At 42.9% G+C, this 142,976-nt stretch overlaps 6 protein-coding genes and 1 long non-coding RNA gene across 15 annotated transcripts in view; 3 read left to right on the top strand and 4 right to left on the bottom strand.

Annotated features, from left to right (window-relative positions):
* Positions 1 to 4,550, bottom strand: part of FBXL2 (F-box and leucine rich repeat protein 2) — a 28,952-nt gene extending 24,402 nt beyond the window's left edge. For all 3 annotated transcript variants that reach the window (XR_014556835.1, XM_083705997.1, XM_083705998.1), the window contains exon 1: positions 4,366 to 4,550. Coding sequence is in view for 2 of the 3 variants with exons in the window: in XM_083705997.1 (XP_083562123.1) it covers positions 4,366 to 4,368 (3 nt within the window). In the remaining variant the exon portion in view is untranslated. The remainder of the gene's footprint in view (positions 1 to 4,365) is intronic.
* Positions 4,551 to 16,832: 12,282 nt separating this feature from the next.
* SUSD5 (sushi domain containing 5) lies at positions 16,833 to 39,829 on the top strand. Of its 2 annotated transcripts, XM_083705899.1 has the most exons (6): positions 16,833 to 17,502; positions 22,528 to 22,705; positions 25,201 to 25,319; positions 28,008 to 28,196; positions 35,939 to 38,348; positions 38,696 to 39,829. In XM_083705899.1, exons 1-5 carry the CDS (start codon positions 17,403 to 17,405, stop codon positions 36,994 to 36,996), a joined length of 1,644 nt encoding a protein of 547 aa, XP_083562025.1. In that variant the 5' UTR covers positions 16,833 to 17,402; the 3' UTR covers positions 36,997 to 38,348; positions 38,696 to 39,829. The 2 variants fall into 2 exon arrangements, with proteins under 2 accessions (XP_083562025.1, XP_083562026.1); XM_083705900.1 differs by lacking the exons at positions 16,833 to 17,502; positions 38,696 to 39,829 and adding an exon at positions 18,102 to 18,288 and having other exon boundaries at positions 35,939 to 38,120.
* On the bottom strand, positions 23,684 to 27,705 carry LOC310828494. The gene is made up of 3 exons (XR_014556965.1): positions 26,832 to 27,705; positions 24,777 to 25,387; positions 23,684 to 23,974 (listed from the first exon to the last, which is right to left on the bottom strand). It is a non-coding gene; the product is annotated as an uncharacterized lncRNA (long non-coding RNA).
* Positions 39,830 to 44,850: 5,021 nt separating the features above from the next.
* Positions 44,851 to 64,707, bottom strand: CRTAP (cartilage associated protein). 3 transcript variants are annotated; one of them, XM_083706006.1, is made up of 9 exons: positions 64,051 to 64,707; positions 62,225 to 62,374; positions 60,102 to 60,273; positions 57,556 to 57,684; positions 56,895 to 57,040; positions 55,446 to 55,529; positions 49,072 to 49,697; positions 45,638 to 48,943; positions 44,851 to 45,239 (listed from the first exon to the last, which is right to left on the bottom strand). In XM_083706006.1, exons 1-7 carry the CDS (start codon positions 64,558 to 64,560, stop codon positions 49,641 to 49,643), a joined length of 1,248 nt encoding a protein of 415 aa, XP_083562132.1. In that variant the 5' UTR covers positions 64,561 to 64,707; the 3' UTR covers positions 44,851 to 45,239; positions 45,638 to 48,943; positions 49,072 to 49,640. The 3 variants fall into 3 exon arrangements, with proteins under 3 accessions (XP_083562132.1, XP_083562131.1, XP_083562133.1); XM_083706005.1 differs by having other exon boundaries at positions 45,669 to 48,943; XM_083706007.1 differs by having other exon boundaries at positions 45,638 to 48,882; positions 49,099 to 49,697.
* Positions 64,708 to 67,760: 3,053 nt separating this feature from the next.
* TMPPE (transmembrane protein with metallophosphoesterase domain) lies at positions 67,761 to 76,576 on the top strand. 2 transcript variants are annotated; one of them, XM_083705995.1, is made up of 2 exons: positions 67,761 to 67,892; positions 74,602 to 76,576. In XM_083705995.1, the coding sequence occupies exon 2, from the start codon at positions 74,737 to 74,739 to the stop codon at positions 76,063 to 76,065; it is 1,329 nt and encodes a 442-aa protein (XP_083562121.1). In that variant the 5' UTR covers positions 67,761 to 67,892; positions 74,602 to 74,736; the 3' UTR covers positions 76,066 to 76,576. The 2 variants fall into 2 exon arrangements, with proteins under 2 accessions (XP_083562121.1, XP_083562122.1); XM_083705996.1 differs by having other exon boundaries at positions 67,785 to 67,892; positions 74,648 to 76,576.
* On the top strand, positions 67,770 to 110,225 carry GLB1 (galactosidase beta 1). 2 transcript variants are annotated; one of them, XM_083705828.1, is made up of 17 exons: positions 67,779 to 67,892; positions 77,162 to 77,332; positions 78,466 to 78,635; positions 80,972 to 81,122; positions 83,607 to 83,667; positions 84,258 to 84,352; positions 86,084 to 86,264; positions 87,618 to 87,676; positions 90,867 to 90,988; positions 91,071 to 91,111; positions 91,831 to 91,943; positions 94,016 to 94,090; positions 94,941 to 95,030; positions 96,684 to 96,794; positions 100,521 to 100,652; positions 104,794 to 105,018; positions 107,111 to 107,611. In XM_083705828.1, exons 3-17 carry the CDS (start codon positions 78,604 to 78,606, stop codon positions 107,369 to 107,371), a joined length of 1,749 nt encoding a protein of 582 aa, XP_083561954.1. In that variant the 5' UTR covers positions 67,779 to 67,892; positions 77,162 to 77,332; positions 78,466 to 78,603; the 3' UTR covers positions 107,372 to 107,611. The 2 variants fall into 2 exon arrangements, with proteins under 2 accessions (XP_083561953.1, XP_083561954.1); XM_083705827.1 differs by lacking the exon at positions 77,162 to 77,332 and having other exon boundaries at positions 67,770 to 67,892; positions 107,111 to 110,225.
* An 8,100-nt stretch (positions 110,226 to 118,325) lies between these two features.
* LOC310828387 (C-C chemokine receptor type 4-like) lies at positions 118,326 to 124,242 on the bottom strand. 2 transcript variants are annotated; one of them, XR_014556837.1, is made up of 3 exons: positions 124,104 to 124,242; positions 118,839 to 120,585; positions 118,326 to 118,743 (listed from the first exon to the last, which is right to left on the bottom strand). XR_014556837.1 is itself a non-coding variant. In XM_083706034.1 (2 exons), exon 2 carries the CDS (start codon positions 120,569 to 120,571, stop codon positions 119,495 to 119,497), a length of 1,077 nt encoding a protein of 358 aa, XP_083562160.1. In that variant the 5' UTR covers positions 120,572 to 120,585; positions 124,104 to 124,242; the 3' UTR covers positions 118,326 to 119,494. The 2 variants fall into 2 exon arrangements, 1 of the variants encoding a protein (XP_083562160.1); XM_083706034.1 differs by having other exon boundaries at positions 118,326 to 120,585.
* Between the last annotated feature and the right edge of the window lie 18,734 nt (positions 124,243 to 142,976).

The following is a 142,976-nucleotide window of genomic DNA, read 5'->3' as shown; positions in this document are numbered from 1 at the left end:
TGAATTCCCTGGCATTTTGAAGTCAATTTTTTAAAACCTGAGGGCTACAGTACAAAACCTAGATCTGTGTCCGTTTCACAAGCAGAGAAAGAAAATTGACAAAACATCTGCAGCAAGGCATCTCCCCCCCCCCCCCACTTTCCCAAGGGGGAATGGCTATAACACTGTGATGGCTTACAGGAGGATCACAGACTTGAGAGTGGTTGGAAAGCATTGCAAAATACTGCTTTACACCTTGAACAGCTGACAGCTAGAATAAATAATAGGAAGAAAAGAGCAATTCTAACCAATGTTGCCTGGAAAACTGTTCAGAGGGTAACTATTAGAAGAAAACAAGCCTAGTTTCCCAAATGATTAACTTCAGCATAAACATGATCTAATCCCTGAAATTTTTAAAGATAACCTGCTGTATAATAGAGAATTTTCTTCCAATTACACTATTCCTTTCTAGTTTTATATCATCAGTGATATTCATATGGAGAAGGGCAGATAATTTAACACCAAAGGGGGTGTACAAGTGAGGGGAGTGAAATCTCCTTCCCACTTTGCATCCCCATATGCCATTACTTCCTCTTCTCTTCTCCCCAGGCTCTCAATATTTTCAGCATAGCAGCAAGACTGGAGTTAAAAATGCTCTAGTTCATAGACTATTCATTTTTCCCACTTAGCACTGAAGTGATCACACATGTCTGATTCATTTGTGTAAAAAGTGAGTAGCTATGGTTTAAATTTATCAAAACGGTTATGTGGGTAAGGCAAGCTGAAGCCCCAAATCCATTATCTCAGCAACTTTATATAATGTCCCTGTATATTCCCAAAATAAAACCTTCCACATATTAACCATTAAGGACTATTTGGTCAGCTTTAAAGGGGCCAAGTAGGATTTCTACCTTTTTTTTTTTTTTACTTGTCAGATTGACTGTTGGTCAGGGTCCATGATCTACTTCAGTCTATCTGGGCTTTGTGGAGTGGGGTGGGAGTAAAGTTAGTTCTAGTCAGGGAATGAACTAGACTAAGCACACCAAGACAGCACTGTGGATAAGGACTGCCCCAAATCATTCTCTCAAAGCTTACCAGCATGAGGGAAAGTGAAAAGAGTATTAACAGTCTTATTGCTTAACACCTTAAATACCACAATACTCCAGGAGCCTCTTCAATATCCACAAAGGTGTTGGCAGACAAGATAATTGATCAGGTTGCTGGGAGCATTTGCTAGGAGCCATTGTGAGGACAAACAAGCAAAGATGGCAACATGCAATACACTGGAGTGTTCAGGGCTACATACCTGTTGCAGGTATGCTAAAAAAATCGTCCCAGTTTCACTCCATATTTGCCTCATGTCTTCAATCCAGTTTGGGGTTGGAGTCAAACAAGACTCCTACAAACAAACAAAAATACAGCTCACTCCAAGCTGTTTTTTGCCCTCAGTTGAATATATGTACAGTGGTACACCTCCGGTTGCAGATGGGATCTGTTCCGGAGGTCCGGCTGGATCCTGAGGTTTTCGCAACTGGAGACTGCTTCTGCGCACACGCGCTCGGGGGTAGAGCGCTTCTGCGCATGCATGCATGGCAAAAAGCCAGAAACATACTTCCGGGTTTGCCGCTTACATATCCCAAAGTTTACATAACCGAAGGGATATGTAAGCGAAGTACGACTGTATATATACACCTGCATTTTTCCTGCACAGGGTAAAATAGCAGTTTGCCAGTTATGTGATGTAGACGGGAAAATGTGGGTGGAAAGAATCAAATCTATCCCCTAAAGCAGGGGTCCTTCAAACTAAGGCCCGCAGGCCAGATCTGGCCCAATAGGGTCGTAAATCCAGCCCGCCCAGCCAGGACAAAGCCTGCTCAGTCTCCTCCTCCATCTCGACAAGAGGCTGGGTCTCCCTCACTCCCTCCCCACCCAGGGAAGCCGCGTTCCGGCGAAAGAGCGGCTCTTGACTCTCTAATGCGCAGGTGCGCTGGCAGAGCCCCTCGTGTCCAACAAGGCAAGACACCAATTCCATATAAAACAAGAATAACAGTAACCCTCATGTGTTTCTACACGTAAAATTGCTTTTTCAGATTTTTCTCCTCATGGGAGAAGTTTACTATGTTAAAATGAGATGTTTTAAAAAATGTTTAAGGGTGAAGTGCAGAGGCATCTGCTCCTTTCTCCCACGCACTGCATTAAAAAACTTTTCCATCCCACTTCCTTATAGGGATTTGACAGTTCGCAGAATTCTGCACATGGATCTGTTGCTGACACGAGTTTGCTTAAATGTGGGTAATGCTTAATCAAAGATATGAATAAGCAACTATGCCAAAAAAGGAGCAATAGCTGATTCTAGCTTCCTAATGAGTGTGCCTGTATGAGGTTTTGTAAGTTTATATTCAATGTAAAAAAAAAACAAACCAGGTTGATTTAAAGATGACAAAAACCAGTAACAATAAACAACCAACCAAGAATGCCTGCACAAAAATAATTTTGGGGGGAAATAGATCTTGCCAGATGGCAAAAAAAAAAACCCCACACACAAAAAAAACAAGAGAGTATCAAGTGAACCACTTTGGGGAGAAGGTTCTAAAGGGGAGGGGGTCACATCCTAGAAGGTCACTGCCATCTGCCACACTTTGGATGAAAGGCACCCAAAGAAAGACTTCCAAATATTTTCAGTGTACAGGCAGGCTCCTGTTGGAGCAGGTGCTCCCTTAAGTTTCCAAATACCAAACCCTGTATCACTAGAAGCAAGCACCAGCATTTTGAATTGTACTCAGAAGCAGGCTAGGAGCGGGGAAGGCTGCTAAAGAACTGGAGATAGGTGTTCGCACTGACTGCTCCCAGCCTAGCAGCAAATACCCAATACCCATGCTATCCATTAACCAGCCTTTTTATTGGCATCTCATAAAATGATTACTCAACAAATAGGTGACTTAAATAGGGAGGCTCTCTCTCTTTTACTAATCTCATTTATAAAGTCCACAGCCTCTGGACCATTCTTTGAAAATTGAAAGATTACTGAGTCAGAGTTCAGGAAATGTTTATCTTTTCTTCCAATGTTGGAAAAGACCATTTATAACTGCAGTAACATCTGCATTTTATTTAAATGCATGAACTTGACGCAATATCAGAATGTAATTTCCAGTGAACTGCTTCATCACAAGGAAATAACAATGGGAATTTTGCATGCTTTATCAGACATGGGGTGACAATACTTGCAGCAGACCAAAAATGAGGGAAGAAAGCCAGCAGCTACAAACATTCAAACCGCTTCCCCACATAATACAAACTGTTTTGATTTCAAGCTGTACTTCAGATACAGTATCTATACTGGGCAAGAACAAAAAGTTTTATTTGATGCTGATGTTTGCTGTGCAATAAACGTCCACACATGATTTGTGAAAAACATACAAAAAGGTGCACAGAAAGGTGCAGGAAACTACTCTCCTAAAACTCGTGCCACACTCAAAAAAAAAAAAACAAACAAACACAAGGTTGGGAAGTCAACGAAAGCCATCTTACAATTTTCTGTGCTGATGCATCTACCACACTCCACCCAGGAGCGGAAAAAGGAGGGGGGTTCATCTCCTGTCCCCCGAGATCTTCCATTTCCTTTCCCCAATTCCTCCCTACAGAAAACAGGCTCCAACTCCTAGGGGTAGAGGTCCATTCGTGCCCTCTCCCTCCCTATAAAATATTTGATTTCCCCCCCCTCCCCAATTGGGCGTGGGTGCACCTCGTCATGCGATCGATAATGCAGGGCGGGGCTTCCTCGAATATTGTATTCCGGTTGGCGTTCCTGCTACGGAGCCTCAGAGACAGGGTGCCGGGCGGTGCCTGCCCTCTCCCAGCTGCCCGTTCTCACGTGCGTGCACGCGCCGCCACCACACAGCGACGCTGCCCCGAAGCTGGCGTTTCGCCTCTGCGCCTCCACAAGCACCATTTTTTCCTGCCGGGTCCCTGCGGACCTCCCCATCCGTCCCCCTCCATCTTAACGCGCACCGTACGGAGCCGTTGCCGCCCTACAACGCTTGTGCCGTGAGGAGGGGACGGCCGCCCTCCACCCACCCACCCCATTACGGACACCGTCTCCACAATGCCGCTTTCGAGCCCTTCGCAGCCCCCCGACCCCAAAGAGGAGCCGCCCTGCCGCGCCCCTCCCTCACCGCCACCTTCCTCCCACCCACACGCCGGCCCCGCCGCCTCAGACCCCACGCTACCTATAGCCGTATCTGTGTATCTCTACCTATCTCCGCCCATATCGAATCTCCACATAACGGCCCGCCTGTTTTCCCGCGCGCGAGGGGCAGGCGGCGGTTTAACGGCCCGTCGGACGGCAGTCGGGGGGGGGGGAAGTGAGGAGAGACTAAAACGACCCACCATTGTGAGGCAATAGCGGGCCGCCGGTTGTCCCGGTGACGAAGGAGCCGCTCGAGAGGCCGGCCAACCGACCAACCAGCTGAGGCGGCGGCGGGACCTGCGCTCTGCTCTCGCGCGCCGCCCAGCGAGCGAGCGAGCGAGATGAGAAGCCGAGTGAGAGGCGGCGGCCGCCCTGAGGCGCGCGAGAGCGAGGAGCAGGAGGGGCCTTCGCGGATTGGGGGAGCCGGCGGCACGTGACTCTCCGCCGGCGCGAGCCGCTCTTAGTAGGCGGGGCTTGCATGAGCTGCAGGGCAGCGGGGGGGGGGGTTGGGGAGCAGAAAGCGGCGCTTCGCTCAACTACCTGTTCCCGGATGTTGAGCCCTAAGGGGCGCTTGGTACCGTTAACGGAATGCGAATCAAGAACTTTCCTGGAATGCTACGCTTCGGAACGCGGGGGGGGGGGGAGCCGGTGACATGTCCGAATGCTCCCTGTAAAGACAATGCGCGGGGAGGGGGAATTATGCGGACCAGCATTCTGTCCCTCATGCGCCGTTTTCCTTAGGGAAGCGTAGGGGGAAAGCCCTCCCTCGGTCTTGCCGTCCGTTGCAATGGGGCCGGCCCCACCCGCGAAGCAAAGTGAGGCGGCCCCCTCTCAGGCTGGAGAGGCAGCAGGTCCGGCCCCCAGGGAATGCCTTGGCCGCTTCTGAAGGAGCAGCTGCAGGGCGCTCCTTGGAGGCTGGATCTGTCGTCGCCCCAACAGCTCCGCCCCAGTCAGGCCGCCTCTTGTTCTTTATGTAGACCGTTCACCCATTATTATTACAGTATTAACAAAAAAAAATTCCTTCCAGTAGCACCTTAAAGACCAACTAAGTTAGTTCTTGGTATGAGCTTTCGTGTGCATGCAGTGTATCTGAAGAAGTGTGCATGCACATGAAAGCTCATACCAAGAACTAACTTAGTTGGTCTTTAAGGTGCTACTGGAAGGGAAAAAAAATTTGTTTTGACTATGGCAGACCAACATGGCTACCTATCTGTAACTTATTACAGTATTATTAGCATTAGCATCATCACAATTCTTGTTTATTATTATTATCATTATTATCATCATCAGTCTTTATTTATTATTACCATCATCACTATGATTATTACTATCATTCTTTTTTATTCTGATAATTATTTATATTTAATTTGTATACCGTCTTTCATCCCAGGACACTTCACAATAGAATCATGCAAAACGAGAAGACAAAGTACCATGCAAAACCTATCACTCTCACCCACCAAAACACATTTAAATAGCCATAGAATGTGAATCAGCCCAAGCCAGACTTACCTGGTTATTCCTGTTGTAGATCTGGAAGGTTTTCCATGAGGAGATGCACAAGGAGATCTTCACTCTTGCCCTAAAACGGGTCGGCAAGGTTTAGCTTGCCTGGGCCAGTTCACTCCAGCGGAGATCCCTCCATGGGCCAGATTGTGCGTGTGCGCAATTTCCGGCGTCTGTGCATTTGCAGACAACGATTTTTGGCACCATGGAAGCGAGTCCCCCCGCCGCACTGCACTGGTTTAGCACAGCTCATGGGGACTTGCTGAGCAGACGGCTTGGTTCGGGGGCAGCTTGTGGGCCAGTTAAACGACTCCCATGGGTTGCTTGTGGCCCATGGGCCTTAGGTTGCCTACCCCTGCCCTAAAAGGACATATCTTTTCTGCCTCAAAGCGGTGTTTGGAGAGTGCCATTTGAAGCAAAGACATGTCTGAGGAGGGTGCTCAGCCTTTCCAATTGTTGCTTCTTCTTTTTAACTGCAGCATCAAACCACACAGCCTGTTTTATTCCTACACAGTCCTCGAGTTTCAAAACAACTCCAGATGTTTTGCAGCATGCCTGCTGGGGCAAATCTCAACACGGTATTGAATTATCCCAACCCTCACACCCCTGCCTGTACTTCATCATGTTGCAGTTCCAAATCCAGAACAAGAAATTTTAATGGTCATGTCATTCATTCTTAACAATAATGCCACACAGAACCCCCCTTTGTGTTGAGCCAGAATAAAGGTAAGTAACAGAGGGCACCCTCCCCTCTTTCAGTGGTTCATGCATATGTATGGGTGTCTGCATGCATGTGCACGGTTGCAAAGGATGTGGTTTTATTGTGTGTGTGTGTGCATGTAGCATATTAATCTCTGTACCTTTGCTTGTGGGGTGTTTGTGCAGTTGCAGGGATGGGTGTGCAGTTGCAGGACGGGTGGTCAACACAACAATTTCTCAGGTTTCCAAATGCACTCACATTCTCCAAAATATGGCAATCCCTGGTTTCATCACTGTAGAGTACTGTCATATTCCACAACTAAAGGAATAAGCATTGCACATTTGTTGTTGTTTAGTTGTTTAGTTGTGTCCAACTCTTCTTGAATCCATGGACCAGAGCACGCCAGGCACTCCTGTCTTCCACTGCCTCCTGCAGTTTGGTCAAACTCATGCTGGTAGCTTCGAGAACACTGTCAAACCATCTCGTCCTCTGTCGTCCCCTTCTCCTTGTGCCCCCCATCTTTCCCAACATCAGGGTCTTTTCCAGGGAGTCTTCTCTTCTCATGAGGTGGCCAAAGTATTGCAGCCTCAGCCAGTGGCATAGCGTGGGTTGCCAGCACCCGGGGCAAGGCAAGTAATTTGCGCCCCCTAACCCGTGGATTTTAGCACTCGAGTCTCTTCCACTAGATTAGCGCACGCCCCCCCAGATGTTGCGCCTGGTGCGGCCGGCCCCCGCTGACCCCCCACGCTATGCCACTGGCCTCAGCTTCAGGATCTGTCTTTCCAGTGAGCACTCAGGGCTGATTTCCTTAAAAATGGATACGTTTGATCTTCTTGCAGTCCATGGGACTCTCAAGAGTCTCCTCCAGCACCATAATTCAAAAGCATAAATTCTTCAGCGATCAGCCTTTTTTATGGTCCAGCTCTCACTTCCATACATCACTACTGGGAAAACCATAGCTTTAACTATATGGACCTTTGTCAGCAAGGTGATGTCTCTGCTTTTTAAGATGCTGTCTTGGTTTGTCATTGCTTTTCTCCCAAGAAGCAGGCGTCTTTTAATTTTGTGACTGCTGTCATCATCTGCAGTGATCATGGAGCCCAAGAAAGTAAAATCTCTCACTGCCTCCATTTCTTCCCCTTCATAGATCACTACCTTGTCGTGGCAAAGGGGCTTGAATAACTCAGAGAAGCTATGAGCTATGCTGTGCAGGGCCACCCGAGACGGACAGGTCATAGTGGAGAGTTTTGACCAAATGTGATCCACCTGGAGCAGGAACTGACAAGCCACTCCAGTATCCCTGCCAAGAAAACTCCATGGACAAAAACAACAGACTTATAAAAGCATTGTACTTAGCAACCACTAGATGATTCCCTCTGCAAACATGGACATACTGGCAAAATTCTACTTTCAAAATTTAAACTGCATGCATAGCTTATGATTATGCTTAATTTTACTGAAGTTTTGACAAGCAACTGCATTTAGCAGATAACTGTTTATTGTAGGCCTAGTTCCCCTCATGTATGTGTTTTTACAGCATTCACACAACAGTTGTTAGCATCAAAATATCAGCCCTTATTTTCTTCCCACTTAACCCAGATTCACCCTTTACTCAGATAATTTTTCCATCACATTGCCCTACATCTGGGTTTCCTCTGACATTTTGCCATTTCGGCAAAATACCCCCAACACCATTTTTACACCCAAAAACCAGGACATGTCAGGAATTTTCCTGACATATGGCAAGCCTAGTTTTGACTATACGCAATTTTGCTTTATGAGCTATTCCCAGAATGTCAGTTGAGAGTCACCTGTGCAGCAAATCTAAACAATAATAAAAAGACAAAAACTGAAAGACAGGAACTGAAAGGTAGCAAGAATTTAAAATCCAGGAAAAAACAATCACCAGGATTGTGATTGTTGCTAAAAATGTCTGAGGAAATAGATCTTTGCCTGGAACTGAAAGGACAACAATATAGATATCAACAGGATCTCCCTTGGGGAAATAACTGTATTCTGATGTTCGGGCCCCACCACTGAAAAGGCTCTCTCCTTTATATTTTTCTATCTTTTACAAAGGAATGCTTTTTAGCACACTAGCAAGAAACCATTACCTGGCTGTGATTTGTCCTACTTCACTTTCCTACTTACTAGCATAGAACTGTAAAGCTAGCTGTTATGTAGGATCCACAATATTATGTCACGGTGTATTTTCAGCCCTAACAGAAGTGTTCCTATTCATGGTTTCCAGCCAACCTGAAAAAGGAATCTAGAACTTACAAGAGGGGGAAAGTTTCAGAAGAGGGGAAAGGAAAAATTACACACACACCCCTTGCAACCTCTTGAAACCACCCCCCACTGTGCTATAAATTTAAATTCTGTATTTCTTTCCTCTGTCCTCCGTTTGTCCAATTTCCCTCAATTGACTATTTTTGTTATAATGAGTGGAAACCTGCATTTTTATGTTGATATAAATGTCTGGTTGTTAGTTCAAAAGGGGAAATTAGTTCTCCTTCATTTACACATAGTTGTTGTTTCCTAGAAGTCTGTCTTTTTTTGGCTACTAGGAAAAAGGAGAAAGAAATATTCAAAAAGTGAAATAAACTAGATTTTTATTTAATATTTTACTCCTGCCTTTCTGTCAGCTGCAATAACACAGAGAGAAACAACCAGTAAGTCACATGGGTAAAACCAGACAGAAACAACTGCTGTACCTATTACTGCCGTGTGTGAGAGAAGCTGGAAAGATTTCAACATGTCCAAAAATTATTATTATAACAAAAGAGCAAGCTATGAAACCAGAACTGTAGTTTTAAAAACTCTACCTTCCTTGTACAAAGGATTATTTTTCATCAGAATACATGTTGTGTAATTTATTCCTTCATTAATTGCAATATTAATGTCAAAACCTCAACTTCTTGATAAAAAAAAAAAATCAGTAGTCCCATAATAATTCAATGGACAGTTTTTTACTGTGATGCAATAACAACTGCCACTCCATTCCGCTGAATGGTTTGTCTAGAAATTGCTCAATTTTACATAACTATTCTCCTTTTTAAAGTGCATATGTGAAATAAATTATACTAGGGAATGCAGCTGTCAAATATTTATTTAGCATTTTAGTTCTTGAAACTCTCTTGCCAATCAGATAATACTCATTTTCAATTCTTTTCCCCTGACATCATACTCCTAGTGTGCAAATTCTAGACACAGAAGTAACAACTATGTTGGTGTTGGCTTGTTGTGAAAATACGCAGGAATTTTAATATACATTTTAATGTATTCCAAAAGTCAGATTAACCACGGCTTAGTTTTGCCTTTAACAGAAAGTACTCGGTGTATTATGCTATTTATAATTCAAGCTAAGTCTGAATGTTGGCTAAACTCAATAGCTTTGAATAATAATAGGGGCAGGGAATGAGATCCAGCAAGTGGGCCAATATTTATTTTGAATGAATGAAATACTGTAGATCATTTATAAAAAATCTCTCACGAGGTGTTATGTAATGAAGATCTGCCATTCTACAAAACAGCCCTGTCTTCAGAGAAAGAAAAACCTCCCTGAGATGCCAGCCATAGTTTGCTGGTGGTCCCAAATTGTCCCAGTATGGCCAAAACCAAGACCATCTTTTACCTGCCCGAATTGACAGATACAGCAATCAGTGGCTTTTGGTATCAGTCTAATAAAAAAATGTTTCCAAAGATCTTTCTACACCTCAAAGTCAGTAGTTGTGTTCTGTCTCAGACCTGGATGTTTATTCTTACATTAAGCAGTATATAAATTTTATAAATCAATAAAACTCCCCCCACAGCTGGAAATGTAATCCTTTGGGAGGAGATCTGATAGTCCAGCACTTGTTGCGTTTCAGACTGGATCCACAGTTCCCAGTCTCAGATACAGGTCCAGAGAAAGACCAGTTCACACTGCCCTTTGCATTACTCTCAGTATACACAAGTACAGTGGTACCTCGGGTTAAGTACTTAATTCGTTCTGGAGCTCCGTTCTTAACCTGCAACTGTTCTTAACCTGAAGCACCACTTTAGCTAATGGGGCCTCCTGCTGCCGCTGCGCCACCGGCGTGTGATTTCTGTTCTCATCCTGAAACAAAGTTCTTAACCCGAGGTAATATTTCTGGATTAGCGGAGTCTGTAACCTGAAGTGTATGTAACCTGAAGCGTATGTAACCCGAGGTACCAATGTAGGACGTTTGTCTCTAAGAAACGCTGCAGGAACACCCTGAACAGAAGATTATGAACACAACTGCTTCACATCACTGTGTTATTGGACCAGAACTGTCAGTTTCAAGACCAGCCACTTTACAGGCTAATGGCTGAGCTATTAAGTGCTCAACTACACCATCCTGTGTCAATATACCTGGGAGTGAGAGCCACCAAATACAACTGGGATTACTTCCAATGAAAACTACATAGGATTGAGATGCAAGTCTGCAGTCTTGGAGTAAGAACAATTGTGCTGTTAATGTCCACATTGCTATGCCATCATTTCCTCTATTTCACATCTGGTTGGGACTTGTTCTAAATGGGTTTGCGTTTGAGCTTTACCAACCCGAAGCACATGCGATAGGACAAATGTTAGAACAAATACAACATTTTATATGCATAATTGAAATAAACAGGGAGTGAGCTTTCTAATAACATGCTGTGGTACACAGGACAAACAAAATGGAAGTGGCGGACGATATATAGGAGCAATTAGAAACTTGTTTAAATATGAAAACTAATGTTCATATTATCCCATTGGCTGCAATCCTATACATGGGGCAAATCCCATTGAACTCAATGGAACATATTTGTGGGTAGACATAGTTCATTAGTTTCACGGCAGAAAAAGTTTCATACTAGGATGAAACAGTTCCAAAATGTAATCTTTTATTAGGATATACAGGTATTTTTTACAGCATATAAAAGAAAATAAACGTCAAGGAGCTGGTTTCATAGTAAATTAAAAGTCTTTGGTGTTGGCAATATTGAAAAGTATTCTTCAAAGCTCACACACACTTTACATTTTTTTTAAAACAAAAACATTTTAAATATGTCTAGCTTTTGGTGAGACGTTCCAGACAGTCTTCGCTTTATTTTATTGGGGCTAGCCAGTGGTCCTTCATTGAAGTGTGACTTTTTACTGATGACATTGCATTGCTGTGATTTATATGAGGTCATGATCTGTCCCATGATACGTTTGACTTTACATAACAGTTATCAGAACGCCATCCTGCCCCGGTATCGATAGGACCACAACACAACCACCAATGTTGGCCATGCCACCCACAAACAGCACATATGCCCTTTTTTATTATGCCTTTTTTTAAAAAAAGGCAGTTCCCCAGATTTTCTGGTAGCTCTGCGTGTTATGGCTTTTCATTTAATTGGGTGAAAACACTGCATAAATAAAATAAAAAGTTCCCTGCAGCTACCAGACTGTTCTGACTGCCAGACGTTTTTAAAAAGCTTGCCTGCATCTCCTTGCTATAGGTTCATAATTCAGATCCGATAAACAAAGACACCTTTCATTCCCCCCCCCAACTCTGTCCTCTAACTTCAGAGGCAGGGGGGATGTGGAGGGGAAGATTAGAAGCTTTGGTAGAACTGCAAACAATTTCATATCCCAGTGTACGGTAGTTGCATAATAAATTCGTACAATAAATGTTAGGAGAGTTTTCACCTGGGCTCCATATTCCTGAGGACTGGGGTAAGGTGACTTCACTCTTAAGTGGTCTCTTTCCACCCACCCTCCTTGAACGCTTGAGGTATTTTAAATTAGTAAAGCAAGAGAGCACACTTAACACTTCTTAAAAGTTAAGACATAACTAAAATTTGTCAGAGGATCCAGAGCGTGCATTCTTGCTTAAGAACTGAAGAAGTGCCTTGATAGAGCAGTCAAGGTTGACCCACTTCCGTAATCTGTGCAAATTTCCCAGAAAACAGCAGGAAAGCCAGCAAGTAGTTGCAGTAAAGGTACCCCTGACCATGAGGTCCTATCCCGGACGACTCTGGGGTTGCGGGCACTCATTTCACTTTACAGGCCGAGGGAGCTGGCGTTTGTCTGCAGACAGCTTCCGGGTCATGTGGCCAGCATGACTAAGCTGCTCCTGGCGAACCAGAGCAGCACACGGAAACACCATTTACCTTCCCCGCCAGAGCAGCACCTATTTATCTACTTGCACTTTGACGTGCTTTCGAACTGCTAGGTGGGCAGGAGCTGAGACCGAACAAAAGGAGCTCATCCCATCACAGGGATTCGAACTGCCAACCTTCTGATCAGCAAGCCCTAGGCTCTGTGGTTTAGACCACAGCACCACCCACGCCCCAAGTTGTTGCAGGGCTCTAGGTAAATGTTTCACTGTCTTTGGCTATTGCAATTCCATTTACATTAGATTTACTGATCAGAAATACAACCACTTGCCCACCTAGACCAGTAGGCGACTTCTGTGAAAGTGGATCTAGATATTATTTTTTTCCTGAACACCGGATCAGGGAAACACCACTAAAATGTAATAATTACAGTGCAGTTGTGTATTGTGGTCAACTGCACATATTTTGCCTGATATTTCTATGCACAAAACCCCAAAATATTTGGTTGAGTATTTCATTTCAAGTTGTGTTTGGTGCATGTTGGCTGAGCAATGTGGGGATGCTGTCAGTGTAAACTGTTAATCAAGGGTTCTGAAATGATCAGTCAGAAACTATGCACAAGTGTCTCGATTTGCAATCAGTATGTGTCCAATATGTATATTATACATAGTAAGGACGCTGAAATCCACCTGTTCTTAATTCTAAGCCACTTGCAGCAGGCTGTAGTTCAGCACTAAAGGAACAACAGTCTGTACATGCTCAGAAGTACCTTTATCTAACCTTACTTCACATTTGTCCTATAATATATGATCATTTACTGATGTGAGATCAATGGGGACCTGTCATAATCCATTTCTGTGCCAGGACCTACATTACTGAATGCCTTTTGCAAGGAGATCCATCAAGAGACATTCCTCTGTGAAACGATCAAAACTAATATTTTCTTTGGGGCTGCTTTTCCCTTAGGAGATCATTTTGGGTTCAGATATAACATCACTGGGGGGGGGGGGGGGAATGCAACCCAAAGAGGTGAACCTCCCAAGATGCTGAAAAAATAGGTTTGTGATCATCATCAGAGAGCAAACTCTGATTTGTACAAACCATAGTTTGCTGGGGTTGGACAAAACAGAAAAAAACAATGGTTTGTTGAAGCTGGTCTGTGGGGAAACCCATCAATATATAGTATTTTCTAGGAAACTACAGGTTAAATACTGTTGTGCACCACCCTGATGTCCGAGACGTGCAAGATTTCAGAGGTTCCATGGTTCAGATTCCTTGGAATGAGGGACAGCAATGACTGTGGTGTCTTTACGATATATGGCTTATTTGCACATATATCATACCTGATGTTGGAGGGGCTCACAGAAGGTCTTCTCCCTTAGCTATATATATCCTTGGATTCAAGCAGAAATCAAGCATGTCTCTCCCTCTCAGGCTTCTGCCTTCAGCCTGCTTCTGGCTCCGCTCTCTCACACAACTCTGCTCTAACTGTTGTCCTTCTAACTACTAGCTAGTTGGGGGGGGGGGGGGAGTTGTCATCTGGCACAGAGCCACTTCCTTTGTTACCTTAACAGCCCATACTTAGGGGCCATTAATTTACCAAGAAGCTATTCCAACAATTGAATCCTTGCTGGATCCAAGAATTAGAAGGCATACGGCCTAACCACAACCCCCCAAAACTCACAACAATACAGACGTTGGCTAACCAGCTGCGGAAGAGCGCTATGTGCAGAATAAATGGGACTGTGTACACAGCCTTAAAGCCAAGGATGCTGAACTTTCTCCATATTTGGGTGTCTATCAAAAGAATCAACACTTGAATAGTCTGGGATTTGGGAGGAGGCGCTCTCTATATGAAGTCAGCTCCTGCTTTTGGTTGTTATTCCTTTCCTTGCCCTCTCGGATTTTCTCGAAGGCTCACGCATTCCTTGCCAACCTCACATTTCTCAGAGGGGGAAGAAAACTCTAAAGAAGCCGTGGCAAGGACGGAGGGGAATATGAAAAACATTATTTCCAAGCTCTGTTGAGTTCCAACAGAAACAGCCATTTATTTTGTCCGCGTGTTTTAACCAAAAGGATTCTGGCAGAAGTCAGGATAGGTTTCCTTTTCATGAGGGGGGTTTTCCTTTGGGCAAAAGGCAGACAGTGCAGGGAAGCAAAAAAGAGAAATCTTGGAGAATGAAGATCTAGAAAAGAAGCTACTAGAACTAGCAATTGCTTCTCCTCATCACACACCAAGTCTGGCCTGTGGGCAAATATGTGCCCCCACCTCAACAAAACCCCTTCCCGTGGCCAGGTGTGAGAGCCATTGTGGCATAATGGTTAGAGTGTTAGACTAGGAGCTGGGAGACCAGGGTTCAAATCCCCACTCAAGAAAAAGGTGGTATTTAAAGGTAAGAAATGAACGAATGAATGACTAAATAAATAAATAAATAAAGCTGTATATGGGACGTGGGTGGCGCTGTGGGTAAAACCTCAGCGCCTAGGACTTGCCGATCGCATGGTCGATGGTTCAAATCCCTGCGGGAGGGTGCGCTCCAGTCGTTCGGTCCCAGCGCCTGCCAACCTAGCAGTTCGAAAGCACCTCCGGGTGCAAGTAGATAAATAGGGACCGCTTACCAGCAGGAAGGTAAACGGCGTTTCCGTGTGCTGCGCTGGCTCGCCAGATGCAGTTTGTCACGCTGGCCACGTGACCCGGAAGTGTCTTCGGACAGTGCTGGCTCCCGGCCTATAGAGTGAGATGAGCGCACAACCTTAGAGTCTGTCAAGACTGGCCCGTACGGGCAGGGGTACCTTTACCTTTACTTTAAGGCTGTATATATGTACCTATGGTTATTCATAGGTTCAGGGGTGATTACTTACTTCTGTACTTCTCACACGTGCATTATGTACCCTAGTGCACTCCATAATTTAGTTGCCAGATGTGCACTCAAAGAGTCAACTGTAGAGTTGGAAGGGTACCCTGAGGATCATCTAGTCCAACCCCGTCCAATGCAGAAACCTTTTTGCCCAATGTGGGATTCGAACCCACGACCCTGAGAATAAGGGTCTCGTGCTCTGCTGACGGAGCCAGTCAGTTCTCACATGCAAAAAAGGTAGCCAGCTTCTCCCCATCTGTGTAGGGTTGCCATCCGTCCAGAATTTCCCAGACATACAGTATTCGAAATACAGTGGTACCTCAGGTTACATACGCTTCAGGTTACATACACTTCAGGTTACAGACTCCGCTAACCCAGAAATAGTGCTTCAGGTTAAGAACTTTGCTTCAGGATGAGAACAGAAATTGTGTAGCAGCGGCACAGCGACAGCAGGAGGCCCCATTAGCTAAAGTGGTGCTTCAGGTTAAGAACAGTTTCAGGTTAAGAACAGACCTCCGGAACGAATTAAGTACTTAACCCGAGGTACCACTGTACTGCAGTAAGCAGTATGGGAGAATCCGGACATAAGGCAGCCCATGTCGGCAGTGCAGATTTTGGCCAAAAAATGCTCCACAACTTTACTGTCCAGACTTCACCTTTTGAAATATGGCAACCCTACCTGTGGTCAATGGGACGCGGGTGGCACTGTGGGTTAAACCACAGAGCCTAGGACTTGCCAATTAGAAGGTCGGCGGTTCGAATCCCCGCGACAGGGTGAGCTCCCGTTGCTTGGTCCCTGCTCCTGCCAACCTAGCAGTTCAAAAGCACATCAAAGTACAAGTAGATAAATAGGTACCACTCCGGTGGGAAGGTAAATGGCGTTTCCGTGTGCTGCTCTGGTTCACCAGAAGCGGCTTAGTCATGCTGGCCACATGACCCGGAAGCTGTACGCCGGCTCCCTCGGCCAATAAAGCGAGATAAGCGCCGCAACCCCAGAGTTGTCCGCAATTGGACCTAATGGTCAGGGGTCCCTTTACCTTTACCTGTGGTCATGTACGAAGGTAGTCTCATGGGGGTGGGGGTGTGCAAAGTTAGTGTGAAATTTGCCAGTGTGGTGTATTGGTTATAGTGTCGTACCAGGATCAGGGTTCGAATCCCCACTTAAGTCACGAACTGGCCACTTCCACTCAGCTCAACCTACCTCACAGGGATGTTGTTGTGAGGATTAAATGAGGGCGAGAGCCTTGAAGAAGAAGGAGGGAAATAACTACAGTGGTACCTCAGGTTACATACGCTTCAGGTTACATACACTTCAGGTTACAGACTCCGCTAAGCCAGAAATAGTGCTTCAGGTTAAGAACTTTGCATCAGGATGAGAACAGAAATCGTGTTCTGGCGGCGCAGCGGCAGCAGGAGGCCCCATCAGCTAAAGTGGTGCTTCAGGTTAAGAACAGTTTCAGGTTAAGAACGGCCCTCTGGAACGAATTAAGCACTTAACCTGAGGTACCACTGTAAATAAATAAGTAGGTTGGGGTATGTTGTAACACAGAAAGAGGCCGTGACCATGGCTGGACGTTTTTTCCAGCAGCTGCAACGATGGAAAGGTCAGCTGGGGTCCCCATGTAAAGTAAATTTGCCCCCCTTTGATACGAATATTCCAATTCACACGTGTGAACGGCTCTTTTCGGATTAAGGCTGGGACTTTTCTCCAGCTGCTCCCTTCGTCACCCCTTTTCACCCTCCCTCTCTTTTCCCTTATATGCGTTTATTATTTTTTAAATTCTTTTTAAAAATAATAATAATTCCCCTCTGATGTATGCAACATTTACTGACAGGGCAACGTGACTTTTCACACCGGTTCTCCATGGGCTGGAAAAAAAGCTCTCTCCAAAAAAAACCCTCAGCTGGCAAAGCAACCCGCGCGCTCCCCCTTTCTTGCCCCGGGCAGCCTTAGGGAGATCTCCTCCTTCTGTCGCTCCATCCCCAAGGCGCCAGGATCTGGCAGTTTGAATCGCTCCACCTCCGGATCCTTCAAGCTCAGAGGGACTTCTTTGCGGGCGACCTTCCCTCCTTTCCTGCCATGGCTCCAGCTCCTACCAGATCGCCTGCCACTTTTGCCCAGGCTGTGGGATCCGCGCTCCTCTTCCTCCTCCTCCAAGACGCCTCTGTCGAAGCGGATGGTGAGTCCCGCTCAGCCCTCGCTCGTCGCTCTCCTGCCATCCCCAGAGTGCTTAAGGGTTTGTGGATCGCTGCCGGGGAGAAGGGGGGGGGGGAATCGGGAGAAAGGATCTGCGAGATTCAAATATTTCGCAGTCAACGTTGCACGTCGCCAAAAGCAAAAGTCTTTCAAAGGCTAAGATTGGACTGATCATGCAAAAGGTTTTGGTTTTTTTTAATGCACTGTGGGAAAAGTCAATCCAAACTTTATAATGCAATTCTGCAGCAGGATTGATGCTAGATTTGGAAATGTTTCCCTACAGCTTTGGCTCTTGCATATTGATTTGCAAAAAGTATTTGGGATGCTGGTTTTCTTTTCTTTTTTTGTTTTGAGGGGGGTTGTTGCAGGGAAAGGAGGTGGAGACACAAATCAGTATGTGGTACTGTTTACGCGCATTGCTTTTTGGAATAAAGAGAAGGGGTCGCATAGAAAAGCATGCACTGGAAAAACAAAAAAAACAAAGTCCAAATATTAGCAGCTATTCCTCTTTAGGCTTTCTCCTGCCAGTTTGTGATAAGACTGAATGGAAGGACCACAATGTGATGGTGTTGGAGCCATTCTGATGGACCGGCATAATTTTCCCTCTCTCTCACTCCCCAACCCCTATTAACGGTCTAGGCATATATATATATATTCATATTCAAACTGCCTAACGGATTTATTTACCGGTTGCTGTGTGATGTGAAGGGAGGGGAGGATCCCACAGGGAAAGAGCAGGGTTTTTTGGCCAGAGCATTTCACTGGGAAGGTGTGTGAATTTGAGGTTTGCTTAGGTTGAGTCCCTCAGACAGAAATGCAAATTCCTTTTCCTCAATTCTCCTTTTAATTTGACATAACTGCACAGGGAAATTAGAATCAGTGGCAAGGCATGTCATGTTCACGTTTAGGAATTTCATTCTGCCACTCAAAATTGAGTGTGGGGTCTGAACTTTTGATGCCAAAGTCATCAGGTCTTTCCCCCGAACTCAACCTTTTACCAATTTTTAAAATCTATTTTAAAATCTGTTTCTATCTATTATTTATTTGTGGGTGTGGGTGTGAAGATATAGATATAGATATAACTAAGTAATTAGAAAAAAATATCATGGTGGTGTAGATTAAAATCATCAAATTATAAAATATGGAACAACTGACCAACGCTGAATCAAATTAATGATCTAAAAATGCTTGTTTTCAGTTGTTTAGTAGATACTGATAGCTACTGATTAGCCCCAACTGACTTAAGGCCTTTCCAAACTTACCATTTATAGCAGAATATTTCCCATTTTTCCTTGAATTTTGGGGCATGTTGCCATACAAAGGCAGCATAATTCAGCTAGTATTCCAAGGTGATGTGCTCAGAAACTTTCTTTTTAGTCTACTGCGGAAATCTGACTTTTGTGAATGATCTAGAATGGATCCTCAGAATTCTCCTTTATGTGCAAGCATCCTCCTCCTTTGAGTAGCGGTTGCAGGGTGGTTTGAGAGACAACTGATTCATGCCACTGTCAGTCAGCGAGGTGTCAGTTTATGAGCCCAGTTCAGAGGAGACATATGACAGATAGATACGGTACTCCTCATGCAGACAAAATGTCATCACAATAACCAGGCTTGCCATAGCTCAGGCAGACATCTAGTTCCTCTTCTAATCTCCTGTATCTCCACAAATTCAATAACGTGGAGCACAAGGCAGTAATTAATATAAGAAGTCACGAAAGGACTATGCTTGTGCTCATGCTCATAATTCCAATATATCAGCTGAGGGAGCATTAGGGGTGTCGCTACAGCCTTTTCTCAGTTTGGGCACAGACCACCATTGGTGCAGAAAGGGGGTTGGACTAGATGACCCTGGGTTCCCTCCCAACTCTACAATTCTATGAGTCACTCTCTAATAATGGGAACATTAGGTGCAGACACTCCATGACAAATTCACTCTTAAAAATGTCAGATCAAACAGCAACTATAAATTGTGTAGGAAAGACCCTGAGTTTGATGTCCGAGTATGCTGTCGTCCAAGTTTCACAGAACTCTTGTCAGATGGGGCAACTATAAGTTTTGAGGGGGGCCATTATAAACAGGAAAATAGCATGGTCTGAGTGTTCATCCCTCCTCCCAGTATAAACTGGGATTCCCCACAGCTTTTGCTAACATAAAAATAAATAAATGGTAGGTTATTTTCTTAATGGCTCTTCCTCATCCTGTCTGGTTTTGCCTTAGATGCAAACAAGAGTGCAAATTGCTACAAGTCGCTATATCTCTTGCCCTTTCTGACTGCTTCGTAATTTGCATTTCTGATGTTTAATACGTGTTCTGCATGCTATGCCCAATACACGGAAGTAAATTCCCATAGAATCTGCCAAATAAATATGCTAAGAAACAGGACCAGTTGCAATCTATCGATTTCAGTGGGGCTTTCTTGCGTGTAAGCATGTTTTGGATTGGGACTTCTGGCTGCTGTCCTTATCGCATTTACCAGGGAGTAATTTTCATTGTATGCAATGAAACACACTTAGGGGTTATCCGTTATACAAGCACTAAATAAAAGCTTCTATCTAGTTAGAATATATGTCCTTTAGGGTGCAGATTTATTTAATATGCAAAGAATGACAAAGCGTGAATGGAAAAGGTGAAAGTACATTTCTAGATTCATAAAACTTTTCGTTTTAATATGTCCTTTTCTGATGAAGTCACAGCACAAATTCTTCTGTTACCACTGCAATCTATAAGGCTGTATGCAAGAAACCAAGGACATCCTCTAAACTGAAAGGTTTTTATAAGCATAATGTGAGGTTGTTAATGGTATCTGTACAAGGGTGAGGCAGATGAGTTCTCTAAAGACATATTTCTTCTTTCACTTATCGTGCTATAAAGTTTTATGGTAAGCCTTGGCTGACTCGCGGGAGGTTACTACAGAGTTGTTGGGGTATTTTTTTAAAAAAATGAGTGTGAAATAAAATTGTAAGACTGTAAATTCTGTTCTCTTAGGACATTTATAGTGAAATGCCAGACTTTTGAATTTTTATGAATGGGCTTCATAGTCTTACTTCTGTGCTTATGTAGCCAAGACAATAAACGCATGTTAAGTCTTTTGAAGGTCATAAAAAGTTATTCCAATTATGTCATGACAGTCATAATTGTTCTGAGTCATATAAATTGCATATACTGTTCTGCCGGGGCAACTGGAATAATGAAACAAATGGAAATAGAACCTGACTTTGAGAATCTAGGTGTAGTAGGTGGTTGTTGTAACTGTGCCAATACCAGAGAGAAAAACATGCAAATCAGTTCATGCATATCACTGTGCACAAACACACATTGACTCTGACAATCCATGAGGGTGTGTGAAGACATCTCTCACTGGGCTTGCCCCATTGCCAGCCACATCCTAAGTCTAGAAAAGGCATGCCACTAGAGATCCAGCAACTACACTGCAGTTTTAGGCACCTGAGTAGAATAAAGGTTGTGGCTTCTTGTTTTCCCCAGTCTCCTTTCAGCTCCCTTCCAACACCTCAGAGTGGTTTTTTCAATGAATCCAGGGACACGTTAGTTAGCTAGCTAGCTAGTTAGTTAGTTAGTTAGTTAGTTAATTACTACACGTTCAGGACATTGTTGCTGCAGTGATGGTGGTGGCAGAGGGGCGGCTGCCACTTTGACCTCAACCATCGCGTTTCCCCTTCCTCCGAGGCTTCTATCTCCTTTCTCCATGAGCCTGGCCAGCCCCTGAGTTGTTGGTTGTTCAGCGGTGTTGGTGGTGTTGGTGGGGAAGTGGTGTGCCGTGGGTCAGGCATGGAAGGCGGAGAAGGAGGGCCGAGAGCGGCAGCGGCAAGGCTTGGGCAGCGCAATGCCTCCCTTCCCATCGGAGCAGCCGTAATCCCATTCCTACTTGTGTGCAAGCAGGAGGGGGCAGGGATCCCTCACCTGGGAAGGGAGGCTTCCCGTTGCCTAACTGAGAGATCCCTGACCCCTCCTGCCTGCACGCAAGTAGGAGTTGGGAGGCTCCAGTGTGGTGTAGTGGTTAAGAGCGGTAGTCTCGTAATCTGGGGAACCGGGTTCGCGTCTCTGCTACTCCACATGCAGCTGCTGGGTGACCTTGGGCCAGTCACACTTCTTTGAAGCCTCTCAGCCCCGCTCACCTCACAGAGTGTTTGTTGTGGGGGAGGAAGGGAAAGGAGAATGTTAGCCATTTTGAGATTCCTTAAAGGGAGTGAAAGGCGGGATATCAAATCCAAACTCTTCTTCTTCTGCTCCGATAGGCAGCATGAAGCCTCCCTTCACAGCTTAGTTGCTGGGGTCAGGGAAGGTGGAGGCGCCCGGAAGCTGCATCTTTGAGCCCCTGCACCACCATCATACGGGGACTTCCGAGCAGCTCCTGAAGCCAGCCAGAGCCAACTGCTCTGGGCTGCTGAGACTACCGCTGCTGTGTTTCCCGGGGACATTAGATGAAATCCGGGGACATTCCAGGGATGGAATTTGTCCGGGGACTTATTCGCAAATCCCCGGGAAACAGGAACGTCTGGTAACCCTAGCCTATTGGCGCTGGCCAGATCCTCTGAAAAGGAGTAATCTGGAGTTGTTTGGGGCCCCACCTTTGCCTTATAACATTACATTTCAATGCACCTACCCAGACCAGCTCCATGGACTCTCTTATTTTTTAAAAAACAAAATTTATCTACTGCTTGCTTGTGGTGTGTATGTATCAAAATACATTCTGAGGATATGCACTGTCCAGACTCTTTAGATTTTGAAAAACAACAGCTTTCCTTTCATAAACATATAACTTGGAAGAACATATTTGCAATCTCGTGCACAAGTTTCTCTCTATTAATGTTCAGGGATCTCCTCTGTCTGTTTCACTTCAGACAGATCACGCAAACCCACACTGTTTTCAGCGGTATCCTGAGAAGTCTCTCTCGGCAGCCATTCTCCACACACACACAGAAGCAGAAAATGCAGTTAGACCAAGTCATCTCATGACATCACATGCTGCGCTGTGTCTTTTGAATTTCAGGAAAATTGTTTGCCCTTGGTCCCAGGAATGGCTCCCAGAGTCTGGACTTAGCAATGGCTCACGAATCATGCGCTGCAGTAGGAGCTCAATTAGCCAGCAGAGAAGAACTAAGGAGAGCCATAAGAGATTGTTCCTTTGCTGTGTGTACCAGGGCCTGGCTGGCGGATGGCACGGTTGGGTAAGGAGCATTAAAATTAATAATAAATATTTTTTTATTTATACCCCACCCTTCCTGGTTCAGAAAACTGGGCTCAGGGCAGCTAACAACAAATTTAAAACACTTAATTGATGCAACAAAAAACAGCATAAAATACAGTATAAAACATGAATAACAATAAATTCAGAATTCAAAAATCAATTTAGGGGGGAAATCCATCCAATAAACATTAGATGATCACCAGGGCTAGCTGGCTAAGTTAGTCCTATTTGGGCCAGCGAGGAGACCAGGGGAGAATTAGCTGTGGGATCCCAGAGCGGGTAATCTTCGTAAAAAGAGGAGGGGGAAGGAAGGAAGGAAGGAAGGGGAATAAAAGATCAGGCTAAGTTCAAATTGAAAGCCAGGTGGAATAGCTCATTCTTACAGGCCCAGCAGAAGGAAGTTAAATCCTGCAGGGCCCTGGTCTCATGGGACAGAGCATTCCACCAGGTCGGAGCCATCACTAAGAAGGCCCTGGCCCTGGTGGAGGATAATCTGACTTCCTTAGGGCCCGGGACCTCTAAACTATGATTATTCATGGACCTTAAGATCCTCTGCAGACTTTGGCCTTTCAAATTTCAGTGGTGCCCTGTGTGAGGCCAGAATTCGACATGCCCCCACCTCCGGCTGTCTCTCGCCTTTCGTTCAGCTGAATTCACTACATCATAGTTGTAGGGCTGGCACCCAGCACAGTCACACAGCCCTAAATCCGCCTTTGATTTTGTAATAGTAGAACTAAGAAACACTAATTTTCAAGAGAGCATTTTGCCACTCTAGGTACCTGCTGCTGTTGCCCTCCTCCACCCCAGATTTGTCTGAACGTTCAACCTTGCAAATTATGTTTAATATGGCCTATAAGCCCTATTTGCTTCCATTAGCCAGGTGCTTTATGAATTTGACTGTCAGATGTTAAAAACGAAAGGTGTTTGAAGTGCAACTGTACTTCAAAAGAAGGTACGTTGCTTCAAATGGGGGGAAATCTTTCCAACAGTACCTTGAGAGTTTTCACTTGCTTGACATATCTCCCCCACCGCACTGAAAAAGCAAAACACTTTAGGCTACCACACTCTTCACTGAATGATATATTTCCACTTACACATTCCAATAGAGTCCTTGCAGATGCATTTATTTTTTGCTGTTATGTCCAAAGTGTCACCTCTCTGGCAAAATTCGACCGTGCTCGAAATTTAATAACCAGGGCAAAGATGGAGCTAAGCGGTATGACGCAGGATAAGACTCCCAATAAAGGAACTGGGAAAAATAATGATTTCATTATCTACCACATTAAATTGTGCTTCAATACCGCCATGTGTTGATGAACCTGCAGTCTCAGGGAAGTTTCGTAAAGGCTGACCAAATCGTGGGAGATTCAGCACACGAGAGAGAGAGAGAGAGAGAGAGAGAGAGAGAGAGAGAGAGAGAGAATGACTTTTAAATGGGTGTTTCTCTGGATGTCCGGATACAAAAGCGTAAGAGGGCATAAGCACCTTTAATAGTTGCCATTGTTAAAAGTGTGGGAGTCCTTTCCATTTTTGCATCTGGTCATCCTAATAATGTCTCCTGCTCAGATGTAGAGAGAAAGACAGCCTGAAGCATGATGGTATGTGTTTCTTACAATTCAGAAGGAGCACAGAAAACCCCACAGAATGTGGCGTTATGCACAAAAGTCAGCTGCTTGCGAATCTCAGCTTTTATTTGTTTTTAAAAAGCCAAAGAACACTTAGCTTCTAGCTCAATGTTGTGACCTGCCCTGAGATCTACGGGTATAGGGCGGTATACAAATTAATAAATAATAAAATAATAATAATAGCTCCAATCTAACACTTGAAAGTATGCAGACAATGGGAACTGAAGAATCAGAAGCCGGAGGGATCATGTAATAATGCTTGCATAAGCTGCATCTGAGGGTTTTAGTGCCCCACCAGAGCTCCTAGGCCTTCCTCTTGGCTAGAACAAATTGTGCATTATTATTATTATTTTAAAAAGTATTCATATTGGTTTATTTGCATCATTTATACAGATTTTAGAACTTTTAGTGCAGAATTTAGGTTACCTTGCTCCAGACTATATTTCTTTTTTTAAAAAAGGTGTAGAGTACGTTGCTTAAACCTGAGGATTTTTCAATAAGACAGGTGCTAACATACTCAATAATTCTTCCTAGATGCTATCTCGGGAGAGAATTCAGAGAGCCCCACTGATGCTTTGCTTATGAACAATTCTGAACAATTCAACATAAGAAAAGATTTAGTAGAGACTTGCATGTTACGTCAGCGGCACTTTTCACATGAGCCAGCCACGCCTTGGCTATTGGTAGCTCAGTATGATATGTGATGGCCGTCAGACCAGAGTCATCCCAGTTTAAATTCATGGCAATCGTCTGCCCACCTGTCAGGTGTGGTCTATGGAGAACTGGACACAATTCAGAGCCTTACTAGCCTAGCTGCTGAACATCTTTTTGTCTCCTTCCTCTGTTTTAGGACAACTGTGTGTAACAGGACAGGCAGCAAGCCACAGAGCGTGAAGATTATTGATGTCCAGATTGAAATGGATCCTTCTCCGAGTGGCAGATACGATGCTCTTTGTGTGAAAGTTGAAGGTCAGCATTGGTGGACCACAGAAATAATCACTACGGCAAGCCAAATCAAATATTTTTTCTTGTTCTTTCTGAAATGTCCATTAATAATTAGGAAGGAATAATTTGCCACGGGCATAAAATAGCATGGAAACAAATTGCCTCTTCTCAGCTGAGTGCAGGCTCTTGCTAGAATATTTGTTGTGTTCATAAAAAAAGAAAAGGAAATATAATCTTGAAGCAGAGAGGAGTCTCCAGCCCTACAACCCAGCAGTCGCTCACAGGCCAGCCTGTGTTCCAGATCACATTGTGGCACTAAGCAGAGAACAAGTGTGTTGTAGCAAAGGATTTATAGAACAAAAACCCCTGATTTTGTATCTGCATCTACTAAAAAACAAAACAAAACAATGCTCCAGAATAACATGAATTGCACATCATGCAGAGTGAGAATTGCACATCATGCAAATCTATTCATTTTGCATAATTGATTAAGCAAATAAATACACAGGGTATTGAATCTGAACCCCAGACGCTTGCAAATGCAACTCAGATGCCCCTTTCCCAACTTTTGAACTTCCATCAGGGATTGCCTGCATATCTTTAAGCAGCAAGAAACAGAAACTTTTAACATGAAAGGTGATATTTTGTCTGACCTGAATCCTGTGTTCATTACAGCCATTTCTGTGGCTTGCAAATGCTCCCTTGTCTGGTTGCCTGGAGGCAATTTCACAGGTAAATTGCATGACTGGTTGAAGACAATCTACAGATTTTGCTAAAGTCCTACTTTCATTGGAGCTTTTGGAAGCCTAATTTCTGTAAATATCACCAATCAGTAACGTATGTTTGGGTGTCTAGACAGGCATAGTGTAAGTGTTCTCTCAGCCTCACTTTGCATAAATACGGGGTACGCCTATGTGCTTATTTAAGTTTTATGTTTCCGGGATATGGAACTCCCTGCCACAATATCTCTGAGTTTCTTGATTCATTTTATTCTGTTCAACAAGTTTATAAACCACTTCACAGCATAAAGCCATAGAAATGGTGTACAGGGTAAAAACAGAATAAAGCACAGAAACTCTGAAAGCAATAAAATCAATCCAGCAAACTCTAAAAGCTCTGTGAGCTCATCAATACAAACTTTTCCCCATTACTACTATTCCCTTAGAACACCTTTAAAGACTTCCTGTCACTTCTTGGTACAATAGGCTTAGTCATGAGATGGACACCAGCACAGAAGAAAGGTTGAACTAATATTATTATAGGGATATTATGTACAAAAGGAAATACAGTGGTACCTCTGGTTGCGAACGGAATCCGTTCCAGAGCCCCGTTCGCAATCTGAGAGGAATGCATGTGCGGGTCGTGATTTGCTGCTTCTGCGCATGCGCGTGGTGTCATTTTGAGCATCTGTGCATGCGTGAGCGGCAAAACCCAGAAGTAACCCGTTCTGTTACTTCCGGGTAGCCGCGGGACGCAACCTGAAAAGATTTAACCCAAAACGTCTTTAACCCGAGATATGACTGTACTAATATTTACATTTGGGTCTTAAATGTGCTCGATGACAGTTTATGAAGTCCCAAGAGTATCTGATTATCCCAAAACTCTCTCTCACAGGACAGCTAAGTCCTAACATCTAACTTTCTAACGTTTAACTGTCTAACTGACAGTTAACTGCCCTTCTTCCCCAACTAGAACCTCCAAGCCATCAGAGTCTGCTGTTTCCCAGACCAAACTAAATCCAGACTCCATCTATAAATCTTAAAAGTGGTTGTCTCTCCCCTTTCAGAACTTGCTGTAGGTCTGCTAGCACCAAAGGAGAAAGCCAGGAGTGGGCATTTAGACTGAAGATACATTGTCCCCTGCTTTTCCCCTCTGTTATTGTTCTTAGAAAGAAACTTTGGAAAGACTTGTTGCACCGATCGCCTGAACTTTCCCTATTCCCTCCATGTTTGAGTGATTCATTTGGCTGCAAGACAAACAAGTCTCTATTCCACAAGTTGACTGCAACTTGTTACCATTGCAGAAAATGCAGTGGTTTAGCCCAGGAATGGAAATTCGGATTTTGCCAGGTGAACGTCTGGCACAAATTCCACATCAAAAAATGACGGATTAGGTAACCTGGCCTTCTCTTAGCAACAAAAGAGCCGGGGGGGAGAATCACCAGGGGCTTTTAAATACAAACATATACCACATGATTTTAGGCTAAAATAGCAAACAGAACCGAGTTTGTTCTGTACAATGTTAGACTGTCCGTAAGGCTTTCCCATGACAGCTTTCATTTCTGCAATTTTTATTTTCTCCTGCCCATTTTGAGCATTGAGTTTAGCGGACAGTGAATTTCCAATTATCTAGTGACATCAAGTAAAGTAATAAATTAAGTTATTCCAGCTAGCCCTAGATTGATTTTGTCATCAGTATAAGATGAGCTTTATTGGCTTTATTTACTTGCACTTTGGAGTTTATCTCTCAAGATGTTATCACCTACAAAAATCTGTGAAACCCGACTTTTCCCATGTTTCATTTCCTATTTAAAAAAATAAGATGAAAATGTACTGTAGAATATACAAATGGGACCTGAAACTAAAAGATGCAGCACCGAGTCCCCTGAGTCAGGCATTTTAGACATTCTCCCGCCCCCCTTTTACATTCCCCAAACCCTTCAGCTAACCAGATACTTAAATGTGTTTGCTTCCTGCTTGTTTATCTCCTCAGGCAAACCATGTGGAGACCCCCCTTCCTTTCCTCACACAGTTCTCCACGGCCACACCGGGTTTGAAATGGGTGATGAGCTGCACTATGTCTGTGCTCAGGGATATGTCATGAGTAACAAAGATGCTGCTTTTACTCTGCTCTGTCACACCTGTGGGGAATGGTTTGGTCAAGTCCAAGCTTGTGTCAAAGGTGAGTTCTATCGACTCAGGATATCACATCTTAATTTTTTTGGATTGTCCTTCAATGTCCTAATGCAAACTTGCAGTGGATCTCCACATACAGTGTTTTCAAACGGGATCTGATGACAATGTACATTGTCCGTATACAAATAATAATAATAATTTATTTATTATTATTATTATTATTATTATTATTATTATTATTATTATTATTATTCCCCCCGTCCATCTGGCTGGGTTTCCCCAGGAACTCTGGGCAGCTTAAAAAACATAATAAAAACATCAAGCATTAAAAACCTCCCAATACTGGGCTGCCTTCAATGTCTTCTAAACGTTGTGCAATTCTTTATCTCCTTGACATCTGAAGGGAGGGCATTGCTCAGGGAGGGTGATCACTGTTGAAGAAATAAAGACATGAAATAAAACTAAAACAGATAAACCACAGGTATGTGAATACAGTGGTATCTTGGTTTTCGAATCTAATCTGTTCTGGAAGACCGTTCAAATTCTGAAACATTCGAAAACCGAAAACTCAGTAACAAACCGCTAGGCCTCAGGATCTTGCACTCAGTGGAAGCTGCATGGCATGTTTGACTTTTGCGGCATGTTCGAAAACCAAAGCATTTACGGTATTTGAAAACTGAAATGTTCATCAGTAGAGACACTCGAAAACCGAGGTACCACTGTACATGGAAGGTAGAGACTAAAATTGTATATACCATAGACATAATGTCTCCTGATATTGTTAAACTACAAATGCCCATTGTACCTGACCATTGGTCACCCTGGCTGGGGCTGATGGGATTCTAAGTCCAACAACATCTAGAGGGATGCATGTTTCTACATCCCTGCTGTACATGCTGGGGGGTCCTGTCCTCTGTCCTCTCTAAAGGCTGGGCAAATGAGCCAGAAACCTGGTGTTCAAGGCTGCAACCCATGTTAGAAACCATATGCTGAGGGAAGAAGACAGCCTATTCTAGACAGATGGTTTCCCCTGTGTTGTGATGGTCAGCTAGTCTCAGTACTTATTTACACCATGGTTCAAGCTTTCTCTTTTAACGAGCGATCTTTAGGACAGTCTAATCACGTAGCATCCAAGTAACTGAAAAGGGGCAACGCGAAGAGGACTCTAGTATGTTGTCTCACACAGAAAAGTGAGTCCCTGTTAGCATTTGTGAGAAACAATGACACTTTGCAAGTGAAATAACAGATCTTGACATGAGATAGGCTCTTCACTGTGAGCTCAAAAGCATGATCATGCAAAACACAGCTGAGCTGGCCCATCCTTAAGCAGCTGAAAGAAGCCCTAGTGTGAAGAAGGTATCCTGTCTCTTGAGAAATGGTATCTGATGTTTCCAGGGATCAGTGATGTCCCGAGTACTTAGCTCACTGACACACTACTGTGTAGTGAAGCCCCTCTAACTGGTTGGGCAGTGTGTTATTTCCGGAACGCAGTCCCTAGGCTCAAGCCAAATGCCTCATGCGTCACAAGTTGCGAAGCATGAATACAGGTTCTTGGAGCAGTTTCCTTGACAAACGACCGTTAGAGGGTATCCAGAACATTTCTATATTAGGTAGCAGAGGAACACGGCTCTGGGAAGGAGGAAATCAAAAAGGGAGCAGAAAAAGTTCAGAGAAGAGATTGCATAATTGATCCTGAATATAAAATATATAGTGCACAAGGGAAAAATTTGAGGACAAGGCATGAATGAATAAGGGGCAAGATATTGTTTTGGATCTGCCATGTTGTCCTCATATAGGTGTCAGGATGCAGGGCCAACTTACCCATAGGTGCTAGGGGTGCGGGGCACCCAGGCGCCAGGCTCTCAGGGGCACGCTCTTCTGCTGTGGGTGGCTCTGGGCTGTGAGTTTGGGGACGACTGAGCCAGCAAGACGCTGAGATTTCTGCTGAGGATTCTGCTGCCAAAATAGCTCCTCCTTCATGGCCTGGGTAGGCCATCGGCCTGGGCAGGCTAGGTCTTCCTGTTATATACCTGCTGGGATTGACAAGGGATATGCCCCTCACCTGAAACTCATTTAACTCTTTAGGGGGAAATTAGCATCAGGTGTCATGTGCATGGAAGTTGCCAAATCAATTAACCAACTAGGGTTGCTGTTAATAGCACCAGTTTTCCTATAACTTGATATTGCTGGATAGTTGTGATAAATTGCAAATGCATTTTTAGTTTGCTTTCTGTTGCCACCCTGGAACTTTTCTTTATTAGTGCCACTTTGTTTTGTACGATTCCTTGCCAATGAAGGAAAACAACTTTTCTCCTTGTATATGCTGATAATATGTTTTTGGTTACTGAGAACAAACAAGAGTGTACAGAAAGAAAATTGGGTGCAGGCCTGGCCAGGACATAGGCGTGACGCACCTGTGACAAAGGTGACCTGTGTGCTTGCTTGCTTGACTAACAGCTGTTGGGAACTTCAAGGTCCCTCTTCTCCCTTCTTATGGTCTTTATATTGGACCTGGAGACTCCAATAGAGAGCATTACATGTCAAGAAGGAGGGCAAGTGGCACCCTATCAAATGACAAGGCAGGAGCTACATGGAGCAGGGCCTTTTCACTGGTGGTGCCCATTGTATGGCTCGCTCTTTCCAGACCTCTCTTTTGGCCTGTATTTTGGAGCTTTACAATCTAGGCAAACTTTGAAATAACAGCTTGACAAGTCTTATCAGTCACTGACGTATGAGCGGATTTTATTTGCTGCTATTCTGGGTTCCTGGTGCACCAGGGTTTACACCAGCATAATAGAGTTGGAGCTTTCTCCATTATCTGCACAGCAGGGGGTGTTCAGTCAACAGTGCAAAGGCTGAACTGAAGCATTTCCTGCTGGTTACCTGCTTTCAGCAATAGCGGTCGCTGTTTGGTAGTACCCAATTGGTTAGCTGTCAGATTCTAGAGCTCCCTCTTTCTAAAAAAAACCACACTATCTGCTTTTTGCCCCTGGGCAATTTGGCTCCAGGGACCACACATTCGCTCCATAAGACGCACAGACATTTCCCCTTACCTTTTAGGAGGAAAAAAGTGCATCTTATGAAGCGAAAAATATGGTACCTTACCCTTGATGGACTGAGTTGATTATGTTTTATTGTTAGTGTACTGACAAAGCTTCCTGTTGGGGTGGAAGTATTGCTCTGAATTATAAAAACATTCATGTTTTATATAGCTAGTCTTTTTCCTTTATGGTAATTTTTAAAATGCAAATTGCGCCGATGCCTTCTGAGGTAACCAATGGCTAAATCAGAATCAGAATCAACATCACAACAACAACAATTTCCACCTGTTGCTGCCATCCCCAACATTTCCAATATTAAGTAAAGTATTTGTTACATTCAGAGTAAAGAAAGGATGAGTCCCTGGCAACTACTTGAGTTACAGCCTGGAGTGAAATCTGGCTGGCATCGTTTCACATTGCTTTTATATAATACCTCAGTGAGATTTTAATAGGGGTGAGTATGTGGAGATTATTCAGAACTGTCTCTGAACTCTGACATTCTCCCTAGCACCTCAAAGCAGGCAATACCTGTTAAGAAGGGCTGAGTTAGTCATTCCACTTAGCGGTCTAATAGGCTTTTAAATTAGATTTATGTAATTATGAAGGCAATTTTTAGTCCTGTTTCCTGTCTTTTGCTCTGGAAGTCTGTGGCTTCAAAAATAGTAGGCCAAATCAGTGTAGGTTTTGGCCTCAGCAGAACCAAATCAACATATGCCAGCTAAGAAATGACCTTATAAAGCCACATCCTGATCCCACCATTTATTTCTAAGAAACATAAAAATAACTTAATCCAAATGGTACAGTGACTAGACTTGCAGACACAATAACTTTCATAAGAGTTCCTTTGCTTTCCTCTCTATTTCTGTTACAGTGCACAATGCTGTTCAATCGCTAAAGTCTAGGATTGAAAGAGTATATTTTAGAATTTCCTTGTCAACATCACAGTATTTTTTTTCTAAAGTATCAGACCTCTAAAAAGTTATTTCTGGCAGAGCTTTCTGTCTTCTTCAGGAGGAAAAATTATGGTAGCCATGATACAACCAAGTAAAACAGAACAAGCCTTACAGTTTGGAAAGGGATGAAAGTGTGCATTTGTGAGAATGGTTGCTTCAGGATATAAGACGCTTGGAGAGTTTATTGGACTAGAATGCTTCAGGTTAACAGGAAAAAAAGAGAGAGGGACCACAGTAAAAATCCTATTTTTGGTTATTCCAGGGTTAAACCACAACTGCAAAGCTCATTTTTAATTCTGTTCTGTATGAATTCTACTCCCCAGATATGAAATTCAGCAACCAAACTATGGGTTGTATCCAATTAAGTTATATTCAAAGTAGAGCCATTGAAATTAATGGACTAAATTAGTCATGTCTGTTATTTTCTGTGGGTCTACTAGGACTAACATTAAATCCTCTGAATTTATGTTTTATTCACATCTATATACTTTTATATTGCTATTCTGGTTTTAGGTTGTGTTTTTGCTTTAAGGTTTCCATTGTATGATGTTTGTTTTTTGGACTATAGCACGCCAAAAGCACTGTACAATTGTGGGTTGTTTTTCAAATGTCTGGCAAATAAGAACTCATCCTGGAAAGATTGGGGAAAGGGTGTTGTGGGATGAAAATAAAGGACAGCTCAGGGTCTGGTTACAAGGACACAGAAACAATTACTTATTACTTCAGATATTTTGATCATGAAGCAGTTACTGAGTGTTAGCCTGCCTGGTTTCTATCACCCAGGCTAGGTTTCTTTCAGACACTAGCTCTTCCTCTCACAGCCGTCAAATTCCACGATCATTTCTGTGATCACAAAATGGTAGAGCCTCTATGAAAGATCATGGCAGACCAGAGATGTAATATGAATAAAGGACCTCCTCCAGCTGACCTGTTTATTGAGCATTCATCCAGATATATACAAAACTTACTGTTTTGTGAACTGCAATGAAATGGGAGAGTTATCCCATTAGGAAGAACTTCCTGACAGTAAGAGCTGTTTGACAGTGGAATTTGCTGCCAAGGAGTGTGGTGGAGTCTCCTTCTTTGGAGGTCTTTAAGCAGAGGCTTGACAACCATATGTCAGGAGTGCTCTGATGGTGTTTCCTGCTTGGCAGGGGGTTGGACTCAATGGCCCTTGTGGTCTCTTCCAACTCTATGATTCTATGATTCTATGATTGCTGGTGCTTTTTTCTGGGGGGTACGCAGGGGTACACATACCCCTAAACATTTTGTGAATCTATGGGAGAAGAAACTTAAAATTTTTAGTTTCTTCTCTGGCACAATGAATCGTCAGTTCTGTTGCTACCACCGATGGCAGCCTTATTTCCTTTCCCAGTGTTTCCTGAGTCTCAGACAGAAGCGAGCGTTTAATGTGTGAAGCAGTGTGGAATGTGGATGTGTGGTGTTTTACTGATGACAGCTTGGCCTCATTGAGGGGCAGTATTTCAATATGAGTAGGAAAATTACTAACTATTTTTCATCCCCATGAGGTAATGCATGTTCCTTGTACTTTCGTCCATTTACTGTATTTATTTCACCCGATTTGAACTATAAAATGGTGATTTCCTTGAGTCAAAATGAGAGTACCCCTAAACATTTTTTTAAAGAAAAAAAGCACTGGTTATTGCCAATTCAGACTGGAGGTCTCATCTAGATGTCTCTGGGATGCACATCACTTTATCCACAACAATTTACAAGCAAAGCGCATCACACTCAGTATTTCACTGATATTTACTACTAAATGCAAAAATGTCTGGAGTAAATGAAGTGCAACTATCCTAGTATAAATCCTACCCACATTTTTTCCTTGTAAGACAAGGCAGGAGCCAGAAAAACCCCACACTGCCAGAGTGGTATAGGTAAGGTAAAGGTAAAGGACCCCTGACAGTTAAGTCCAGTCGTGAACAACTCTGGGGTTGTGGCGCTCATCTCACTTTACTAGCCAAGAGAGCCAACGTTTGTCCGCAGACAGTTTTTCCAGGTCACGTGACCAGCATGACTAAGCTGCTTCTGGCGAAACCAGAGCAGCACATGGAAACATCGTTTACCTTCCCGCAGGAGCGGTATCTATTTATCTACTTGCACTTTGACATGCTTTCGAACTGCTAGGTTGGCAGGAGCTGGGACAGAGCAATGGGAGCTCACCCCATCGCGGGGATTTGAACTGCCAACCTTCTGATCGGCAAGCCCTAGGCTCAGTGGTTTAGACCACAGTGCCACCCGCATCCCTCACATCCCTAGCATAAAAGGATACTAATTCCCCTTCCTCTCCTGTCATCTCTCTGGGATGGTGAAAAGGAGAACCCTCTGGGCAGGAGCACATAAATGCCAGCTGGAAAACTGTAAGCAAAGATGTTTAATACTCTCTGCATATTTTTCTGTTTGACCTTTTTCGACAAATCCGGATCAATAGATGAAAAAGAACAAGCGAGATGAAAAAGAATAAGTTAGAAGTTATATGGTAATTATTAAGACGAGTTGTAATATTAATTAGGAGGGAAACAGATTGGATAAGGAAACATTTGTGGGGAAAAGAAGGGATTGAAAGCATACCATTCCTGCTGCCTAAATAAGTTACATAACTCCTACAGGCTTTTGGTTTGGTGCTTGTTCATTTTAGTTTGGAGACCTGATTGTACAGTTGGGTTCTGGGGATAATTTGGCACTTGGAATAACATTTAGAAAGTAGGATTTGGAGACAAAGGACAACCTGGAAATAGCAGCAGGGAATGGATGCTTTCCGCTATCCTCCTCCCAGAGCATTCACCTGCCCCCACAGCTTTTCCATCATCAGGAAAAGTCAGGAGATGTGAACAGTCCAGTTGTACATGTGAGGAGATGTCCCATCGTCCCTGGGCCTAAGCCAACTAGCACTACCTGGCCCTGGGTGTTTTATGAACACCAGAAACTGCATTACCATAAGCTTCTTTCGCTTATCTAAAAGTGACTATTCAAGCATCCTACCATACTCACTAATGCAGACCCAGAATCCTAGAATTGTGGAGGTGAAAGGGACCCCAAGGGTCTTTGAGCTTTTAATGTTTGATGTATTACAGTATTTTAGTATTATTATTTTTTTAAGCCGCCCAGAGTGGCTGGGGAAGTCCAGCCAGATGGGCAGGGTATAAATAATAAATTATTATTATTATTATTATTATTATTATTATTATTATTATTATCCAATCCCCTGCAATGCAAGAATCTCAACAAGATCATACACGACATATAGCCATCCAACCTCAACTTAAAAACCTCTGAGGAAGGAGCGTCCACCACCTTCTGAGGGAGTCCGTTGAACTGTTGAACAGCTCTGACTGTCAGAAAGTTCTTCCTAATGTTTAGTCTCTTTTCTTGTAACTTGGATCCGCTGGTTTGGGTCCTAGTCTCTGAAGCAGAAGCACCTCAGCTGTGATTCAGTCCTACTTCTGGTTTCACCTCCTGTGCCATATAAGCTATTGCCTGTCTATTGAGGACCACATTTCATAATACTGGGTTGCTAGGTAGCACACATGCTGGGGGAGGGGGGCTGGGGCATTGTTCCCTATGGAACCTTCCAAGAGCAGCAGTTGAAACAGACACATCAGTAGGCATATGTGAGACCTGGAGAAAGGACACTTCACATCATTTTCTACCCACAGCCTTCATAAGCCTTCAAAAATAAATTTATTCTGTTATGATGTGAGCTGGTGAAAGAGCTTTGTGATAATCTGGTGCCAGAAACCCCAGCCCCTTAAGTTGTTATTTTGCCTTTCCAGATGAAACTGAGGGACATATCGATTATGAAGACAATTTCCCCGATGACCGATCTATTTCTACCGAAGAACATGAACACAATGCCAAAGAGGCAGAGGAGAAGGGAAATGAGCAAGAGAAAGCCACCCATGATGAGAAGAAGACCCAGTTTGCCGACGACGACAACCACATTGGCGTGAAAACTGCATATAACAAGAAAGGCACCAAAATGATATATGAAGGTGAGGACTTCCCCATTGGACCTGCCATTGTGAACAATGATACAAAAGCAACAAAAAGTACAGATTCTCATACAGATGAGTCCTGGCTAGATGGTTACCCAGTTACTCAAGAAGCTGTAGAAGACGTCGACGAGGAGGAAGGGGATAAAATTGATGGATCTATGGGAATGGAATATGACATTACCACTGACCAACTGAACCATGCTGATGTCAGGAAGGCAGGCAGCAGCCCAGAAAACGATTTTGTGCAGGCTGGGACAGTCCAGTCATTGACACACTCTGGTGGGAGCAAAAGAATACTAGGGACTCTAACACCAACCATTGTTCCAGAGAACGTCAGTGTAAGCAAAGATGACAACACCAGGTATGTCTCAACGACACCTATGGGACTCATCACACAAGAGTTGTCATCCGTAACCACAGCCACAAGCTTGAATTTGGCCACACTGGAGACTTCTACAGTTTTCCATCTCATTGACCCCATTCCCTTGCCAGAGGAAGTAGATCTGATGACTTCCTCCATGCAAGTAGTTACTACTATACCTTCTCAAAATAGCTTTACTGATACACCAGATGTTGTTGAGGGAGAAGCTTTGACCTATGGACTTGGTGGGAAGCCTTTGAGCACTTTTGAACCATGTGTGGGAGCAAGTTGTTCCAGTTCTGATAAAGATCCCATGATAGCCATTGGGGTGACTGTTGTGTGCCTAATTGTGCTTGCGTTGATCTTGGCAGTGTGGTGCTTCAAGAAACGGCAACAGAAGACCTCTGTTTATAAGTTGAATGGGAAAGATCATGCTAGGCACCAGCTGCAACAGATTGAAATGCAGAAAGTCTAACCTAGTTGTATACATTATTATTGGAAAGAAATGCATGGAGGAGAGACATGGAAACTGACCAAACAAATGGATACTAATGTCCACTAGTTCAGAAAGACCTGTGTATGGAACAGCAGGACCTGCACTAACTGAAATCACAACTTATTGTGATATCGGGATTGATTTGGATATCTATAGTTTTTAACCACCTTGAGGATTGCCAGGGCTAATTCACAGAAGCATATTTTATCTCTTGATGACTGTACATATAAGGCAGTGACTTGGTTTTCTGAAATCGGTAGTCTGTGACAGACATGATGGACAGAGTTTTCTTATGGGTGTGTAGTGCCTATTCTAGATGCAAGCTAGTCAAATGGCAAGACCATCATCTGACAACTGACGCATCAAATCCCTTAAGATGGCAGGATGGACTTAAGAGTACCTGCTTCTTGCATTAAAAATGTCAATGCAATTATTCTCTCTGCTGTGTCAAAACGGGTCACACAGCCCAATGACACATTTGAAAGAAGCTCTATAGAACAGGGAGATAATCTGTGTGCAACGTGGAGGGGATTTTTTTTTTAAACTATTTGCCATTTTTAAGGTAAGGATAAATTAACACAGACAGTTGTTACTTGTCATGTTCTATGGATTTACAGATAGAATTTTTCTATCTGCATTGTTCGACCACTGCTCCAGTTTATTTCAGTGGATTTGTACTATAGCAGCTGTACCCTTCAATGGATTAACTGTGTGTAGGGGGCTGATCACAATGGACTGTTAGATAGAAACATGGCATTATTGAGCTGTTTGGATTTTATTAGTTGTTTTAATATCTAGAAAAAAATAGTCCTTTTTCTATCTGTAGGAGAGTTTAGACAGAGATAGGATCATGTTTGAATGGACTTTAATCAGTGATATACAACTAAACATCATTAATGTTTAAAATGTTTAAACCAACATTGTCAATATTCCACCCAGGCCTCTTGGACTCTATAAAAGCGCTCTCTTAAGAAGTAGACAGAAGATCTCACACCACTTTGCCTGCAAACTATCAAAGACTATTTAGGGTTTTCTTTCCCCCCTAGGGCAATGCTATTTTTGCAATGAAATTGGGTGTCTAATTAATAAATTAATTATGCAGCTAACAGCGCATGGTCTTTGGGAGTGCACTTGCCTTCTTATTCCATAGAAAGTGAAAACTTCCATTCTTTAGTTCAATCTGGGTTGGTTTAGAGTGGGCGAAGTTCTGATGTAGACAACATACCGTACATATCTGTTGCTAAAGATGCCGTACCATGACAGACTAAAGATGGGTTCAAAAGTTACACCATGGCTAAGGCAGCAATCAGAATTCCATTTACCGGGGACGGGTGGCGCTGTGGGTTAAACCACAGAGCCTAGGGCTTGCCGACCAGAAGGTCGGCAGTTCGAATCCCCGCGACGGGGTGAGCTCCTGTTGCTCGGTCCCTGCTCCTGCCAACCTAGCAGTTCGAAAGCACATCAAAGTGCAAGTAGATAAATAGGTACCGCTCCGGTGGGAAGGTAAACGGTGTTTCCGTGCGCTGCTCTGGTTTGCCAGAGGCGGCTTAGTCATGCTGGCCACATGACCCGGAAGCTGTACGCTGGCTCCCTCAGACAAATGAGTGCCGCAACCCCAGAGTCGGCCACGACTGGACCTAAAGGTCAGGGGTCCCTTTACCCTTTTATTTACCTTAAGCCCTGCTGAATTCATTAGGACTTTCATCTGAGTAGACATGGTTAGGCTCATGTTGCAAGTCATTATTTCCCCTAATATATTGATGCCTATTATAAGGCACCAACAAAATGCCCAAGAAAATGAAGCTGAACCCCCTTCTGATAGCATATATTAGTGCCCATTATTAATATGCAGTTACCCGCAGCTGCAAATGCAGCAACACATAAATGGTTCTATGCATGTTATGTGTGAATGCACATAAAGAACAAAACTATATTTGCTATGGTGACTGAATGGCCCATTCTACCATTTAATCTAGCAGAAGACATTTTGGGGGGCCGGGGGGCTGGGAGTTTCTACTACTAATTTGGGAATGTTTTCAGCATGATATTCAAATAAAAAATATTAATATACTCTTATGTTTCTTAAATGTCTGTCATTGTAAATTATTCTATTGTCCTGCACTGGCTTCGCAAAAAACCCCATTTTGTTTGTAACTGATCTAAACAGTTTTACTCCACCTTGCTGTGAAGGAATGCTACAAACCTGAGCCTATTGCAAATTTTTATTTACGGTAATTAGATAGATGGAATATTGTGACTGACTGTGAAGAATGTTCCAAAGTGAGGAAGTGTTGGGGAGAGTCTCTCACTTTAGTTCTCGGCCTGCCATTCAATTTCAATATTGTTCCAAGTATTTCTGAAGCAATGCCATGCAATTAACATCAAGACCTTTAAAATGTATATGCTTGCTACAATCTTGGGAGATTTCCAGGCTGCAGTCTGCAGAATGAAAAAAACACTGCAGCCTTAAATAGGTCAACTCGGAAGTAAGACCCACTGAGTTAAAGGAAAGTGCGTATGTTAGAATCTATGTCTCATATACTTGGAGAACTCCATATGACACAGATGACAATGGAAGACATATACTTGGGGAAGAAAGCATTTGATTGTGGTCAACATACGAAGCTGGTATGAAATCATACTGCTTAAATTGATTTAAACTTGTTCTGTGATTTAACAGGAAATGCTCTGGGCTTTAAATTAAGATACCCAACTCTGCATCATGTTCTTAAATGAAATAATGCTCACTAAAACTCGTTAATATTATGCTCCCGCAATGAGAATGTCAAAAGTAAATGAAAAGATATTTTGTGCAAATTGTACAGTATTCTTGGGCAAAATTCTTTGTATTACTCACAAAAAGGCCAGAGATGCATTAACAGGAAGCTTACGAAGAAAATGTAAGTAAATGAGCAAGAAAGGGAAATGGTCATGTTTATATGCATATGCTGTGTTATTTCAACAAAACCAAAACAAAATGTTTGTGGAAATACCAATCTTTCCTTCAAATCTGTTGTTCAAAAAGAAATGAAGGAGCATTATTATGATTAGATGGATTAGCTGGTTCCATTTATAATATTTTTGCATCTGTTTATATCTTGTACCCAGAATGTTGTTTGTTTATCTGTGTAATTACTTATTAGAAAGGGACGCGGGTGGCGCTGTGGGTAAAACCTCAGCGCCTAGGACTTGCCGACTGCATGATCGGTGGTTCGAATCCCCGCGACGGGGTGAGCTCCCGTCGTTCAGTCCCTGCTCCCGCCCACCTAGCAGTTTGAAAGCACCCTTAAGTGCAAGTAGATAAATAGGTACCGCTTTATAGCGGGAAGGTAAACGGTGTTTCCATGTGCTGCTCTGGTGCCGGTTCGCCAGAGCAGCTTCGTCACGCTGGCCACGTGACCCGGAAGTGTCTGCGGACAGCGCTGGCTCCCGGCCTCTTAAGCTAGATGAGCGTGCAACCCTAGAGTCTGTCAAGACTGGCCCGCATGGGCAGGGGTACCTTTACCTTTTAACAAAAAGTTAGCCATGTAAAAAATGACTTAAAATAATTTTAGTAAGATGACTGCATTCAGCCCATCAGCTACCTTGACATTTAACAGATTTTACCAAGCTGAGGTAAGGGGTAAGAGAAGGAATACATATCTCTGAGATTAGGAAAAACCAGAAGGAAATGAGGAGTTACTTACAGCAGTGGTTTTCAAATTGTATTCCATGGAATCTTTGATTTCTTGGAAGCTTCAGCGATTCAATGGCATAGTTCATATGAATGTTAAGCTACAAGTTGTGCCACAGACAATCAAACTATCATTGATGGCTTTCTTTTCCCAAACTTGTTTTGTTTTCCAGCTGCTCTTGCCTTGTACTTTTATGGTCTAGCAGGTATCTGAGGTGGGGTGGCCAAACAAACCAAGGTTAAGGAAAGGTGCTGGATTTGTACCCTACGCCAAACCATAATTACAAGAAACCAAGGTCCATAAACCAACAACAAATTATGCCTTTTGACTGTGGTTTGTTGGTCATAAACAAACCATTGCTAAGATACTGGGCAGGGCGAGGGTGGTTAAACAAACCATGGTTTAATAAACTACAGCTTAGCATTATGGGTTAACTAGGTCAATTATAGTGGATAAATTGACCTAAAAGAACATGTTATAATGTACCCTGGGCATGGAAGTCTAATTCACACAGACATGCATGTTGCTTTGCATTTGTATACTTATTACATAATAAGCAGCTGAATGTATGAACCGACTTCACTGAAAAGCCTAAGAAAAGTCAGATCACATCCAGCAACCCCCTGTACACCTCTACTTGGAAACTGTTCCCTGTGCATTGTTTAAAAGCATACTGAAGATTTCCACAGAATGCTCACAAAAAGGAGATGTCGAAGTGAAAATTGTGCCATTTCTCAAGTTTTCAAAAACACATGTACTTGATACTCTCACAAATTCCACGCCACAAGCACAACAGCAATTTAAAATGCTATTTGTCGAAATTGTAAAATGTTTCCTGACATCTGGATCGCCATCCGTTTTTCTTACTGTTAATTGGTTGATTTGTACTAATCATGCTCATTTTGCAGGGCCAGAGGTGATTGTCACTGCATGTTCCATAATATTATTCTCACTTTTTAAGTTTTGACGATGACTGCTATGCTGCATCAGTATTTCAGTGGTCTGCTCTTCCAAATTTTCTGGTATGCAATCTTCCACCATTTGTGGTTTTCTTGAGCACTTACTAATAGTGGTATATGATTAAATTTATTACATTGTGGAATGTCATGACCAGTATGTGTGCTTCTTCCATGGGAAGCCACAAAGAAAGAAACTGGCTAAGTTTAAAAGGCAAATTAAATACTGTGTTCAAACATGCATATTTTTAAAATATAAACTGTAATTTCATTGCTCTGTAAAAAAGAAGTAGTGCTAAATATACTGTATTAACCATTTGATGTGTTGGTGTACCTAAAAGCTGCATCAAACTGAATGTGGGGAGTATAGTTGTGGGGCAAGGGAAGTAAATTAAGGCTTAAACATAATCATATACGCATCCTAATCTAACAAATAGATTTATGCTTAAATGTCAGAAAAAACACATTTAGTTTCTGTACACTTGAACTGACTCCAGAACAGAGAAGTGAAAGGTATTAAAACATCTCTAGGTTGGGGTAAGGTAATTAAAATTAAAAAAAAACCCACCTCCTTACTTAAAAGCTGCTTATTTATTTTAATACTTTGACTGAAGGCACTGAAGACAGTTGATACAGAATGCCGGTTTGCTGGGATGTGAGCTGTGATTTACAAAACTCCTTAGATGATTTCTTGACTTGGCTTTTCTTTAGCATGTAGCTTAAAATTCCCCACACTAGGTCATTCAGCCCTCAAGCCACCAGAAAAATGAAGTTGCTGTTTAAAGGATGGCAGGAAACCAAGAGTTCAGACAGTTGCTATGAAGGATTAGTTGTGGGTTTTTCTCGCTGCCCTGCTACAAATGGCATCACAGCTCTATGTTCAAACATTATTAAATGAGAATGTTTTCTCTGGCACAATCTGCTTCTCCCTACAGTTTATGCATTGAGATATATATATAGAGAGAGGCGAGAGAGAGAGCGCGCAACTTTACTTATAGCATACATTAAAACTTAAAATACATTTCCATCATACATTGCACTTCAGCTGTTTCGTCTCTTATTTTTATTCCTTTAAGTAGTAACGTACACAAAATGGTGGGGATGAATCCCTGAAGCATGAGGGGCATGTCAAAATTTTCAACTTCCAAAAATGAGGGGTGCTAAAAAGTTGTAACATGACTTGGGAACTCAGATTATATTTCAGTTAAATTAATATAATTTAGTCTGCTTGGTAAGTAAAACGTTTGCAAAATTCTGCAGAAATAATTTAAAATCATTGCCAAATACTTGTGGTTATATTACATTATATATTAGTATTTATATATTGTTATGATTTAGCATTACCCGGCAGTTTCAGAAGGTAAAATTTAAATTCTTTGTTTTTCTGAAAGTGGTTTATGCACTACTTCATCAAATGTAGACTGGCCAAGCTAAATGTTGTCCAATCACAAAATTAAGAGCAGATTTGAATTCCTCACCCCGTCGCGTGGATTCGAACCGCTGACCTTCCAATCAGCAAGCTCAAGAGGCTCAGTGGTTTAGACCACAGCACCACCCGCATCCCTACACCCAAAAACATATTTTAAGAGCCCTCACTGAAGGAATCTGCAAAAATTAAGTTTCACCCCCTAAAATGACACAGCCTATCAGCATCCCCAATCTCTGATGGAGCCAAGTTTATAATATGAAGGAATTCACCGTCCGCTACAACACCACGAACAGACACTGCTGTAAGAATGCAGGATTTGGGTGGCAATGGGTTCAAGTTTCCAGCATCATGTTTTTAAGTTTCTTCGGCAACCACTGTGACACCCAGGACTCAACTGTACAGCTGCAAATAAAACACTTTAAGTGTGTTTTAAGTGCAATATACAATGTGACAATAGATGGCGATGGTGAGTCTTATGCAAAATTCAATGTATTTTTTTAAAAAAGACGCTTTAAAAGAAAAGAAGCATTTTCAGAAGATTTTATATGTGTGTAGATTCCACCCCAGTCTGCTTTACATCTTGTACTATCATCTTAATCTTGATTGAAAGGCTAGTCTAGCTGTATGCACAGAAGCAGGGTGGATAAAAATCAATGATTTTTTTAAAATCAGATTTTAAAAATATAACGCTTTTGGAGAAAAAATCTTTCTAAAAATAGTTTTCTATTTAAGTTACATGAAAGTCCAAAGGCTATTCATCAGGAAATAAGGATTTAAGTTTTTCATGTGTGCTAAAACTCTGTCTATGGTTTTGTTTTGTTTTTTAAATCGTTTAACTACATCAGTTAACAAACATGGATACATATGTTATAATGTTATTGTTTTAGTTAAATAACTTGTTTAAATTGTTATTAAGGAAATGATTATTTTTTCTCCTTCCAATAAAGTACAGCAGAAAAGTTGTCCAAATATAGTTCACTTATTAAACCTCACAATAATTTCATAATTATCTGTCAATGTATTTCTAATAGTATAACCAAATCAGTAATTTTTGATAGAACTGTAAAAGTTATTCTGAAAATTTATTATTCCAAACATGAAACCTTTATCTGGTTGTAAATGCTAAGATTATACCAGCAAGAATGAGTCTTTCTGTAAAAAAATGAATGATTTAAATCAAGTCTTACTGACTAGTGATTTAAATCGTAATTTAAATTGATTTGATTTAAATCAAAACCACCCTGATGCAAATTCGTCTTGTGCATGTGGTTCCTCTTAGAACTGACAACTGGGAGAGGCCTTGTTCAGTTGGTAGTCTTTCCAAGCTCTGTGCTCTGAAATCCTTTAAATTAAGAGATTCCAGGGGTTGAACCCGTAACTTTCTGTATGCAGATCCTATGCTAACACCCTACTGTAGGTGCAGCCTGTCTAAAAGAGGGACTTGCCTGCAGTCCTGGCTTCTTGGTTTGTGTTCTGTTAGATGGTCATTTTTCAGCAGCTCACGGCCTCCATACACGCTGCCCAGGCTTGCATCTCAGAGAGGTGGCTTCAGTGCTTCTAATGCAGCAAAACAATGCAGGAGGAGCAGTTACAAGTTACCCGTTTCTGCAGCCACAGCTGGCGCTGTGATTCTCCCGCGGTTTGACTTCACACCCAGAGATGCTCTCCACCGTCTCTCAAGACAGACGGATGCCAACGACAGTCACCCAGAATACAAAATGATCAGATAAAACACACCTAGTCACTCATACATTGTAGAAAAAGGGCTGATAAATAATTCTTTAAGGCACTTTATTGTTTCAGGAAGCGGCACTTAGGTTGCCCGAATCAAAATCGGGCACAAAATACAGCACCAATCTCACAATGAACAGGGACCAAAACTAAAATGAAATGAAACAACATTCCTACTTTAAACAACTCAGTCTCTAGATAGCAGATGAAATGAAAGAGCAGGATGAGAGAAAGCCGGTTAATAATAAGAAAAAAATAATAGGCATAGTACCGTATCTTCTGAAAAGCCACACACCGAATATTTTGAAAGGTAAACCGAAATTAAGAAGAGTGTAAAAATATTTAGGAATCTCAGTGACTTTTCCGCTAGAGATCAAAGAGTCACAAGATCTTAAACACCCCTCATTACTAAATTCATTTACAGTGGTACCTCTGGTTAAGTACTTAATTCATTCCGGAGGTCTGTTCTTAACCTGAAAATGTTCTTAACCTGAAGCATCACTTTAGCTAATGGGGCCTCCCACTGCCGCCATGCCGCTGGAGCACGATTTCTGTTCTTATCCTGAAGCAAAGTTCTTAACCTGAAGCGCTATTTCTGGGTTAGTGGAGTCTGTAACCTGAAGCAGAAGAGTTTGGATTTGATATCCCGTTTTATCACTCCCTTTAAGGAGTCTCAAAGCGGCTAACATTCTCCTTTCCCTTCCTCCCCCACAACAAACACTCTGTGAGGTGAGTGGGGCTGAGAGACTTCAGAGAAGTGTGACTGGCCCAAAGTCACCCAGCAGCTGCATGTGGAGGAGCGGAGACGCGAACCCGGTTCCCCAGATTACAAGTCTATCGCTCTTAACCACTACACCACACTGCAAGCTAGCAGTTAGCAAACCAGTTTCCTCCCTGCAAATCTTTCATCTTTAACTGGCATATAATGAGCAGATATTCAACAGGTGAAGCTTACCCCCCATCATTGTATTTACACATCAGGAATTTTTTTGGTTGAATTCTGCAGTAACCTCGGCCAGAATAACCGTTGGAAACTCTAGCGGATTAAGCAAGATGAATGTGTCTTTGAACAGTAACTAGAAATGATGTTTTACTGGAATGGGAGCTGAGCCCTTAATGCTACAGTGCCACACAGAGAAATGAGAATTACTTCTGCCTAGCTTAACATGTCTGATAGCTTGCATTCAAGGCTACTGTCAATATTAGTTCTACTTACAGCAGACCCACTGAAATCAATAGGTGTAAATGAATCTGTTAATTTCAATGGGTTCAGTGTGTATTACTTAGTTGCATTTCACCCTCAATCTGCAGCTCTAGGCGCACTCATCTTGTGGAGTAGTATTTCAGAACAGGTGCCAAGAGCACTGATATTTCATCAGCCAGTAAAAACATTCATTCAGGCCTTCCTGGGCCTTTGGTATTGCTTTATTGCTCCTTAGATATGGCAGGCATTTTATACTCTAAATGCCTACGGAAATTTGTTTTAGTGGATTGTCTTATGTTATTATGCCTTACATCACCTTGGTAACCTCTGTTTGGAATGATTTATTTTAACAAATAATTAAGAAACAGACTCTACCAAAAGCACAGTTGCCCAGGAATAATAATAATAATAATAATAATAATAATAATAATAATAATAATTTCACCAGCTGCAATTAATTGTTGTACTCTAATGCAACTTGTTTGCTGGGTTTTTGGTTTCTTTTTCTTTTCCATTTCCTCTTTAGCACATAAATTTGGGATAAAAAGGTAAAGGGACCCCTGACCATTAGGTCCAGTCGTGACCGACTCTGGGGTTGCGGCGCTCATCTCACTTTATTGGCCGAGGGAGGCGGCGTACAGCTTCCGGGTCATGTGACCAGCATGACTAAGCCACTTCTGGCGAACCAGAGCAGCACACGGAAATGCTGTTTACCTTCCCGCCGGAGTGGTACCTATTTATCTACTTGCACTTTGACGTGCTTTTGAACTGCTAGGTTGGCAGAAGGGACTCACCCTGTCGCGGGGATTCGAACCGCCAACCTTCTGATCGGCAAGTCCTAGGCTCTGTGGTTTAACCCACAGCGCCACCCGTGTCCCTAAATTTGGGATAGCCAGACGCAATAGAGAACAGTTCTTATACCATTTATCTCAAGATTAGGAGAGGAAATCTATGCAGGTGATATTTGCATGATAAGCTACACCTTTTAATTATTATTATTATTAAATTTGTTAGTCCTTTTATCTTGCCCAAGGACTTACAGCCAATCCACCAATGAACTCCCCCCCCCCCACATAGCGACATTAAAACCAAGGGGGTGGGGTGGGGGAAGAAATAGCATTAGAAACCTCCCATTTGCTTCCAAAAGGCCACAGATAGTTGAAGGCCAAAGGCCTGGTTATAAAGGAAAAGTCTTGCCTGGCAGCTAAATGATGGTGCCAGGTGAGCCACCCTGGGGAAAGCATTCCACATATACTTGCTGAAATTCCTCTTCTACACAAATATTAAAGGTGCAGAATCCCAGTCCTCCTTTGTTTCTGACCACCCTACAAGCATTTCAAATATCAAAGCACAAAAAACAAAATGTTGCCTAGGTATGAGAGGTTCTGATGAAAGTGTTAATAGCTAAGCAGCTACCGTGGTACCTCTGGTGACGAACTTAATTCGTTACAGAGGTCCGTTCTTAACCTGTAACCATTCTTAACCCTTTAGCTAATGGGGCCTCCCGCTGCCACTGCTGCACGATTTCTGTTCTCATCCTGAGGTAAAGTTCTTAACCCGAGGTACTATTTCTGGGTTAGCGGAGTTTGTAACCCGAAGTGTTGGTAACCCGAGGTACCACTGTATAATGGTTGTTCAACTGGCACTAGAAAAATGAGGGGACATGGGCCTAGATATATATACAAAAAAGCTCTGTACCCAGGCTTCCACTAGGAGGCACTGTTAGGTTTGCCAACCAGCCAGAAAAGAAGACTGGCCTGTTGCTGTGCCTTTTATAGCAGTTTGATCTGCAGAAATCAGTAGGTGATGTTTTCAGAGTTTGGAGATAAACATTATCACCTAAAAACGCCTCTACATCAAGCTGGAGTTAAAGGCAGAGAAATAGGGGCTAGGTTTTTTTTTAAGTTAGCAACCCTGGGTGAATTTCCTACGTAGTTGAAGAAATAAAGTAAATCCACACACAATATTACAATAAATAAATGTTTGCACCAAAATGATTACGAGCATAGGTCTGTAAAATGTTCCACACTGAAGCATCAATAGGGAGGGGACTTAGATAAATGGCATTGTTTCTGTAGGGAAACCTGCTAGGATAATTACTCCTAAACCCGTTATTTGCTCTGGTGTACCCGAGTACTGAATTTGGTCTCATAGATGTAACTGATTTTCATTCCTTATTCAACAAGAATCACCATTCAAATAAATGGACAGGTATAATTAAGGCGAACCAGTCGTGCAAGTGAACACTTGTTTGCAGGACTAGAAACTAACGGAAGTTGCTCCTGCCACAATAGAGTCCAAACAACTTTTACCCATGAGGACAGATGTGTTTCTGTGCATTTGGTCCATGAAAGACAGCTTGGTTCTAACTATGTTAATCTCCAGCAGCTAAGAAGGGCCAGCGTGGGATTTGTTTGCTAGTTCCCAAGCGGGGAGGAGAATGAGTTTTGGTGCAGTATACATCGTGTGAGGGGTGTGAGAGAGAGATGTATACATATGGCAAGTACGTCTACGCATTCTGTCATTCTAGTCACACTCACTGCTCAGGATAAATAAGGTTAGCCACTCCTGGTTTAAACACAGTACGGTCACAATCTTGTTTTCTCCAGGGATCTTGCTGTGTTGATTTAACTACTTCAAAGTATGTGCTTTCAGCTGAAGGGCGATTTGAGACTTCATAAACCATGGTTAATCTCAATCTCTAGCCATGGTGCTCTCATGGTTTATCACAAACCATGGTTTATGAAGCTGGGAGTGTGTATCAGGTGATGTTCTTCTCCCTCCCTAGCTCCCCCCCTCCTTTTGTTGCATGCTGACTTTAGAACAAAGACCTGAATTGTATTAAACCAGGATTCCATATTAAAGTGGTACCTCAGTTTATGAACTTAATCGGTTCCGGAGGTCCGCTCTTAAACCGAAACTGTTCTTAAACCTTAATGAGGCCTCCTGCTGCTGGTGCCCTTCCACCGTTCGGATTCCGTTCTTAGACCAAGGTAAAGTTCTCAAACCAAGACACTATTTCCGGTTTTGCAGAGTTTATAAACCAAATTGTTCTTAAACCAGACTGTTCTTAAACCAAGGTACCACTGTATGTTCTAATTCAGGCTGAATCAACAAACCAGGATAATAAGCCACCGTGTGATGGAAGCAGTGGAGGGATGATTGAGGAGTGCCTAGTTTATGGAAAGCCATGGTTTGACTGAGGTTATGAAGTGGCCCACTGTGTCAATTTGTCAGAATAAAAAAATAAAAATGCTACGTGTAAAACAACATAGCATCCTTTCAATGCTACTCCTTTCTCGTATTATTCGATTATATTCTATTAAAATAACGTTTGTGCTTCATCCAAGCTGCGATGAATTTGCTGAGCTAAATGAACAGAAGGGATCTTTGTGATAGCTCAAAAATAGCAACAATATTTTTTTAAAAAAATCATGTTAAAGATGAAGGGGATGCAGGTGCACAACATGAAGGAAAACTCAAAGGAGGATGCAAGTGGCAGAAGAGCAAGCTTAGGAAATATCTGAGGTATTTTTAAACTCCTGAGTAAAGGTGACACATGGAGATATGAAGGAACAAGGGTGAGCATTCACTTCTTAAATCTCATTTGCCTTTTCAGTTGTTAAGAGTCACTGTGTTCCGCCATCCACGTCCAAGAGTTCATCAAGGTATTCTACTACTTCACCCTAGAAGAGATTACAACAGAGGACAGGTTAATTCTGTGCCATGCAAACCTATAGAGATAATTCCTTTTTTTACAAGTATCAGGTAGAGTTGAAAATGTAGCCAGCTAAGCCTAGTTCAACAGGATAGAAGTTTCTCATAATGAATAGCTCACTTGCTTCTGATGATGGACCTGAGTGGATAATATTTTCCCAAACTTTAGGAATGAATGAATAAATAAAATTAATAAAATAACTTTCAAGACGGTTACAGATAGGTAGCCGTGTTGGTCTGCCATAGTCAAAACAAAAAAAATTCCTTCCAGTAGCACCTTAAAGACCAACTAAGTCAGTTCTTGGTATGAGCTTTCGTGTGCATGCACACTTCTTCAGATTTCGTGTGCATGCACACTTCTTCAGTGTGTATCTGAAGAAGTGTGCATGCACACGAAAGCTCATACCAAGAACTGACTTAGTTGGTCTTTAAGGTGCTACTGGAAGGATTTTTTTTTTGTTTTTTCAAGACGGTGTGACTGACAGCTGGTCTTTGCGATGGATATGCCCTTTTACAATAGCCTACTGCTGAAAACAGAATTGCAGCTAATTCCTGAAAGCCGCAGACACAAAACACAGGATTATCCCGGCTTCCCATTGGAATCACTGGAATGCCAAGAGAGAGCAAAAAGGGCGATATTTGCATCTGTATTATAGACAGATACATAGATATAAGTTTTCACATTTTGCTTTATTTTATACCTGCAATTGCTTTTAATTGCATATCTGGAACTGTTTAACACTTTTTTTTGTTTTATGGTTGTAGCTTTTTGTTGTTGTTTTATAATTGAATATGCTATAGTTGTAACCCACCCTGGTAAAGGGCAGCTAACAGTCTAATAAATAAAATGTTCATTCATTCATTCAATTTATAGGCCACTTCATATAAAAAGATCACTAAGCAGTTTATAAAGTAAAAACCATACAATCACATGGCTGAATGAAACACATATGATCCATATCACAATAAGACGGATGGAATGACATGCTGCTTTCACCACAAGCTTGTTGGCCCTTCGGTAAAAGTGCAAAGTGGTTTCAACAGCTTCTGGAACGACAACTGTTTGCTTTGCGTTCAGCTAACTTGAAACTGTTGGGTTGAAATAAACGACAGACGAATGGCAAGTGTCATATGGGAGGCATCTCTCGAGCATGTCTCAGGGAGTCCCTTTTATTGAATATTACAGCATTGCCACATATGTGCTTGTTGCTGATTGGTTAACACAAACACAATGCAAAGGTTGCATATAGGCATTAATCATCAATAGATTAAAGGGTGGGAAAGGGAACACAGAATTGGACAGGCGTGAAAACCTCCTTATTAAACTATTACTAGTGATTGATATAGCAAGACTTAAACTATTACTAGTGATTGATATAGCATTCCTCCGTTGATATGGTCAACCATGCGTTAAGAACAGGTCAGGGTACAATGTTTTCACGAACTCAATGTGAACTGAACATTCTAGGGTGAGGAAGGAATGCTTCAGCTTAGAACGGTTTGCCAGAGTCATGCACAGAAGCAAAACTTCCCATCAGAAACCTTTTAAGAAGTTAGGTCAATAAATATTCTCATCGCCAAATATTATTTACCAAAACTAAGCCATTTGCCGTAACAGAAGCGGCCTTCCAAACGCTGCAGGCACGCATAAATATTTGTGGAAGGAGAGATTATTGTGAAAATAATGAAGCTTTTTTCAAACTAGTGAAAATAAGCACTCACGTTTTTATTCGGCAACTTTGATTTGTTTTTCCTCCCAGCACGGAAGCATGTGCAAAGGTAAAAACCATCGCTTCTTTTTTTGCACGACTTTAGGAATTCTACAGGAATTTCTCATAAGATGCTCTTGCAATTCTGTACCTGTAATGCAGTTTTTCCTGGTGCGACTGATCAGGGGAACCAGTGTTCCAGTCGAAGCAATAACCGGGTCGCTACATTCTTAGCAATGTAAGCACTAATGTAAAAAATCAGAGCAGAACAACCCATTGACCCTGGGATATCGCTTGTTGTGAGCTGGACAAATCAGGATGATACAGATAGGGGGGTTTGCTGAGGACCTGAAATGTGGGGCAGCTTGATAGTGAGGATTCTGAGTGGGGGGACCTCTCTTGCCTCACCTGTATCTGCAACGAGAGCCACAAGCCCTGCCTCCCACTACCTAGCTCTGCCACCTAACCTGGCGTCATCAGACATTGGGAATACAGTGGTGCCCCGCAAGACGAATGCCTCGCAAGACGGAAAACCTGCTAGACGAAAGGGTTTTCCGTTTTGGAGGTGCTTCGTAAAACAAATTTCCTATGGGCTTGCTTCGCAAGACGAAAATGTCTTGCGAGTTCCTGCAGGGTTTTTTCCCTCCCCCCCCCTTTTCCCAAGCTGCTAAGCCGCTTATCAGCTGATCCGCTAAGCCGCTAATCAGCTGATCCGCTAAGCCGCTAATCAGCTGATCCGCTAAGCCCACTAATAGCGCTAATCCGCTAATGGGCTTGCTTCGCAAGACAAAAAAACTGTAAGACGAAGAGACTCGCGGAACGGATTCTTTTCGTCTTGCGAGGCACCACTGTAGCTCTGCCTCTCTGGCCCTGCCAGCTTCTCTGACCCTTGTCAGCTAAACCCAGGAAGTACCAAAGGAGAACAGAAGGTTCTGCCTGCTAGGCGTAGTAAGAGACTGCAGAAAGTTGAAGCTACCCCTTTACTATATATAGAATAACAAGGGTGTGTGTCAGTCGGATCCATGTCTAAAGCACTGGGAGTTTGATCATCTGCCTTTGCTGTAGTTGTACTTGGAATGATTTGCATATCTTTCATAGCAATCTAAACATTAAAGCCTTTCGAAAGAATCCTCCTTTGAGTCTGTTCTCCAGCAAATGCAAGCACTGCTGGAAAACCCTGTTTTTCCTCTTTTCCCTGTACCGTTACCTGTGTCATTTCCTCATATTTTCTTGACTGCAGCAGCTATTAATATATGGAAGCAGGGAAACACATTATGTGACAATGTAAAAACATAGGCAATTCTGCCAAAACTTTACGGAGAGGAGGTCCTGAATTCAAGGGCAGGCCTGTGTGAAGCGTAAGGTCTAGTCCTGCCTTCAGAAATTAAGTTTTCCAGCAGAAATACTGTATTTAGTTGGGATCTGTTGCTTTGTAAAACAGTTTCTCTGCTCCATATATTTTCATAGATATACAGGGTGAGTACTTTAAAAGAGGCCCTGTGGATACAGAGTACAGTGGTACCTCAGGTTAAGTACTTAATTTGTTTCAGAGGTCCGTTCTTAACCTGAAACTGTTCTTAACCAGAGGCACCACTTTAGCTAATGGGGCCTCCTACTGCCGCCGCGCCGCCGGAGCACGGTTTCTGTTCTCATCCTGAAGCAAAGTTCTTAACCCGAGGTACTATTTCTGTGTTAGCAGAGTCTGTAACCTGAAGCATATGTAACCTGAGGTACCACTGTACACATATTCCATGGGGCCTCTTTTAAAAGACTCACCCTGTAAATTCTGGACCACAGATAGTATCTAGATGAAAATGCTACTTTTGATTCACTGATATGGTAGTAGAATCAATCCCACTCCCTCATTAAAGGATGAGAATTTGCCATCGTTTTCCCATTAGCACTTTCATGATGACGCAACACCACCCCTCTCTTGGGAATGCAGAATGGAAACCGAGTAAGTAATTTGCAACGAGCCAGCAAATACTTCACAAGTATCGACTGCAGAAAAACAGCAAAGCCAAATTTGCTTGGTGCCGATTGGCCAGCCATTTATATCAATCACAAAGTCATTTCACCCCACTCAGAGTAGCCGCAATGCTACACTGTGCAGGTAGCAGTGCAGGAACACAAAGGGAAGAACACACACTACAAACCAAAAGCACACTGGTCAGTTAACCTTCGGCATGGGGTGGTGGACAGCATTGGTTCTGGACACTCTAAGTGTGCCATTACAGGAACAGAAAGTATCCTGGAGCAAAAAATACTAGGCCTGTTCCCAATGTAGATGGCTGATGGGGGGACAACGACGACACAGTAGCCCAGGATGATGTGCAGGTCCTTATTCACAGAGAGTGGATGCACATCACTGATGTGTGTGGTGATGGTGAAGAGAGTGTCTGCTGATAGTAATTCTCTTGCTGGTGGTAGTTGGTGAATGGCCCTGAATTGACAAATTCTGGAAGCAGAAATGGGCCAGCCATCTAGGCCCCCCCCAGCACCACCGCATCTTCTACCTGGGCAGCAGGGCTTCAACTGCAGTAGCAGCTATGCCACTCCAGGCCGGCCCTGGGGTGGGTTAGAATTGTTCCAACACAACCAGGTGAGTGGTATTTATGAGCCTAGATCATGGGTAGGCAAACTGAGGCCCGGGGGCCAGATCTGGCCCAATTGCCTTTTAAATCCGGCCTGCGGATAATCCGGGAATCAGCATGTTTTCACATGAGTAGAATGTATCCTTTTATTTAAAATGCATCTCTGGGTTATTTATGGGGCATAGGAGTATATTCATTATTATTTTTTCAAAATATAGTCCGGCCCCCCACAAGATTTGAGGGACAGTGGAAAAGTTTGCTGTCTCCTGGCCTAGACTATGCCTCAGTTCCTCTTCTCACAGGCATTGCTACCAAGCTGGTGAAAAACCCCACACTCCATTGTCAACCTGAGTGCATGTGGAAATTGCTTTTCTTACACCAAACCTGAAACTCTGATTGCTTCCACCTACTCCCCAAAATGCCAAAAATACAATGCAAATCAGGACGAATGCGCAATTTTAGCTAAATGACAACTGCGCTAGCTTTTTAGTGAAGCGAGTGCTACTGAAACAAAGATCAAAGTCTGTGTCTCACAGGGATCCCTTATAGGAATGCTGAGAACCAGTTAGGGTAGGGCCCCCTGGCATGCCATGAGATGCTGCAAACATGGCCCTATAGACCGAAACTGTCCTTGCTGATTCATCTCATCGGCAGAGCCACTGAGGAGGCTAATGGAGAGGGAGAATTAGATGACAGGGAGTCTGGTTCCATTGCCACGGCAACAGAGACATTTCCTCCTCTGCTAGGATGTCTGGATAACTCAGGTGGGGAGGGGAGTCTGCCAAGCTTATAATCAGTTGTTCATAAGCCAGCCAGGCACAGGGGAATTTTTCCTTATTTGGAGATATGACAAAAGCGTCACACGCTTAGTTTCTGCATGTCAGGCTGCTTTTGTCAGGTCTCAGGTCGCAAGGTGGTTAGATTGGTTTCAACTAGGGCCAGGGCCTTTTCAGTACTGGCCCCCACTTGGTGGAACACTCTGTCACAAGAGACAAGGGCCCTGCGGGACTTGACATCTTTCCACAGGGACTGTAAGACAGAGCTGTTCCGCCTGGCCTTTTGTTTGGACTCAGTCTGACCCTTATGTTTCCCTCCTCTTATGGTCTTGATCTATGGGCTACTTTTAAAATGAGACTGCATTTTAATTTGCATTTTAAACTGTATTTTAAATTGGTTTGTCCCCCCCCCCCCCCCATTATGTTTTTACTGTAATTTTACTGGTGTTAGCCGCCCTGAGCCCGGCTCTGGCCGGGGAGGGTGGGGTATAAATAAAAATTGTTGTTGTTGTTATTTGAAAGCAAAACAAACTAAAAAAAAAAAGACAACCCTACTATCACATTACAACTGGCCTGAAATATCCTTAAGCCGCCATTAACTTTTACTTCAGAAAATGGTATTGCGCTACTCGACTTACTTCATCATCATCCATCACGTGCTCTTTAGCAAATTCATACATTTCCCTCTGAAGTGTTGTTATGTTGTAATACCGAACAGCTTCCTAGAAAAAGAAGGGCGAAATTCCATGTCACACTAACAGCAGAACAGTGCCTAAAAGCTCCTTTTTAGCACAGCCTCATGCATTGCATGGAAGAAAAGTTTCTTGCAGAGTCATAGAACCGTAAGAGTTGGAAAGGACCACGAGGGTCATCTAGTCCAACCCCCTGCAATGCAGGAATCTTTTTGCCCAACGTGGGACTTGAACCCACGACTCTGGGAATAAGAATTTCATGCTCTACCAACTGAGCTATCTTTTCCCAGCACATATAGTACCCTCGATGACTATCCCAGAGAAGGCTCTACAATTTTGGGGCTAGCCTGGTTTCCCCTCTCCCCGAAGAAGCCTTTACACTGGACACTCAGGCTGCGAACGTGATCCGTGCGGGAGGCATGTTCGCAACCCGCAGCGCTGCATTAGCACACGTGTGGGTCGCGATTTAGTGCTTCTGCACATGTGTGAGCGCCGAAACCCAGAGGTAACCCGTTCCGGTACAGTGGTACCTCGGGTTAAGAGCTTAATTTGTTCCGGAGGTCCGTTCTTAACCTGAAACTGTTCTTAACCTGAGGTACCACTTTAGCTAATAGGGCCTCCCACTGCTGCCGCGCCACCGCTGCGTGATTTCTGTTCTCATCCTGAAGCAAAGTTCTTAACCCAAGGTACTATTTCTGGGTTAGCGGCAGTGGCGTAGCGTGGGGGGTGCAGGGGGGGCCGGCCGCACCGGGCGCAACATCTGGGGGTTAGGGTTAAGGGGCGCAAATCCACGGGTTAGGGGGCGCAAATTACTTGCCTTGCCCCGGGTGCTGACAACCCACGCTATGCCACTGGTTAGCGGAGTCTGTAACCGGAAGCGTCTGTAACCTGAAGTGTTTGTAACCCGAGGTACCACTGTACTTCTGGGTTCGAACCCGAAAACGCGTAACCAGAAGTGTCTGTAACCTGAGGTATGACTGTACCTCTTGTCAGCAAGGCAGCGTTTTGCTGGCCTTTTCTACAGGAAAAGCCAGCAGGGAGCTTGGTGGCTTGGATACTCCAAGGCACTTCAATTTCAAGCACTCAAGGAAGCTCCTCGCCAGCCCTTCTCTAAGAAAGCTGGCAGGGAGCATGTTGGGCACCCTTGCCTCTTGAGCAGCTACAGAAGCGATTTGATCAACCATGAAGCTGGAAGGCATTCTCACGCAACTATTGAGACAGACCCCACCCACCCGGGTACAGCTTCAAAGTCGGAAGGAAGGTTGGTTGCTCCTCATAAAGGCAATGGCACAGCTCCCACGGCAAGCGTAAAGACTTAACATGTTGAAGCATATCTATCGAAAAGGCTGCAAGGCTGAATGCACCGACTGCGACCGGTTCAACAATTCAACTTACAGGTCTAGGCTGGAAGTCTTCATCTGTCAGTCCCCATTTGTCTTTATGGTACTGATAATAGACTAGATTCTGTTTCATCACTCCGTCCGTCTGGTCAAAGAGCAGGTAGCTAACAACGCAGGAGGCGGCATTTCTCAGATCGTTCACTGAATGAAGATTAAACAAAAGAGTCAGCTTCTCAGGAGACAGCTTCTTAGGAAACAGCTGTTGCTTCTTGCAATCTGAGCATGCAATATTTCTTAATTAATAAAATCTATACGCTTGGCGAGCCTCAAAATCAGAATGCAAGGATTTGTCTTCCTTTCCCTTCTTTCTTGAGTATGCAGATAGAGATAGTGGTAAACTATTTTCTCAGAAAGCGTTAATTCCCATTCTTTGTGTATTATGTGTGCCAGAAATGGGGGAAAAGAGCCTTTCTGCTTCCAGTTTTGCAAATCTAAAAATAATTAGCAAAGCCAGGACTTGGGGAGGACTTTCAAGGTCCTGTGCAGATGCTGGACACCTATTTTAATTATATTATAATGATGCTAAGAAGCAGCTTTGCTAGCAGTTTTTCTTTTCCAGTGAAGAGAAACCTTTTAAATAAGTGAAATGGGCATATATGTTTTTTAAAAGATAGAACCAAGCCCAATTTCAGGAGAGCGCAAAACCTCTTACTTACGTTTATAATAGGCAAACTGCAAGTAGTGATACATAGTTGCTACAAATTTCTCCACAACATAGCCTCCTACGACTGGCGTGAGATCAATTTCGCACTTCAGTTTGCACTCCAGAACTTCAATGTAGTGATCTGAAGAAGAATGCACACACGTTCTGAGCATTACACAGTTGTTTCTTTAATTCAGTTTAGCAGCTGGCAGTGCTGCTGTAGAAATCTGTGCGCTGCATTTCAAAAGTGTTCTGCTACTTTAGCTTCAAGATCAATGCGTACGTTTTTCAGCATGCAGGAAGAAACCCCTAACAAAGAACTATTTTATAATAAAATGTTGCATACTGTTCCCAGTAAAAAATTCATTTGATTGTAGTGCCACCTACAGTAATTGCTAATTTATTGCTAAATCCTGATATTAACATCTTGGCGTTCCATGGCTTTGTTTACTAATTAGGGTGGGAGGATAAAATAGGCTATCATTCTGTTTAGCCACAGAGAGTATTCTAACAAGCAGCTAGGTAAAGGTAAAGAGACCCCTGACCATTAGGTCCAGTTGTGGCCAACTCTGGGGTTGCAGCGCTCATCTCGCTTTATTGGCCAAGGGAACCGGCATACAGCTTCCGGGTCATGTGGCCAGCATGACTAAGCCGCTACTGGCGTACCAGAGCAGCGCACGGAAATGCTGTTTACCTTCCCGCTGGAGTGGTACCTATTTATCTACTTGCACTTTGACGTGCTTTCGAACTGCTAGGTTGGCAGGAGCTGGGACCAAGCAACGGGAGCTCACCCCATAGCGGGAATTCGAGCCCCAACCTTCTGATCGGCAAGTCCTAGGCTCTGTGGTTTAACCCACAGCGCCACTTGCATCCCTAAAAAGCTGCTACATGTTATCTAAAGTGTCAATGCAGGGTTACTGCTTCTGTTTTTTAAAATAGGAAAGTCATCTCCAGGCAAAGTAGGCAGGGGCTGCTTAAGCCTTTCTCAGTCCACTGATTGACCATCTGTATGAACCCTCATATGGGTTCTTCACAAAGGTTAGGCTATGTATTGAACTGTAAGGGAAAAGCCATGGGGGTAGAAAATCTTGTGGGAAGGATTAAATCCATCATCACTTTCTCTTCCAATCTTCCATCCTCTTTGCAGCTGCCTTTCTTTAAAAACAAACAAAACTTATCTGCATTTGCACATACCACAACGGGGCTGGGAAATTTTGAGCTCCACAGTCTAGATCAGCCTCAGGTGCCAAATCTGACAGGTGGATGTATCCCTCTTCCATTTAAACACGGGACTGAGAAGGCAGGAAGTGGCAGGGTGGAGCAATATTTAAAGGATGGGGTAGATGGCTTTAAAGAGCACCTCATAGCTTTAAGATAGTACCCACGCTCCCAAGGGGAATCTGGAGACTGTCTTAGAGTGCTTTGCAAAATCACCTTTTGAAGCAGCTTCCCTACCCCTCCTTTAAGCTATCTGGCAGACAGCAGTGAGGGTGGGAGTCTCCCCCATCACTCTGATGTTTAAAGTAGAATGGGTGGCTGCTTCAAATAGCACTTTTGCTGCACTTCTCCTTTAAGTGGGCAAGTGGCAATAGAAATGTGGCAGTCCCCCCCGCCTCCCCCCACTAAAAGGAGAAGGCAAATGGCTTTAACTTTGTTCATCTACTGTTGAACAGAGGGATTAAATTTTTCTGCCTAGGCTGCATGATCCTGTTCCCAAAAGGATGTCAACCTGGGATGTCAGCTTGTGGGTGGGTGGGGTGGTTTGGGGAAAATGGCCTCAGGGGCCAAATCAGACCCTGGATGGGCAAAAATTGCCCCATGGGCCAGAGGTGCACCCCCAGACTAAATAGTTAGCTCTAGGGGCTGTGTAACAAGGCTTTCTTGCTTTAATGTCATTGTGTTTCTCAGTTTGATGTAGATAATTATATACTACAATGCATAATTTCAATTATTATTGGTCAGAAAACAATGAAAGGTTTGCTACTAACTTCAGTCAAGCACTGATTTCCCAGATTAATTTCCTGGGTGAAAAAACTTCCTAAATTCAGATTTACAGACATTAAACCACTTGCTGTGTGGTCATCTGCTAGTCTTGCATGACATCACAAAATTTGTTTATCTACAGAATCGTCAGGATGAAGCAAATCAGACACAGAGCAACAAGATATGGATGTGTTAGGGGAATACCTATCAAAGAAAACAAAACATGACGATGCATTGAATATTTATTATGATGTATTATGCAGAAAGGTGATTTAATAGAACTCTGAAACACACATTCTATCCATTTTCCCATAGTTTATTATTTCCCATAGTTACCCATCTATATGATCATCTGGAAAACGAGCATGTAGATTTGACACCACCTGCTATGTTATGAATTCTCTCTCGCTCCCTCCTTCCACAGCCATCTCCTACTGTTTAAACACACACCTCTGACAGCTAGCATTATCAGAAAGGACATCCACAAACAGCACATGTCAAGTAAAATTATTTTAGGAGACCGAGGTATCCTTCAAGAACCCCATCCCAAATGCTGGCACGCAGCTCAACACCTACCTGCTATGGACAGATAGAACTCTTTAAAATCTGTGATCTCCCGGGAGCCTTCACAGGCAGCTATGCAATCATCATAGGCTTTGTAGAAATCAGAAATTGCCAGCTCCATGTCTGTGATGGAAGTCCTCCAATTTTCTCCATTGTAGGCCTTTACTGCCCTGATAAAGAGATTCTGAGGAGACCGGGGGGGGGGGGGGACTGTAAGGAAGTAGCATAGGTTTGATTTGACTTGATTCAAGGCTGCATTGCTGTGTCAAAATGGACAGCAGTCCTGGATGGTTAAGTCCAGTTGAAGGCAACTATAGGGTTGTGGTGCTCATTTCGCTTTCAGGCTGAGGGAGCCAGCGTTTGTCCACAGACAACTTTCCGGGTCATGTGGCCAGCATGACTAAACTGCTTCTGGCGCAACGGGACACTGTGGCGAGTGCCAGAGCGCACGGAAACGCCATTTACCTTCCCACCACAGCGGTATCTATTTTATCTACTTGCACTGGCGTGCTTTTGAACTGCTAGGTTGGCAGGAGCTGGGACAGAGCAACGGGAGCTCACCCCGTCTTGCCGATTTGAACTGTCAACCTTCCAATCAGCAAGCCCAAGAGGCTCTGTGGTTTAGACCACAGCGCCACCTCTTCCTAGTTTCATTGCCACCACCCAGTCAGAGTCCATTTTTAGCTGCATCCTCGAAGATATATTCTCCATTTCACTGTGACCCAGTTCACACATAATGCTAAGCCAACCATGGATTAGCGTGAACAAGCAAAGCTGCAGGTTCCCAGAGAGAAGACTGGGGCTGTTGCGCTCCTCTTCTGGTGCTGAAACACTCTGTGGGGCTAAGCTATGGTTTGGCTTGATGTTATATCTGAACCCAGACTCATGGTTTGCCTCACTCCAGACAAACCGCGAGCTGTAGGCACAGTTTCTTCTTGGTTTCCATTCACGCTTTGTCTGGGGGAAACAAACCATGAGTTTGGGTTTGGAGCAATGCTAAGCCAAACCATGGTTTAGCCCTGAATGGCATGTCAGCAGCAGGACCAGGGTACAGAGCACACCGGCTGTGTGCGGTGGTGCAGAGCAAAGGGAGGAAAGACTTTCTCCTACTCTCCTACATATTCCCCTCTTCTCTGTGAATGGCAGCAGGATCTTAGAACTGGCATGAGTTGTGAAGGGATGAGGCAATATGGGCAAGCTGTGTGGGGATGGGGATTGGCAATGGGGTGGCAGAATTGGATAGGCAAGATGTGGGGTTTGAAGGAGCTGTAAGGGGATTGGGGGGTGAGGCGTAGAGGATTGTTGAGCAAAGCAAGTAGGGGTGACAGCCCCTCATCTATATAATAACCCAAACCCTCATTTTCTTCAATCTCCCTATTCACTCTGCCACAACTTTTTTCAGCTGTCACTTTCCAACAGACTCTCTTGCAACTCCTCCCAAGATTTTAAAAGCACTTTTGATACTTCAGTTCAAAACTATTACTTTTGCCAAACAGGTACATGATTCTAAGTTATTTTCCCATGAATACAATACTCCCACAAATAAAACATTAAATATTGGAGCTTCCAATATTTGCTCATATGTCTGCTCATATGTAGTCATGCACAATAAATGCAAAGAGTTCCATGTGCAAATATAGTATCTAAAGCCTTTGTGAGATATAGTATCTAAATATAGTATCTAAAGTCTTTGTGAGATAGCTCAAAAAGTGGCACATTTGTAAACAGGCTGTCTATACTTTATTAAGGAGGGGTGCAATCCAATCTGAAAGTCGTACTGTTCGGTGGGATAGGAGCAATGCCTACGTCCTCTTGTATTAGCACAACACTGCAACGGCGGATAAGAAGTGATGTTCTACTAAAAAATTGGGCAGATAAAGGAATATTGTGCAGAAGGAACAGAGGAATGGCTAATATGATTGGGATCCTATAAACAAAGACAGAATCTAGCCCGCTCCTTACATTGGTACAGTGCTGAGCACTGAATTCTTTCAGATTTAAGCATAGTTAAGACAGCTCAAAGAGGCACAGCAAGTAGAACGGAAATCTACAGGCAAAGTAAAATTAGGAGAACAAACAGACCTTAACTTCTGGGCTGCTGTTTTTTACAGAGCTCTTCAGGATGGGGAACATACCTCATATGATTTCATTTCCAAATCTTTAATATGGTCCTCAGCATCAGGCATGCTTTTGTAGTATGCCATATTCCTTTTCATCATCTCATCCTCCGGATGTTTCAGGAGAAATGTGTGTGCTGCTGCAATGGCTTTTGGGAAGTTGTTTGCCTAGCCAAAAAGGATCAAGAAAGAGAGACTTTTGAAACCATCACTTACATTTTATAAACTTTTCTCCTACAGCTTTGATTTCATAGCGTTGTTCTCAAGAAGACCGATGTCACCAGCCTAGGTGCCAACTCCTAAGGGTTGACGGTCCTTTAGTTTTCAATAAATTAAAAACGGAAAGCATAATGCTGGTGGTCAACAAGAGGTTTAAAGACTCTCTCAAGGCAATTTTTTAAAAAAATGTAGTATAAAAACCGACAACTGAGAAACACTGGCTTGCGAGCACTCCAATTGGAGAGCAGCCTTTACCAAAGGTGTCCTGGACTTTGAAGACACTCAAACTCAGGATGAAAAGGAGAAACATGTTAAAAGGAAGGCATGCTTGGGTGATCAACTTCTGCCCAGAAACCTGTGGAAGGACATGTGGATCCAGAATTGGCCTCCACAGTCACTTACGGACCCACTGATAAAACCTTGTTTATGGAAGACAATCTTACATGGCTACGAATAATCGCCAAAGAGAAGAAGTAATTGAAAACTAATAAAAATTATTATTGACATATCTATGATGTCTTGATGATGCTTCTGAAAACGTACTATGGGAAACTTCGGGAAGTTTTAAAATATTGGTGTGACCATTGTTCAGGGTTTCATCTTTGTGGCAGTGGGAAGTCTTGTGGCAACAATAATGATCAGGCCTACTGACCACTGTTTTGCTTCTATCTCCTGACTGAAGTCTCTCCCTTGTGACCCCCTGACCTGAACCTATGGGATCCAATTGAGGGGGGGGTGTCAAAAATCAAACTTTTAAAAAAATTTAAATCTGATTTTTTAAAATTTAAATCGGATTTTTAAATTAAAATACTTTTGGAGGAAAAACCTTTCTAAATATAGTTTTCTATTTAAGTTACATTATAGTCCAAAAGCTATTCATCAGGAAAGAAGGATTTGTTTTATGTTTTTCATGTGTGCTAAAACTCAGTCTAAGGTTGTTGGTTTTTTAAAAAAACCGTTTAACCACATGAGTTAACAAACATGGATGCATACGCTATAATGTTATTGCTTTAGTTAAATAAATCATTTAAATTGTTATTAAGGAAATGATTATTTTTCTCCTTCTGCTAAAGTGCAGCAGAAAAGTTGCCCAAATATAAACTGTTAACTTATGAAATCTCACCATAATTTCATAATTACCTGTCTATGTAACTAGTACAGTGGGACCTCGGGTTAAGTACTTAATTTGTTCTGGAGGTCCGTACTTAACCTGAAACTGTTCTTAACCTGAAGCACCACTTTAGCTAATGGGGCCTCCTGCTGCCGCCGCTACATTATTTCTGTTCTCATCCTGAAGCAAAGTTCTTAACCTGAGGTACTATTTCTGGGTTAACGGAGTCTGTAACCTGAAGCGTATGTAACCTGAGGTACCACTTTATAACCAAATCAGTAATTTTTGATGTGACTGTAAAAACGACTCTGAAAATTTATCATTCCAAAAATGAAAACTTTCCTCTGGTTGTTGCAAATATTAAGATTATACCAGCAGGAATGCGACTTTCTGTTAAATCCAAGTCTTGCCGATTTAAAATCGTGATTTAAAATCGTGATTTAAATCGGTTTGATTTCCATCGAATCCACCCTGCTTCCCACCGCCCGGGCCCCTTGCTCCGAGGAGGCGCTACCTTGAAGTAGGCGAACTGCAGGAACTTGTAGGGCTCCCGCTGCTGGAACTCGGCCAGCACCTCCCGGCTGGGCTGCGACTGGCGGAAGGCCGGCAGGCCCTGCTTGCAGCGCTTGAGGCACTGCGCGCGGCGCAGCAGGTCGCCGAAGAAGCGCAGCTCCGCGAAGCCCTCGAAGCGCCCGGGCTCGCCGCCGCCGGCCTCATAGTCCCGGGCTCGGGCCGAGCTGCAGTTGACGTGGCAGAAGGCCTCGCTGTCCCTCAGCAAGCGGTGCAGCCTCAGGCTGACCTCGAGGTAGCTGACGCTCTCGGGCCACTTCTCGGCGCCGTACTGGTCCAGGCCGTAGCGGTAGGCGGACTCCAAGGGCATCAGCTCGTCGCGGGGGAAGCTGCGGAAGCTGTAGCGCTCGAATTGCGCCCGGCAGCCCGGGGCGCGCAAGCAAAGCAGCAGCAGCAGCGCCGGCGCCGCCAGAAGCAGAAGCGGCGGCCGCCGCGCCCAAACGAGGCGCCACATCTCCCTCCTTGAAGGCGCCCGACACCACGTCGCAAAAAGAAGGGGGGAAATTGGCGAAGAGGAGGAGGAGGAGATGGCGACGCTTCTCTCTCACCAATTCGGAAGGACCAGGCGGGGAGAGAGAGGTCTCCTCCTCCTGCTGCCCGGCTGAGGGGCGGCGACGAGGGGCGCAGGGAAGCCGCTTCCTCAGGGAAGGGCAATATATATATTTATTTATTCGGTTTTTCAGATTCAAGTTTCACAATCACATATCCAACCAACATACAGCATTAAAAGCAAGATTCCAAAGAATCTCCTGGACTTCACTCCTCCCCTTCGTGGGTCTCATTGCGCATCATTTCCTCCTGCGTCTTTTATAACGCTCCGAATCTTTTACATCTCCGTTATATCCAAAATTCACCATTAAACGACAAGGGTTATTCCAATCCTATTAATGGTTTTTGCTGTTTATGATTGTGTTTAAGGTAAATGATAAATTCTCCCCCATTCCTTATTATAGCTGTCAACATTTTCCTTTTTTTAAGGGAAATTCCCTTATTCCAAATTGGATTCCTTGCAAGAAAAGGGAAAAGTTGACAGCTATGTTCCTTATTAAATTTTTGGTCTTCCTGATTTCTGATTCTTCCAGGTCATTTTTGCCATTTTGGCATAATCTATCAACTTAATCTGCCCTTCTTCTCCGGTTGGGACTTTTATCTTCTTTCCATCTCTGGGAAGTGCTGTTAAAGCGCAGCCACTTCGGCTGAACCGACGTTCCCAACTCACTCGACATTTTGACTGCGGACATTAATAATGCTTAGGTTTCTTTCTTTCTTTTTTTTAATGAATATTTATTAGCATTTTCAAAAACCACACAAAAACAAAAATAGACAAAAAATAACAAAAATCCAAAACTTAAAAACAATTAAAAACATAAAATTTCAATTACTTATTTTCTTTTAACTTGTTTCTCAGACCTCCTCACACCTCCCCTTCTTGTATTCCAATTTAAATTATCAGCTCAGCAAGTCCTTAACTTATTTCTCCACTTTAACTTAATAATTTATTCTAACATGTTATTATTTTACTTTTCTTCTTTCTTCCATTTCTTCAATTTATTTTGCAAACCTTATTTTCATTTAATTTAGTCTATTTTAAAAACCAGTTTTGACTTATCCAAACTTCAACTTATACCTCATTATTCATTCTTAAATATTTTTCCTAAAGTCGACCAAAATTTCCCTTCCACGACTTTCCCAATTTCCATACAAATAGCAGAATCAAATAAAAACAGAACAAATTATAATTATATACCCTTTGGATTCCCAGGCTCCACCCACCCTTTTCCCGGTTTCAGTCCCCAATAATGCTTAGGTTTCAGTGTAGTAATGTTTAGCTGTCTAAGAGGCATGTAGCCTGGGAGAGCACCTCTGTGGATTTCTGCAGAAGGCCCTGTGAAGTGTTCATCCTGGTGTGCAGAGGGTATGTTTGGTAATCAAGGATTGTTCAGTTACTTCCCAATTTGGAAGCCTTTGAATCAAATCAAGAATACACTATAGCTGAGTTTCTAGACTGGTGACCAGGCGTGGCTGCCAGGACCATATAACACCGGAGAGGATCTTCATTGCCTCCCAGTGCATTTCCAAGCACAATTCAAAGTGTTGGTGCTGACCTTGAAAGCCCTAAATGGCCTCAGACCAGTATACCTGAAGGAGCTTCTCCACCCATTGTTCAGTCTGGACACTGAAGTCCAGCTCCGAGGGACTTCTGATGGTTCCCTCACTGTGAGAAGTGAGGTTACAGGCAGTGGTGTCCAAACTTTTTTCAAAGAGGGCCAGATTTAATTAAGCGAAGGGCCGTGAGGGCCAACCAAAGATGTTAACCTTTTTTTAGGATTGAAGTTGTTGAGGTTTTTTTTTAGGATTTTACCCCAGGAAATAAACTGCTACAGGGACCGGATTAAACCAACCGGCGGGCCGGATTAGGCACCCAAAATGGACTTTGGACATGCCTGCCTTCTCAGCGGTGGCACCCTCCCTGTAGAACACCCTCCCATTAGACTTTTAGAATATGGTTACCAGATTTCCTTGTTTCCCGGGGATAGTCCCCAGATTTACAAATCTGTCCCTGGACAAAATCTGTCCCCTGATTTCATTCACTGTCCCCAGCCTTATATTTTAAGTGTTGTAGATTTAGTAGTAGGGAATGAATGTTGTGTAAGTGGTTCAACAGCACGAGACACATCATTTGAGGACTTCCATTGAAGCAAAATGGCGGGCGCAACAGCAGCAAGCAGCTCCTAAAGCCAGCCAGAGCCAACTGCGCTACCAGGCTGGCTCTGGGCTGCTGAGACTGCCGCTGTTGAGGGGGAACCGGGGATGCCTGGCACGTCAACTGGGGAACCGCTGACACCACCTTGCAACCCAAATCGAGCCAGGAGTGAGAGCACCTAGCCACCCGGCCAACTGCCCAGTGGTGCTCCGGGAGGGCCAGGAAAACCCTGGAGCCAATGCAGGGAGAAGTAGGAGAGGAGGAGAAGGAAGAGAGAGAAAGAGGAAGGAGAAAAAAGAGGGGAGCCCTGACCTTGCTGCGCTGCTGCTACTGCCACTGAGGAGAGGTAGGAGAGCGCCAGGTGGGCTGAGCGCAGGCCTGGTCTGAGCCTACTCCACAGCACCTAGCGCTCCAAGAGAGCAAGCTGGGACCCAGAGGAAGGCCACACAACAGAGGAGACCACAGAAGAGAAGATATGACTTCTTAATCTTTTTTAAAAATAAAAAAAAACTTTTTTCTTTTCAAAAAAAAAGTACCCCAGATTCTTTGAAAAAAACATGGTAACCTTATTTTAGAAGATATCTGAAGGCAGCCCTTTATCAGGAAATTTTCAACGTTTGATGTTTTACAATTTTACACACACACACACACACAAAACAATGCAGGAATTTTATTGCTCTCAGTTGCAGAATAAAAATGTGTTTTTTTCCCCCTTAATTGCAATGGTGTTTTTTTTGCAAATGCCTTATGGGTGATTTACATGCTTCAAGAGCAGCATCGACAATAAATAGACGCGATGAAGAAAAATAATGAAGCTGGCAAAGTGTTTAAAAACCGGCGTCACCTTTTTCTGAATTCATTTTCCTCCCTCTCCCCTCCCCATCTCTTCTTTCCTTTTTCCCCCGCATTGCAATTGGCTGGTTGGGGGAACCCGAGGCGGAAGCTCCAGTCAGCTGACTCCAAAGTCAGGCGGTCTGAAGCTGAAACGACCTTCCTTTTCCCATCATCTGGGTTTTTTTTGGGTTGCCGCAATGTTTGCTCTCCTCTTACTGCATCTTCTGCATGCGGGATTTGGATCGCCTGTAAGTTGATATTGCTGCTGCTATATCCCCCTCCCCATTTCCCCGATCGTAGCCTTGGTGATTTCTTGCGCAGGAGAAAGGCACTCTTTTGCATTTCCGCAGTGGGCTCCCCGGAGCAGTGGAGGGTTGTGGGTCTGCTGCGTTATGGTAAGCGCAGTGCAATTCAATTCCACGCACCGCCATTTCTGAATGCAAGTGGGTCTCCTGTACGATGAGGGCTGGGTCGGGTGTGTGAAGAACAGGAGGGAACCGAGCCTTAGCAGAGGGATCTGCGAGGACTGCATAGGGTTTTGAGCAGAATTCTGATTGAGGAAGCGCACAGAAAATAGCCAGAGTTGCAAAAGGGTGTGTTTCGCTTCGGCTGCTTTGCTCTGTGTACGTGAAAACATCCTTATCATCGCCTAGCCCAGAGATCCACACAAGATTGAGGCCGTGATGCTTTTCCTCTGTTGCTGAACTCCCAGAGTGCTCTATAAAACGAATTTACTCCCCTGTCTCTAGCAAAGGAAGGGAGCGAGCCACGAGTGGACTTTGGAAAGCAGGTGACAGGTTGAAAGACTTCCTGTTGCATTTTAAGTGAAATAAATCAATGCTAGCCAGTATTGCATTGTATAAGGGTGGCACTGTGGGTTAAACCACAGAGCCTAGGACTTGCCGATCAGAAGGTCGGCGGTTCAAATCCCTGCAACAGGGTGAGCTCCCAATGCTCGGTCCCTGCTCCTGCCAACCTAGCAGTTCAAAAGCACGTCAAAGTGCAAGTAGATAAATAGGTACCGCTCCGGCGGGAAGGTAAACGGCGTTTCCATGCACTGCTCTGGTTCGCCAGAAGCGGCTTAGTCATGCTGGCCACATGACCTGGAAGCTGTATGCCGGCTCCCTCGGCCAATAAAGCGAGATGAGCGCCGCAACCCCAGAGTCGGCCACAACTGGACCTAATGGTCAGGGGTCCCTTTACCTTTTACCTTATTGCATTGTATGGTAGTCTGGGAGAGAAGTTCTGGGACCCTTGAGCTTCATGTAATCTCAGGACTTACAAGTGGCTGGGTGGGTTTTTTCCTGGCAAATGTCACGTTTTGCAGCAGGACTGATGGATCAGCAAAACCACGCAGGGGTTGTCAATTCCCCATGTGCTTTACTAATCCAGAGGTCTAGTTAGGTAGTCTCAACAGACTGACCAATGTAGTTCCAAACACCTTGCTAGGAAGCAGGGGCGCCGACTTATAAAAAATATTGGGGGGGGCCATACCGGGGTCCTGCCCCGGGAAGTTTTCTAAATTTTAGATGAAAATTAGTGAGTTTTAAAGTTTTTTAAAAGTATTTTAGAGTCATATGATCAACATTAGAACCCCGAAAACTTTACTTTTGTCTGTTGTATGTCTGTGAAATATATTTATGCAAAACTTAATAAAAAAAAAAGAAAAAAAGAAAAAGAAAACTCGACTCTCTATAACCTCACACTCCGGGAAACTCGACAAGCCTGAAAGACTTTTTGGCTTTGAAAAAAGAAACAAAACATAAACACGCACGGTATTTTCGTAAAAAGCTAATTTAATTTACGGTAACAATTATGCTTATAGACTATTACAGAGCAGTGAATATATAGCTCTGAAAAGACTGAAATGATATTTAAATAAATCCTAAACTATCATTAAAAGAATAAAACATAAAATATTGTTGTCGCACAGTAATAGCACTTTGATTAATAAGTGAAATAGCTAATTTAAGCTTACTTTGAATAAGGCTGAGGGTTCATTAAATAAAAATAATATCTCAAAGTTAATGCTTTAATACAGTTAATAAAGTTAATACAGTATGCCTAATACTGTATGTAAATACTGTAATACTGTATGTAAATAACGGGCTTTAATTGGGTCTTACACCCTAAAAATATATTAAGTATTTGAAAATAACTAATACAGTACTATAGTAATATAGAAATACAGTACTAAACTAGTACTAATATTTCGAAACTGAAAATTTAACATTCTGTATGTATTTAATTCTCTATTTTATAAAGATTTTTAATATCTGACAGTGAGTTTGGAGTAGCCCAATGCAAAAATCCTGAGGATCCATGTGGATCCATGCTTTGTAACCACGTTTTTGCACCACTGTGACCCTAGGCAAGAGTGGGTGCGTGATTTTTTGGGTGCAAGATGTAGCCATGGACATGCTATGTGATCTGATGGTGAATTTGGGGTGACCCAATGCAAAGATCCTGAGGATCCATGTGGATCCGTGCTTTGTAACCACGTTTTTGCACCACTGTGACCCTAGGCAACAGTGGGTGTGTGATTTTTTTGGTGCAATATGTAGCCATGGACATGCTATGTGATCTGATGGTGAATTTGGGGTGACCCAATGCAAAGATCCTGAGGATCCATGTGGATCCGTGCTTTGTAACCACGTTTTTGCACCACTGTGACCTTAGGCAACAGTGGGTGCGTGATTTTTTTGGTGCAATATGTAGCCATGGACATGCTATGTGATCTGATGGTGAATTTGGGGTGACCCAGTGCAAAGATACTGAGGATCCATGTGGATCCGTGCTTTGTAACCACGTTTTTGCACAACTGTGACCCTAGGCAACAGTGGGTGCGTGATTTTTTTGGTGCAAGATGTAGCCATGGACATGCTATGTGATCTGATGGTGAATTTGGGGTGACCCAATGCAAAAATCCTGAGGATCCATGTGGATCCGTGCTTTGTAACCACGTTTTTGCACCACTGTGACCCTAGGCAAGAGTGGGTGCGTGATTTTTTTGGTGCAAGATGTAGCCATGGACATGCTATGTGATATGATGGTGAATTTGGGGTGACCCAGTGCAAAGATCCTGTGGATCCATGCTTTGTAACCACGTTTTTGCACCATTGCAGCCCCAGGCAACAGTGGGTGCGTGATTTTTTTGGTACAGACTGTAGCCATGGACATGTAATGTGATCTGATGGTGAATTTGGGGTGACCCAATGCAAAAATCCTGAGGATCCATGTGGATCCGTGCTTTGTCACCACGTTTTAAATGGGGAGGGAAGGAAAAACACAGAAGGGACAACAAGCACAAAAGGGGTGTGCGGAAAAGCAGCTGGCTAAGAATGCAGGGGAGGAGTTTAACGGGGTGGGGGGAGGAAAGGAAGGCAAAAGCCCCCCCCCCAAGCCAGCCCTCTCTCTCTCTCTCTCTCTCTCTCTCTCTCTCCCTCCCACCTGCATGTTTTACGCTGCCTGCGAGTCCCTAGAGCACGGAGAGGAGGAGGTGGTGGGCTGGAGCCTGCAGTGTGACTAGGAAAGAATTAGAAGGACTCGATCCTTTCCTTAACCCTCTGCTTGCCAGGAGGGCAGGGGATTCTCTGCTCTTTGTTGAGTTTGAGCAAACACAGCAACAGAAGCGGGTGGGCAGTAAGACCCTGAGGCAGAATGCAGGAAAGCAGCAGCTTCCGCCTTCCCTCCGCCCGACCGCCCGATCTGATTTTTGCCTGATTTTTGCCTATTATTGCCCCTGCGCTTCCGCGAGTCAGCTCCAGGGACCACACATTCGCTCAATAACACGCACAGACATTTCCCCTTACTTTTTAGGAGAAAAAATCTGCGTGTTATAGAGCGAAATTTACGGTAATAATTTTCTTAAATTATTGGGGGGGCGGAGCCCCCCAAACGAATTTTTGAGGGGGCTGGGGCCCCCACAGGCCCCATGGAGTCGGCGCCTATGCTAGGAAGTGCCCCTTCTTTAAGCTGCTCCCCCCCCCCCAAGCTTCCTATATTGGAACTATGGCTGATTGAGAAACTACCTTTTGGAGTTGCATTCCTTCTTAGTTTTTCACCTGAAAAATGATTTTATGGCCCTTTGCACATTCTGTATTTTTTGTGATGTCACATACTTTTAAAAATTTGAGGTAAATTAGGAAACTTTGAAAATACGTTCTGCCTAAATTGTCACATGGCTTTTCCTTTCTAGAATTGCATGTCTGCGATAGATTCTCTGATGTTTTTATATGTTTAACTGTTGGTTAAAATCTGTAGCTTCCACTTTTTAAAATATTGAATTTTGTTTTATTCTTCTGTATTTGTGTGGTCCCCCCTGATTCTTTGGTGCAATTAATTTTATTATTTATTGGATTTATCTACAAAGGTCTTTATCTTTCTACTGTGTTGAAATATTTAAATAATAATACAGCTCATTAGGTAAAGGGACCCCTGACCATTAGGTTCAGTTGTGGACGACTCTGGGGTTGCAATGCTCATCTCGCGCTATAGGCCGAGGGAGCTGGCGTACAGCTTCCGTGTCATGTGGCCAGCATGACTAAGCCACTTCTGGCAAACCAGAGCAGCGCATGGAAACGCCATTTACCTTCCTACCGGAGCGGTACCTATTTATCTTCTTGCACTTTTGATGTGCTTTCAAACTGCTAGGTTGGCAGGAGCTGAGACCGAGCAACAGGAGCTCATCCCGTCACGGGGATTCGAACCACTGACCTTCTGAACGGCAAGCCCTGGGCTCTGTGGTTTAGACCACAGCACCACCCACATCTAATGCTGCTCATTAGCAGTAGCATAAAAGGAAATGAAATATCTGTTCAGCTGCTACTTTACATACAGTATGCATATTTTAATCCAGTATTATGTAACCTTTTGCTAGAGGCTATTAGGTGTTGCTGTCAGTGATTAAAATAAGCAAGCAGGCAGTGTTGTAGTTTTTAATAGCAACCAACTTTCACTCTTAATAGTATTCGATGTTGCACATTGTTATTTCTAGCCAGTTTATATGGACGCAACCACAGCATAATTTTTTCCTACATTAATTTTAGGAACAGGAATTGTTGCTTTGTTAGTACAAGTGAATGTTACATTATCTTGCTTTCATGAGCTTTGCTACTATGGAAAGTATAATTTTGGACAATCCAAAAAAACCATTGGCATGTTTGGGCAAAACAGTAACTAACAAACAACGTTAAGGTCCCCACAGCATTACGCATGGGAAACAATAGCTTAAACAAAGCATCCTTGTTGAGAAGAGTGGAATCACAATGGCTACAACCATGTCAAAGATCTGAACTTGTGAATTACAAGCATACTCTTGTCTGCTATATTGCCTAATTGTAAGGAGCAGTCTTCTTGTTCAGAGCCAGCCCATCCACGACACTAGATGAGGCAGCCGCCTCGGGCGGCAGAAATGGAAGAGGCGGCGCTCACATGAGCACATCGCCCCACTGTCACTGCAGAAGCAACCCAGGTAAGGGAGGCTTCAGCAGTGGCAGAAGGGCACTGTGTTCTCCTGGAAAGGAACTTAGGAAAGTACGTCTCCTTAAAGAGCAGCACTTTCTGAAGTTCCCCACCCCTCCCTGGCACAGCTTGTTAGAAAGGCAAGGCTTGAGGAGATGGAGAGGGGCTTGCAGAGCCTTGTGCCTCCTTCCATCATGGGGGCGGCAGGGGAAGTTCCGCTTCAGGCATTGACAGGTCTTAGACAACCCCTGGTCATGTGCCACAAACGAGACCACAAAAAAGTTCACAATTACAAGATTTTGTCAAGATTATACTGGCCAGGGTGGATAACATAACATTTGTGTTTGTGTGACTGATGTGTTCGTGATTTTTTTTTTTAAAGTTTTCTGATTTTGTGCCAGTTGGGCTTGTGTTTGCTGATGCTGCAGCTGCTGTGGGACAAAAACATTACGCAGGAACAGGAATTGACTCACCCTGTGTAGCAATCAGTCCTTTCCTTTCTCGCCTCACCTAGCTGTGATGTGTCATTTTGGTGCCACTGCTAACCAGGACCATCTGAACAATATAAGATGCATTCCTAGAGCATCCACTGTATCTGTATCAGTTTGTGGTGCTGAACCCACAATATGAGACAATATTTCTGAAAGCTGAGTAAACTTTGAGGGTGGGAACACTACTTATGAACTGCTAGCTGTAGTTGAATTGGTTCAGAGAAGGATCGTTTCTGATTCTTGTGGAAACAGGTTATACACCTGATGCCTAAAATGTACAAAGTAAGAATACATTGTGGACATAAATGTGCTGCAAAGAGTCGCTGGAGGCCTCTTCTCGGAAGCTGGCTGGTACGCGTGAGGGAGGAGATGGCTGAACTCCAGGATGTAGAGTTCAGCCATCTCCTCCCCTGGTCCTCCCTTGGGGCTCAGATGTACTCACGCGTAGCAGCCGGCTTCTGAGGAGAGGCCTCCAGGGGAGGGAATATTCCAGAGCCCTGTGGCCAAAAACCACCCCCTTGCTCTTCTGGCCCAGATCTCCCAGTTCTGGCCAGTGAGCTTCTCAAACGGCACAATAAATGTGGAGGTTTTTGAATCGGACGGTTACACTTTCTGAAGCTCAAAATATGCTGCTGCATATGCAGTGGTACCTCGGTTGTCAGACGTAATCCATTCCAGAAAACTGTTTGACTTCCAAAATGTTCGACAACTGAGGCGCAATGAGGGGTCGGCAAATTCCATTGAGAAAATGGAGAAATGTGCCTCAGAAGTTGTTCGACTTCCAAGGCGTGTTCAAAAATGGACGCATTCACTTCTGGGTTTTCGGCATTCGTGTTCCGATTCGTTCGGCTTCCAAGATGCTCAAAAACCGAGGTTCCACTGTACTTCTAATTCATTGTGTTTTGAAAATATTTTTGAGAAAGCAATAGTTTTTTTTAATCATAAAATGTAGTGTCGCAATTGCTGTGTATCATTGGTTCCTTTTTCCTGGTTTCTACACTAGGGAATGTTCTTTATTATCCAGAGCTGATGGTATTACTGGGTTTCAGACCAAGAAATCCCTCCAGAGCTACGTTGTTGCCTGCTGGAAAATATTGTAGAAGAACAAGGAAGAATCTGGGACCTTTTAAGAATAAAGATGATCTTCAAACAGTTGTCCCCTAAAACTAAGGCTGCAGCAGTTGCTGGAATTGTCTTCTTCTCCATGATAGCATCTCGGACATTTTTGGCTGGCAGGATTGAAGAGAAGCGTTTGAGGTGGCTGGTCAGACTGCAGATGTTACTATTTGCCAACGCCCTGATGTTCATAGGATCGCTTCACATATGGAGAAGCCTTGTGACCGTGTTCTACAGATCACCAACTCCCATGTTGTCCTGTTTCACCTTATGGAAAACAACTGTGTTAATGTTCCTGATTTTGGCACACTCCAGCTTTTTTACAGTTCTGCTGCTTGTTGCAGAGGAACCATATTTATTTTCTTTAGCTGCTCATACCTGCCTTGGAGGGTACATCCTCCTTATATTCTGCCTCTTTGTCCTAGGCTCCTTGGAGCAACTTTATAATCTCTTGCTCCAAAGACAGGCAAAGATGGGCAGTGCCAGTAAAAATGCCAAACTGGCAATAAAGCCAGCTCTAGCGGTTGTGTTGACGGTTGTGTTGACCGTTCTGGGACTCCTCAATGCTTCTCAACCTCCTGCAGTGAAGTCAGTAGAGATTCCTCTTCACAAACTGCCACTGTCTATGGACCAATTGAAGGTGGTCTTGCTTTCAGATATTCACCTGGGGCCAACCATTGGCAAGACCAAACTGGAAATGGTTGTAAAAATGGTTAGGGCCTTGAAACCGGATATCACGGTGATTGTGGGTGACTTGACTGATTCTGACGTGAAAGGCCTTGGGCATGCTGTGAAACCTCTTGGCATGCTTAACTCCCCACTGGGAACTTATTTTGTTACAGGCAATCATGAGTACTATACCTCTGATGTCAACAGTTGGTTTGAAGTGCTGAGATCACTAAACATCCGCCCTCTGCATAATGAGAACATCAAGATTATGTCCCCCAAGGGTAGGAGCACCGATTGGTTTTGTCTGGCAGGGGTAGACGATATTGAGGCTACTGCAATGCATTACCCTGGCCATGGGATGGATTTAAATAAGGCTCTTGGAGACTGTGGCACAGATCATGCCATCATTCTTCTTGCCCACCAGCCACTTGCTGCTAAATGGGCTCTCCAAGCTCGGCCAGATATAAATTTGATCTTGTCTGGGCATACTCACGGAGGGCAGATATTTCCTCTGAATATTGCTGCCTATTTCTTGAATCCATTCTTTGTTGGCTTGTACAAGGTCGGACAAAACACTTTTGTGTATGTTAGCCCAGGGACGTTTTATTATGGAATGCCAATGAGATTGGGAAGTAGAGCAGAAATAACTGAGATAATTCTGCGTTCTCACTCATCAGCATAAAATAATTTATTTCATTTGGCTTGTCCAGTGCAGCTTCTTGTTCATAAAATGCCACATTTTCTCTGGAATACTGCTGAGCAGGTGCTTAGACCTGCAAGTCATGGAATCTTCTATTACTTCTGTTACCAAGCCCTGTTTTGAAATTAAAGTGGTATATAAATTAATAAAGAATCATTATAATGAATAAGATGAAGTACAAAATTTAATAGCTTTTTGGGATGCTACCTTTGAAACTCCCCTGAAACTTTAATGAAAACTCTGAGAATAGCCTACGTTTGGGGTGTGTAACATTGCCCCAGGTAAGAAACTGTGAAACAACAAGGTTGTGAGACAAGTTGTCAAAGCAGAATGTTGCGTTTTTGAAAATTCCTATTATTTTCTGCTTTTGTATGGTGGCACTTTCGTATTTATCCAGAGTTCTTGCATTGATTTCTGTATTGGAAGGTTATGTTTTGACCTGTGAATTGCTGTTGAAATTGTTGTTGAAATGCATTAAAAATATTAAATTAAATTAAAACGTACTCATTGTTGTGGCTTTTGGTGTGTTGTGTATTACTGCTTCTGCTTTGTGTATTGTGACCTACTCTGAACACAATCTCCTTTTGTGGAAAGTGGTATACAAATTAAAAGAAGACTCAAATCTAGCCCTGACTACAAGTAGGAGTCTCTTCCCCAGCGACATACATCGAACTTATTACTAAACTGAAAACTCTGGAGAGAACTGGTCTGAATAGAGATATTGGATTCTTGTCTCGTTACATATGCTAAAGCTATTTTTGGTCGCCTGCTTACTATCCCTTGCTTTTCCCCTCAGGACTAAGTGCAGTTGTTAACAGTCCAACAGTCCAACAGTGTACCATACCCATTGAGTCCCATCACCCATCTCCTACTACCCTTCTGAGAAAAACCCCTCCCCACCCTCCCACTATATATAAGGGTCTGGTGACTTCACTTTCAGTATATCTGAAGAAGTATGCATGCACACGAAAGCTTATACCCAGAACAAATTTAGATGGTCTCTAAGGTGCTACTGGACAATTTTTTAATTTTTTATTTATTCTGTACTGTTGGTGAGAGTGTCCCTGCTCATCCCAAGTGGACCTTGCGGTAGGATTGCTATCTTGTCCTGCTGTGGAAGAACTAAGTCATGCTGTGGAAGAACTTAAATGAGACTGTTTTGGTGGAATTAAAATCTTATTTTAGTACACGACCCAAGGAAAGAACTTGCAACTTCTGCCTGAAATAGAGAAGTACGGTAGAGTGATTAGTAAGTAGATATTTAATTATATAGCACTGTCCGTATGCATGGTGGTGGATGGAATGCAAGAAGAGGACAGGTCCCTGACTTGAGTTTACAGTCTAAAAATCAGTACAGGGAACAACAAAGAAAGCAGTCAGGGAAATGGGGAAGCAATCTGTGATTATTTCAGTTATGCTTAGCTACCTGTAGGGCATGGGAACTAGGGGATTGTTCCAAAGATTTCATAGAACAGTTGGCTTTTAAACCATGAGAGGTGGCATCAGGCAGGTGTTCTGACAAATGGGTTCAAGCTAAACTGGGCAGCGAGGGCAGAGCTTTTAAGGTTGGTGGGATGTGAAGAGCAAGAGATCCAAGACAGAAGAAGATCAGGGTTGGGAGAGAGAGGACGGCTAATATAGACCTAAAGGCATGCACCTATAGAATAGGGTTATGAACGAAAAATATTAAAATAAGAGGGTTGAAAGAAAAAGCGGAAGGTAGCAATGTACAGTGGTACCTCAGGTTACAGATGCTTCAGGTTACGGACGCTTCATGTTACAGACTCTGCTAACCCAGAAATAGTACCTCAGGTTAAGAACTTCCTACTTCTGCTGTAAAGGTTAAAATTGTAATTTTGGTAATGTTTGATCAGCACAGCGGTGCGTTTTGGGTCTTGTATGTGTGGTGGTCAGTTCTGTTACTGTTTGCCTTAAACGAATAAATTCTAGACCGGAGGTGGGAAAATGTTGGTTAGAGGAAAGTGTGCCTCCCTCTCCTAGCATGGAAGGGCCATGTCTCTGCTTGTGTTAAAAAATAAAATAGAATACTATGGATTGAGATTATGATGAAAAGGAAGGAAGTTAGTAACTTGAATTAGTTAATTGTAGGTATTAGAAAATGAGTACTGGAAAATTGCTAAATGAGATTTAATGAAAATCAGTTAGGAAGGATTTGAGGAAGTCACTTAACAATGGAAATTAGCTTGGGTTTTGATTGGAAGAAATTGTCTATGTTTGTCTGTTTTCTATATGTTTTGTTTTCTGTGTTATGTTGTATTTGTTTAAAATTTGGAAATTCAATAAAAAAAAATTGAAAATAGAAAAAAAATTCTGTTCTTTCCCGAAAGCTAAAGCTCCTGTCCACCTAACATATCTTCACAGGTCACATCCCAGAGAAGCTTTGGGATCGATTATGCCCACAACTGCTTCCTCAAGGATGGTAAACCATTCCGTTACATCTCGGGCAGCTTCCATTACTCCCGCGTTCCCCGGTACTACTGGAAAGACCGCCTCTTGAAGATGAAGATGGCAGGTCTTGATGCCATCCAAACGTAGGTAGCAAGAGTGGTTGTCAGGCAACCATTAAAAGGGGTGAGGCATTCTCTGAAGATACGGCCCGAGTTATGTATTGACTTTATTGGCAAAGAGCCAGAAGGTGTAGCAATACAGGAAACTCATTACAATTGTAGGAGAAAAATTGGCTAGAGTCCAGTTCATAAGATCTGTTGCCCGTTTCCCAACTAAAAGGTAGCCAGGAACACATTCTAAAAGCGGTGTAATACAGTTGTTTACTCTTGACTTCCGTTTATTCCAGAGCAAGGTACTGCTACCTAAAATGAGCAGATATATACCGTATTTTTCGCCCCACGGGGTGCACCGGCCCATAGGGCACACTGGGGCAGGGGAAGCCCGAGCTTCCCCCAACTCCAGCCCCCAGAACAGGCTGCTATCCGCAAGCCTAGGGAGCCCGGCAGGAAGTCGCGCCGGTCTCCCCAGGCTTGTGGATATCTTCCCGAAGCCCGGGGTGCGTGGCTTAGCGTGCCCCAGGCTTTAGGATGCAGGCAGCTCCCACCGCCAGCCTCCAAACCAGGTCAGGGAACAGTGGGAAGGCACGCTCCGCCTCCCCGCTGTCCCCCGAGCTTGTGGGGCTGGCGGTGGGGAGAAGCGCTGCTTTCCCCACCTCCAGCCTCCAAACCAGGTCAGGTTTGGAGACTGCTATCCGCAAGCCTTGGGAGCCCGGCGGGAACTCCCGCGGAGCTCCCAAGGCTTCCGGATAGCTTCCTGAATCCTGGAGAGGAAGAGGGGTCGGTGCGCACCAACCCCTCTCGCTCTCCAGGCTTCAGCGAAAGCCTGCATTCGCCCCATAGGACACACACACATTTCCCCTTCATTTTTGGAGGGGAAAAAGTGCGTCCTATAGGGCGAAAAATACGGTATGTGCATCCAGCTTATTGCTTCTGCCTCCCTTGTGCGGGAGTTCAAGAGGTATTGGCGCAGTCATGCATTTCTGCCTGCTTGCTTCTTCAGGGGGGGAGAAAGCAGAACAGTATGCTGTGCTTTAAAGTATGTCAAAATGCTTCTCCAGGGTAAAAGTTGCTTTCTGCAATTTGCATATACTGCAAATTAAGAAAAGTTGGATGCACTTGATCATTCTTCTTCTTATTATTATTATTTTACTTCTTCTAGTCATGGGGAAAGTCTATGCCATCTATCAAGATTTTACCAAGCTTTGCCCATTTGTTCTCCAGACTATTTTTGCAGGGTCAGCAACTAGAACCTTGCTGCATCAAAAAGAAACAATACTGGTGCTCGTGTGACACTGAATTCTATGTCCCATCACCCTTCCTTGGTGACAGATTTTGTTCTTCTACCTTCTCCATGACCTGCTCCTCAGTAATGGCATTCTTATTTAGAGCAGATATAATGACAAACCTTTTTCAGTATTATGCTTTTGTGAAAGCTTTGCTGCTTTTGCACCTCTAAAACTGCAATATCCCTATCAACTTAGCCCTCCCAAAGTGTGATTCTAAGACAGAGCCACCAGAGAGAGCTAGATTCATGTGTTCTGACATCCTGGAGCAGCACAATCGCTTCATCATGCATGAGAAAAGCACAGTCTATACCGGGGCCAGCAACCTTTTTCAGCCGTGGGCCGGTCCACCATCTCCCAGACCATGTGGGGGCCGGACTATATTTTTTTTGGGGGAAATGAACGATTTCCTATGCCCCACAAATAACCCAGAGATGCATTTTAAATAAAAGCACACATTCTGCTCATGTAAAAACACCAGGCAGGCCCCACACATAACCCATAGATGCATTTTAAATAAAAGGACACACTCTACTTATGTATAAACACACTGATTACCGGACCACCCGCCAGCCAGATTGAGAAGGCGATTGGGCCGCATCTGGCCCCCGGGCCTTAGGTTGCCTACCCTTGGTCTATACTGAAAGGTTCTCCTGCGCGAGCCTTGTCAAAGTGAATGGCAACCGTACAAAAGCTTTGCTCATGTTAGAGAACTTTCCCCCGAGTTGTGTTAAAAATCTACGGAAAAACAAATCCTTTAGCTTGGATCCAAAGAGCCGCAAGCAGAGGAAAAAGTACGGTGTGCAGTTCTGTGCACGTAAGCACAAATCAAAACACACCAGATTGGCGCACAATTAAGAGGGAGAGGCATGATTTTCACATGAAGGAGAGTCTTTGCATGAATTCCCACCCAACTCTGAACCCCCTGGTGCGAAGGCCTGTTCATGTATTCAGAAAAGGAACACCTGCACTTCACATCCCACCTGGCTGTTAGCTGTAATTCCTTCAGGTGCAATTATATTGCTGCTTGTGTCATTTTTGTAATTCTAAAGTAAGTGGCGTATGTGGTATTTGCAGGTATGTCCCGTGGAACTTTCACGAAGTTGAGCCAGGAGTTTACAACTTCGCTGGTGATCGAGACCTTGAGAGTTTCCTGCAGCTTGCCGATGAGATTGGCTTGCTAGTCATCCTGAGAGCTGGGCCATATATATGTGCAGAATGGGACATGGTAAATATTTATCATCATTTGTTGAGGCCAGAGGGCATTGCACGAGAGGACGTGTTATCCCATGCTTTCCAGTGTATTGCAAAAAGTCTGTTCTTTTGCAGAAGCAGTTGTGTTGCAGGTTTGCTGCGCAAGCTTTCCCAATCGGCTATAACTGCACAGCCTGAATTTGCCAGGGTGGGATAGAATCCCAATAATAATAATAATAATAATAATAATAATAATAATAATTTATTATTTATACCCCGCCCATCTGGCTGGGTTTCCCCAGCCACTCTGGGCAGCTTCCAACAGAATATTAAAATACAATAGTCTATTAAACATTAAAAGCTTCCCTAAACCCAAGAATAGTGACAGTCTGGAAACGCTCTTGGTTTTCACGTTTGACTGACATTCACAAGATACTGGACATGGAATACCGTGATGCCCTAAATGCAGCTTGTCTGCTCATTTCCATCCCAAAACTGGTCCAACCCCACCTGCTCCTTCAACTATAGTCTTGGTTCAGTTCCTTGGCCATGCTGGAGTCCAACAAAAAGAAGAGAATCAAGAAAAGCCATTTTAAAATATGGTGGTTTTAAGTCAATATTGGAATCGGTGCTTATATAGTTGCTTATATGAGTTTGGGTGCTAGGATTTTCCTGCATAATGTGATGCTATCATCAATCATGGTATTGAGCAGTAGGGCTGGGCGATATCTGGTTTTCAACATCCTGATGTATCACCAGCTAAACATCAGAATACTCCAGTATATATCACAATGCCTGAAATAAGGATGGAGCTATGTAGAGGCATTGGCTGGCTTCACGGTTTTCCCCACATTGTGATTTTTGCATAGCGCACAAACACACACACACACACACACACACACACACACAGTATATTGCCAGGTCAAAAATTATGAAACCAATATAACGATATGGACTTCAAACCAGTTTTGGAAGATAAATTAATATATCACCCAGCTCTAACACCCATCGTGATTTGTGATATATTGCCAAGTCAAAAACTATGAAACGGATATAATGATATTATATGGTATTATATATGATATTATATTCAGACCAGTTTTGGAAGATAAATTAAAATATCTCACCCAGTCCTATTTGGCAGATTTTAAAGGATGTGATCTTGATAATGTCAAAGGGAGCAGAGGCAGGCCGTTCTGCTCCACTTGCCCCTGATAGATTTTTAAGACCCACTTAGTACCAAACATAGAAGGGGCTGTTTGACCAAAACCTTCCTTACATCGGTTGCATGGCAGTGCCCACAAAGTGGCAGCAGCGGGTTCCCTGCAAGATCTCACGAGACCTTGCGAGATTTGGGCGACATATTGGTGAAAGCTGGCGCCACTTTGCCGGTGGCGGAGGTGCCTCTTAGGCTTCCGCTGCCTAAGCTGGCAGCCTCAGCATGTTTCATGTGTGTGCCAGTCCTGATACCAACCTCCTCAAAATGTTGTGCTGTGCCACCTCTGGGGGTGTGGAGCCATTTGGATGGCCCTCAAAATCCTTTGAAGAGGCCACTGTCCATTTGGATGAAGGTGGTGCAACACAACTCTGCTGGGGGCAGAGCCATGGCTTCATGCTGATTTTAGGGTTCTTTTACCCTGCTCTGAGCACTAGGTCAGGCCACGCAGCTCATAGACCTGCATTGTTAGGTAGTAGATGAGGACTGTGAATTCAGCATAGTAGCCCCAAGATTGTGGAACCCCTCCCAACTGAGATTAGAAAGGTTCCTTCCTTCCTGCACTTCACATGCATGACTAAGACTTCCTTCTTCCTGCAGGCATTTTAAAATAATGTTTGTTTTGATGATAATAATAAAAAAATGCGTTATTGTCCCGCTTTCTGTGGATTGTCTTAATGTGCACCACTTAGAGTTAATTTGGATATGCAGAAAATATTAAAAATAAATTTAAGGAACCTCAGAAAGAGGGGGAAGGAAGTCAAGTTTGGAAATGTTAAAATGACTGTAAAATAATAATAATAATAATAATAATAATAATAATAATTATTATTATTATTATTATTATTTTATTTATACCCCGCCCTCCCCAGCCAAGGCCGGGCTCAGAGCGGCTTACAAGCAATAATAAAAACCAGATGAATGATTACAACTTAAAAACAAAAATAAAATACAACATTAAAATAATGGAACATTAAAATATTAAAATGTAGCCTCATCGCAGGAGGAGAAGGAAAAGAAATGTATTGAAATGTATAAACCTGAAAATCATAAATTACACACACACACACATATATATAAATATAAAATGAACTCTGATGACAAAAAATGTACACCACTTAGAAATGTGAATAATTAAGGAGTATAAAAATGCCTTAAATGAACAAATAATACTATTCCTGCTGGCTGGCTATTATAGTAGATGCTTCCAGTGGGTGGAAATCCATCTATTTTCTGAGGCAAGTATCTTCATATGGTTTTGCTTTCCAAGTATATTTTATAATTTTCTTTTTTCCTTTCTAGGGAGGTCTACCTGCCTGGCTATTAGAAAAAGAAACCATCGTCCTTAGATCTTCTGATGCAGGTAACAAGTTCAAAAAAATCCTCAGTGTTCAATATCAGTACTTAAGATGACACTGCTAGAAGTCAAATGTGAAGTTCATACCTGTGAGCCACTTGCTATCCTCCCTCCCCCATGTGATCTCATGGCTTACCTCAGGTATGTGATTAAGCAGAGAAAGGTAACTTTATAGTTCTCTATCCTATATCCAGGGATAGTTAGAAATGATGGTATGAAGGGGAGCACATGGAAAACACACCTTGAATATGTGAATCAGCCCATAAAATGCTCTTTACACATTTTGGGGGAGCAGTGATGGAAGAGTTTAAGAGACAAGCAAGGGCTACTCCCATTTTTGAGCATCTAAACCATGACTGTTACTCAGTTCTGGCCCACACTTTAAGCAAAACATGGAGGTTTTTGGTTTGGCAGAGAGCTGAAGTAAAGAGAAACATGGCGGCCTTCATGTTAGCAATGCCAGGAATTTGAATCATTTGCGTACGTTTAATTATTTTATAGACATTCAAGGACTAAGCAACGGGGAAATAAACAACTTTTGCATAAAACAATTAATAACTTTCAATGTATGCAATCTCTCTTTTATATTTTTCCAGATTACTTGGCAGCTGTAGAAAGATGGATGGGGGTCTTACTACCAAAGATGAAGGTTCATCTTTACCAGAACGGAGGCCCAATTATTATGGTGCAGGTAAAATTATGAAATTGAAATAAATACATGCATGGAATTTCCTATAATATACATGAAAATTAAAAAAAAAACCACAAAAACCTGATTGCTGTTAGTGCCGAATTAGGAATAAAGATCTTATTTATTGAACATGGCGAGAACGACCATAGCCAGTACATGGAAAACATTGCAACTGTTGACCATGGATAAGTGGTTTGAAGCAGTCTGGCAGACAGCTTTGTTGGAAAAGCTAACATGGAAACTGCAGATAGCAAGAGGCCAAAAGAAAAATGATAACTTCTATACAGTATGGGGCGATTTTATTGAACACACAGATAGTGGAGCCCATAGGGGAGTAGTGTTTGGGGTGGGTAACGCAGTTTGGAATACATGAAGCATATGTTTTAACCTTTCAGATTAAATGTGCTCCTTCCTTTTAATGAGATTGGACCACACGATGTGTTATTTTATGGTTTTTAAGATTATGAGAAATATATGCTACTTTAAAATTTAAAAAAACAAGCAAGAAACAGTCCTCTTGAGAATGTGGGCCACACCGCCTCATTCCTACAATTTATTTCATTCATATATGTTTAGATCTCATTGAACAAATGGCTCACTTGCACATAGTGGCATCTAGATGGTTAGGATACTTCGCAGTGTGTTTGAGCCCTAAATTAACATACACCTAATCTAAGACTCTGGTGAGTAAAGAAGACAGAAGAGGGACTATTTCTACCTCTCCTCTCAACCTCAAAATGGAGGGCTCAGAATGTGGTTAAGCTGCTTCCAGGCTACCCAGGAAGTTGAAACTTGCTCTAACAGCAGCCTACGTTTCACTGATTACTAGGAAAGCCTTAAAAAATGGAGCATTTTTGCATCTAATAGTCAAAACCTGAGACACGAAGTTTTCCTCACTAGGTGCCATCACTCCAGCACATATTGAGCCTAGCAGAACGTGGAGTGTTTGGTTATGAGACTCCATTGGTTTTTCACACACTTCAGGCCGACCAAGGCTACAATCCTATATACGCATTTTCTCGAAAGTAAATATCATTGGCATGCATAGGTTTGCAGAGAGGGTTTAAAGAACACACCCAGACGTAGCTTGGAGCCTTCTTACAAAATGCAAGCTTCATTTACTAGTAGCGAATAAGCGTTTTACTTTTCTTCTAAAATGGCTCCACGTTAATGCAATGCAGTATTATGTATCACAGTCAAATACGGCAGCAGCTTTGATAATTCAATACAGGACTTTAAGAAAATAGATCATACTGAAAATTACTCCAGATATAATTGCTACTGCTAGACATCTTCCTGGGTCCACTATTATGTGAGTGGCACAAACTGCTTGCAAGGCAGAAGTCTGATAAGGAGATCGCTATAAATTAGTATTAAAAAGCAGTGTTATTGAATAGTATTTTAAGCTGCTTGCATGGATTTAAGTCAATATTTTTTGTTTCCTATGAAAAGAGGGTATTTAAAGCAGTTGGCATGTCTTGGGGACATCATAATAAAGACTGCTACTTTGGAAAAATGTTCCCCCAGAATTCGCAAAAAGATCTGCGGGAGAGGTTTTTAATTGTGGAAATATGATCTTATTTTAGTTTTGTTTTTGTTTTTTGTATGATTATTTGAACTTCTCTTGTTTTTCTACACATTATAATATTTCTATTTTTCGGTTAACTTCCATGCTAGTTGACGGTTGTCAGCTGTTTTTCCTTACTAATTTTATGTGTATGTTTGGTTTAGGTTGAAAATGAATACGGGAGCTACTTCGCCTGCGATTTTGATTACCTTCGTTACCTGCAGAGCCTTTTCCGTCAGCACCTGGGGGATGAAGTGGTGCTGTTCACCACAGATGGCGCAAGCAAGTTTTTATTGAGATGTGGGACTCTTCAAGGCCTTTATTCGACTGTGGATTTTGGACCAGGTTGGTTGCTGTCTTGGGCAGCACAACTAACTGGAAGCAAGCTTGTGGAAAATTTACTCGCAAGTACTGTATGGTGGAATTTATTCCCAAGTAAAGATGCAAAGATTTGGGCAAATATATATTTTTTCATTATTATAGAAACATAAGAAGTTACTGAGGCTAGTGGGATTCAGTTACTGGTGTGCTGAAAATTTAGATCGTGCAGTTATAGTCGATGGGGAACTCGTACACAACAAACCTACTTCTCCCAAAGAGTGGTATTTCTATAAGGAAAATATTGGGGAAATGCACATTTGAGCACCATTTAGATGTTCATCTGCTTTTCCTTAATTTGAATTATACCAAAGTAGTCCACACCTGCACACATTTGAATCGGTGCACATTATTATTATTATTATTATTATTATTATTATTATTATTATTATTTAATCCAGCAGGTATGGTGGTTTCTCCATCATGGATCCTCCATTTTAGGATTGCTTTTCCTAAACATTTTTTATATCTCTGCCCCCTGCCCCCTTTTATTTCTTCAGTTTATCAACTTTGGCAAGATGTGCTGGTCCTGCTGTTTGGGTTTTCTCTAGAGACAGGGGCTGACACTGGGGAATTTTGAAAAGCGTAGTATGTAGAGTTAAATTATTATAGTACGCCTTTCACCAGTATAATCCTATGATGTCATTCTGGGGTGGGTTTCTTTGCATTGAGCTTAACCTTGTGAGGGTTGTTTAGGTCCCATGCTTGATAAACCTATGGCTAGATACCCAAATGAACGCCCCTGTTATGAATGAGTGTGCTTTTTGTGTTCTGTTCAACAAGTCACCTCAAATATGTCTCTGTTGTGTTCAATTGTGCAAGTTTTTTTTTAGGTTAACATATTCCCAGCCTTCTCTTCTTCTTTAATTTGCTTTATGTAGTTATAGCCAGGCTCCCCTCTCATTCTTCTTGCACCTAGATTCTGTCCATAGTTTTCTTTAGAAAGTTTCCTGTCATAATTGATGGACTCTAGTTTCCCTTTTGCAATTCTCCAGTGAGTGTGGAATGCAAAATGTTTTTTTATTGACAGCACATGTGACTTTGTGTAGATATGTTGTGCACAGGGCTTTTTTCCCAGCCGGAACTTGCCAGAACTGAGTTCTGGCACTTCTCAAGTGGGCGCCATTGCTATTGTAAGAGAACAAGGCAGACATTAATGGTGAGTTCTGGCACCTCTTTTTCTAGAAAAATAGCACTGGTTCTGCATTAAGAAAGGCACGCTTTTCCATTTAAACAGGGCCAGCTGCAGGGTGTATTACAGATGTAGTAACGGCAGCATAGGAATCAGTTTTGACACTCTTTTTCTTCATTTCTTTGCAGGTGCTAATGTCACAGCGTCATTCTTAAATCAGAGACACGCTGAACCTAATGGCCCCTTGGTATGATTTCGCCCCTTCCCCTTATGTTCATACAATACTGCTGATATGAGTGCATAACAATACAAAGGTGGTTGTAAAGGTAAAGGGACCCCTGACCATTAGGTTCAGTTGTGGCCAACTCTGGGGTTGCGGCGCTCATCTTGCTTTATTGGCCAAGGGAGCCGGTGTACAGCTTCCAGGTCATGTGACCAGCATGACTAAGCCGCTTCTGGCAAACCAGAGCAGCGCGCGGAAACACCGTTTACCTTCCTGCCGGAGCGGTACCTATTTATCTACTTGCACTTTGACGTGCTTTCAAACTGCTAGGTTGGCAGGAGCAGGGACCGAACAACAGGAGCTCACCCCGTCTAGGGGATTCGAACCACCGACCTTCTGATCGGCAAGTCCTAGGCTCTGTGGTTTAACCCACAGCGCCACCCGTGTCCCTAAAGGCAGTTGTAGTAAGTTGTTATTAATAATGGGTTGAACTGAAGTACTGTAGGGTATACCAGATACATAGGCATATTTATGTGTTTCGTTATTCTTTTAAATGCCCCCAAAGAACTTCTTACGGACAAAATACAAGGCAGCAGGGATAATAAACTGAGGGAGTTCAACATATGTAGATGGGGAAAGTTTATGGTGGATGAGAAAGAACTGCACTTCAAACTAACTAACTAACTAACTAACTAACTAACTAACACAAAGCTTAATGCATGGGATTCTTTTGTATCTTCAGCTTGACGTAATCTTGGGTCCCTTTTGTCCAGATGTTGGGCAGTTGGGTAACAGGTTTAAGTACAGTGGTACCTCTGGTTACATACGCTTCAGGTTACATACGCTTCAGGTTACAGACTCCGCTAACCCAGAAACAGTACCTCGGGTTAAGAACTTTGCTTCAGGATGAGAACAGAAATCGTGCTCCAGAGGTACGGTGGCAGCGGGAGGCCCCATTAGCTAAAGTGGCGCTTCAGGTTAAGAACAGTTTCAGGTTAAGAACGGACCTCCGGAATGAATTAAGTACTTAACCCGAGGTACCACTGTAGTCTGAGAAAGCAGGGGCTTGCTTGATGGGTGGGGGGGAATCACCTATGGAAACGGATGAAGCGGCAAGCAGTGATCAGAAGTTGATTTCCTTCAACTCACGACATCAAAGTCCAACTCCTTGTCACAAAAAAGAGCCGACTAATATATTATTATTAATAATAATAATAAGGATAAAGTTAGCGTTGCCTTCATTTGCTAATAGAAATATACATCTGAAGAAATACAGGTCAGAGAGTCTAACGGCTTAATATAGAGGGGATGGAGCACTATTTTGCTATTGCTATTTTAAACCATTGGGCACTAGAAACCCATGTCAATTTACTGCCAATCATCCTGTCGCAGACCAGCTGATCCTGATCTGCTTACATCTCATTGCCCTTTCCTTTCCCCTTTGGTCTTGTAAGAAGGGCAGGAAACGACTGATAAATAGTGGTGATAAATATGAGCCAAACCACAGGCTATGCCTCAGGCACAAATACATGCTCTTCATATGGTCATTGGTCAGATCTTTAATATTAGCAAGGTTTTTTTGCTCATTACCACTAGTGGTAACATGGCACATTGTGCCGGCGGTGGGCACCTCAGTGTGCATGGCAGCCAACAATGTAAGAAAAGGCACAGCAGTTGTGGAAGAAATGTGAAGGAAGCTTAATAATCTTTAGTATCACCCTAACGAAAAGCATTTTGTGCTTGTGCTAGCAGTACACATGAAAAGGATCTAGGGATCTTAGTAGATCACAAGCTTAACATGAGTCAACAGTGTGATGAGGCAGCAAAAGAAGCTAATGCTGTTCTCGGCTGCATCAACAGAAGTATAGTTTCCAGATCAAGGGAATAGTATACAGTGGTACTTCTGGTTACATACACTTCAGGTTACATACGCTTCAGGTTACAGACTCCGCTAACCCAGAAATAGTACCTCGGGTTAATAACTTTGCTTCAGGATGAGAACAGAAATCGTGCTGCGGCACAGTGGCAGTGGGAGGCCCCATTAGCTAAAGTGGTACCTCAGGTTAAGAACAGTTTCAGGTTAAGAACGGACCTCCAGAATGAATTAAGTTCTTAACCCGAGGTACCACTGTACAAATGCAGTGGTACCTTGGGTTACAGACACTTCAGGTTACAGACTCCACTAACCCAGAAATAATACCTCAGGTTAAGAACTTTGCTTCAGGATGAGAACAGAAATCGCAGTGGGAGGCCCCATTACGTAAAGTGGTGCTTCAGGTTAAGAACAGTTTCAGGTTAAGAACGGACCTCCAGAATGAATTAAGTACTTAACCCGAGGTACCACTGTACTCTATTCTGCCTTGGTCAGACCACACCTGGTATACTGTGTCCAGTTCTGGGCGCCACAATTAAAGAAGGATGCTGACAAGCCGGAACAGGTGCAGAGGAGGGCGACCAAGATGATCAGGGGTCTGGAAACCAAGCCTTATGAGGAATGGTTGAAGGATCTGGGTATGTTTAGCCTGGAAAAGAGGAAACCAAGAGGAGATGATAGTCACCTTCAAATATCTGAAGGGCCGTCACGTGGAAGATGGAGCAGGTTTGTTTTCTCCTGCTCTGGAGGGTAGGATTCGAACCAATGGTTTCAAGTTCCAAGAAAGGAGATTCTGACATCAGGAAGAACTTTCTGACAGTAAGAGCTGCTTGACTGTGGAACAGACTCCCTCCGGAGGTTGTGAACTCTCCTTCCTTGGAGGCTTTTAAGCAGAGATTGATGGTCATTTGTCATGGATGCTTTTGTTGGGATTTATGAATTGCAGGGTTGGACCAGATGACCCGTGGGGTCCCTTCCATCTTTACAATTCTATGATTCTAACATGAACTTTATACCTACATTGGCAGAATCTATTTTATGTACCATGGGTTGGGTTCGCTCAAAGATGTTGATGTGGAAAACATGTACAAAAGCTTCTCTTTCTGTTGAGTAGCTTGAACATGGTAAAAAAAAAAGAAGCTTTTATCACTGACACACTGCTGCTTAGATGTCTTTTTAATTTTTTTTTAAATTCTTTTTTTTAATTATTCTACAATGCAATGTAATTTTTTAAAAATTAAATAAGAGCCGGATAGATTTTGTTAGCTGCTTTTTATTGCATGAGCTATATAATTTCCCTTAAATTCAAAACTTCTTCCATTGTTTTATTTCTTCTTTCAGGTCAATTCTGAGTTCTACACTGGCTGGTTGGATCATTGGGGCCACCATCATTCCGTTATATCATCATCACTTGTAGCTAAGACTCTTAGTGAAATTCTGGCACATGGAGCGAATGTTAACATGTAAGTTCATCAACATCTATTTAAATGAGAGCTTAGGTTTTTAGTACAGCATCTTTGACTGCCTATTTGCCTTTCTTTTCAGGTATATGTTTATAGGAGGAACTAATTTTGGTTATTGGAATGGTAAGAAGTGTGTGTTGCGTGTGTGCGAGTACTTTTTTTTTTATAATAACAATAGCTGGTTTTTATTTTATTAAGCTGTTTTGGGTTATCTCAAGTACTGGATTATTTTTTAATCTTTGAAATAAAGGAAAAAGGATTCGAAGAAGGCAAAACGGGACCTACTTTTCTCCCTTCCTTGAAACAGGGAGCAAGGAAACATTATATGCTAAAGTGGTAGAAGGAGGTCTTACCATATAGTGGGTCATCATAGCCTCACGGCCTACTTTCAGTTATACAGTATGGGTCAGATAAAACAGAGGAATAGCCAGACAAGTTAGACGACTGTATTTATTGCCAGCTTAATTTATGATAGTGGCTTGGGAGAAAGAGGTCCTTCAGATTTACATTCAGCCTCTGAATACTTGGGTCATAGTTTAGCCTTTCCATACTGGAAAAGCCAGCAGCGTCCACTGTTGGAAGACAAGAAAGCGGTGCATATGCACCACCTTGGAAATGTAGGAATGCAGCTGATGTCCCTAAATCTGCACATCTTTTTTATTAGGCAATGCAGATGTTTGGGCTTGAGAAAAACAAGCCTGCTTTGGGATAGTTTTGAGAAGAACAAATGTATTGTTGGGAGCCGCCCAGAGTGGCTGGGGCAACCCAGTCAGATGTGCAGCATATAGATAATAATAACATTATTATTATACTTCCTCCTGTGTTCATTTTCCTCCCTGCAGGAGCCAACATGCCTTATGCAGCACAGCCTACTAGCTATGATTACGACGCCCCGCTGAGTGAAGCCGGAGATCTCACGGAGAAGTACTTTGCTATTAGGGAAGTCATTGCCATGGTGAGTTTCTCCTAAAGCATCACCCAAGTATCTTTTCCTGCATTAGCCTTGGCTTCCATTGTGTCACAAGGACTGAAAATGATGGCTGCTACTTGATGTTTTTGAACTCTGTGGCGTCCAGATTCAGTGGAGCAGGAATTCCCAGATTTGATTACGCATCTGAGAGTTAAGCAAAGTAGAGCCCTTGGAACATAGTCTAATTTTACCAATTAATTTTTATTGGTTTTCCAAATTTTCCGCAAATCCATAACAAATTGAGCAAATTTAATGCAACTTTTTCAAAAAACAACTCCTCACCCCTTCTTGGATGTGCCCATAATTAACCCTTATTGCTGCTTATATTTCATAGTTATTTTTACTTCACATTCCTTTTTTTTCTTTTGTCCTTATCCATCAGCTATCTGTTTGTTAATTCCTGCTCGTACCTTAGTTAACATTTCCAATATTATCAAGTGAGGATTACGCCTCCATTTTTTAATAAATAATGAACCGTAGTTCATTAATATTTATTTCTGAAATAAAACTTTCAATTCCCTCCATCTGTGCATATAAACACCTAATAATCCCCCCTCTGTAATTGTTTTCCGTTTGATTCTTAGCTGCCCAGATCTTCATTACTGGACAGTCCATGTATCTCTTCACAACTATTGTCATTTGTTGTTGGTTTTATAGTTTTGGGGTTGGGTTTTCAAGGACAACCATCTTGCTTGGCATGCATTCCCACAGGTGGTGTCTTAACAACCAGCCCATAAGATCAGAGAGAGGTATAGAGGGAACATAGTCTAACGGCCAACATCCCCCTTTTGTATGGGATTTTGTGTGGACTGGGTTGAATACCCTTGCCAAACTCAATACAGCCCACAGTCTATAACTTTACCTACTCCTTTGTGGCTTAGTGTGCAAGAGGACCGTACTGAGAAGTCATATGTTATCTAATCCATATAGTTTTTAATGCCATGTAGAGCAAATGTCACTGCCTGAGGCTCGTAGAGACAATAAATGCAGTCTACTGGAGAGTTCTTTTGCAGTGCTCCCATTTCTTTCAGTGGCGTTTGTGGCGTTTGCCCATTGTTTTGAAAATGTCTGTACAGGGGGAGAGAAAGGGTTAATAGGTAGACCAATAGAAAAGCCAGAGGCGGAGCCTACCTGTTTATAAAAGGGCTTAGCCCGAGGTTGGTTTCAGTTGGTTGGTTGGTTGGTTGGTTCGGAAAAGGCAGTTGGGAAAGCAGTTGGCAGACAGCTGGAATTAGAGAGACAGTTAGTGCAGTTGCTTCTTGTGTGAGGGGAGGTAAAAGAGTTAGAGACAGGATAAAACAAGACTAAGAGGGTAAAGTGTAACAACGTTTTGAATGCAGTTAAAGTTTATTTGTGTTTGCAATAAACTGCACTCTTATTTGTTAACTTGAGAACCTGACTGAGACTAAGTGATTTACCAGGGAGGACCTGGTTGGTGGCAGCGGATTAGTGGTGTACGGGTCAATAGTCCATGAGACGACCGGGGGCTCTCGATGAACGCACCAGAGTTGTGCAGCACAACTGTAGCCAGTTGTGCTTCTGAAAAACTGCATGTGGGCGACCACTGCTTCTCAGCTGAGGGAACGCTGCTTCCCAGCGATTTGACTTTTCCCACGACGCTGAGCAGGGCAGATTGACAGCAGCGAACAAAAGCAAATCCTTCTAAGTCCTAAAGAAAACTAGAAACCAAGCGAAGCAGAGGAAAACCACAAAGCAAACAGGCAAAAAGATCCAGCGAGGAGGCGAAAGAGGGAAGCCCCTCAGCAACACCCCCCCCCCCGAGGGTGCCTGGCCGCAACACCCCCCCCCTCCCAGGGAAGGTGAGCAGACTTCCCAAAGGATTGCGCCCTGACCATTTAACTGTGCTAGAAGCAGAAACTGGTGAGAAATTCAAATCATCAACACCACAAACCAAACAAGCCCCAGGAGCATTTGTGTAGTGGCTTCAAAGCTGTGTCTCTTCAGTGACATGATGCATGTGCCTGTGAAATGAGGCAGTTGGTTCTTTAAATCACAAAGCTTGCTTTTTTAATTTTAATTGCTTGTTCCTGTTTTAGTACAAGACAATACCACAGGGCCCTATTCCTCCCTCGACCCCCAAGTTTGCCTATGGAGAAGTTCCGCTGAAAAAGGTAGGTGGATATTGTATATTGTATAGTAGATTAATATGCCTAGGGCGGGCGCTTCTGCCTTGTGTTTATTAAGGACAATTTTTGCAAAAGGCTAAAATACCCATTTATAATATAATAATAATAAATTAGTATTTGTATGTCACCCATCTGACTGGGTGGCTTCCAACAAATTAAAACGCCAAACACAGAAAAACATCAAACATTAAAAACTTCCTCAGCAATTTTGTAAATGTGATGGGGGGTTGGGGTGGGGAAAGCACACCTCTAAGTTGGGGGTTTGATTTTGAGCTCGGAAATGGGTATTTGTAGCTTTGTGACTGAAGCTAAGGGAATTCATTTAAGCTGTTCCTTACGGTGAAATTTGCAACGTATAGTTGGGGAATACTGCTGAATGTTCCATTAGGTGTAGCAATTTCTGGGAAATCTGGTTCTTGGAAGGAAGCATGTCATCAAGATCGTAGAACCATAAGAAAGTACACCTATGCTATGAGGGTGGCTATAAAGTTGACCGTAAAATTTGGGGTGCTTTTATGGTAAGCCGACTTTCTCACCATACGCATAGTTGCTATATTAATGTGGGATGGAACTGGCTGGTGATAGGCAGTTGCGTTGAATCTGCGTGAGAACAAAATGAGGACATCAGCAATAAGCAATTGGCTTAACTTTCTCTTCTTTCACCTCTCCCACGCAGTGTTAATAGATGGCAGTGTTAATAGTTCTATTTTTGACAATTATTTTTTAAATAAAAACCAACCCCACAATGTTATGTATTTTCCTGTATTGCCTCTCTGAGCCCAGCTTTGGCTGGGGAAGGCAGGATATAAATAAAAAATTATTATTATTATTATAGGTGGGGACCGTAAGGGATCTTCTGAAGGACCTTTCACCATCGGGACCAATTAAAAGCACCTACCCTTTGACATTTGTTCAAGTGAAGCAGGTAAAAGTTGGTCGTGAAAGAGTTTTGAGTTAGCATTTCGCACATTGTCCTGCTGTAGCTCTTTCAGTGATGTTTGAGAAGAACTGTTCCATTTGTATACGCTCTGCTTTCCATAGTTTGAACCATGAAGTAGAACCTCCAAGGATTGTAGGTTTCAGGTGGGCTGAACTGAGCAGTTCTAGCTGGGGAGAAAACTGTGAATTGTTTCAGAAGGCTTTGGCGATTAAGGCGGGTGCCTGGGGCACAAGTGTGAGGTCCGAGCAGCTAGATGAATAGAAATGAGGATGCAGAGAATAATTGCACCAGAGAGAGGGAAGAACAGATACGAGGAACTGGCAGATCAGTATAGAAATATCTCATCAGTTAAATGTATAGTTGAAAGAGAGGCAAAAGGACAAATCTATCTGACTTTTAGAAGACATCTGAAGGCACCCCTGTTTAGGGAAATTTTTAGTGTCTGAAGTCTTATTATTTATTTTAGTCCTGTGTTGGGAGTGCTCAGAGTGGCTGGGAAAACCCAGTCAGATGGGCGGCGTATAAACAAAACAACAACAACAATTATTATTATTATTATTTAACATAGCTCAGCATCTGTCAGAAGAACTTTAGTGAAGGGAACAAGAGGATGTGTCATGGAGGACGATTGTTTAGTGGATGGATGAGGGTGCCTCAGACTGCCACTATTTTGCAGAGGGGATTCAAACATATACTGGAGCTTTAGACTTGCACAGTTAACATGGGTTAAAGGGCTCTATCACCCTAGTGCTAGACCACCTTTAAAAAGGAATCTGATCTTTTGCGATTTGGAAAGTGACACAGCAATGCACTGAAAAGCGTGGAATGCACAAACGACTAATGGGAAGAGATGTAACCCCCCTGCAAGCAAATAAGGACGAATGGTCAATAAACAGGATGGTCCCTAAGAAAGTGTTTGGCAACTTGATGTATAGAAATATTAGTCAGCAGGAGGTTTGGGGCATAGGAAGATAGGTTGCAGCTGAATCATGAAAACCTGGTTTATTAAGCCAAGAAATGCCTGGGTGTCAAGCAGCCCCTTTGCCCGCTGGGTGGGAGGGGGAAATAAACCTGGAAGACACAGTTAACCATGGCTTCCGACATATATATGAACTGGAAACTATGGTTAATGGCTTCCAAACAAACCAGATTTGGAAGCCTGTTTGAACCGTGGCTGGTTTGAAAGCCATTAACCATAATTCCATAATTCCCTGATCAGGTATAGCAAGAAGCTATGGTTAACTGGCTTGTTTCCTTGCTTGCATGAAGGGAGCAGTGAAGCAGGAGCAAAGAGGCTCATTGAACCAGAAGTTGATCATCCATGTTGGGCCATAGAGTCTTTTCTCTGTATTTGTCATCTTTTCATTTCACTGGATGAATCTTTGAAATTAAGACCTTTTAACAGCTAGGTAAGCACTAATACAAACTTCGAAAGCGAGTATGACTCACCTAATCTTAACCAAAATAATTGAACTTTCAGTAGCTAATGTATCGTTTTTTGATTTTTAAGCTTGAATTCTTGAAGCCCTTGCATGAAATACATAGAGATGTTTAAGTTAGAGGTATTTATAATCTGATTCTGACCTTTCAGAAGTAACACTTTCTTCTCACGGCTTTCTCCCCACTTTCTTCTTCAAGTACGTTGGGTATGTATTATACAGAACTAAGCTACCAAGAAACTGTACTGAAGAACCGCTGTATTCAATACTTAATGGAATTCATGATCGTGCTTATGTCGTTGTGGACGGGGTAAGCGAAGAACTTCCAGCTTTCTTGTTTACCTCAGCGACGCTAGATACTGTGGCTCAGGGTCTCCCAAACTTGGGTCGCCATCTGTTTTTGGACTATGATTCACATCAACCTTGATCACTGGTCCTGCTAGCCAGAGATGATGGGATTTGTAGTCCAAAAACAGCTGGAGACCCAAGTTTGGGAAACAGCTGTAGTTGTTTCTTCGGCTTGAGTTTTGTTTTGTTTTGTTTGTATGATCGGGAGTTTGTTTCCCACTGTGAGTATCCTACACCAGCCCATCTTGATGAGCAGGATATGCCGAAAGAACAAGCCTATGTCTCTGTCAGGAGCTCGGCCTGCACTCGAATAGGACCCTGGCAGAGACACATGCCTGACTGGCATGTACTCTCCCTCCTGGTCAATCGTTCGGGAGCTTCAAAAGTTTTCTTCAACCCAAACATCACAGTGACCAATGCCAACCAACACGGGCATACTTAGGGATCCGCAGAGTCTTTGCAGCTTTGTGTACCAGACCTCAGCAACTCAGCATTTTGGCTAATCTACTTTATTTATATATAAACACACACGAAGCACTGCAACATGGCTCCCTCTCTCTCTAGCATCAGACAGCAAAGAGAAAAGAACAAAGGACAGCAGTCCCACTTCATGGAACACAGTAACACAAACATCCCGTCTTCGTCACTTCCCACTCTGTGGAGTCAAAACACATACCGTCATGTGACAGACAACAATCCCATGAATGCAGCCATGGAGCAGGAATTCTAAGAGTCTCCCTCTGTGAGTTGAAGCTGCCGAGGTGGCAGAATGTTGCCAGCGCAGCTGTGCTGTGCTTCTGAGGGGCTGTTAGCACCTTGAGAAGCACAGCATGAGAAATACACACCCCAGCTCTCCTCTCAAGCTTGGAGCTAGAGAGGCAGTGTGGGTGGAAGTGAGTTTCCCCCCACAAAGAGGTTGTGCTTTGGAGGTGGTTAGTGGGCCTTCAAAGCACCATGCCACTTCAGAGGTACTTCAGAAATACAGTATTGCAGCATGAACGGTCCCCCTGCGCTTCTCTCTAGGTCCAGACTTCTGCTTAAAAGTGCATCACAAGGTCAGGACCAAAACACCATCCCTTGAGAACGAGTTAGTTAGAACGAGTTAGGTTCTTTTGAGCACAATGCCCGCCAACATTTGAAGGCACCTGCATCTCATGGTCGGCTGGGGCGCTTACCTGGCCCCTTGTCACTAGCATCACTGCAGTGTGTCTGGAAGGTGAGGGACAAGATCAGTGTGTTTCAAACGCACTGTTGGCATTTTCACCACACAGACCTCAATGCCACCTTCCACCTTTTCCTCTTGGTAAGGCGCAGCAATGCTCGTGATAAGAGGTCAGGTACATTCTACATGCACACAGCAGAGCTCTGCCTCTCTCATGTGTACATGAGTATATTTCTTATGAGTATATCTCATCAGCTGGTGGCTTAAATTGCAATTTGTGAACCATCTCCATTGACAAGTATTGCATGCCAAGTGATGTTAACCTGAGAGTTTTGTCTCCAGCGTTGGAGATGTGAAGTCTGATTTATGCGTACAAATAATTAATCTGATGATGCAGCCACTGAGCGATGTATGAACTCCTTGTCAAATATATTCAAATACCTTTTAGGTTTCAGATGGTTAAATACTAGTGAGGGCAACGTGCTTCAGCCCATTTTGTTCCACATTACCATGTACACAGTAAAATTAAGAGGTATAAAGACTCACAGAATCTGTCTGCTTTGACTTACCTACCACAATTCATAATAAAAACCCATGTGGAATAAGGTTGCCAGAAGAGCCAAAAACATACCAGAATTTTGAGCTAGCATAAACTTAGACTTTGAAAACTTGCATTGTTGAGCAGTTCCCAGGCTCTTTGCATAACCATGCAAATCCGTACTATGAGTTGACTGCAAACTATTGACCTCAGAGCAGCAAAACTGTTTTTACTCCATCTCTCCAAAGACTCGAGGTAGCGTATAATAAAGCCTAAAGTCACACAACCCAAATACCAGTCAATAGCATTGAGCTGAAAATATTTTATCCACACAGTATCACTTCTGTTGTAAGCAGATACCCTCATGAACAGATAAATTTTGCACCTGCTCCTCAAAGCTTGGAGGGGTGCATTTAAATAATATTTTATCAGAGGTTGTTTCTTCACTGCCATGGGGTAAAGCTGTCCTCTTCAGTGGCAATGTTCTCACGTCACAGCTCGCCTGCTTTGCTTCTCCTCCTGAAATGTGGGTGGTTGGGGGCACACAATCACTGGCTTATAATTGCGTCTGAAACCAGAATCCATGTTTTGGTTGACTCCAGAAAAACCACAATGGTTAGCCAAGGTTTGTTCTTTGCTTATCAGTTGTGATTTGCTTGCGTGAAACAAAGCACAATTCCTGCATTTGACGTAGCAGAAGGACAGGGATCGCGTTTTGCTTCCTTTGGGGAAGAACAGAACAGCATGAAGCTGTACATTCAGTACAAACCATGGTTTATTGTCACCTGCGAATTGAGCTGAGGACAAAGTTGTAGCCTTGCACATCAAAGGCACACAAAGCAGATAATCTGCCGTTTGCCGTCATGGCTAGAAGTGAGTTTTCAAGCTCGTTGAGCCTAGCCATCATTAACATTGGCATGCAGCATGCTTTACTTGGATCAAGGATTGGATCAAATTGGATAACAGCGACATTTTGGATTTGGAGGGATGGAACAACAGATATGGTTGGCATGCCTATCTAATTTATAACAAAGTGGCAGTCCATAAAGAATTTCTAAGCCATGTAATTAGAAATGCATTATACAAGGTCTGGGTGAGACATAGAAGGTTGTTAGAACCAAAAACTCCATGGTGGGTCTCACCGCTAGAAGTAATATCAGTTAAAAAGAAAAATACTACAGGAAGAATGGCAACTTACCAGCAGCTCCTAAAGGAAGAACAGGGCCAATTAAAACATTAACATTGGCATCAGTGCCAATTTAGTGTGGCACCATGGTTGGCTCTGAAAATGGAAATGGAGTTCAGATGGAGGGGAAAGGAAGGCACGTGTATGCCTGGGAAGTGCTCCTCCTCCTCATATTCTAAGAATGGTTGAAAAAGTTATGTCTGCATTGGGCCTTGGAAGACCATATACAGTAGTGGAGTGGGAGAAGATATTGGGGGAATTTAAGCACATAATTACATGATATACACTAGGGATAGTATCTAAAAGGGCTGGGTGAAGCAACTCTCTAGCTTGTGATTCATTTTGACGTGATTTCATCTAAGGGGTTCACTCTCACGCTACATTTCACCTGCGTGTTTAACTTATTTTGCAGACGGGGAAAAAATACCATCCAGAAAATAATGAATTGTTTCAACACTTACTTGACTACATTACAAATCTTACAAGCTTTAAATCAGCCATTTAGACTTCCTGACCACAGAGGGTGGGGAAATTTTAAACTTCACGGGAACTGGTTGTTCTGTCATCAGGGAGGAAAAAACCCTGAAATGTCTTGAATCACTTTGAATGAGAATTACGAAGTTCAGCTGATTCAAATTATGAGTTAGCACAGTTGGGGGAAATTGAATTCTTACTAAATCCCCTTGCAAAAATACAGAAAAAATATATCTAAAAATAGGGACTTTGTAAAATGCATTAAAGTTGTTTGTGTTCCGTACCCTGCTTCAGGTTTAGATTTTAAGTATTGATATTATTTGTGCAGATTCCTCAGGGAGTTCTTGAAAGAAGCCGTATCGTAGCGCTAAATATAACTGGGAGCGCTGGAGCGCATTTGGATTTGCTGGTGGAAAACATGGGCCGAGTAAATTTTGGAAGATACAACAATGACTTCAAGGTACATCTCCGTCTTCCTTAATTATACAGCAAAATGTAACATAGCCCATGAATCGCTTTTCGAGGGTAGAATAGGTGACTTTGTGCTAATGCAAGCAAAACCTTTACATGCAATGTATTATAATTAATTAATTAGTTCAATTTATATACTGTCCTATACCCACAGGTCTCAGGGGTATTGAAAGGAAAGATCATTTTGAAAGGGGCCTCCCTTTAGAAAGTGGGAGTGCTGCTTGGGTAGTTTGGGCTTCTCTGTGTACTTGCTGAGGTGGTGCAAAAGGCTTCCTGTAGAAATATACATTTATCTATATATTGAGATCAGCCACAAGACACAGTATGGACCTTTGCCCTTCTTCTCCACTCTAATGATTGTAAAATGGGAGGTTGTGCTCTTCCCACTGTTGTTACTGACTCGCTGCAGAATAATTTTCTACCTCTGGGCTCCTTAATGCCACCCTTTAGGGAACATTATGAACCCATGTTGATTTGAAGACCGCCTAAGAGCGAGCTGCCTCAAAGATTCCTCTTAGCGTCAGCTCACACGTACTTATTTTCCGCACGCGATCTCTCGCATATGTGACATTGTCTGCATTGCCACGAGCAAGTAGCCTGCTGGTGCATACTGCTGAATGGTCCTCATTTTGTTCATCCCTGCTTTGAGCCAAGGTCTGATTGGTAAATCATGGCTTATTTGGAAGAAAGAAACCACAAATGCTGGTTTGCTTGCCACATTAAGCCCAGGGTTCATAGTGTGTTGCTCCCAGCTCAACAATGGGAGCACAGCAGAAGTGCTGCTCATTCATATTGAGGAACAGTTTATGGCTTATTGAGACATGTGAGAGCTACAAATGTGTGTGAATGTTGCCTTTGTTTGTTTTGTGGTTTATTACTTACACCTATAGTCCACCCTTCATCCAACGGTTCCAGGGCAGGTTAGAAAAATATCACAATAAAAAACCCAGGTTACATTATAATCAAAACATGAAACCACAAAACCTCTGTGTGGATTGACTGTACATGTATGTAGCCTGCAGTGGCCATTAGCCCAATCTGTAATTGTGGCAGCATTTCCCCCAAAAAAGCAATGACAAACCTAGACAGCATCTTAATAAGCAGAGACATCACCTTGCCAACAAAGGTCCGTATAGTTAAAGCTATGGTTTTCCCAGTAGTGATGTATGGAAGTGAGAGCTGGACCATAAAGAAGGCTGATCGCAAAATTCCTTCCCGACACCATTTTTACACCCAAAAACCAGGACATGTCATGAATTTTTGTGACATAGCGCAAGCCTATGGAAGTGAAAGCTGGACCATAAAGAAGGCTGATCGCCGAAGAATTGATGCTTTTGAATTATGGTGCTGGAGGAAACTCTTGAGAGTCCCATGGACTGCAAGAAGATCAAACGCATCCATTCTTAAGGAAACCAGCCCTGAGTGCTCACTGAAGGGACAGATCGTGAAGCTGAGGCTCCAGTACTTGGGCCACCTCATGAGAAGAGAAGACTCCCTGGAAAAGACCCTGATGTTGGGAAAGGTGGAGGGCACAAGGAGAAGGGGACGACAGAGGACGAGATGGTGGGACAGTGTTCTCGAAGCTACCAGCATGAGTTTGACCAATCTGCAGGAGGCAGTGGAAGACAGGAGTGCCTGGCGTGCTCTGGTCCATGGGGTCACAAAGAGTTGGACACAACTAAACGACTAAACAACAACAACAACAACATCACCAGTTTAATTCTATAGAACAGGGTTTCCCAAACTTGGGTCTCCAGCTGCTTTTGGACCAAAATTCCCATCCTCCCCAAGCACTGGTGCTGCTAGCTAGGAATGATGGGAGTTGCAGTCCAAAAACAGCTGGAGATCCAAGTTTGGGAAACCCTGGTGTAAAGCAGGGATAGGAACCTGTGGCCCTCCAGGTGATGTTGCAGTCGAACATCCTCAGCCAGCATTACCAATGGTCATTTGAAGCCACCACAGATTCCACTTCCCTTGTGGAAGGTAAAAAGGTAGAGGACCCCTGAACGGTCAAGTCCAGCCAAAGGCGACTATGGGGTTGCGGTGCTCACCTCGCTTTCAGGCCAAGGGAGCCAGTGTTTGTCCACAGACAGCTTTCCGGGTCATGTGGCTAGCGTGACTAAACCGCTTCTGGTGTAACGGGACACCGTAACGGAAACCAGAGCACGCGGAAACACTGTTTACCTTCCCGCCACAGCGATACCTCTTTAACTACTTGCACTGATGTGCTTTCGAACTGCTAGGTTGGCAGGAGCTGAGACAGAGCAACAGGAGCTCACCCCATCGTGGGGTTTCGAACCGCCAACCTTCTGACCGGCAAGCGCAAGAGGCTCGGTGGTTTAGACCACAGCGTCACCTGCGTCCCTTGTGTAAAAGCCTGTCTCGCACTGTAGTTTCTCTTTAAGAACCCATATGCCAGAGGGGTCTGATGCAGAAAATCAAAATATCTGAACTGGTCTTTAGTTCAATGAAGGGAAGTGGGGCAGTCAAATGCAAAAAAGGACAGGTTTCCTGTGCCTGATACATTCCCTCTTCTACGTCCCATCAAAGGTGAATTCTTTTGCGTCTGGAAGTTACCTTTGGTGCTTCATTTGAGAAATCCCCCTATGATGTTACAGTGTGTTGCAGTGGAAAAACCTTTTCATTCTATTATAGTTTTTTAAAGAGGTTTAAATAGAAGTTCTTTAGTGTCTAAAACTTGCATACAGGATGTGGAAACTTGTGCATGTGAAGAATTATGTATCATCATGTTTAAAGGTGAGATCAAATCCTAGATAAATTTTATCTTGCAAAACATCTCTAAAAATGGAGCTTCAGAAAGGAAGTTCTCAGGTGCAGAGCTGAGAGCTTTAGAACTTGGTTCTTCTCTTTGTAGATCTTTGAGCAGATCACTTTCGAATGTTCATCATGACACCTGTATTTGCTATTCAAATAAAGCAGCTTCTGAGTTTGTGATACTGACTTCTGGTTTAATTTGCTCTTAAAAGTGAATCATAGAATCATAGAATCATAGAGTTGGAAGAGACCACAAGGGCCATCGAGTCCAACCCCCTGCCAAGCAGGAAACACCATCAGAGCACTCCTGACATATGGTTGTCAAGCCTCTGCTTAAAGACCTCCAAAGAAGGAGACTCCACCACACTCCTTGGCAGCAAATTCCACTGTCGAACAGCTCTTACTGTCAGGAAGTTCTTCCTAATGTTTAGGTGGAATCTTTCTTCTTGTAGTTTGGAACCATTGCTCCGTGTCCGCTTCTCTGGAGCAGCAGAAAACAACCTTTCTCCCTCCTCTATGTGACATCCTTTTATATATTTGAACATGGCTATCATATCACCCCTTAACCTCCTCTTCTCCAGGCTAAACATGCCCAGCTCCCTTAGCCGTTCTTCATAAGGCATCGTTTCCAGGCCTTTGACCATTTTGGTTGCCCTCCTCTGGACCTGTTCCAGTTTGTCAGTGTCCTTCTTGAACTGTGGTGCCCAGAACTGGAATGAGGTTGCCACAAATTTGAGAAAGGTTGATGAAATATAACCCTAGTGTTTTGTTGAATGGCAAAAAAGAGGAAGATCTGCTTATGTGACAAACATGTATTAGCATGTCATTTGGGTCCAGCAAGAGAGTGTTTGGTCTGACACAGCTTTGGATAGACAGTGTTACTTCTTAGATTCTACATCTATTTCCTGGAGCAAACCCAGGAATTCATTGCTGGGACTAGCTTTTCAGTAAACATGTATAGAATTTCACTGGTTGTGTAGTGCTTTCAGCTAATGACAGCATTCAGACCTGTAAAGTTCTGAAGAATAGCAATAATTAGCTGCAAAATAACTTTGTAAGCACACTGCAAAATTGAAGTAACTTCTAGTTTGTTCTAAAGGTTCCCTAGGATGGTTGTTTCTGCTTTTTAGTGTATAATTTGAGTTCCCAGTTTAGAAACCCCTCATGAAGTACAATAAAATAAAACAGTAACAGCACAACATAAGGCCGATTAAAACAAGACCTTTTATTGAATGAAGTGATTTCTCCTTTTTAAATGTTATTTTATAGCCAACACTAACAACAGCGAGAATCTTTTTAAAGGCTCATTTCTGCTTTCCTCTCTCTGATTGTATTTATGACCAATCTGTTTGCAGGGCTTGGTTTCGAATTTAACTCTGGGCAATGAGACACTTGCTGACTGGCAGATATACCCCCTGGACATAGACACAGCCGTGAGCCAGGGTCTTAAGAACGAGAGGTCTGGTGGAAACGGATCGAGCAATGAAGAACCTTCTTTTTATACTGGCAGTTTTTCTATTCCTAGTGGAATCCCTGACTTACCTCAGGATACGTATATTGCATTTCCTGGGTGGACAAAGGTACTTTCCCCTCCCTTTCTTTCATGAAAAGTTCAGTAAATATGGTTGCTAACTTCAAGGCCCTGTTACTTAATGAAAAGTTCTTAAAAGATACAGCGAGAGGCTTTGAGTCAGAGTTTGTTGACAGAGTTGAACAGGCCCAGACCTTCCATTGGGCAAACTGGAGTGACTGCTTCAGGTGTGGCAAAGGGGCATCCCTCCCGGCTCTCCAATTGCCTTGTCTGGCTTTCTTTGGCCCTTCTTCCTATCTGCCTTGAAGTGAGACTCCCCACCTCCTCCCCCCTTGCCAAGGGGGTCCCCAAAGCCAGACATTCAGGGTGGGATAGCTGTGGAAGTGCCTGTGCCGTGGTTGTAGTTGGCCGCAGCTAATGATGCCTAAAATTGGGCAAAGGGGATTGTATAAAGTTACAGTCATACCTTGGTTTGGGAATGGCTTAGTTGATGAACAAATCAGCTCCCCAGCACTGAAAACCTGGAAGTAAGTGTTCCGGTTTTCAAATGCTTTTCAGAAGCTGAACATCTGATGCGGCTTCTGCTTTAGTTCAGGAAGCTCCTGCAGCCAATCGGAAGCCACACCTTGGTTTTCGATGTCTCAGGAGTCGAACTGGAATGAATTAAGTTTGAGAACCAAGGTGCCATTGTATTGTAATACCACACTCCCTTCCCCCCTAATTTTAGGCATTGTCATTATTAAAAGCAGTGCCAACCTTCACCCCCCACTCCCTGCAGCTAGATATAAAAGCAACACAAAATGAACATCTAAGGCAAGAGGTCTTTTCCTCCAGTTGGGAAAACTTGTTTTTTAACAACAACAACTTTATTCATATGCTGGACATCTGGCTGGGTTGCCCCAGCCACTCAGGGCAGCTTCCAACAAACTAAAGCACCATAAGACATCAAACATAAAAAACTTCCCTGTACAGGGCTGCTTTCAGATGTCTTTTAAAACTCAGAGAGTTGTTTATTTCCTTGACATCTGATGGGAGGAAGTTTCTACTGAGATGACCCTTTGCTTGGTTCCCTGTAATCTCATTCCCGCAATTGATCCCTGTCAGTGTAATTATCTGAAACCAACAATTTACAAAAGGTTCACAGGGCTTAACTTATTAATTCCTATAAACAAGAACAAATCCTTATTAGAGATGTCCTCCTCCTCAATGTACCTCCCAGGGCCCCTTAGATTTGTGGGAGAGGTCCTGGGCTGCCGCTTTTCCATACAGAGGTGAGGGCCACACAATTTTGGGTCCGCCGCGTAAAATGCTGTACCAACGCTATAAAGTGCAGTCCTGACAAGGGATGGCAGCTTCCGTTACTGCCGTTACTGGTAAAAAACTTGAGCTTTAAATAATTTTTCTCCTGCAGGTAGATTGGCTTTTACAGACAGACTGGCTATTCTTATGACTTGTGTAGCTGTGGTTTTTATTTTTGCTTTTTCGGTAGCGTTGTGTGCCGAATGCATAGCACAGAATGCAGCATACTTTAGCCTTGAATACAGAAATAAAAAACTGGCGCTGCTAAATATTTTCCTCAGAAAACCTCTTCCTCTCAGAAGAGAGAGTGGTTCATTTTAAGCCTTGGCAAAGCAAACCACAGCCAGAGATGCTTTTGATAAGGATGTTTCTGAGGCTAAAACCCATTCACACCTTGTGGAAAATAACTGATAATTATCTCAGCCCAGAGCTACACACCTAACAACTCGGCTCTTAAAATGTACAAATTAAATGTTTGGGCAGAGTGGTTTTGGAAAATAAAAGTGAGTGCATTTTGCAGAGGTAGATGTGTAGCACAAGTTCATCAGTGGGATACATTTTTAGACCATGCCAAGCATGACTCCATATTTCCTCCCCACTTCGCATTTTACCTGATTTTTGGCTTGAGGCGGTTATGCTGCAGGCTTGAATACTGATGCCTAAAGATGGAATGGACAAAGCTATTCTGCTAGCATTCATTATAGCAGAGCCCTTTTAATGCCACACTTGTGTCAGTGCAGTGCAAAATGAATTTTTAAAGAGAGCACTAAATTCTCAGTTAAGGATGTCAGGTTTGCCAGATTTCCGGAGTCAGTTTCTTCTAATGGTTTGTTTCTTTGCAGGGACAAATCTGGATCAATGGCTTTAACTTAGGACGCTATTGGCCAACCCGTGGACCTCAACTTACACTGTTTGTTCCAAGCAACATCCTTGTTTCATCCTTTCTAAACAACATTACAGTTCTGGAGTTGGAGAAGTCTCCATGTGGCGCTCAGAAGTGTTTTGTAGAGTTTGTAGACAAACCCATTCTCAATGCAACTCTTCACTATGAAAGCAGTACCGAGAATCTGTTCACTAAAGATTTATGGCCAAACCATATATGATTGTATTAGAATGCCTCTTTACTTAGTTTATTCTGTAGATCCTTCATTTCCAATGCTGTTGGTTGTGGGGGGTGGAAATCAGTGTTTTTAAAATCAGTGGAAAGTGTCAAATTTAATTCATTATTTTGAAAGTGAAAATGATGCCTTTTTTATCTGCAACCAAAAAAAATCATTCCTATGCATGCCAGAGGGTTTCAACAAACAAACAGGTGATCAGTTTGTTTAATAAATTGTTGAACAGTATCAGAATCAGATCTTTTTTCCTTATGAATTTTGGGGTGCTGCAATTTTACCTATTGCCTTTGCAGTCAGACCACTAATGCTTAGATTCATAACTTGATGGAAGTTGTGAAAGGCTGAACGACTTTTACTACATGAAAGTGAACAAAATATTTAAAAGGGCTCATTTGACCAACATTTTGTTTAGGGTTACAATTAATATTTTTTACCAATTTTTCCACATTTGAAAGAATATGCATAAGAAACACTTGGCATTTCATAGGAGTTGGGCTATAGGTGGTGAGCCTTCAACATTTGGGCAGAAGCTGGTTTTAATCACCCAAATTTCAGCATCTTTTTTTTTTTAACTCCTGCCACAAAGTTTGGGCCCCACTTCCAAAACTGAAAATATTATAAAGAGTTATAAAATGGGGAATGCCAACATGGTTTCCCCAGCCACTCTGGGCGGCTTCCAATAAAACACTAAAATACAATAACCTATTAAACATTAAAAGCTTCCCTAAATAGGGCTGCCTTCAGATGTCTTCTGAAAGTTTGGTAGTTATTTTTCTCTTTGACATCTGGTGGGAGGGCGTTCCACAGGGTGGGTGCCACTGCCGAGAAGGCCCTCTGCCTGGTTCCCTGTAACTTGGCTTCTCGCAGTGAGGGAACCGCCAGAAGGCCCTCGGCGCTGGATCTCAGTGTCCGGGCAGAACGTAGAAACTATTGCACTTGGAATAGCTTTCATTGGCACCCCAGACTTCAAGCTTTTGTTTTTTTAAAAAAATAAGTCTGTAGCCCTCCTAGAACAAAACTCATGAAGCAAAATGTGATGGTCCCCCTTCTGTGAAATGAGCCTGCCTCACTGCCACTGAGTGAAGTCAGAGCTGTGATAATGAGTTGTTTGGATACCAGGTTATAGGAATCTCCAGAGTCCTAAAGAGCTGCTGTTTCCTCCTCTGCTTTGATGTACTTTTCCTGCTTATGTCTTTATTTTCTCGTGCTTAGCATCTCTGCCATTTCCCCTCCTGTTTTCCTGAGCAATTAGGATGCATCATTCCTGTGGTGGATTTGTCTGAGATCAGTCCCTAGAAGTTATTTTCTGCAAATATCACGACTGAATAAATGTGGGTGGATGTTAAAGGATCCCCCTCGCCCCAAAATGTGAATGTGAAGACTTTTCGTGTCACTTGCTCTGCAAGAGCTAAAGAGCAGGCAGTCCTTAGGGATTCACTGTATAGTTAACTTACACTACAGTGGTATCCGTGCCTATGCAAAAATAGCTCAATATTTAATGGGTTTAGGGTTTAACAATAAAGCAATGAACAGGGTGGTGATACAATGACTACGGCAATCAACGCAATATAATATCACCAAGGCATCTGTAAACAAACAATAAAGGTCCATAAAAATGGCAAAGGTAGTTTATTTCCCAAATCAGTTTTATCTGAAACAATAGCAATCGCTGTAAGTAAAGAGTTCACTTGTAATATGTCAGTGCTTCAGTGCTCATTTCTTCTCTTTCTGAAATAGATTTTATCATGAACAATTGCAAACACAGTAATAAAGAGTCCGTCTACTGTGTTTGCTGTTGTTTAAGAGAAAACTGATTTGGGAAAGAAACTACTTTCGCCATTTTTATGGATGTTTATTGTTTGTTTACGGATGGTTGCCTTGATGATATTATCTCGTGTCGATTTGGTTTAGGGTTGGCATTGGGTGAAAACAGAGTTCTTGCTCCTTTAACAGCTGTATGGCAGGCAGAAATTCATCATATGAGCCAACCCATCATTTGCGATCATCATCTGAGGTCCTTCTTTGTGTTCCTCATCCTTGAGACGTCTGGAGGGCAGCAACAAGAAGACGGGCCTTTTCTTTGGTGGCTCCCTTCTTGTGGAATGCCCCCCCCCCCCCCCCCGGGAAGCTCGCCTGGCACCTTTGTTACATATCTCTAGGTGCTGGCAAAAGCATGTCTCTTCTCCCAGGCCTTTGGCTAATTAAATCTACAGCCTTTTGAACTGTGAGGGGGTTGTTGTTTTTGTTTGTTACAATGGTAGGCATTTTTGTGTTTTTACATTGTAAACCGCCCTGCAGTCCTCAGGTGTATAACTTTAATAAATAAATAAAGCCAGGCTACACATTTTCCAATATGGAAGTAGAATTATGGGGGAAACTTTGCCATGACTGCATTGCCTTATGTTGTATTATGTCATGCCTCCCACAGTGGCCATGTTGAGTGGGAGCCATTTTTTGACTGGCGCCCACAGCGCACTGATCCAAAAAGATTGATGGCCCCTCATCTAGTTCCAGAGTACAATGCTGTGCCAATTTGAAGTTTTGAACTTTGTTTTGAAAGTTTAGTATTCATTAGTATTTAAGTGAGTAGTATATGTGACTGCACATCCAGTAAGCATATTGGATACAATCATGTGTAAATTGGGGTTTATTTTAGGTGGTTCCAGACTGCCTTATTGCCTGACTGTGAAATAATACCCTTATCTAGACACCTGTTTCCCTGTTTCCAGAATAAGTCGCTCCATATGTTATCTATCTATCTGTCATGTGCTGCAACTGAGGTATTAGTTACTGTTCCACACAGCAGTGCTCCTCTGTGGCCTTTCAAGTTCAAATCCCCCCCCCCAAAAAAAAGTACACATGAAACCAACTCCAGTATAGGGTCCAGTTCTTGGATCTTATTCTGAAGCTGATTGTGTGCCTCATTTACCATTTAGACAATACATTTCTTTTCTTTTTAGACATTAGAGGACTTGGCATAGCATAATCTGCTGAAGTCATAATGTGAACCATGGCCCTTAGCAGACAAGCATTGCATGGCCAACATATTGTTGTTTGTGTAACTACCCAGGTGGATTCATAGGGAAACTTGAATGGTTGTTATGATAACTGCACATTCCTGGAAGATGCTTTTTCCAATTCATACCAGGATTTCCGAGAGAGGGGGACATTCCCTTTCTTGCCAGCCTATACATTTGCTTAGCTCCTTGCTGGACGGTAAAGATGGCTCCATTTTTGCAGTGCTAAGGGCTCTGGTATGGAAACAACCTCTGTTTCTGTCCGGATAATATCAAAGTGCCTAATCATCATTGCAGCAGGAATTTGTATTGTCCATAATCAGGGAAACTGTCTATCTTTTGTACTGTTGTGTTTTTAAATCACTGTAACAGCTGTTGGCTTTTCTGGCTTTTATAAGGTGAGTCTTTGCATAATAATAGTAGATCAACACTGCAACAATAAAATATTTTTGTAAGAGTTTCTAGTCTTCTGGTTTGAATTTATCCAAAACGGCAACATAAAATGTGGTGGCTTTTGACAGAATGATTTCCAACCACCCCATAGTAATAATGTTGTGGGGTTTTTTATATATATGTGTGTGTGTGTGTGTGTGTGTGTGTGTGTGTGCGTGTATATATATCTATCTATCTATCTATCTATATATATCTATATATATATATATATATATATATCTTAGAACCAGGCTGCGTAAAGTGAGGACACAGGGAATGACCCACTGCACTTTTAAGAAGCCTAAAGTGATTTTTGTTATTCTCTACGATGCAGAGTTTATTTTCCAATAACAGAGATGGACATACCAAGTCCCAGAAAAGCGGTCGCTTAAATCAGTTAAGAATGCACATGTACCTTCCCCAACAGCTAGGGTAATGTTATCAACCCTAGACAACTGCTATAATTGACAAAGGAAACAACTACGGAAGTTTTTTTTCCTCCCTCTTCCCTGGATATACAATGGAAGGAAAACAGAGCATCATTGCTGCCTTTGATTCTCACTGTGTGTCCAGAATCCTGATGGACAGAATCACTTTTAATGAACCGAGCAACTGGCTAGAATATTGCCTGCGTGGTCTTTCCAAGCTAAACTAGAGACATAACAGTGTGAACCTAACCCTTTCTACTCAGAAGTAAATCCTTTTTAATTCAGTGTGGTTTACTCCTAGATAAGTGGGGAGTAGGATTGCAAGTCCTAATCAGGTTCCTCGGTTATTGTAGCAGCTGTAGACAAGCTTGCGAGGCTGCCAACTCATGCATACATCCCCACCCCTGTATTTGAATACTGCACAGGGAAAAGTTCCATTTTCAGTGAAGCTGGGTGGGTTCACAATAACCCTAGAATAACCTTATTTGTCTGAAGGCAAATTTGCTACAGAAATCCATTCTCTTTGTCAGCATTAGAGTAGTTCTCAGCATTGGAGCGGTACATGCCAGAAATACTCCCATGTGGTACCTTTAAAAAAATAATAATAATAAAAATCTGGCCACAAAGAATTTTATGTACAACCATTCTGTGTTGCACCATTAGCTTCTTTGTGAAACTGCAGAAAAGAAAAGAAATCAGTGGGATAGAGGGACATTGGTAACTTCACCAGTGCTATTTTTCTAGAAAAACCATGAACGCCTTCCTTGTTCTGTAATGCCAGTGGCGCCCACCTGAGAGGTGCCAGAACTGAGTTCCAACTGGGGAAAAAGGCCCAGGTAGATTTCATTTTACGCGGGTTTTATACACGTGATCACAGCTTTATGTGGATCGCAGGAAAATTTAAAAATGAAAAGGGGCAGGGAAAACCCACAAGAAGGACTGTCTGAGATCTTGTGAGAAACCCTTGTGTGATATTCCCGGAGCCTGGCAAACAAAGCAAGGTCCTTTAAAAGCTCTCCACCTTGAATGGGGGGGGGGCAAAGCCCGCTAAACACTAGCTTTGGACAGGTGTGTGTGGGGGGTCACGTGGGACATTATCCAAGCTTTCCACAATTATGCCTATACGCTTGATAGCCAGGAGCCTAATGCTAGCATAAGATGAGATCTACCTGTATTGTTACAATAGTTACAGGTCTGTTCAGGTGGCAGGTTCTGGAAGTGAAAGAGAGAGCAGGACTGCTTTAAGATTTAATAGGAGGGGCTTGGATCAGGCAAATTTGAATCTGATAGGCTGGAAGTTCCTATCAGTTGGTCAGTTAACTGTCTGGGAGAGACCTTTGGAGAGCAATAGAGTGAGAGTTAGGAGCTGGTTGGTGAGAGGAGGTGTGGAAGTAAATTGGACAGGGTGGAGTATTAGAGAAATTGACTTGTGATGTGGGAGGAGTGGAATGAAGCCATTGATGGAACGATGATGTGGCATCCTGAGCTGGCAGAGATAGAGTTGAGAGAGAAAGGACTCTGTGTACAATCTAGAGTGAATTTAGAGGGTAAAGTTATCAAACCTCTGGCGCTTTTCTCAGAAAAAAAGAATGGAAGAAGCGTAAATGGTCGGGATTTCCCCCACAAAATCAAGATGGAAAGCCACGGCAAATACAACAGGAAATGGGATCAGAAGATACGGAACTAGTCAAATTAATGAATGCATAACAAGAAAAGAACTATGGAATAGTGTCTCGACGTATGATCATGACAGAGAGACTATTCTGTGGACAAAGATGGAAAGATTTATTGTTCAGTATGGAGAAATGGTTTTTGAAGCTATTGGAGGCAAAGTTGATATATTTGATTGGAGAAAAAACAATGCTGACATTTGTTAACAACAACAACAACAACAACAACAATTCCACTCATAGTTGTCATGTACTGTCGATGTTAAACAGCATGGGAGATAAAATAAAACACTGGGGCACCCCATACTGAAGGCTCTTGAGGGCCGAATAACACTCCTCAGGCGCAGTTCCTCTGAAGACGATCATCCAAGTTGGACTGGAACTATGGCTAAGCTGTACTGTCAGCACCTACTCCAGAAGAATACAATGGTCAATGGTATTGGAAGCCACTGAGAGAACAAGGAAAATTAATAGGGACACACATCTCCTGTCTCTCTCAAGAAGGTCATCATATAGGCAGTTTCCATGTCAATGCCAAGCCTAAAGCGTGAAATGGATCTAGAAAATCAGTTTCATCCAAGAAAGACTGGAGCTGACCTATGACCATGCACTCAAGAACTTTGCCCAAGAACTAGTCATTAAAAACCTTGTTTCCACTAGGTTCATGAGACATGTACAAGGAATCCTACTCCTGACACCACCATGGAAATAATTTGTTGGTAAGGTACAAAATGTTGCTTCCTCCCAAACTAGCTATATGTTAATTCAATAACAGGAAGGTTTCTCTGAAAGCTGCTTGTAATGGTTTAGTGTTGCCAATATCTGTTTATCATTGTTAATGATGTGAGCATACAGCAAATCCTACAGCAAAACTGGCCCTATGTGTTATTTTAAATAAACAAGCTTTGAATAGCGTTCATTGACTTTCCCCAGTACACAGACATTACAATGAAGTTTTACTGAAAACCAGTATACGTTGATTCATGGCAACTAAAGTTTTAATTTAGCTTTCTAGCCCATCTGTATCCAAATTTCAAATAATGAAAATGAGGCATAGGCAAACTCCAGCCCTCCAGATGTTTGGGACTACAATTCCCATCATCCCTAGCTAACAAGACCAGTGGTCAGGGATGATGGGAATTGTAGTGCCAAACATTTGGAGGGCCAGAGTTTGCCTATGCCTGATGAAAATAAACTCCAGATTGTATAACATACAAAATGCTTAGATTATAAACCCAACATTCCAGCAAGATTGAAACGCTGTCCCAAAAGGGGATGCCCCACTAGAGAAGTCATTCCTTCTCTCTTCCACTGGTCTAGACAAACCAGACAACCTCCCCTCCTTCCTAAACTGTAACCTGAATTACTCAGCCAGACCGCTTTTACAGTAAATGTTTGATGGCTGTTGCTTCTCTGACTCAAAACACGTCTTTCACTAGCAAGGTGTTGCCTGCTCTCGAAGAAACCAAATAAACGCCACTGGTTGTTAGTATAATTATGCTGATGTGCTTCTCGAATAATGTTAGTGTGTCTAGTTCTGTCTATCTTACATGGGTAAGACCACAAGCGATGTTGGTTGAGATACTGTCAGGATGCTGTCGGCGGTTCCCGGCTGGTTGCCCAGGAAAGTATAAAGACAAGGAAAAGTTCCTTACTGTTTTTTCTTATTTCAAACTAACAGAGAGAGACTATAGAACCCAGCCTCTTGGATAATAGTGTTGTCCTGATTGAATTTCCAACCGCTGTCTCTCCCACTTCCTCGTTCTCATCACTCCTTCTACGGATGCCACTAACTGCCCTCTGTCTTCAAGCTCTTTTCTTTCCTACTTTTAAGGCTTGCTGGGTTCTGGGAGAGGGTGGGTCTGGAATGAGGTGCCAGCTGCTGCTCCCAATCTCCCATGATTTCTCAACTTTCCCCCTCTGTCTCTGAGCTGTGACTTCCCACAAACCCCTGTTGTAAATCTACACTGTCTTCCTCTTCCTCCAGGATGGGGAAGTGGTCTTCACCATTCCTCCTCCTCTGTGCAGTCCCTGACACCCCGCCTCTCCAGCATCCTTCTCCTCTGCCCAGTCCCCGACAGATACTCTTGTTTAAAAGATTTAATACATGGGATAGCACAACTATTATAGCCCTTCATATTTATTTCCTTAACTGATTTTCCTTTGCAGCACATGTTACTAGTATAACTAGTATGCGGGTGGTGCTGTGGTCTAAACCACCAAGCCTCTTGGGCTTGCTGATCAGGTCGGAGGTTTGAATCCCCACAACGGAGTGAGCTCCCATTGCTCTGTCCTAGCTCCTGCCAACCTAGCAGTTCAAAAGCATGGCAGTGCAAGTAGATAAATAGGTACCGCTGCCGCAGGAAGGTAAAAGTGTTTCCATGCGCTCTGGTTTCCATCATGGTCCTCCATTGTGCAAGAAGCGGTTTAGGTATGCTTGGCCACATGACCTGGAAAGTTGTGTGAACAAACCCTGGCTCCCTTGGCCTAAAAAGCAAGATGAGCACCGCAATCCCATAGTCGCCTTTGACTGGATTCGAACCACCGACCTTCTGATTGGCAAGCCCAAGAGGCTCAGTGGTTTATACCACAGTGCCACCCACGTCCAAGGGTATTGAATGTTATACCCATCAAGAAGCTACAAACATTAGGGTTTGGAGAAAGCAAAGAAGGTAAACATAGGATGCCTATAGATTCAAGTAGGTAGCTGTGTTGGTCTGACACAGTTGAAATATATACCGGTAAAATAAAATAAAATTGTCCAGTAGCACCTTAAAGACCAACTAAGTTTGTTCTTGGTATAAGCTTTCGTGTGCATGCACACTTCTTCAGGATGTCTATGTATGAGAAGTTGCATAAGGAATCATGGGAAGAAAAATTGATGGGCTATGCAGAACTGGCAAAAGTGACATAAAAGCTATGGGACAAGGATAACTGTGACTTTAAACGTGAATGGGAACCCTTTACAAAGTGTTTGAAGATGCAACAAAGTGAACTGGACTCCTTGGCTGGCTTTGAATAAACATTCACAAACTTTTTATTGATAATGATCACCTAAATATTTTGAGGATCTATACAACTTTGTAATATGCAGAAAACAGCATTCTCAGAGAAACCAAAGACTGGAACTGAGGGAAGCCAGGGGGTGGGGGTGGGTGGGTTTTGTGTGGGAGGGTGGGCAGAGGGAGGGAGGAAAAATGGGGGGGAATAAGGATGATATGTTTTTGGATAATATGTTTTGTTTTAATTTTGAATAAAAAATTTTAAAAAGAGAGAAGTTGCAGTCAGTGTTTATTTTTTGTACAAGTTAGTTGAAAGTCAGTATAATTTAGTTCAAAGTTTTAGTACAAGTCAGTTATTTATAATTTTGTTTTTTAAAAAGCTTAAACTTGTAGCTTTTTTTTACACCAGATGTTAGGAACTGTTGGCCCTCCAGATGTTGCTAAACTACACTTCCCATCTGCCCCAGCAAGCATGAGTTGGTGGGAGTCCAACAACATCTGGAAGACCAAATTCCCCACATATCCTACATGGGGTTCACAGGGGTTTCTTATACAAGAGTTCAGCTAGGCTCATACAGTACCTCCTTAACTTCAGCTTTTCATCAACATCAGTTGCTCTCATTCCACTCACCCAATGCCCTTCCTTCTCATGAAACAAAAAACTATGCCAGTCACTTAGTTCAAGGTGCTTGTAATTCATTTTCCATTATTCTTGCATCAAGTCTGGACAAATTCATCCATAAATCTAATTTTTTCAAGGCGTTTACTTAAGAAAGATGGCAATATAAGTAGGCAGAAGCACAAACATTTGTGAATAGATGTTCATTCAACTTATACATTTCTTATGTTCATAGGTTAAAATAGGTTAAAATAAACATTTCTGTTGAATGACAGGAATGCTAGCTATGAGGAAATCACTAAATATGTTTAGCTGTTTATTAATAGTATTTGTTTTTAAGTGAACACAAACAATCAACATTTCTTATTTCGGTTTCTGAAGAGGCAATCTGGGTGGTGGTGGAGGAAGAGAAAGATCAACTATGCATGCAAGAAAGTCTTTGTGTGTAGAGCCAAACTGCGTCCATAGAGAGAGGATCTTGTACCAGTTCTAAGGTTATTTCTATGGACTTGTCCACACCAGAGCAAAATGTGGATTTCCACTGGCCTATCTCCTCATTAATATAGGGGTGTCCACATGACATCATCCCCATTCCAGTGTTATCCCAGACCTTGTCCCCTTTAAATGGAGGGTTTCCTAATCCTTGGCAAGGAAAATGCCTCTTTGAAACATATATTTGTACAGTGTTCTATGCTTATGTTTTGGAAGAAAGTGTTGGACTGTGTAACTATGACTATGCAGAAAAAGTTAAATATTTTATTGAAGAATATCTTATTGAACTACCATACTTTTCCATGTATAAGACAAGGGTTTTTTACTCTAAAATAATGTTAAAAAAGGGGGTCATCTTATACACGGATAGTGCATAGGGGGGACTGGTGATTGGTTGCAGCCATGAGCAGGAGCTCGTCAGTGGCAATTTGGTGGGTGATTGGTTGCTGCGGCAAGGGCTGCCTTGGATTGGCTGCCGCTGTGTCAATTGGGCATGAAACTGCCAGCTGCTGTTGGCTTTGGCAGGTCCCCAAAAATAGGGGGCGTCTTATACATGGGAGCATCTTATACACAGAAAAATACAGCATATACCTGCAGTGTGGAAATTATCGACCAGGCAATGAAAATGGATTTTCCATGCACTAATGGTGACCAAGAGATTGGTACTGAGGATTTGGAAAAAATAAAGGTATGATAAAGCTAAAGGTAAAGGGACCCCTGACCATTACGTCCAGTCGTGGCCAACTCTGGGGTTGCGGCGCTCATCTCGCTCTATAGGCCAAGGGAGCCAGCATACAGCTTCTGGGTCATGTGGCCAGCATGACTAAGCCGCTTCTGGCGAACCAGAGCAGCACACGGAAACGCCGTTTACCTTCCCGCCAGAGCGGTACCTATTTATCTACTTGCACTTGACGTGCCTTCGAACTGCTAGGTTGGCAGGAGCAGGGACCGAGCAATGGGAGCTCACCCCGTCACAGGGATTCGAACCGCTGACCTTCTGATTGGTTAAACCCACAGCGCCACCCGCGTCCCAAAGGTATGATACCCTTCAGTCAATGAACAGACGATATGACATCACTCGCAATTCATGAATGGATATTTGGAATGAGCTTATACAAAATGTAGCATGCTCTTAACATTTACATAAGCACTAGGACAATAAAACTATACCAATTTATACAAGAATGTATGGGAATATCTCTCATAGAGCACGTACGCATATTTTCACTTTTATATGTATCTTTGTTGTTGTTTTCCCTCTCATTTTTCCTTTTTTCCCCTCTGTAGCACTTTATTTCTTTTAACTGAAATAACGTCAATAAAAGTCCAAAATGGCCAACACACCCACCCACACTAAGGGGGACAGGCCAGGGACAACAGGGGTTTACATCATGTAGATGGCCCTATATTAAGAGGGAGACAGTCTAACCTGGAAACAGCGGCAATACCTAGTGAGTCCTATGTTCCCATGGACTTGCATTTAATCACATACCTATGCAAAAGAATGCAGTTCATATTTTGGGCAGTTGAGAGGTATGAATAAGTCGACAGTTTACAGAGCCAACATGGGCAAATAAAATAACTTTAGATTATACAGCCAGATCTGAGATACAGAGCAGTTCAGATCACATTTAGAAGTATTATAGCTAATAACATAGTAATAATAAAAAAACACAACCTGTTAGAGTCATGTTGAGCTGTAAGGCAATTCTGAGATGTACAATCTCAGAATTGCCTTACAGCTTAACATGACTCTAACAGGTGGTGTGTTTCTTTTAGAAAAAGAATAAACTATGAGGTGGTTTAAAGCGATCCTCTCACTGAAAGGAGGTGGGTGGAAGCCCAAAAAGGACTTGGGAAGTAGATCTCATGTGATGACTTGAAAAGAAACTCTTAAGATTATGAAGAGTGATGGCATAGAAATTTGATTCAGTTTGCATTTAAAGGCGAGTTTGAAGAATTTGAATTTTATGAAACAACATGTCAACTGAAACGCTACCATCTCTTGAAATTTGCCCTTTTCTGAATTTTGCAACACGGTTCCCCAGCTAAGTATGTGTATAAAAATAGAATTCAACAATTGGGCACTGGGGGAAATTCATGCCAAAATCCTGATGAATTTTCATGAGTACTTTCTTCCAAGGTGTTTATCAGAACATTGTGGAAACCTGGAGAAGTAGACTTAAGATAGAAAAACAATAAACAGGTATTGAGAAATTTGCCTATCCCTAATGCTCAGGTGCTTAAGTTGTCTGCAGAACTGAAATGGAGTAAAATGAGAATTCTTGTTCCCAAGATGGCTTCCTCCTTTTCCTTTTCCATGTCCAAAGCTTTCCGCTTAGGCTGTGCTTATTTGTCAACACACAGCAAAACAAACTCACAATTGTTCTGATACCTGAGATAGGATCACATTTTGGCCTGATCTCACACGAGACAACCTCAGGCTTTTCAGAGGGGCTCTTCGTCACTTGTGGACTGAGTGTAGATTGAGCCTGATGACTCAGAGGTGAATGTATCGGGGCGTCCACAAGATTTGCAAAATATTTTCGAGAAGACACACTTCTTAAAGAACAATCTGATGTACTTCTTGAACTTCTGTCCCATGAAGAAGTAGATAACAGGATTGAGACAGCAATGGAAAAATGCTAGAGTTTCAGTCACCTGAGCTGCGTAATCCAAGTTTTTGCTGGTCAGGCATCCTTCCAAAATGCCCACTTCAGCCAAACATTGTAGGAATTGTACAATGCTATAAGGGGTCCAAAACACAAAAAACACAATCATAACAGCAAAGATCATCTTTACAGCTTTCTTCTTCTTTTCATTTCTGCAGTGGAGCAAGGTCATGACTATCCTTGTGTAGCAAAATAACATGACAATGAATGGCACCAGAAGGCCTAAAATGTTGATCTCCAAGGAGGTGAAAAGGTTCCAAGTTGTGTCATTCCTAGGATATTCTGCCCTGCACATGGTGTAGTTATAGTAGCTAACAGACTTGCTAAATATCAGCTCTGGGACAGACGCCATGATGGCTACTAGCCACACAACAACACTGGCAAGGCTGCCGTAGCTGACGGTTCTTGCTTTCAAGGCAAACACGACGTGAACGACGGCGAGATACCGGTCGATGCTCATGAGCATGATGAAGAAGATCCCGCTGAAAAATCCAATCTTGTACACCCAAGAGACAAATTTACACAAGCCGTCTCCAAACACCCACTTGTCGGCCACGTAATACGACCAGAAGGGAAGAGCAAAGACGAAAAGAAGGTCAGAGATGGCCAGGTTGAGCAGGTAGATATCCGTCATGCTCCTGAGCCTCTTGTATTTAAACAGGACCAAGACAACGAGGGCGTTCCCTGCCAAGCCAAGCAGGAACACGAGTGAGAAAAACATGGGAAGGAACCAGGACTCAAAATGCCTCACTTCATCTTTTCTGCATGGTTCAGGATCATCCTCGTAGCTATAATAGGTGGAAAATGATGCGTCCCACCCTGTGGCAGCCAATGCTTCGTCAGTAGAGGTCATTTTCTTTTTGGAACCTAAATAGAAGGATGAAGTGAGTCAAAATTGAAAGGTTTCTCTCCATCCCCCTACCCAGGGTAACGTACAGCACATTCCTTGTCTGTTCAGAAATATAACCTTATTGAATGCAATGGGGCTTACTGCTAGATAAATGGGGTTATGGCTACAGCCATAAATTGCAATCCTGTGCACACCTATCTAAGAGGTAATCCCATGGAAAGTGGAATTTACTTCTGGATAAACTTCTAAAGATTGCACTATTAATGATTATTTTGAGCAAAGATTTAAAAAACAGAATGAGAATGCAGGAGTGAGAAGCCTACAGCTCCACAGAGAGCTGATTGCCAGGGATTCCTAAGGATTTCTAAAAAAGAATTTAGATTCTTTAAACATTTCTTTTAAATAAAACAACAGAAACTTGGCAATAGATAAATGACTTTTTTTGCAATGGCCAGTTTTTGACCAACGAGGGGCTAAGAAACTTTTGGCTTATCTTTCTTAATCTTATGCTTCTCGTTGCTTTATAGGTTTGGCAATTATTTTCAGGAACTTTTCACCTCTTTCATAAATATCTAGAGCATAACTATTTCTAGTGCTGAATCTTACTGAGAGATAGAGCATATGCAATGGCTAACCCACACAGACTGCTTCCAACTGCTCCTACTTGAGCTTGTTTCAGGGCTTGCAATTTTGTTTTGAAGGGTTCTGCCGGACAGAGAAACAGTCTGATGTCTGTCATTAATTCACCTTGCTGTACTCACAGTTTTTACCACCCAGCAGTATATCCATTCTATGAAATAAAGAAATAAAGCTAAGAACAGACGGAGATAGCCAATGAAACCAGTAAGGGCATGCTCTCAGCAGTGACCTCTTCATATTACCATATGGTAAGGATGTCAACGGGTCAGATAAAGGATTTCTCCAGAGCCTGTAGCAGACGGTTGACATGCAGGACTCTACAGATCAAAACTTTTAATGGCACGGAAATTGACATTGTCACATACTGGGGGGCCACTAGGGAGCGCATTGGAAGGTGGCCGACAATACCATCTCTCCGACCCACACGGGGTAATTAAGAGGCTGTTAGGGGATGGGGAACACTGCCCTTGCCTGCTGTGCCCATAAATCACCCCCTAATTCGAAAGAAGGGGGTGAGGGCCCTAGGCAGAATGCCCCCGTGTGGACCTCAGCTCTCCTGGATGCTGTCTCTGTTCGCACACTTGTTGCAGCAATTTGGAATAATTAATTACAAAAGAAGCAAATGCACATATTTCAAGTGAAGAATGGGAGTGAAGTCTGCTAATTTACGTGATCTCTGTGAAAGAAGACAACGGGTTGGAGAAACAGGAATATTTTACGATGAAAATACACCAAAGGCTGGGTATGTTTGACAACAGGACTGAATGGAGGGGAGACCTTTTTTACTTTCCTTCTATGTGATTTACAAGAACCTCTCCTCATTAGAATCGTCGGTTGAACTGACCCAAGCAGGATGATTAAGGTCTGTGTGGAGATAAACTTTAACCAAAAGTATACTTTATGGAGATCGAGAAGCAATAAGAGCTTTTGGGAATGGCGCAGGAATTAATTCGGAGTCGCCATCTTGCCAAAGGATTTATAGCCGGGAGGAAGAACGAACTTGTTTTCAGACTGCATTCCTAGTGAATCTCCTCAGAGGTTTTGAGAAAGGAGGCAGATTGGTGAAGATTAAGGACACTAAGACTGTTTTGATGTATGGAAGTGAAGTTATATGGAAAACGTCTGGATATGGCTATTGGATAAAAAAATATATATCCACGCAGGATTACAAACTGTTCTAACCAGCTTGCGGAGACTATCAGAGGTCACAAAGAGAAAGGAAAAATATATGAAAATAACAACAAGAGATGTGGAAAAACAATAAGAAAGGACTGGATAGTACTGTGAACATCATAAGGTTAGATTTGTGGACATTAAAACAGCAGCAAGAAGCAAGAAGTTGATTGGATCCCCTTCAGACCTGAAATATGGGTACCTCCAACAAAAATTTAAAATTTGGCTGTGTAATCTGGAATTTATGTAATTTGGTTTGATTTGATGTGATTGGTCGGTTAATAAAAAATATTCTTAAAAAAAAGACTTTGTCACATACTAATATTATAAGCATGTCAGCCTGCTACCACAGGTGTAGTTCAGAAACCAGAAGCAGAAGCTGTCCACCCGCTGCATGGGGGAAATCTGTGCCTGACAATCCCCTCCTTGTGAAAAGGACGTCATGTGCATCCACTGCCAAATGCAGGGTTTGTGGGTGTTTGGAAAACACTGTTTTCTCCAGAAGCTAAAAATCAACTGCTATGCATGACAGTTTATGCACATGACCAGGTGAAATGGTTCATCAGAGGTTACGGCTACCATGTGCAGATTTTTCCACATGCTTTTTTTGTGTGGATACTCACAAATCACCCACTTATCAAGTGAGTAGACTTAACTGTCTTTTTCCTTGCATGCACACTTTTATTTTATGAACAAAGAGAACCAATGTACATAGAAATTACCGTATTTTTCGCTCTATAACACGCACTTGACCATAACATGCACATAGTTTTTAGAGGAGGAAAACAGGAAAAAAATATTCTGAATGAAACAGTGGATGTATGATTTTTGTGCTTCATGCTGTGGCCACAGTTGTTAACCTCGAGGAAGTCGCTCTGTAAAGGAGCTTTGATTTGCTGAACTGTGTATCTACCTAATTCTCAGGTTTTGTCCACTTACCCTTGTGCACACTTACATATGAATAAGGCTGCAGTTAGGGATAGAAAGGTCTGCCACTCTCAGTTTCTCATTTCTCTACATTTTAAATCAATTACTGTAGCTTTTTTTTAAAAAAAAAATTGCCATGAAAATTCACCCATTTATGGGTTTGAATTTCTCCTAATAAACATTTTTATATGCAGTTTTGACTCATGTGCACATTTTTGCAAGCCGTTTTTGCTAATCTAACACATTTTTATACATACCTGCCCCACATATAGCCATTTTTGTAAACCTTGTTTGCTCCAAGAATTGCATTGTAAAATTCAGATAAGTGTGACTTTCGAGGGATAGCTCTTCTTTCAGTTGGCACATTGTCTTGGAAAGCACAGATTTGGCAGATTTGACTTTAAACGCATCCCAAATCAAATTTATATGCTATCCCTAGCTGTATACCTTGACATGCCTACCTGGAGAAATAAGTCTGACTGATCTCAGTAGGATTTATTTCTCAGTCAACATGCATTGGATGGCACTGAAAACCCCCATATTTCCAAAGGAACATGCATAGGATCAGGCCACAAACAAAAAATAAACATTTCAGTTAATACAATTACAGCGTAAATATCCCTTACTGTAAGTATATTTGCATTTGCTAGCTTCCCTTGCTCCATCACACATTATTATATACAATGATGTGTGTGTCATTCTTTTAAGTAATTAACTAATGCCAAAGCATAAAAATTGTGCGATCATCTTATGACAGCAATGGTCAAAGTACATATGAGGCATATTTTACACATACCTTTTTGCCTTTCTTAGATGCTAAGAAGTGTCTTGCCTGAGGGTGATGTACCTTCTGTTCTCTAAGGAAGTGGTGTACTTCGTGAGATAAACAGAAGTCAGCGAATGAGGAAGTATAGTGGCATGGAATGATCCACGTAATTGCTTCTGGTTCTTGTGAAGATAAAATTATAATCTGACCTTTTAAAATTAGTCGTCATAGCAAGCACCATCGCCCACCTCTGAGCTTTCTTCTTCAAGCCCTTTAGCACTGCGGAGGCACTGCTTTTCTGAAATTGGCAGGAGGTGGAATGAAAACAAGGGTTCAGTAGGCTGCACCTATGCCATGAGTCCTGTTGCCTAACGTTTTCTTCTAGCATATATTCAGAAATAGTTGAATTGAACAAATGAAAATGCCTTATAGTTCATAGCCTTCACTGTACTCCTTTGGGTGCCTACTGAAAACATTTTTGTTTAGACAATCCTATCCAGACATGTAGCATGTTTCAATCCGTTTTTAGTTTATGGATGATTTTATCTTTCGAAGAATTGGTTTTTAAAAAATTGGTAGATTGAGTCGAGCTTTCTCTGAGACTTTCCAGGGCTTTCTCTAAAACTTTTAGCTTAAACTTGTGATTATAAGAAAAAGATACCGAGCAATAAAATACTAGAACTGTTAAAAGCTAATAAAAAGCTGATAAAACCAGTAAAAACTAATAAAAACCGCATAACAGACACAGAGCTCAAATCGATGCTTCCTCTAACGACCCCAATTAATTATGCAACCAATCTGTTTTTAGCTTATGGATGAGTTTATCTTTCGAAGAATTGTTTTTTTAAAAAAATTGGGTGTTTTTTTAAAAACAATTTTTACTGATGATTTCATTCTTTAATTCTCTCTGAGGGTTGGTTTGTTAGTTTGTTTGACTAATGAATGACTAGTTAGAGCCGTTAATTTCCATCGTTCACCTTTATGTGCTGTGATCATCAAAATAATAACGATGAAGTGGATGACAAAACATTCATTCAACAACACTGTGTTTTACTGTCCGATGATGATAATGATGGAACAACAAAACCATTCAGCAAAGCACACAGACCGCAGTACTACAATGATTATTGATTATGATATTGGTGAAACATCTCCAGAGTAAACAGGGAACTGAGAAACACACACACACAGAGGCTACAATTCTAACCCTACCACTACAATGATGATGATGATGTTGCTAAAGAATCTCTTTCACACTAAACAGGGAATTGTGCAACTAGTATCAGAGAGCAACAGAAGCCCTGAGCAAGGCACAACCACCCTCTCATTTCAGCAGAAGCCTCCAAAATTTTCTCTCCTCCCACCACAAGTATTCTGACATAAATGGGTGGTATTCAGTGCTACTTCTACTCAGAGTAGATCCTTTGATGTCAACAGTGGTGTAGTGTGGGGGAACCCACAGGTAAGGTTGTCCTGGGCGCGAAATTGTTAGGGGCACAAAACTTCAACAGCCGGTGCTACCTCAATACAGCTGAGCGATTCCGTTGCTGGGCTCCATTCAAAACAATTTCAACATACGAACCAGGAAGTGACCTTTCCAGGCAACAGAACGACTCTTCTTTTCTTATCTCTGTAGCTGCGATCTCCTGGGCGACATGGACACCATTAAGCAGCTGAATACGCATGTGTACTCGGTCCGATACCGTCCCTCATGCACAGCTCTCTATGCAGCCCGGGAGCTGGCAACACACGCTATGTCACTGGACGTTAATAGCCACGAAGTATGGCATCCCGATCAAGGGAAAATATAGTTCCCCTCTGTTCTGCCTTGGTCAGACCACACCTGGAATACTGTGTCCAATTCTGGGCACCACAGTTTAAGAAGGATGTTGGCAAGCTGGAATGTGTGTAGAGGAGGGCAACCAAAGTGATTTAGGGTTTGGAAACCAAGCCTTATGAGGAATGGTTGAAGGATCTGGGTATGTTTAGCCTGGAAAAGAGGAGACCAAGAGGACATATGATAGCCATCTTCAAATATCTGAAGGGCTGTCACATGGAAGATGGAGCAAGCTTGTTTTCTCCTGCTCCGGAGGGTAGGACCTGAACAATGAATTCAAGTTACAAAAAAGGAGTTTCTAACCATCAGGAAGAATTTGATGGCAGTAATAGCTGCTTGACAGTGGAATGGACTCTCTTGGGACTCTCCTTCATTGGAGGTTTTTAAGCAGAGCTTGGATGGCCACCTATCATGTATGATCCGGTTGAGATTCCTGCATTGCAGGGGATTGGACTAGATGACTCTCAGGATCCCTTCCAACTCTGCAACTCTATGATTCTCATAGGTTCATTAATTTCAATGGATTGTCCCCCAAGGACTTAGTTTAATGGTACAGGAGATCTCGAAATTTCTTTTTTTTTATAATAATTTTTATTAAGGTTTTCCAAATTCGAACAAATCAAAGCAAATTAAATCCAATCTATTGCCAATAACTAGGACTTCCCCTCCCTACCCCCTCTTGTGTTCCAAATCTTCCAAATAAGCAATTAAATTCAACAAATTCTTATCCCCAAATTACACTCTTCGTCAATAACCCAATTTATCCAAATTCTCGTCCCCTAAAATCGATCTATACCCTTCCACGGGTTTCCCCCTTTCGAACATAGTACAAATGAAAATAAGATAAATGTTAATAATAATTTTACAGCCTTTGGATTCCAATTTTCCCTCCCCTCTTTCCCCTTTGCGTTTCACCTATCCCTCCACTTCTAATATCTTCCTGGAGTTCCCACATTATACTATATCCCTCCGGTTCTTTGCCAGTCTTTAATTACGGATGTCCAATCGTAGGAGGAGTCTATCAAATAAGGGCCCATTTCTTCTATCCAGGTTTTTATATCCAGGAGTAAAAACTCCAATTTTGTATCCATAAGCTTGTCAAACCTGAATATCCCAAATGTTCCCCCAGTTCTGTCCAGTTCTTGTTGTTTCCTTGTTCTTATCAATCATTCTCCTCCTTTTTATTTCTCTGTTCTCCCACAGAAATGTTCTTTTTCCAAAAGTTTCTAGTGTCTCTGCAGAGGTTTGTTATTCTTGAAGCAAAGCATTACATCATGTTCCTTTCATTTTCCAACAAATAGTTCCATTGTTTCCCGTAGTGTGTAGACCTCTGTAGACAAAATAATGTTCCATTCCTGCAGTTTCCCAGGGGATTGAAAGTTCCATTCAGCTGTTCACATTTCCTGTGAAAAACACATGCAATGTCCCTCGGCTCCTCTAGGTGGATTGCAGTAACAAAGTTCCCTTCCAAAATCACATCCACCAGACCAAGTAGCTTGTTGACCGATATTTAAAACAGTTTGTATTCAATTTGTAACAAATATAACCGGCAAAGTCCTCATAACAAAGTCTCTATTTTAATCTTCCTTTTTGACAGCTCTTTGACAGCTGTCAAAACCTCTATCACTTTTCTCCAGGCAGTTTCACGAATCGCTCCAGGGATTCCGGGGGGGTTGCTTTTTTTAAAACAATTCCACTTTTCTCCTCCAGCTCAATCTTATAATTTTCCCTCGCGAAGTTGCTGATTCGGCAAGATAAGGTTACACTCGATCTTAGTTGTCCAGTCCTTTGTTTTGGCTCTTCTACAATTTAGGGGTAGGCTGACTTCCTTTTTTCCACCTCCCCCGTTCGCTCCGAATTTTAAAAATTTATCCCCCTTTTTTTTTTTTAGTCCATATTCCAATTACTCACGGGTTCTTCTTTAGAGCCGAATTTTCAATAGAAGAAGTCAGCGCTCTCCGCCGGATGGCATGCGGCTGCGCTCGGCAGGGATAGCAGAGAACTCAAAGCACCACGCTTCTCCCCGGCGCCCGATCCGTAGCCTTTAAAAAGGCTCCTTCACGAGTCGGGAGGGCGCTAACGGTGCCAGCCGAGTCTCCATGTCCACGGCCTCAATCTGGCCGTGGTTTTTAAGGGTCCCCGCATCGCCGGTGCGGTAGGACCCAGCCCCTGCCAAGCCGGCTCCCTCCGGAGCTCGGAGGGAGCCCGCCATTCGGCGATGGCGCCGACCCGGAAGTCCAGGAGATCTCGAAATTTCAACACATTCCCTTCCTGCCTTCTCCATTCGGAGAACTGTCCATTTATTGCTACCCATTGCTTGCTGAAACTTAACCAAATCCTGATCCACAAGAAGACCTCTCCTCTTATTCCTCGGCTGCTAAGCTTACTCAGGAATCTTTGATGAGGTTCCAAGTACTATGTGCCAACCCAATCTCTTGTATCTGTACGTTTGCAGATACCATCAAAGAACGCTAATAGCCCTTGCAGAAGTCAAGCTGCCTCTGCCTCATTAACGGTTGTTCTTCAATATGCATAATTATTTTATCTTTAATAGCCAGGGCCTGCTTACCCATGAGGCAAGACGAGGCAACTGCCTCGGGCAGCAGGAGGCATGGGGACAGCAGATCCAGCCTCCAACGAACACCCTGGCCACTACTGCTCCTGCTCCATGGTAGCCAGATCAGGCCCCCTGTTGGTCTTTATTCCACACAAACACACCATGATGGAGATCTTTACTTTCCTCTTCTTTGCTGGAGGGAAACACGCTTCTGTGTTTTGCCTCAGGTGCCAAAAGGTCTTGGGCTTGCTTTGTTAAGAATATTTTCCACTAGTTTTCCTGGGACAGATGTTCAACCAACTGGCCTGCTATTTCCAGGATCCCCTGACCCCCCCTCTTTAAAAATGGTGTTACATTGGCTGCTTTCCATTCCTCAGGTATAGAGGCTGATCCGAGAGGTGAGTTATTTTTGTTAGAAGACAAGAAACTTCACGCACACAAAACTATAGAACACTGAAATGCTATGTGAATGGATTCTTTTAAAAACTCTGTGATGTCTCACTTTTTGGTTTTTGTCTTATTATGTCTGTCAATTTGGCTAAACCAAAAAGTGAAGTAAAAAAAGAATGCCTAAATGAATACCTCAAAAGTCAAGGTTCGAGGACAGAAATCTGGCTGAGTTTGGAATAACCTTGTGAAGTGAAAGAAGAAGAAGAAGAAGAAGAAGAAGAAGAAGAAGAAGAAGAAGAAGAGGAAGAAGAGTTTGGGTTTGATATCCTGCTTTATCACTACCCTAAGGAGTCTCAAAGCGGCTAACATTCTCCTTTCCCTTCCTCCCCCACAACAAACACTCTGTGAGGTGAGTGGGGCTGAGAGACTTCAGAGACGTGTGACTGGCCCAAGGTCACCCAGCAGCTGCATGTGGAGGAGCGGAGATGCGAACCCGGTTCCCCAGATGACGAGTCCACCGCTCTTAACCACTATACTTTGAGGGTATCAGCAAACATATCTAGGTGTTAGGATAGAGATGATAAGGAAAAGAGGAAGACACAATGAGAGATAAAGGAGGTGCTGTGGGATTGGTGGAAGTTAATGTCTTCTTGTTTTTTTAGTGCTTATAGGATTAACTTGTAAGATATGGATATGGATTTGGTTTTTTTTGTTTTTTTAAAACAAAAAAAAATCCTTCCAGTAGCACCTTAAAGACCAACTAAGTCAGTTCTTGGTATGAGCTTTCGTGTGCATGCACACTTCTTCAGATACACTGAAACAGAAGTTTCCAGACCCTTCTATATAGTGAGAAGGTGGGGAGGGGTATTACTCAGAAGGCTGGTGGGAATGGGTGATTGGCAGATAGCTGTGATGAGCCTGTTGACGACTCTTAACGACTGCAATAGGTCTTACAGGAAAAAGCAAGGGGTGAGAAGGTGAAAAATGGCTTTGTCATGTATAATGAGATAAGAATCCAAGGTCTTTGTTCAGGCCAGGTTTCTCCATGGTTTTAAGTTTGGTGATAAGTTGTAATTCAGCAGCTTCTCTTTCCAGTCTATTTCTGAAATTCCTTTGTAGTAAAACAGCTACTTTGAGATCTTGTATAGAATGTCCTGGGAGATTGAAGTGTTCTCCTACTGGTTTCTCTGTCTTGTGATTCCTGATGTCCGATTTATGTCCGTTTATTCTTTGGCGTAAGGTCTGGCCTGTTTGTCCAATATAGAGAGCTGAAGGACACTGTTGGCATTTGATGGCATACACAATGTTAGACGATGAGCAATTTGTTTTTTTAGTTGTTGTTGCTTTCTTTAGTTTTCAAATGTTGGTTTTTGTGTGTTGTGTATTGGTATTTTTCGATATTTTTCATGTTGTGTGGAAAATACTAATAAAATTTATTTTAAAAATAAAAAATAAAAAACTCTGTGATGCCGGATTAGCTCATGGAATCATACAACTGCTGAGTTGGAAGGGACCACGAGGGTCTTCTAGGATCTTTTTGCTCAACGTGGGGCTTGAACCCACAACCTTGAGATTCAGTGTCTCATGCTTTACCAGCTGATATTTGCAGATTGTGATGTGTCGAAGAGAGGGTTGAATGTTCTCTCCCTTTGCAGGATCCAGAAGGCCAGAACTGCAGTGGCTTTGGCATCACGCACTGTAATGGTTATAGGGGTTGCTCGTGCGTAAGTTGCCGCCACTCCTGGCTAGATTACCTGGTTGAACCCTTTCTGTCTGGACAGCCCTTCACTTTGTGGCTGTTTCAGTCGCCGGCAGAATCTGTCAGTGGGCGTTTCTTGAACCTCTTCCAGCAAAGAAGTTCTTTGACGCCAAGTCTCCTCCTACTCTCCCTGCGCGGAAGTCTTCTACGCAGGGTGGGTGTGGGTAGCGGAGGACCTGTGCTCTCCCCGCTGGTCTCCGGTGAAGAGTCCTGGAGCCCTCTCTCCGATTCCCCCATCTGCCCCCCTTCACCCCTGGTGTTACGCTGATTTCCTTCCCCAGCAGATGGGCTGCCTCTCTGCCTGCTGGGCCCCTCTCCAGCATCCCTCTGGAGCCTTGCCTCCGCCTCTGGCTCCGATGGCAGTTCCCTGACACGCACCATTACCATTCAGACCGGAAATTTGTGCAGCGATGAGAACCAGAGTTAGATTCCTGGAGTACCTCCTTCAACACAAGAGGTGTAAAAGCCAAGAATGTAAGCATCTCTTGCTTTGATTATGCTGGGTAATGTGTGGTATGAACTGAGGTTGGGTAGCAATGGCTCAAGCGTTCAAGCAGTGCACCTCTGATGTTCGGATAAATTGTACTGCATTTTTAAGAACCACAACAAAAATGATTCAATTGCCACTGCGGGCCATTGAGGACGGGGTGGTGGAAGGGGGGTGCGGTCTGTCCTGGGTGTCACCACTGAGGGGGGTGACAAAATGCTGGGCAGCACTCACTGTGGGGTCTGCAGTGCGCCCGAGCCACGTGTCTCTCCTGGGATGCCCCAAACGGTCCACCCGCCACCTCCCCCTCAGGTGTAGGGCGGCTGAGTGGGAGAAGGCAGGCAGACTCCTTGGAGGCCCTGCTGAGCCTCCTGTCCTGGCTCACCCCACCCCACAGGTGGCTGGCTCCGCCCCTGGGTGCAGGGCACGGGAGCTGCCCCACGTGCCCAATTGGCTTGCTCCGCTGCTGATTGAGGAGGCAATGACTCACAATGGACCATAGCTGGCTCCATTCTCTGCTGTTTCAATGCTTTGGAGGAAAGCATGCATCAAAAAGCGACAGCAGCGGAAGTGCACTCATCCCTAGAACGGAACAGAAATTAGAAGCGGTGCTGCAGATAACTTAGTAACATCCCAACATTTTTTTTTTGTGGTTTGCCAGTGCAGAAGAAAAAATAAGGAAGCTATAATTATTTGTCCTGTAATTAAGATGTCCATTTTTTTCCTCCTTAAAGAGATCTACCTGTGCATTGTTTGTACATTATACAATTAGATGACATTTTCTGTCCTAATGATGACATTTCTTTTACAGGACATGTTTCTGTTGTGTTAAAAATCGCCTGCTCATGTGAATGTTTTTAATACAATTTGCAAGATGAAGTTAGCTTTTCTTTCAACGTTGCCTCAGAATATTTTTTTTAATAGGAAAAAAATGAAGCGTGGTCGCAGGGCAAGGTGCTGTGCAGTAAGTTTGTACTCCTTTTTTCAGGCTTGATCGGGATTTTTTGTTGTTGCAATTTTTATTATTATTTAGCCATACCCCTCAACCATCCCAAATTGAGTGAAACAGCCTGGAATTACAGAAGCCATCTCGGCTTCTGATTGGATCCTGGAATGTCCCATTTTTTTATCCATCCCTCTGGCACAAGTCAACTGGCCAGACCAAAAGACACCCCTTTTTTGTCTCGTGCTCTTATGCGAGTCACATGAGAGCTAGAGAGGAAAAACGAGCATCCCGATTTTGATCAGTGGGATGTTGGAGGGTATGTTTGTCCAGAATTGGGCTTTTAGGACACAACATCCATAGCTGAGCACTAAATAGATGTTAATTGTAACCTATCTCTTTGCATGTACTTGCAACCCAATAAATAATGTGCCATCAAATAGTGTTCATCTGCATTGGAGAAATGTAGTTGACAATGCTTTGAAGTTATTTTTATTTATGATTATGATTATTACTTATTAACTAAATTTACAGATTGCCCTTCATCCAGAGATTGCAGGGCAGCTTACAGTAGAGAAACGCAATTTGTAGTGTAACAACAACAACCCCACCTTTCCTCTAAGGAACTCAAAGTGAGAAATACTGATCTAATCTGCCAATTCATACGTAGGCTCCAGAATGCCTTCTTCTGCCCCCTTAGCTGGAGAAACTTTGTGAAAAACACGATCCCCATTCTGCAAAGCTGTACAAATCCTGAGGCCCACAAAAGACCCACAAAACCACAAGGTGTTTTCAAGCAGCAGAAGAGCAGGATGGTGTCCTTCCTGTTATTGTTGCTTCCTCTTAGCAGCAAAAGTCGTAACACAGCAAATGCAGCTCTTTGAGCTGTGTCCACTAGATGGGAGGCTTGCATCACACCTGAAGCTCAAGCTACCCCCAGTTCTTTTCTTTCATTTACTTCCAAACCATTACAGTTCTATATTTAGGCCATGTACATATTAGTTGCTTAATACACAGTGAGCTCATTCCCCCCTGTTGTGTTTTAAGCTGCATTAGCACATTGCTATGCACACCAAGGGACGCGGGTGGCGCTGTGGGTTAAACCAGGGTTAAACTAGGACTTGCCGATCAGAAGATCGGTGGTTCGAATCCCCGCGATGGGGTGAGCTCCCGTTGCTCGGTTCCTGCTCCTGCCAACCTAGCAGTTTTAAAGCACATCAAAGTGCAAGTAGATAAATAGGTACCGCTCCGGCGGGAAGGTAAACGGAGTTTCCGTGCGCTGCTCTGGTTTGCCAGAAGCGGCTTAGTCATGCTGGCCACATGACCTGGAAGCTGTACGCTGGCTCCCTCAGCCAATAAAGCGAGATGAGCGCCGCAACTCCAGAGTTGTCTGTGACTGGACCTAATGGTCAGGGGTCCCTTTACCTTTATGCACACCAAAGACAGAGAAGGAATCTCTCTCTCTCTCTCTTTTGCCAAATCTCCTAAAAAATTAAAGTTTTTGAGCTACTTTTAAGGAAATTCGCCAAAAAACCAACACTTCCAAAATGGGTTGCCATACGCACAGGTTTTCCCAGGCATTTTTACCAATTTTCTGCCCGGATGCTATTTCTGATGGCCGAATTCCGGCTACGTCTGAGAAATTTCAGGCGTATGACAACCCTAGGTTCACATACCTGCTGCAGCACTGCTCTCCTCAATTCCTATCCATGAAGCTGCCATCTGCACATGTGCAATGGCTGTCTTAGATGTACACACCTCAGCTGAGGTGTGTACATCTAAGACAGGACACAAAGTGATTGTGGTTTACATTTTCAAAGCATATGGAAGCTGATGGGGGGCGGGGAATGCATGTAACAGCAGTATTTCTCTAGAAACTAACAGAGTAGATATAGACTGTGGTCTAAAGTCATGTGTACACAGCTTCAAACACCAGGTGGGAGTGCACAGGAGCCGGAGTAAACAGAAATGTGAATATAGCCATGATAAATATATCAATGCTCTAAGTACATAAAATATATTAAATGTACATTTTAATTACATAATATGGAATGCTGCAGAAATGTCACTGGAATTTAATCAGGTGCAATCTGCCAGTGATTGTTGCAAGTAAATTACGTATTTGAAACATAAAGGATGCCCAAGCTGAGCAATACATTTGATTAGGAAAAACAAAATGGCGAGTAAACTTTTCACTTCTCCAGAATGCCACTATGGATATACTAAAATATACTAGAAGCGATGGTGAGCCCTCTGGGAAGCAGCCGGCAGCCGGTGTCATGGACATTTAGTGGTCAGAGAGAAAACAGAGACAAGTTCAGAATCAGAGGCAGAAGTTGAAGCAGGAGAGTGGGAGGAGACGGGTCAAGAGGCAGAGCTAGGCTGGTGAAAAGTCGCAGGTGTCCCCCCCTGCTGCTGAGAACAGCTCCCTTCCTCCTGGTCTCTCAGAACCAGAAGAGGTATGAAGAGAGCAGAGGAGAAGTTAGCTTCACGCAAGCGCAGTCTCTGATTGCTTGGGGGAAACGCTGGAGACGAGGGGACTTAGGACTCAGCTACATTAGTAAAGAAACTGCAATTTGAATGCTCTATGAACATGCAACACCAGATGGTGCCAGAGAGCAGGAATTTTAAAGTATGGTTTTCCATAGAGATTTTTTTCTTTTGTTAAAAGAAATTAGGTCAGCAACTGATCCATGGGGCAAGACCTGCCGGGGGATGGGCTGCTATGCTCCTTAGGCCTGACACTTCGCCACGTCTGTGCAGATCATGCTCTTGCTAATAAAGAGTTAACTTGCAGGGTGTGATTTACTGCTGGCTCGCTCCTGTCAGATGGGCTGACTGAGCGAGAAATCACCCAAAGCCTGAGCTTCATGCACCTGTAATCAATAAAGTTGTGGCCTGTTTCGATCCAAGAACCTTGTACTGTGTATGCAGGGGTGAGGCACCAGGCAGTGGCTTGAGCATGCAACTGATACTGTTTTCAAGGCAAACACAGTGTCTGGATCTCACTCCTTCCTTGTGCTCAGCTTAAATGCCTGTAAATAAACAGAATGTAGAAGAATGAAAATTGCTTGTTGACTTTAATAGCCTTGGTACTTCCTTCTGCCTGGGGAAGTGGAAGCCCTCGAATAAGCTGCATTTTCAGGAAATGTTAGTGGATTCACAACAAAGAAGTTAAAACACACACACCACACCCATGGCTGATGAGAAGTCTTTGGCCATCACACTTTGCAGAACACATTCAGCAAGTCTTGCTTGGGTGGGCCTTCATTGGAAACCTCAAAGCTGAAGCTGGGTTTATAAATAACTACGAGCTGGTGGCACTGGGTGTTGTATGTGTGAAAACAGTGCCAATATCTGCATCTTGATGTTGACACTTCTGCTTATAAGACTGCTGACAGATCTGCATGAAGAAACAAGGAGAACATTTCTGAAAGTATCAGTAAGCTGTTTCCTAGTTCTGCTGCATCTCTCAGCGGCTTTTGACACCATTGACTCTAACATCCTTCTGGACCATCTAGAGGGTCTGGGGGCACTGTTATACAGTGGTTCCGCTCCTTCCTCCTGGGCCATGTTCAGAAAGTGGTGGTGGGAGATGAGTGTTCAGACCCCTGCACTCTCTCTTGTGGGGTGCCTCAGGGTTCTGTCCTCTCCCCCATGCTTTTCAACATCTACATGCAGCCACTGGGAGAGATCATCAGGGGGTTTGGGCTCGGTCCAGTATACCTGAAGGAGCGTCTCCACCCCCATTGTTCTGCCCGGACACTGAGGTCTAGTGTCGAGGGTCTTCTGGCGGTTCCCTCGCTACGAGAAGCCAAGTTACAGGGAACCAGGCAGAGGGCCTTCTCGGTAGTGGCAGCTGCCCTGTGGCACGCCCTCCCACCAGATGTCAAAGAGAAAAACAACTACCAGACTTTTAGAAGACATCTGATGGCAGCCCTGTTTAGGGAAACTTTTAATGTTTAATAGATTATTGTATTTTAATATTCTGTTGGAAGCTGCCCAGAGTGGCTGGGGAAACCCAGCCAGATGGGCGGGGTATAAATAATAATAATAATAATAATAATAATAATTATTATTATTATTATTATTATTATTATTAGACACTTGGTCCATATGATTGACTCTACATGCTGTGGTTGTAGTGTTGTAATTCTGGGTAATGTTAATGACCTACCAAGACACTTGTCAGCACAGTGGAACCTTGGTTCTTGAACCTAATCCATTCCAGAAGTCTGTTCAACTCCTGAAACGTTTGAAAACCAAGATGCTACTTCCAATTGGCACAGATGCCTCAGAAACAATAGCTGACAACCACATCGGACCTTCGGCTTCCAAAAAAGTTCAAAAATTGGAACACATACTTCCGGGTTTTTGGCATTTGGGATCCAATTTGTTCATCAACAAAGCTGTTCGAGAACCAAGGTTCCGCTGTAATGCTTAACTGTGGATTGTGCTAACCATTTACACACAGACACAACTTCCTGCCTTCAGTTGCCTTTGAAACAAGAACCCTTTGATGTGCTAATTTTCTTACATGATACTTTCATGTTGCATTGAATTATACAGGTAGAAGATGAATACTAAGAAACAATGAGCACATCTTAGAATGAGCAACCACGACTGAAATGACTAGGGTTGCATTAAAGCACCTGTACACTTTTTGTTTGGTTTCTATCCGAGAGCATTACCCTCGGTTCTTGGCCGGGAAAACAGTAGTTTAAATATGCCCTCTTCCACAACCTCCCTTCTGCAAGGAACTCTGCAAATGCCCTGAAAACCTAGTCTATGCTCTAGCAGGTAACTAACTACTACAATAGGCTTCATTTTAAGTTTGTGTGTATGTGTTCGTGTGTGTGTATCTTTTGCCTCCCCTTTCCCTTCATTTCCCCCTGATTTCTCCAAATAAGCTTCCATTTATATTTGGACATTTGGCTTCATTGGTTTCAAAAGGAATTTCTCATTCAGATCTTCCCCATGTGCTAAAACCACACAGCTAAGAGTTAAAGCTGCTCATTGCATCCTAAGGTTGTTTCAAAGGGTCTTGCAAAGGCAGTGGCGTAGCGTGGGGGGTGCAGGGGGGGCCAGCCGCACCGGGCGCAACATCTGGGGGTTAGGGTTAGGGGGCGCAAATCCACGGGTTAGGGGGCGCAAATCCACGGGTTAGGGGGTGCAAATTACTTGCCTTGCCCCGGGTGCTGACAACCCACGCTACGCCACTGTGCAAAGGTCTGCCTCATATGGGCCTTGGGAAAGGACATACAGTGGTACCTTGGGTTACATATGCTTCAGGTTACATACGCTTCAGGTTACAGACTCTGCTAACCCAGAAATAGTACCTCAGGTTAAGAACTTTGCTTCAGGAAGAGAACAGAAATCGTGCTCTGGCGGCGCAGTGGCAGCAGGAAGCCCCATTAGCTAAAGTGGTGCTTCAGATTAAGAACAGTTTCAGGTTAAGAACAGACCTCCAGAATGAATTAAGTTCTTAACCCAAGGTACCACTGTACTGTACAAAGCTTCTTTGTTTGCTTTCTCTAGAGGTGGGTGAAAGAGAGGAGTACCAGGCAGTTGGGCTCAGAAATTTCAGAAACAGCTGAACAGCCTGGTCCAAGGTTGTGGATAGAAGCTCACCCTGTCTGGTACAAGCCCATGGTAATTCAATTGGGGAGAACTCTTATACAAAAAACAAGGAGCAGTCTGCCAGTAAGCCAAACCCCTCTGCCTCAGATCCATGCCCCTACAAATGCATTTTCAAAGGGGGAAGAAAGCTACAAAGTGCCCTCTCATGAATACAATGCTTGCTTTGAGCACACCACAGTGAAACTTGAGGCATACCTTTACAGCAGGGGTCAGCAACTTTTTTCAGCCATGGGCCGGTCCACCGTCCCTCAGACCTTGTGGTGGGCCAGACTATATTTTGAAAAAAATAATGAACGAATTCCTATGTCCCACAAATAGCCCAGAGATGCATTTTAAAGAAAAGCACACATTCTACTCATGTAAAAACACGCTGATTCCTGGACCATCCGCGGGCCAGATTTAGAAAGTAATTGGGCTGCATCCAGCTCCTGGGCCTTAGGTTGCCTATCCCTTATTTACAGCATAATTTTCTCTTTCAAGAGCTTGACCCCAGTTTGTTGGCGAGGCCAGAAAAGAGGAAAGAGACGAAGAGAGAGAAAGAGAGGTTGCGTGGCCTTACGCAACATATGCTTTCTTCGTTTTCTGAAGCCAGGTTCCTGCGTGCAGCGGTTTCAAAGCGGAAGATCATTATTAGTCTGCTACGGGACAAAACCAGAAGTGGTTGCCTTTTGTCTTGTCTACCCGCTTTGTTCAGCAGTTGCCAAAACCTCATGCACATGGTAGGGGCTCAGTGCTTGCCTAAGAAGTTTATTTTGTTTCTTCTTTTGCTGACTTCCTTGGTTGTGGCATGGATGGGACTTCTGCCTTTGTCTTCCTCTTTCATTTTATAAAAGCAACTACGTGTGTGTGTGTGTGTGTGTGTGCACGCACACACGTGTGTGTAGGTAGGTAGGTATGTAGATATAGATAGATAGATAGATAGATATAGATAGATAGATGATAGATAGATGATAGATAGATGATAGATGATGATAGATGATAGATGATAGATAGATAGATAGATAGATAGATAGATAGATAGATATAGATAGATAGATAGATAGATAGATAGATAGATAGATGATAGATAGATGATAGATGATAGATAGATAGATAGATAGATAGATAGATAGATAGATAGATATAGATAGATAGATAGATAGATGATAGATAGATGATAGATGATAGATAGATAGATGATAGATAGATAGATAGATAGATGATAGATAGATAGATAGATAGATAGATAGATAGATAGATAGACAGATAGATAGATATAGATAGATGATAGATGATAGATAGATAGATGATAGATAGATAGATAGATAGATAGAGATAGATAGATAGATAGATAGATAGATGATAGATAGATAGATGATAGATAGATGATAGATAGATAGATGATGATAGATAGATAGATAGATAGATAGATAGATAGATAGATGATAGATCGATCTAGATAGTTACATGGCACCCTGATCTCTACAGCTGTGTGACATCCCAGGGCTGCCTGTGTCTTACCCATGGGTTGTGTTTCCTTTGGAAATGAGGCACAGTGCTGGTTCGGGTTGGTTGTTCATTTGGTCAGTGTCATTTGGCTCTTTCTTGAGGTGTAAAATTTTCCACTAGAGTCAGAAGTAGCCCATTTGTTATCGTTAGAAATTTTTTTTCATTCTGGAGAGGTCCGTGCATATCAAGTGGAACTGGTTCTGAAGATAGCCGTCTCTCTCCTCTGTTTGAGTACATTTGGAAGTAACCTGTTGACTTTGAAAGTTTTTCCCAAGCTCAGAAGGTGGCCTCTGGGTCATTATATCAGTTATATTTGCCTTATAGGATTTCTCAGCTAAGCCCAGTTCTTGAGCCAGGCTTGTTGGGTAGTTAATATTTCCGGAATCTTGCCGGAGCCCTTTAAGATGAGTTTGAGGCATCTAATCATAAGCCTGCATTTTTTTTATCAAAGCTTATATGTTTGATCAGGGCTTGTATTTTAAAATGAGCTTAAAGATTTTCAAATGTTTCATGCCAGGCAGAAGACTAAAAAACCTTGGCAAGATGTTTTTCCTCCCAGACAAGGGGACCCTCTGATTTATAGCAGAAAACAATTCTCAAAGTCATAAAAAGGGAATTACAGGCTGAGAGCCAAGGTTACACTGACCCTACAAATTAAGGGTTGGTAAATAGTAAAATGAGCCATATCTTCTTCCTAAGGTTAAAAAGGCCAAGAGCAAATGGAAAAGAAAGCAACTGGCTTGGCTGGAGAAGATAGGTTTCTTCCTATCTTATTTTGAGGCTGGAAACCGTTCCTTCCTTTTTTACTTTGAGAAGATTTCTTTTCCTTTTAAAAGGCTACCTATGATAATGTATGAAATATATTAGCTTAAATGTAATTATGCAAAGGATCTAGAAGGAAAGAAATGTTAAATTCTTATTTCATAGAGTCATATTGCAATAGGAGACCAGAGGGGCAAATGAGCCCAGCCCCCCTGCCAGACAGGAGACGCCATCGAGCACTCCTGATATATGGTTGTCAGGCCTTTTGTTTAGAAACCTCCAAATGAAGGAGATCTTTCAATGTTGATGTGAACTCAAGATCCTTGAAGATAAAAAGTTAAGATTAACCATCTGTTTTGGAAGGCAATAGGGCAAGGAGGGCAATAGGTGAGCTGGTAATTAAGATTCCTTGTTGAGACACATGTAAGATATATTACTACTTATTTGTCATTTATAGATATAAGAATATATAGCTTTTATTTTCCATAAAAGGACAAAAGGAAATGGGTGTATCTTTTGTGATTGGTTCTAGCAAACAGCCAATAGGAATTTCAACCAGGCTGATTGGACAGAGGCAGCCACAGGAGGAGCAAGGGGGCTGGATTAAGGAAATATAAGTGCTGGCCAGAATGGCAGGAGGCCAGGCCAGAGCTTGGTGACCATATACCACTGTGCCTCTCATTTATTTGTCTGACAAATAAATTACTATTTTAATTTCTCTATTGCTGCGTTGAATATTTCATTCCAGCTAAGCGTTAACCACAAGCAGGGTGCTACAAGTTGACCAGTCCAGAACAGTGGAAGGAGGAGGAATGGCCTCATCTAGAATTAACTCATTCAGCTCCCTCTTACTCTCCTCCTTTTGGAGAAAATAATGTGTGATTTTGCTCTGTCTCCTTTGGGGTTCCGGGGGGCTGATTAACGAATCTGGCATGATTCCCAGATCTTTGCAGTTCTTTCTAGTAAGTACCATAAAAATTATGATTATTTGTCAGCAGTTTGCAGAAATCAATTATCTCCAAATGTGGCAGCCTTGAATTTACGAGTCCAGAGCCAGTGCCATCCAGCAGAAGAGAGTGTTTTGGAGACTCTCTGCAGCTGTCACCTGGGCTCGCTCGTTAACAGTTCTGATAATCAAGATGTTTCTCTTCCTTAATTGATAACTAGTATCATGTATCTGGCTCGACCTTGCATTTGGCACTGCCTAGCAAAGTGCTCAGCCCAGCCCAGCTTCATGCAGCCTCAGAGTTTAGGGGAGTTAGAACAATAAAACAATGACATAAAACAACAAATTAAAACAACAAAAGGAAGCACTAAAAGGAGTTAAGAAATAAAATGGAAGAGGGGATAAAAACAAATGCTAAGGGTCGGTTATAGAGCAGAAACCTGCCTTAGAGTTGGCCTTAGAGCTCAAAACCCTGCTTCAAGCATTCGGCAGCCATCTTCCTACCCAATGTGGTTTATTTACACACCTGAGCCTACTGTGAAGGGGTTCAAAGCGTTGCACCCCCAATGCTCTCGCACTCCTTTCTACAGCACCAAAGCAATCTGCCCTCCTCTTACTGTGACCTCCGCCACTCCCGCTTGTCACTGAGAAGAGACAGAACAGGATTTTTCTTCACCCTACCAGGCAAACTGCAATCCTGCACATCTCCCTCCTGGACTTTTGTCTTACTTTACTAACTAAATCCAGGACTCAGGGAGGGGTGTTTCCCCCATTTGGCTGTATGACAGTTTTGTTAGGTTAATGACTTTGGCCATCATCAGGCTTTCATCCCACTCCGTGAACTATTTTGAACAGAAGCTGTTTGGCACAGTTTCACTCACCAAACATTGATTAATTCTAACTTTCATTGGACCAAGGAATTTAGGGTGTCTCGCATCGAACAAACCCATCTCTCTCTCTTTCTGTCTGTCACACACACACACACACACACACACACACACACACACACACTTGCTGAATTGCTCCTCTTTCTTTCTCTTCCCTTTTGGGCACAGCAGTGCAAAGTTTAATACTGTTCTGAGCTGAGTCAGCTTAATGGCTGCTATTTACTTATTTGTACGGCTGTTATGTGGAAACAGCTCAGGAAATCGTTGTGTCGTTTACCGGTAATTCGCAGGCTTGTTTCCTCTGGTCCTGCCAAAAGGAGAAGGGATGGAAGGAAGGCAAACGCTGCACCTTATCCCTCTGAGGTTTGGGCAATTTGCAGCAAGGCCAGGAACTGGTTGACAGGGAGTTACTACAGCTCTGCTGTAGCCACTGCCTTCCCTCTCTCTGTTTGTGCTGTGGCTACCATTTTGCGATCCTAGAGATTCAAGGATAGCGTCCAGTTTCCCCTTCAATAAGATATGACTAGAAGAAATGGTCAGACACAAGTTAAGGAGATAACTGCTTTAAACAACCTAACGTTTATTAGTTGTTCATATTTGCAGTGCCGGATTTATGTATAAACTGAACAAGCTATAGCTTAGGGCCCCACTCTCTTGGGGGCCCACCAAAAAAATTAAAGGGATGTACATTTCCAAAATATAAGATAAAAAACAAATAAAAGAAAACCTACATACAGCAACAGTGTTTTGTGTTGTGTAGGCTCCTATGATGTAAGTAATGGGCCCTGCCTGCTAGCCTGCTCCCTAAAATATAACTGTTTTGCTCATTTCTGGACATATAAAGGGCCCCATTACCTTCAGTAGCTTAGGGCCTCATCAAACCTAAATCTGGCCCTGCATATTTGCTATTTGTTATTCATTGTAAATACATAAAAGGTAAAGGTACCCCTGCCCGTACGGGCCAGTCTTGACAGACTCTGGGGTTGTGCGCCCATCTCACTTAAGAGGCCAGGGGCCAGCGCTGTCCGGAGACACTTCCGGGTCACGTGGCCAGCGTGACATCGCTGCTCTGGCGAGCCAGAGCCGCACACGGAAACACCGTTTACCTTCCCGCTGGTAAGCGGTCCCTATTTATCTACTTGCACCCGGAGGTGCTTTCGAACTGCTAGGTTGGCAGGCGCTGGGACCGAGCAGTGGGAGCGCACCC

This window comes from Podarcis gaigeae (genome assembly GCF_964106915.1).
Source record: "Podarcis gaigeae genome assembly, chromosome: 12".
Lineage (NCBI taxonomy): Eukaryota > Metazoa > Chordata > Lepidosauria > Squamata > Lacertidae > Podarcis > Podarcis gaigeae.
Note: the sequence above shows the minus strand (reverse complement) of the source record. Positions and strands in the feature narration are given on the sequence as shown.

Bases quoted from the DNA above. Each gene is read 5' to 3' on its own strand.
- SUSD5 (XM_083705899.1), top strand. From the start codon at position 17,403: ATGGCTCCAGCTCCTACCAGATCGCCTGCCACTTTTGCCCAGGCTGTG. The intron at 17,503-22,527 runs GTGAGTCCCGCT...TTTGAATTTCAG, and splicing joins CGCCTCTGTCGAAGCGGATG to GAAAATTGTTTGCCCTTGGT. The intron at 22,706-25,200 runs GTAAGGAGCATT...CCTCTGTTTTAG, and splicing joins CTGGCGGATGGCACGGTTGG to GACAACTGTGTGTAACAGGA.
- CRTAP (XM_083706006.1), bottom strand. From the start codon at position 64,560: ATGTGGCGCCTCGTTTGGGCGCGGCGGCCGCCGCTTCTGCTTCTGGCG. The intron at 60,274-62,224 runs GTATGTTCCCCA...CGGTCTCCTCAG, and splicing joins TGGAAATGAAATCATATGAG to AATCTCTTTATCAGGGCAGT. The intron at 57,685-60,101 runs GTAGGTGTTGAG...ATTCTTCTTCAG, and splicing joins GTTCTATCTGTCCATAGCAG to ATCACTACATTGAAGTTCTG.
- GLB1 (XM_083705827.1), top strand. From the start codon at position 67,842: ATGTTTGCTCTCCTCTTACTGCATCTTCTGCATGCGGGATTTGGATCG. The intron at 78,636-80,971 runs GTAGGTAGCAAG...TGGTATTTGCAG, and splicing joins GGTCTTGATGCCATCCAAAC to GTATGTCCCGTGGAACTTTC. The intron at 96,795-100,520 runs GTAAGCGAAGAA...TTATTTGTGCAG, and splicing joins CTTATGTCGTTGTGGACGGG to ATTCCTCAGGGAGTTCTTGA.
- TMPPE (XM_083705995.1), top strand. From the start codon at position 74,737: ATGATCTTCAAACAGTTGTCCCCTAAAACTAAGGCTGCAGCAGTTGCT.
- LOC310828387 (XM_083706034.1), bottom strand. From the start codon at position 120,571: ATGACCTCTACTGACGAAGCATTGGCTGCCACAGGGTGGGACGCATCA.